The 129,437-nt window shown below is 41.3% G+C and overlaps 2 protein-coding genes across 5 annotated transcripts; both read right to left on the bottom strand.

Moving 5' to 3' along the window:
- Positions 1-18,625: 18,625 nt before the first annotated feature.
- Positions 18,626-87,801, bottom strand: ppil2 (peptidylprolyl isomerase (cyclophilin)-like 2). Its single transcript, XM_034171149.1, has 20 exons — positions 87,663-87,801; positions 87,414-87,463; positions 82,356-82,401; positions 80,058-80,120; positions 75,480-75,531; positions 74,954-75,005; positions 74,514-74,605; positions 73,808-73,897; positions 73,652-73,727; positions 73,360-73,520; positions 59,365-59,440; positions 57,228-57,334; positions 41,148-41,237; positions 38,285-38,318; positions 36,590-36,707; positions 36,280-36,336; positions 23,253-23,325; positions 20,800-20,862; positions 19,883-20,025; positions 18,626-18,735 (listed from the first exon to the last, which is right to left on the bottom strand). The coding sequence occupies exons 1-20, from the start codon at positions 87,692-87,694 to the stop codon at positions 18,633-18,635; spliced, it is 1,578 nt and encodes a 525-aa protein (XP_034027040.1). The 5' UTR covers positions 87,695-87,801; the 3' UTR covers positions 18,626-18,632.
- On the bottom strand, positions 66,850-109,634 carry LOC117511169 (STAM-binding protein-like A). 4 transcript variants are annotated; one of them, XM_034171151.1, is made up of 10 exons: positions 109,506-109,634; positions 102,981-103,205; positions 100,953-101,028; positions 100,758-100,853; positions 99,054-99,441; positions 98,720-98,844; positions 98,269-98,406; positions 93,568-93,680; positions 93,218-93,334; positions 66,850-66,902 (listed from the first exon to the last, which is right to left on the bottom strand). In XM_034171151.1, exons 2-10 carry the CDS (start codon positions 103,181-103,183, stop codon positions 66,887-66,889), a joined length of 1,272 nt encoding a protein of 423 aa, XP_034027042.1. In that variant the 5' UTR covers positions 103,184-103,205; positions 109,506-109,634; the 3' UTR covers positions 66,850-66,886. The 4 variants fall into 4 exon arrangements, 3 of the variants coding, with proteins under 3 accessions (XP_034027042.1, XP_034027041.1, XP_034027044.1); XM_034171150.1 differs by lacking the exon at positions 66,850-66,902 and adding an exon at positions 90,561-91,526 and having other exon boundaries at positions 93,235-93,334; XR_004560903.1 differs by lacking the exons at positions 66,850-66,902; positions 93,568-93,680 and adding an exon at positions 90,561-91,526 and having other exon boundaries at positions 93,235-93,334.
- Positions 109,635-129,437: the final 19,803 nt, after the last annotated feature.

The following is a 129,437-nucleotide window of genomic DNA, read 5'->3' as shown; positions in this document are numbered from 1 at the left end:
AACTGTGACGTGAGACACCGAGGAGACGGGGCACCAACCATACAACATACCATGACAACTACACATGAACAAACAGTGACAGCAACAGTCTGTTGTCTAATTAGTGAGCATCCATACCCTAATCGAGAACACCAGAGTCTTAATCCCCTTGAGAACACCCAAAACTGAATTGTGACAGCCACAAACACATAACCATCCACACACAGAGACCCAGATCACAACTAAATATTCAATCACTACTGTGGCTGGTGTGTTGGTCCAAGACAAAAGTACAGAACCTTACCATATGACGTGGACCACTCTGACACGTCAGAAGCCATACGGCCAAACGCACGCAACAATGGAAATGGATCCAGGACGCAGGACCCCAGGGGGAAAGGGGCAGCGGAAGGGCATAGGAGCCAGGAAGGGCAGCCACCGGGACAGCACGACGAACCACCAGTAGAAGTGCCTGGTAGCGCCAGAACGCACCCCCCACACCGTCCCCCACACGGAGGCACAGGAAGCAACCCCACACCCAAGAGAGGCACCTAGGGCACCAGCATGGGCCCACAAAAGGGGGGGCCCCAGAACCACACCACGCAGGCTACGCTCCCCAAAGGGAGGAGCGAGTGGCGGTGGGAACGGGGGGGCCAAGGAGCCACTACAATCGAACACAAAGCGCAGGCAGGGACCACAGAGCCAAATGAGGGTGGGGTACAGCCCCCAGACAAGAGGCAGGACCCAACCCCCAGGCCAGAAAGCACATACGGCCCCCCAACACTCAAAACTTGCACAGCCAGCAGGACCCCTCCAAAGTCCCCAGTCCACCCTCCCACCCCGGAACCAACCCCAAACACCAAAGCCCAAGATCAGGAGACCGCCCAAATGATATCAGATCAAAACCTTCCCTCTTGAGTGAGCTGAGGGCATCTTCCCAAGGGATCAACAAAGTTCTTTCTAAACTCTGGCATGTTTTATGTGCAAGAGACAACTTTTAAGGGATCAAAAGTCATTGGACATTTGTCTGTTTCGCAGTAAGTGGGCGTGACTGCCTCATTAATTTATTGACGAGAAGATTAAAAAGTCAAGAGTTGATTTCTTGTTACATTTAAACTAACACTTGTGTTAATAAAGAAGTACTGAAAAGATTATTGCACTGTGCGGCGATTGTGCTTCAATCAAGGTGACTCTGTAAGAAAGAGAAATGAGGGAGGACACCAGAACACCCAGGACACCTGCAGGGATGCAGAAGAAATGATTTAAAAGAAGACTCCAGTTTGCCAGAATAAGAACTGATCTCGGGGTTTCCATGCCCTGTGTGTGTGTGTGTGTGTGTGTGTGTGTGTGTGTTTTTATCAGCCCTGGCAGGGTTCTGACTCTCTGACCCCCTTTGACTCGATGCTGGTGTGACTTCATTATCTCGGCTGTCATTTTGTTTTCCAGCCGCGTCCATCGCGCTGCAGAAAGAGGCTGCCCTGGGTGCAGCTCAGCAGGCACCCATCACTTGAACCTTTAATGCTGCTTCTATTTCAGGCCCTCTGATGTCATCCGAAGGAGGGGCTGACCCTCATCCCTGGAGCAGTGAGTCAGAGGGAGAGAGAGCTGCAAAACAACAACAAACACACTGTTTTGTTTTTCCCCTTGTGTTGTGCAAAAATGTTAATGCTGCAGATGTGACAGACTGACTTTATAGGGTCTAACAGGTATTTATTAGCTTTGTGCCAGCCACACAAGAGCTGTACTTGTGATTTTTTTTTTTTATTTGTTTTTTCCTTTTTAATCTGTCCAATCAACCACGTGCTCTTTTTCCAATCAGGAAAAACAGACACCAGATCTGAAGATGTTGTTTTGCTGCCGTCTGCTTCAGTGATGTCATGCCCATTCAGAGCCTGCCCACACAGAGCCGTGCCATCGCTCAGCATCCACTGTCGTCATGGTTACAGCTCTGCAGCCACACTCCTCACTCTGACCACAGGACAACTCGCTGTTAGCCATTGGCCGACTCGCTTCACCGACAGGCGAGTCGTCCAATCGGCACACAGGTGAGTGATGTCACTGAGAAAGCGGCTGTGAAGGCGTGAGCGATCTCCTGCTGACGCACCGCCTCAGTAACGAGGGACACACTGTCACATGAGGGGAAATAACGGCTGGGGATGCACGTCACGGACAGAGGAAGTCCTCTGGACTCCACATTTTTGATGATTATATCTAATCGTCAGTTCATTCATCGGGGTCACGGTGGCCACGTTAAAAGTATTCTGGCAGTTTCTAATAACCTGCAGAAAAAGTCACAATTTTATTCTCTGTGCCAAATGAACATCAACAAAAGAAATATCAGTGTGCCCGTGATGTGTGAAACGGATGTAGCGGGAAAATGAAGAGCTAAATTAGACTGCAATGACTCCAACTTCCTTTATCTGTCAGTTATTTTAAATCTGAGTTTAGCTGATCGATCTCAATTGTTTTATTTTTAATTTTTTCAGGCAATCTGACGTTAGAAATGTCTGTAAATTCCTCAAGGAGTTAAAATCAGTCAAGTAATAATGGTTTGATGCTTTTTGTTGTTGTTCTATTGTCCAAACACAAATAGCCGGTAACACTTTACAATAAGGGTACATTAATTAATGCCATAATAAGACTTAAGTGTTTAGTAATAATTTATGCATTTAATATTTCATAAAGCTACTGAACACCCTTAATAAATGATTAATAAAGTTAATTCACTGTTAATGCTTATTACTGCATTAACTAATATGAACACCATTTGTAAATTACTAGTAAAAACAATGATTAACTCTTAGTTAATTCAAACACACTGACGATAAACTATGGTGACTAAAGCTAAAATGAGTAAGTGATGGAGCTGTCAAGCAGCTGAAGCAGCTTCAGAGAAAGGAGAACTCATGACACCTTCCAAGGTGTTGCAGAAAGCAACACTGTTGCCTCCCACCAAGAAGGTTCTGGTTTCAAATCCCACCTTGCCCATTATTCAGTGCACATGTGGAGTTATGTCAAGAAGAACTGGTGCCAAATCAACATCCATATCCATAGTGTACACCGTGTTGATCCAGAGCAAGTGCGAGCAGCCAAAACAAATTACAGGATTTTCTGGAGTACACATCATGTCCTCCTCTTTATTTTTGTTGTTGTGTCAAAAGTCCTGTGACTTGTATACTAAAAATAAAATATAAGGCAATGCTAAAATACCCTCAGCCATATAAGCATAACAAGAAGAAACAGAATGTGACCTTTTGACCTCTTAAAATAGGTCAAGCTTACCCATCTTTGAACTTGTACAAGGTCTGTGTCCCAAGAATGCACTCTGTGAATTTGAAGAACCTGGTAGTAATAGGTCTGGACTTGTGCTGAGCACAGACAGACGGACAGACGCGGGGCCTTCACAATACCTGACGGCCATATTTTTGCCTCGGGGGGGGGAAAAAAATCAAATGTTTGAAAATAATGATATTTCCCAAGAATCAAAGCACTAAACAAAATAAATAGTAAAATAATAAATGTCAATCATAAAAGAACACCACAATAATGCACAAAAATCTCAAATGAAAAAGTTGTTTAAATAAATACAAAAAAAAAAAATATTGTAGTGTTTCCAACACTGTGGACTAGCAGTCTGTGTATCTGACCATTTATTTTACTCAAACTGCATCAAATAAACAGTATGTTTTCCGTCACATTTATTTGTACATATTGCTTATTTTTGGAATTTAACAGTTCTTATGGTACACACCACAGCTGAAGGCTCCCTGCATAAATCCACTGTTCACTTCTCCATGTTCATGTCAGCAATCTGTGTGCATCTGATGATTTCCTTTTTTAAAACTGTTTCAAATAACATGCACCATTGCATGTTTGTTCATCCATCTTGCTTATTTTTGGCATTTAAAAGTCCTTATGTTAAGTAACAGTACAAGCTATGGTGCGCACATGTACTACACTGAGTTCCTGTCTGCGTAGGAAGGGCATCCTGATGCGCACCCCCACCTCTTCTTCTGCCTATGGCAGAATAGCATCTACGTGGTTCCACACTTATTTCAAGAAAGTTACACTTAACTCTTCTTCTATACAGTTTTTCTTCACCTAACCATCATTTTGTTTGGTCTGTCTGGTCTGTGAGTGTTTGAGAATCTCTAACTACCAAATGCTTTTAGATGCCATAATTCCCTGTGATCCCTTTAAGCAAAGAAAGTCACATATTTGTGGCTTTGTTTTCATCTTGTCCTGTGAAAGACATCAGTTTTTTCTGGATTTCTGCTTTCTGCATACAATGATAGCAAATACACTGTGTACTGTTACTTTCTGTCATGCATGGATTTGCAAGTAAGCACAGAGAAAGATTTCAGGGGAGAAGCGATGAGAAGCTGCAGCTGGGATTCCTTCGGGAAAAGAGCTACCAGACTGTTTGGAATTGTTTCAGTTCTGCCCAAGACTCCTCATTAAGAATGTTCAATCTGATCATCGATAATGTCAAGTGCCGAAAACCTACACGGATCCAAAGGTTTGCTTATTGATGAAATAGAATTCATTTGGCATTTCTCTTTCTTCTGACATCAGCATTGTTTTATCTCTTGAAAATAAATCTTAGCAATGTCTTTTGCCTTCTCCCAATTGACATTTGATCCACATGTTGATTTTGTGCAGACTTTTATGTCAAGTGTCGTTCAGGACAACTCCAACTGTACAGTAAATGGAAAATGGAGCACATGTGGCTTTGATGTTCTATTTTAGAAGAAAGCACACTAGCTGCTTCTGCCACCACAAATAAATGGGTGTAAACAGGCATATTTGTTTTTTTGTTTTGTTTTGTTTTCCCCATGGTACTCCATGTAGTGGTGCAGCGTAGCTAACATTTCCATGAAAATTGTTTATTTTGTGATAAAAGCATGGAATTTGGCATACATATTCTAAATTGACTGTTTATTTTAAGATATGGAGCCACCCTGGAGCTGCCCTCTAATGAGCTACAGGGGTCAATAAAGAATTACACAGGGGTCAAAATTTAAAAATGCTCCAATCAGGTTAAACTTTACCACATTATTTGTCTGATCATAATGATTCCAAAAAAGTATAGTTTGGACTATCTATAACTGAATTCCGTGGAGTTATGGGGTAAAAACAGCAAAAATGGTGATAAAGGTCAGTTTCAGTTTGTACAAGGGTCAAAAGATCAAGTTGCTCCAATTTTGGTAAATTAGTTAATTTAGAATATGTGTGCCAAATTATGCTTTTATCACAAAATGAACAATTGTTGTGCTGTACTGCCCCACTAATGGACTTTTTGTTTTGGATGGGTTGGGTTGTTTCTATTCCCAGTCAGCCAGGAAAATCAGTAAGATCCTTTAAGGAAGGGCCTTCAACCCCCAGTTACCCCTGTTGTGCAGTTGAGCACCTTGTACAGATGAATATGATGCATCATTGTAAAGCGCTTTGAGTATCTGCATCAAATAAGAAACGCAGTCTATTTGTAAAGTACAGATCAGGGTCAGATTGTACCCCAACATACAAAAACATTTCCCTTCTGCATTCTATCATCATAGGTTGTAATATAAGTGTTAAATTGCATTTTTTACATTCTGTTACGGGGGCGTCAAAGGGTCAGATGGACAAGAAAATATATGTAGTAAGTGGTTTTGCAGTTTGTTCACATTGATCTTGCACTTACCACTGTAACTGTGCTTCACTTTTCCACATTTTATGTTGCAGCCTTATTACAAAATGCATGAAATTCATTTATTTTCTTCCTCACAATTCTGCACACAATACCCCAAAATGACACTGTGAAAACACTTTTGCAAATTTATAAAAAAAAAAAAAAAAAAGAAATCACACGTATGTAAGTGTTCACAGCCTTTGCCATGAAGCTGAGAATTGATCTCAGGTGCCTCCTGTTTCCACTGATCATCCTTGAGATGTTTCTACAGCTTAATTGGAGTCCACCTGGGATAAATTCAGATTATTGGACATGATTTGGAAAGACACACACCTGTCTACATATAAGGTCCCACAGTTGAGTCAGAGCACAAACCAAGCATGAAGTCAAAGGAACTGTCTGTAGACCTCTGAGACAGGATTGTTTCAAGGCACAAATCTGGGGAGGGGTACAGAAACATTTCTGCTGCTCTGAAGGTCCCTCATCCTTAAATGGAAGACGTTCAGATCCACCAGGACTAGAACTGGTGGCCCGTCTAAACGGAGCCATCGGGGAAGAAGGGCCTTTGTCAGGGATGTGACCAAGAACCCAATCTGTCAGAGCTTCAGCATTCCTCTGTAGGAGAAAGGAGAACCTTCCAGAAGGACAACCAACTCTGCAGCAATCCACCAATCAGGCCTGTATGGTAGAGTGGACAGACAGAAGCCACTCCTTAGTAAAAGGCACATGGTAGCCCACCTGGAGTTTGCCAAAAGGCATTTGAAGGACTCTCAGACCATGAGAAACAAATTTCTCTAGTCTGATGAGACAAAGATTGAACTCTTTGATGTGAATACCAGGAGTCATGTTTGGAGGAAACCAGGCACCATCCCTACAGTGAAGCATGGTGGTGACAGCATCATGCTGTGGGGATGTTTTTCAGTGACAGGACCTGGGAGACTAGTTAGGGCCCTGTCCCACTGGGGAGAGGATTAATCGCACATGAATTGAGTACGGGCGTTTGTTGTCATCCGCAAAAAATGGCCAAAATTGACAAATGTCCCAGTAAGGCGGATGTTATCCGCATCTAGATTTTTGAGCAGCTCAAAAATCCTGGCTGTGGACATGCGTGCCTCTGCAGATGATCACAGACGTGTTTGGATGATGGCCGACTCATACAGGCATGTTACACGGATATTGCGGATGTTTGGTGAATATGGGCCAATTTTGTGCGCAATCTATACACAAATCCTCCTAAACGCCAGTGGGACAGGATTGAGGGAAAGATGAATGCAACAATGTACAGAGACATCCTGGATGAAAACCTGCTCCAGAGCACCTTTGACCTCTGGACAGCTGTGTGAATGTCCTTGAGTGGCCCAGCCAGACCCCAGACCTAAATCTGATTGAGAGATCTGAAAATGGCTGTTCCCAACGCTCCCCGTCCAACCTGATGGAGCTTGAGAGGTGGTGCAAAGAGGAATGGGCAAAACTGCTAAAACATATGTGCACCAAGCTTGTGGCATCATATTCAAGAAGACTTGAGGCTGTACTTGCTGCCAAAGGTGCATCAACAAACTATTGAGCAAAGGATGTGAATACTTACATATGTGTAAGTTCTTAGTTTTTTATTTTTAATGAGCTTGCAAATATTTCCAAAAAACTTTTTCATGTAGTCATTATGGGGTGTTGTGAGTAGAATTTTGAGGGGAAAAAATGAGTTTATTCCACTGTGGAATAAGGCTCTAACATATCAAAATGTAGAAAAAGTGAAGCGCTGTGAATACTTTCTGGATGCACGGCATACACTCACCGGTCATTTTATTAGATACACCTGTTCAATTACTTCATGTAAATGGATAATCAACCAATCATGTGGCAGCAACTCTGTGCATTTAGGCATCTAGATGTGTTAAAGACGACTTACTGAAATTCAAACTGTGTGAATAAAAATGCCTTGATGTCAGAGGTCAGAGGAGAATGGGCAGACTGGGTGAATGGGCGACTGCATGATGCCATCATGTCAATATGGACCAACATCTCTGAGGAATGTTTCCAACACCTTGTTGAATCTATGTCACAAAGATTAAGATAGTTCTGCAGGCAAAAAGGGGTCCAACCCGGTACTAGCAAGGTGTGCCTAATAAAGTGGTCGCTGAGTGTATATGAAGAGCAAATTTAAATGGTTAGGCTGTATGGGTAAGTATGGAATTGTATCACCATTCAAACTGTAAACAGGCTAGCACAAAGGTAATTATGAAGCATAATTTATGTAGGGTTTTCAAAATAAAACTGGATCAAAGTAACGAGCTATATCAACTGTGAAAAACGTAGGTTTGGATAACAGCAAGACAACAGGTCACTGCTCATAATGTGTTTGTGCTTAAAAATAAATAATAAAAATAAGAAAATTTGTGAAATGGACAGGTTCTGTTAAAACTCTTACACAAGCTTCCAACAAAGGAATCTGCATGTATCAGTCAGTTTTACCCCAAGAGAAGATGCCAGAAATGAGCAGAAAATACTTAGTTATAATGTGTAGGATTTAGGGACAGTTATGAACAAAAACAGAATAGAAAAGTCATAGTTTTCTGTTCATTACTGTATAATTAATTACCTGCAACAACAAACTGTTTTCATGAGCTGAGAATAAGTCCTCCCCAGCTACATGGGAGCGGGCCGCATCACAGATACCGCCATGTTGATACAGTGGCTCAAAAGGGACATACTTATTCCACCTCTTAGTTCTTATTAAAAGGGAGCATGATTCCTCATCTCTGAAGAAGTGAAAACATGAAGAATCAAAATTGTGATTGGCGACATAATGCAATCTGCAACCTCACCACTAGTTGACAGTAAATCGTACACACTGCAGCTTAATGTCTCATATGCATAAAAATTATTTTTTTTTTAAAGCATTCCTGATAAATCCATTATTATGTGTGATTTAAAACTTGCTGTATTGTCTGGATTATGTCACATTTTCTGTTAACCAGTCTGGTGAGCCTTGCAACATACCCCAGTGGAATTTATTCTTTTAAAAACAAAAATCATGCATTCATTATCAGTGTTGCCAAAGTGACACTCAGTTACTTCATTAGTTACTTTATACAGTTATATTTTAGTTACTTCATTAGCAGCTGCTGAATGTAATTAATAAAGTAACTCAATCTAAATTGGTTCTTTTTAAGATTTAATACTCAGCTGATTGTTCAGTTTTAAGAGTAACCAAGTTAGATTACTAGTTACCTTATTAATTACATTACTTATTAGTTACAAGTTTGTGGCAGCTTCTAATTAAGTAACTGCATAAAGTAACTGTATAAATCAACTAAAAAAGTAACTTTTCAAAGTTACTTTGACAACACTGTTCATTATATACTATACTTACTGATGATACAGGGCTTTCACAGGAATCAAAGCACAAGACAAAATAAATTCCAATCAGCGGAAAATATCAATAATAAAACTACATTACAACAATGCACAAAAATCCAAAATTTAAATCTGACGATACATTAAAAAATTGACTTATACTCTGGAAAATATGGTAATTAGCATAACTATGTTGAACCCAAAAGCTGAAGAACATTGGGCTGTTTAGGAATATTTTAATCTTCGTGATCAACCTTTGCATTAATTTACAGTGTGAACATTTTTCCGCCAGGTTTCATTGGCCAGTTTCCAGAACAATTCCCATTTGAAGATTCACAGCGGGGTGCACGGCTGCAAGTACAGCTCTCCATCATCTGAAAACCTCCTGAACGCCTCTGCTCAGTCTGGCAGACACAACAGTGAACTGTTGATGGAATTTTAAAATCTATCCTGATGCTATTTTTGGAGCCGTACGGGATAATTACTCACATTTGTCCGACGTGGTTGTTTTGATAAAGCCAAGCTTCGACAGAGATGGCCGTTTATTACCGCGTAATAGGGTTTTATGTGCAACACTCGCTTCAGTTTGGATGCTACTCCACAGACAGGGTCATGTAGAGGTCAGTCTTCATAAAAGCATCACATCATCACTGCAGTACTGTAATAATAAAAAAAAAAACCAGACCAGGCATATGTCAGCGAGCATTAACAGAATTGTCACGACTGAGTCTGTGAACATCAGTTGTTCCCCGTCACACTTTTAGTTGCTGGTCCTTTGAAGTCAGCTGCTGAGAGAGAAGAGACATCAGCAGAGATGCTGTGTGGGAAGAGAGTGGGCGAATGTGGTTTCGACTTGCTCATCAGCCAGCCTTTTTTTTTATTATACCTGATCCACTTAAACATCTTCCTGTCCAGATTTTGTATTTATTTTATTTATTCATTTATATTTTGTATGTTCTAAATATATCAGACTGTTTTAAAAATATCAAACAGGTTGGTTAAGTCTGCTCTAGGAGCATACACGCCGGTGCCACATCTAACACACCATGGAACCACCTGGGCAGACAACTGGTTCATCACTACTCCAACATAACCACCTGTTTGCTGCAACTAGGTGAAACGTGCACGTCCCCTTGGTCTTCTACAGTTGCTGGGATCCTCAGAACTGAAGCACCTGCATGCTGAATCATGCACAAACTTACTGCACCACATGGCCAATAATGTCATAACTGACAGCCTCACAATGCAACTCCTGACAGTCTCCTGAAGTAACTGTTTGACATTCCAGCAGTACCCATGGACAGTCCAAAGAGAGCTGGTACTAAAGGCAATTATTTAGCCATGGCCTTACTTCACCTATTGGCATCCAAGTCTCACAATCATTCTATCTTTGTCCCAAAAATAGAGACAGTAAGAGGAACACAAAGGTTTCTCGTATGGTGCACCTGTTCTATGGAGCAGTATTACAGCCAATAAGAGTCCAATTATGGTGAGCTTTAAACCTAGAAATGTCTGTTCTCGCTTACTTATGAATTTTGTATAATGTCCTGTAATGGTTGCATTAAAATTATAAATGACTAAAAAAAAAAAAAACATTGAATCGTACTTTACATGCAGAAAAACAATGTAAAAGTGGGTGCATAGGGAAGAAACACACTGAAACAAAATGCAAGACACCATTTATTTACAGATTATGTGTATTTATTGGGGGGGCGGGGGTGCGTGACCAAATATTTTCAGGAAAGTGCTTCTTCATGTCAAATTCCAGGGACCAGATGACACCAGTGACCACTGATTATGACTTAGAGCTTATTTAGAGTGCAATTTTTCTGTAAAGTAGCATTTTCTAAAATGTGTTTTGAACTTTTGGATTACTGCACAGGAAGTTTCTACTTTTGATACTGTAACCAAACATGGATTATACCTTCATAATACCGTGGTTCGTTGTATTAAAGAGTAGGGTTGAATATCAAGAACCGGTTCTTTGAGTATCGTTAAGAAATGATTCGATCCATCAATATTAATAGCCTTTGTGCTTAATGATTCTCTTATCGGTCCTTCAGAGCGGCCGTTGCTTTTGAGGGTGTTTGTAGGGAAAATGATCATTCCTCTACCTTAATTGCAGATCCTCCAGCGAGTCTGTAATCAACTGTTTCTGCAGCACGACTCCACTTTGAAACGTGAACCAATGAAGCAATACTTCCATCCGCTGGCTTGTTGGTTCTTTGATTCGCTGCCCTTCAGAAATGGAAAGTCCACTTCTTAACCCCTCTCAAAGCCATTAAAATATGTCAATCATGAGTCACTTTTGTGTGGATTAAAGTCGTTAACTGGGACTCTTGTCTTGTTGCAGTCAAGAAACGAGAATCGTCCTCTGTTCTGTTAGCACAGCTCCAAACGCTGCACTGCTCTCTGCTGAGAGAGTCCAGTCAGAATTAATAACTTCAAAACGAACTGCTGCTTTAAATAAAATGACACCTCTTTCCAAACGCTGTACTACAGACAATAAACAAGAGACAAACATTTTTTTCCCTCCCAAAATGAGACGCCCTGCATTCTTTATGAATTACATCCTGACATGCAGCACAGCCAGCTGCAAGAGCTCAGATGTATGGAAAGATATTCATGCCAATAATGTCTGAAAGGAAAAGCTTTTGACATTACCTACAGATTTTATTTATATTAATGACCAGAGATCAAGGATCCACCATGTAGAGTTTATTATGTTCAGAGTTTAAGGATCCAGTGACCAATTTCACATTTATTTACTTTAAGACTCAATAAAATGTTGACATAGAAAACCTGTAAAGCCTACATTTAGTACACAGAAAATTCACAAGAAGTATTGATAACGGAATCAATAAGGATCAATAATGGTATCAATATCGCTAAAATCTTATCAATACCCATCCATATTAAAGAATGAATCAGCTGATTCTTGTGAGAGCAGAGTGATGCTTCGCTCTCATAGCTGCAGTTCCCTCAGATCCCCAAAGAAAAGCCCAACTCTCACGCTGTTAATACCAGCGTTCACACCGTTCTGCAAAACTCCAAACATCAGCTGCCCCTGCACTTTCCATTTCCACACTGAAGCTGTCCTAAAGGTAATTGGTAAGATCACTTCTTACTGTCCAGATGAGGAAATGAATCACCTGTCCTGGAAAAGGAGGCTGCGCACGACTCCCTTCCTCTCCAGCTGCTAAAGGTTAAAGGATTTATTTCAGCAACACCACAAATCTATTTTCTGTTCATCTGAAATATTTATGACATCATAGAGATGAAGTGAGCCAGACTTGGCTCTCATACAGACTCTGATGTCAGACTTCACATCAGTTTAAAGCCATTTATATCTTCATTTAAATTATACATGACTATTATTGCTCAGCAGGGGTGGTGGACAAGTGATTAGTGCACTTGGTTTTGGTGCGACAGGCTCCCGGTTTAAATCCCACCCCTCCCACATTTCTCCATGTAATGTGGAGTTGCTTCAGGAAGGGCATGCATGGTAAAACTTGTGCCACATGCAGAACACTCTTCCTCAATTACCTCTCCCAACACCCAAAGTTTACATTTGGGCCAGACCCCACACCCTGCCCCCCCAAAAAGTGAGTAAACACCCATTTTTGTCCTTTGACCCTGATTAAATGTTCAGACTCATTATATCCCAGCAGAGAGCAGGTGTTGGACTTAAAGCAATATCGTCATTTGGTTAAAAATAATTTAGCATCATCACTTGCAGAGTTTCTGAGTGCAAGAAGTGTGTAAGATGACCAATGCCACTTGTCTGCGTGCGCCCACTCGGAACTCGGCTAAATTACCTCATGTAACACAAGATGCAGTGTCACCAAAGCTCGCCCCGCCCCCAAGATCAAATCTTGATTCTCGAAACGCTACCTGTCGAGGGAGTTGTTACTGACCATTTTGACTGTGTGATTACTTTTAATGAACAAACAAAGGGGGAAACCATTAAATTTGGGAATTTAAGCTTTTTTGTTTGTTTTGCCAGATCTGGCCTGTGAACATATTTGGGAAAGCCTATCTTAACAGAATACATTTAGGACTAGATGTAGAAAAAACAGCAGAGTTGGGGTATTATAAAGAATTTTAGCAAGTAAGGACCTCTTTCTAAAGAATGGAGTTTTACAAACTATGGTGAGAATGTTTGCGATACAATGTAAAATATGTCAGTACATAAGAGGAGATGCTTCAAAAAGGAATGATGTGCCAGATTTTTTTTTTAAATATATACATACATACAGTAGTGTTCAGTGACTAAAAAGATTAATCCAGGTTTTGAGTATATTTCTTATTATTACATGGGAAACAAGGTACCAGTAGATTCTCACAAATCCAACACGACCAAGCATTCATGATATGCACACTCTCAAGGCTATGAAATTGGGCTATTAGTACAAAAAAGTAGAAAAGGGGGGGTTCACAATAATAGTAGCATCTGCTGTTGACGCTACAAACTCAAAACTATTATGTTCAAACTGCTTTTTTAACAATCCTGTGAATCACAAAACTAGTATTTAGTTGTATAACCAGTTTCTCATGATTTCTTCACATCTGCAAGGCATTAATTTTGTTGGTTTGGAACCAAGATTTTGCTCATTTACTAGTGTGCTTGGGGTCAGTGTGTTGTTGAAACACCCATTTCAAGGGCATGTCCTCTTCAGCGTAAGGCAACATGACCTCTTCAAGTATTTTGACATATCCAAACTGATCCATGATACCTGTTATGCAATATATAGACCCAGCACCATAGTAGGAGAAACATGCCCATATCATGATGCTTGCACCACCATGCTTCACTGTGAACTGTGACTTGAATTCAGAGTTTGGGGGTCATCTCACAAACTGTCTGCGGCCCTTGGACCCAAAAAGAACAATTTTACTCTCATCAGTCCACAAAATATTCCTCCATTTCTCTTTAAGCCAGTTGATGTGTTCTTTGGCAAATTGTAACCTCTTCTGCACATGTCATTTATTTAACAGAGGGACTTTGCGGGGGATTCTTGCAAATAAATTAGCTTCACACAGGCGTCTTCTAACTGTCACAGCACTTACAGGTAACTCCAGACTGTCTTTGATCATCCTGGAGCTGATCAATGGGTGAGCCTTTGCCATTCTAGTTATTCTTCTATCCATATTGATGGTTGTTTTCCGTTTTATTCCACGCATCTCTGGTTTGTTTTGTCCATTTAAAATCATTGGAGATCACTGTAGATGAACAGCCTATAATTTTTTGCACCTGCATATAAGTTTTCCCCTCTCCAATCAACTTTTTAATCAAACTACGCTGTTCTTCTGAACAGTGTCTTGAACTTCCCATTTTCCTCAGGCTTTCAAAGAGCAAAGCATGTTCAACAGGTGCTGGCTTCATCCTTAATTAGGGGACACCTGATTCACACCTGTTTGTTCCACAACACTGACGAACTCACTGACTGAATGCCACACTACTATTATTGTAAACACCCCGTTTTCTACTTTTTTTTTTTTTTAGTAACAGCCCAATTTCATAGCCTTAAGAGTGTGCATATCATGAATGCTTGGTCTTGTTGGATTTGTGAGAATCTACTGAATCTACTGGTACCTTGTTTCCCATGTAACAATAAGAAATATACTCAAAACCTGGATTAATCTTTTTAGTCACACAGCACTACTATTATTCTGAACACTACTGTACTATGAGGGTCTAAAAAAATGTAACAGCAGGTGGGCGTCAGGGGCGGTGAAGAAGCGGTTAGTGTGCTTGGTTTCAGTGTGGAAGGTTCCCGGTTCAAACCCCACCCCTGCCACATTTCTCCATGTGATGTGGAGCTGTGTCAGGACGGGGATCCGGTGTAAAAGCTGTGCCAAATCAATATGCAAATCCACTTCGGATTTGCTGTGGTGACACCGAGTGAAAAATAAGGGAACAGCCAAAGGGGCTTACTTTTGAATTAAACAGCAGGTGGAAAAAAAGACATTAAGACACTTTAAATTGAAAGCAGACACTACGAATTAATAAAATCCCAAATTAATAAAGGAATGTTGTCAGGTTTTAAATTTGGATTGGTTCTAATCAAACGTCTGCCTTGGAGGGATTGTGTCAACTGAGTGTCTAAATTTTCCATTTTCTCAAAGTGGCTCATCCTATCCGAAGTCTCACTTCGCCCATTTGATGCTTGTGAGAAACAGATCTCAATTATTCATGTACTTTGTGACTTCAGTGTCCCAGAACCTTCCTGAACTTTTCTGTTGCTGTGCTGCCGAGACAACAATCACATGTCCATCAACATGATTCAGCTTTCATGCTCCATGTGTGAAAAGGAGAACCACGTCGGAGGGCACAAACTTCATTTTGCACTTTTATAAAGCTTCATCTCAACCCAACAGGGGCAGTGCTGACGGCACTCCGAGGACTATTCAGTCAGAAAAACAAAAAACACAAGCTAAGTGGTGCCACCAGCATGACTAAACCCATGTTCATGTGCAGCAGGTTATGACCGCGCATTCAATACATCAAGCGTTATATCACACAGGGGTGCCGTCACTCATAACAGCTGTAACAACACAAACTATTAAAAGGAACCATTGTATTATGTATTCTACACAGCAAGAAAACATCGTTCTGTTATTTTAGATTTTCTGAGAAAGCTTTGTGTTTAGAAAGAGAAGCATTTTTCTTGCTGAAGGCAAAACACCTGTTATGGAGCAGGAGCTGAACACTGCTGCAGTCAAAGCCTGGCAGAGCAGCACCAGGGACAAATCCAGTGACGTTTATAGATTCCAGACATCAGCCAGTCAATAACTGCAAAGCAGTTTTCAAGCTAATATTAAAAAAAATGATAATAATGATTATGGTGGTCTGCCCAGTTACCTTTATACCTTTGACTAAAAGAGAGTATCGCATACAAAAGTGGAATTCCTAACGTGCTCCCCAACTTAAATACTCTGAAAACAAAAGGTGACAAATAACTAAACCAAGAGCAATCAGAAATATCTGACGTCTGCCAATCCGGATCAGGATCATCTCCAAAATTCAGTGGAGTCTTCCATGCACTAATATCTACAGTAGTGTTCAGAATAATAGTAGTGCTATGTGACTAAAAAGGTTAATCCAGGTTTTGAGTATACGAGGTCTGTCAGAAAAGTATCTGACGTTTTTATTTTTTGCAAAAACCATATGGATTTGAATCACGTGTGATTGCATCAGCCAAGCTTGAACCTTCGTGCGCATGCGTGAGTTTTTTCACGCCTGTCGGTTGCGTCATTCGCCTGTGAGCAGTGGTCCACCCCACTTGTCGGATTTTTATTGCAAATAAATGTCTGAACGATTTGGAGCTTTGCATCAAATTTTTCCAGAAACTGTGAGAGACCTCCAGGTGGACACCGTTGAGAAAATTCAGATGGCTTTCAGGGACCATTTTATGGGGATTACACAGATTAAGGAGTGCTCCAGCCGGTTTAAAGACCGCCCACAGCGTCTGAGAGCGCGGCGCACTCCGACAGGCTGACACCCCGCTGAAACAACCAGATCATTTCCAACGTGAAAGCTTTGTTGATCCGGGACGTCGTCTGACTTCCACAAAAAAGGCATAAGGTGTGGACAGCAGCACTTTTTCGGCACATTCCACTGTTACAGGAGTTTTTTTTCATGAAAAAAGAAGCGGACGGATGCGCCACCGTGCCGCTCATTGCGCGGGACAAAACCACCTCCGTGTTGGTGTCACAGGACGGCTTTGAGATGGATTTCAGACGGCTGTCGGTGGCTTTTTAGTCGTGTAACTATCCGAGAAATTGTGCATGAGCTGGACCTGCCCCAACAAGATACCAGTAGATTCAGTAGATTCTCACAAATCCAACAAGACCAAGCATTCATGATATGCACACTCTTAAGGCTATGAAATTGGGCTATTAGTAAAAAAAAAAAGTAGAAAAGGGGGTGTTCACAATAATAGTAGTGTGGCATTCAGTCAGTGAGTTCATCAATTTTGTGGAACAAACAGGTGTGAATCAGGTGTCCCCTATTTAAGGATGAAGCCAGCACCTGTTGAACATGCTTTTCTCTTTGAAAGCCTGAGGAAAATAAGACATTCAAGACATTGTTCAGAAGAACAGCGTAGTTTCATTAAAAAGTTGATTGGAGAGGGAAAAACTTATACACAGGTGCAAAGAATTATAGGCTGTTCATCTACAATGATCTCCAACGCAGTTTGAGAGATGACCCCCAAACTCTGAATTCAAGCCACAGTTCACAGTGAAGACAGTGAAGCATGGTAGTGCAAGCATCATGATATGGGCATGTTTCTCCTACTATGGTGTTGGGCCTATATATCGCACACCAGGTATCATGGATCAGTTTGGATATGTCAAAATACTTGAAGAGGTCATGTTGCCTTATCCTGAAGAGGACATGCCCTTGAAATGGGTGTTTCAACAAGACAATGACCCCAAGCACACTAGTAAACATGCAAAATTTTGGTTCCAAACAAACAAAATTAATGCCTCGCAGATGTGAAGAAATCATGAAAAACTGTGGTTATAGTACATCTAAATACTAGTTTAGTGATTCACAGGATTGCTAAAAAGCAGTTTGAACATAATCGTCTTGAGTTAGTAGCGTCAACAGCAGATGCTATTATTATTGTGAACACCCCCTTTTCTACTTTTTTGTACTAATAGCCCAATTTCATAGCCTTAAGAGTGTGCATATCATGAATGCTTGGTCTTGTTGGATTTGTGAGAATCTACTGGTACCTTGTTTCCCATGTAACAAAAAGAAATATACTCAAAACCTGGATTAATCTTTTTAGTCACATAGCACTACTATTATTCTGACCACTACTGTGGTGCAAATTTGGTGAGAATCCATGAAGTCATTTTGATGCAATCCTTCAAAGCCTATATAAAGTGAAATGATCCATAATCCAGATCACCTCCAAAATTTAAGGGGTTCTTTCACAGCCTAGTATGTATCTGCATTGAAAATTTCCTCAAAATAAATGCAGTAGTTTTGACATAATCCTGCTAAGAGTAATCCTTCAAAGCCTATATAAAGTGAAACTTGATCCAGAATCCGGATCACCTCCAAAATTCAGTGGAGTCTTCTATGGCCTAACATCTGTGGTGAAAATTTGCCAAAATCCATGCAGTAGTTTTGACATAATCTTGCTAACAGGCAGACAGACAAATAAATAAACAAACACTGATGATTTTATTACATCTTTGGCAGATGTAAAATTCCATCTGAACAGTAAATGTTATGGTCTTTAAAGAAACCATCAATCAGACCATCTTTGAAAAAAAATGTGGCTTTAATTTACAATTACAAAGCAACGACAGACTATGGAAATAATTAGGGTAACACAGTAGCTCAGTGGGTAGCGCTGTCCTTGTGTTTGTGTGTTTCCTCTGGGTGCTCCAGGTTGATCCTACTTTCAAATACATCCAGGTACAGTGAAATGATGTCTCCATATTTTCTGTGTTTGTGTGTGACTTGTGGCCTGTCCAGAGGACCTGCCTCACTGTGAGAGGCTCCAGCACTCTTAACTGGAACATGTGGGTTTAGAAAATGGACTGATGGAAATAAAATCAAAATGTGGTTGATATTTATTTTGCTGAACTTGGGCAACAGAATGTTCTACCATGAGCTGAAGTCTTTCAAGCAGGTCTTGCCTTTGGACTTTTTGGGTGCCACTCCACTGGTTGAAGGTCCACTTTCATCGTTAGCAGCTGAGCGTTTTCTAAATGAAAAGCAGAATATAAACACCTGTTTAATGTCTGAAGGCTCTGAGCTGGTTTTCTTTTTACTACTGCTTCTTGCTTCTGGATGATCAGTTTTTCATCATCCAGCTCAGATTCTACCAAAATTCTCCCCAAATCTTTTTTAAATAGTCTGACAACATCTCGTTTTTAACACTTAAGATAATTCTGAATGATGTAGCAAAAAAAACAGAGGTTTGCGCCAACACATTTTCCAGTCCTTACACAGAAATCAGCAGGAAATAATCAAGATTCTTAACGTAGGTACAAAAAGCTAAGACGTACAACTTCAACAAAACATACCAAAATTTAACTGTCCGCAAAATACAGTCGCACTTTACAAATACGTATACTTAATAGCCACCCTAAAATACTTATTTTTTTAAAAAGTTTGTTTCTCTAATTCTTCTTTGTTCATTTGTGTCAATAGAAAGTTATATTTGACAATTTCAAATATTTATTCCAACAAAAATCCAATGTGATATTTTCCTAAATTGATTCAAGACAACTATAAAGTTACAAACCTAATTTTCAAAGTAAAATTAAAAAACAAACATACTGAATAATACATTTCTAAAAAGGTGAATTCAATCCATTTGTCTAATAAACGACAATATTCTACATAAATGCTTTTTTAACACCTTTTTTCATATTTTAAAGTGTGATACTTGCTGAATTTTAAAATATGGTTGTATTGTATTACACACTGTGAGCACTTACAATCAATTATTGTGTTTTAGTTTAAATTTTATGTAGATAATTTTGGATTCATCACAAAGATTGAAAGGCATCACTATTTTTTTTTTTTTTTCTAGAATTAAACATAGTAGAGAAGCTTGAATCTTCGACTGGACTGGGTTGCTTGACGCGAGGACGTTTCGCTTCTAATTGCAGAAGCTTCCTCAGCTAAATTTCTTGCTCTGGTAGTTTAGCTGAGGAAGCTTCTGTGAGTGGAAGCGAAATGTCCTCGCGTCAAGCAACCCAGTCCAGTCGAAGATTCAAGCTTCTATATTACGGAAACTACCTGGACAACTGAGAGCCTTCACAGAAACATAGAATTAAACATGTTATTTTTTTCCCTTGACAGCACATATATTTTTTTTTTCTGCAGGGGTTGTACGTCTTTACATTAAGGAGGGGTTGATGTGTTTCCCGATGCCGTCTGTGTAGACTTTTGGTGCCTGCTCCTCCTGTGCTTTCTTTAGGGCCATGTTGGCCTGCTCCTTCTCCGCCTCCACCTTTTGGATCTCCTTTTCTCGCTCTGCTGCAATCTGAAACACGAGATATGTGAATGTTATCAAATAAGTGTCACGTTATACAGCAGGACGACCCAGTCACACTGCAGAACAACACTTAACGACTCCCGTGTTCATCTTTTTTCACCCTTCATATCTGCTTATATCAATCTGCTGCACGGTACATAACCGTCAGTGACACGCTTGGGGTTTTTACATAGAGGTCGTGCACAGGTAGGCAGGAGGATGTGCAGGGATGAGAAAAAGCAGCACGTCCATTAGCTGAGCCTGTGGTAGTTTGATTCCTGTCCACACTTTCAAGTGTCCCCTACCATAACACTGAACCACAAAATGTAGAGAGGGAAAGAAATTTTTATCTTCTCCCACGTACAAAATTGAGCTATTAACGCCACCAATAACAACAAAGACTGAAGGTTGAGATCACCTCAGTCATTTTTAATTTTTTATGGGCGTGTTTCAAAATGCAAGAGTGAATTGATGGAGATGGTACTTGAGTCAGTTAAGTGTTAAGACTTAATTGTGGTTATTGTCTACCTCCAGAGTTTTCCTTGTATGTCGAACATTCTTGAATAACATCTTATGACAGCAAACGATGCCTAACCTCTGACAGTTTTATTTCAAATGTGATGTGCTGAAGTACTGGACATTCTTCAAATCCTTACAGACTGCACTGAAACTTCTTTTTTCCCCCCACTGACTGCACTGAAGCTACACACTACAATTGTGACAAAGTATTTCTGTTCATTGTCTGAAAAGCTGTATCGTGCACACACGCAGACAAATACAAACCTGAGCGTCAGCCTCTTCATACGGGTCCACAAACACAGTCGTACTCAGCAACTTAATCTCCGACTGACACACAAAAGACAAATGAGAATACAAATAAAGTGGTAATCTAATGGAAACTACAACAACAATAAAAGGACTGTAGCTGCATTTAATTTTTTTATTTTACATATGCTCTTAGGAATTGACTTGCTTCCATTTCACCAAAACAGAATTAAATAACACTGAAATAAAGATTTGTTCTTATTATTTTGTACCAGTGTCACCAATGGCTGACTGTTGTATTCCTCAGTTGCTTTTGATGGTTATAAATTATTCAGGACTAGCTGGGGTACCCGGCGCTGTCCAGGTTAATCAGTCTTAGACATAAGACAAATGCCAATCATTTTAATCAAAACAATTGCCCAACATTTGTTTTTGTGATGCTGATGTCTTATAAATATAATAGTTAATGGGCTAAAGTTTGTCCAGCAGAAAAATACAAGGTGGACTCCCCAAACTAAGTGGAAATACTTGGTTAAAAGACAAACACATTTGAAGTCCTTCATGCAGACTTTGTTTTGCAATCAAATTTATAACAAAATTACACACAAACTGTAGGTAACAGTAAATGTAAATATCAATGAATCAAAATTGAGGTAGTGGTGTATTTCATTGTTTTTACATTGCAATTTTACAAACAAAATGAATGTATTCAGACAGGAAGGCAAACTGGGTTGTACAGGACAGTCAGGTGCTTAACAGTTGAGAACAAAGTAGCTGAAGAAAGGGATTAAATAAACAGAGATGGCCAACACATATACAGTGCTGGAAATTTGTATCTGCCTGGTCATACCCACAGCCTCAGCCTAAGCATGTTGTTGTTTTGCTGAGTGTGCTGTGGATGTGCTGAGTGTGCTGTAGAAAGGGATTAAATAAACAGAGATGGCCAACACATATACAGGGCTGGAAATTTGAATCTGCCTGGTCATACCCACAGCCGGCTATTTTGGGGGTAATTTTCAGTCAACTTTAAAAAAAAATGATACCAGTTTGTTCCCCATGTCATGAGGATTCAGAATATATATAGTTTTTAGGGCTACATATTATAGTTTGGGAGTTTATCGCACATAGTACAACACTGTATGGTCTTACATAAATGGCTATTTTGAGGGTAATTTTCAGTTCAACTTTAAAAAAAAAAAAAAAAAAAAAATGGTACCAGTTTGTTCCGCATGTCATGACTCAGAATATGTATAGTTTTTAGGTCTACATATTATAGTTTGGGAGTTTACCGCACATGGTACAACATTGTATGGTCTTACATAAATGGTTATTTTGGGGGTAATTTTCAGTTCAACTTTTTAAAAAATGGTACCAGTTTGTTAACCATGTCATGAGGATTCAGAATATATATAGTTTTTAGGGCTACATATTATAGTCTGGGAGTTTATCCTGGACAGACAGACGTAAACCTTTATGTATATAGATTTGTTCTGTAATTTCTTCCAGCTAAATTCTTTAAAATCAAATGTAGTTAAATACATGAAAAAGGTGAGAACGGATGTGGCTGCAGGGAATATATTAATCCAGAGAAAAGTCATGTTTGTGAGTTACTATAGCTACATTTATATGAAGGAATGTTTTTCAGTAAGAGGAAAATCATTTTGATCACCGAAGAAAAAAAGCATAGTTTAAATGAGCACAAAAACAACCTACAAATATTCAAAATAATATTACTACAACAGATATGAACATTCTGACTGTGGTGGTTAACCCTACGGTCACATTAGCTGCAAGCAATAGAGGCAAAGCGACAAGCTTCCATTCATTTTCAGTCATCGCTGGCATTCTGTAGCAGCAAGAGACAACAGTCGCTATTCCACCAGGTACGAGAGGCCAAAATATGAGACGTTTATTTCATGCAAATGCTGAGCAACACAATAAGGTGAGTGCCAATCAGAGTAAAATGGCTGCATGACATCGACTGGCTGTTTGGTCAAGCAAAATAATCCAAGATGGCGGAATAGGCTGCAAACCAGCTGTACTTTTGCATAAATCTAATATGTTTGGCATTTCTCATGCGAGAAATAAACACTTCTAAATCCAACAAGAGTCATAAGGAGATGACATATCCCCCTGGTCCCCACAAATCTGTAATCCACTGGTGTCAGGGATCACCCAAGTACACCCTTATGCTAAATATGAAAGATCAACTGGTTCTTGAGGTATCGCTACTTGTCACCTTCATTTCAGAATAAAAGTCACCTTTGTCATTGTAATTTACACTGCAACGAGATTTGTGTGCAATTCCAAAAGGTGCTTCTGTAGCTGACCATAACTGAGACATTTCAGTTTAGATTTGCAACTAGCTCAATCACTAAAGGATTATTAGAATAAAGAAAACAAAATGAGAAAGTCTTCATGGAAATTAAAGGGTTGCGTCATACAAGAGATTAAATGTCTCATATTCGTACCTTGGGTTTGTCCGTTTTGGGATCACTCTCTACATTTTCCATTGCAGTAAGTGTCTCAAACCCTCCAACAACCCTAAAAACAAAAACAAACATCGCTTGTTTATCAAGATGAGAATGCAGCGAATCACACTACGCTGCTAATATCCCTTTTTTCACCACTTGGTACCGACTCTGCTGGATGTGACTCGACTTGCTTTTGGTACCACATAGTCAGCTTTCAATTTCAAATCAATTTTTAATTTTATTAATTTATATAGCACCATCTCACAACAGAGTCACCTCAAGGCGCTTCACACAACACATAACTCACAGCAGCACAAAGTGAATTAAAATCCAAAAGGGCACAGTAAAAATTTAAAACGTAGTAGAATAAAAAGAAATTACAAAGCAAACATAAAAACATAATAAATTAATGATAAGACAGTCTAAAAAAAAAAGTGGGTCTTCAGTCTTGATTTAAAAGTCTCCACCGTGTCGGACTGCCTTATAGATGCAGGTCGATCGTTCCAGAGAGCAGGGTCATGGTAAGAGAAGGCTCCATACCCCACAGACTTTTTATTCACCCATGGAACACAGAAGTTCTGCGCCTTGCGAATGCTTTCCTCTTTATAAACAGTACTAATAGTAAATAATCAAATCAAATACAGGCCTCGCTATACAATTATCACCATGCATGTTGTGCTGTTCTACCCCTAGTAACAGCTACCAGTTACTAGGTACCCGGTTTGGTCAAATGGTAAAACCAAAAAAGGAGAACAGAGTCGAGCGGAATCGGTATCTGATGGTGGAGCACAGGCCATGATCCCTTTAATCTTGAGTAATTAGGATGAAATAAGAGTTACACATAATTATACACAGTTAATATAATCTTTAGATGGTCAAAATATTGACTCAATTGAATGCTTTCTGGAAAAACAGGCTCAATGTCATTTTTAGCATTTTTTTTATATTAATATAAAAAAATACTGGCTATTAAAATAAATAATATCTCCCCCCAAGTGGTACAGTGTGACATAGTCAAACATTGGGGGGGGGGGGGGGGGGGGGGGGGGGAAGCGAGCATTTGCGTTCACATTATATTCCTCAAACAGCTGTGAAAGTGTTACTGCTAACAAGAAACTTTTATGCTCCGTTTTCAGCAAACCAGCCTCACAGGGAGAAAAGAGGAGCTGAAGACGTAGAGTCTGTCAAACGTTTAGGGGCGAGCAGCGATGTGTTAGCGACTCCCCCGCTGCAGCGCACTAAGAAGTGCCTCTCACTTTGCTCTTTAAACTGTAAACTCTTTACCCAGCTGCTCCAGTGGGACCCCTTTATCATGTGTAGAGCAAAAATGACACAAATAGACACACGAACTGTACCCCAAACAGGAGCTGCATTTCTCATGTTCCAATAAAATTGCGTCCACCGGCAATCACTGAATCTGTGAAACTGGGCTGTTTTTTCACACGTGGGACCACCCGCAACATACTCTAAATGACACACGTGTATCATGTACACCTATCAGAAAGCCTCTTTCTTACATTCACCTACAACTTCAGGGTATTTCCATGCGGCTCTCATCGGGGGTTAAATGTAGCTGGAATTAGCTACCTCCACCGCCAGCGTGTCATCCACACTGATTTGTTTTTTTTGTTTTGTTTTTTTTGGACAATTGCTGCAAATGCTCATACCCCACATGCAGATATGTTGCAAGCTCCCTGTATGAAAGCAGGTGGTAAGAGCAATGCCTGAAGACACAATGGAACTTTTGGGAGACTGGTTGAAAACAGAAACAGCAGAAGATCAAAGGCATTAAAAATGCAGAGAAAAAGTGGCAGCAGACATTTTCCTGCAGAAGTCTGGCCCCACTGAGTGAACAAACCAATCTGAAAGTAATGTTCACCTTCCACTTCATAAAATATTTGGATGAAGTCTAAATTCTGTCCAGTTGCCTGACACTATGCAGTGAATAAAGAATAAAAAGCTGGATGATGGGTTACAGCAAAAAAAAAAAAAAAAAAAAAATCTCTGGGTCAACAACTGAGAACTGCTCATCTAAGAGCCATCTGAATATTTTTAGAGAACAGTCAAGCTCTCTCCAAAAAGAGAACTATTTAAGATGATGCTCAGCTCAGCAGAGAGAGAGAAAGCCATCAGTTTAGATTTAGGAGCTGCTAAATTTTTCACACAACTCTTGCCCAAGAGTAAGACTGGAAGTGACAATACCGTCTGCAACGTCTGGAAAGCCAAAACTGGTAATAACAAATATAAGAAAGAGAACAAGAGGCATGAAGAAAACACCCAGAAAAGCAGACAAGAACACAAAGACATTGGCCAAAATCCCATATGTAAATCAGCTTTCAATGACCGTTCAAGCCATTTCGGTGTCTGAACATATGAAAATGGCAAACAAATTAAGACAACCAATTTCACTCAGAGGGAAAGACGTTATAGAAATGCAGTCCAATAATACTGACTCTGATCTGCTTACATTTTTATTCAAAGACTCAGGCTCCCCCGGGCAAATCGGTCCATAATAACACAAATTTCTTTTGGCTTTAAATACAAGATACACATATACGTATATATGGATCCGCGGGCTCTACATTGGGTAATATTTATAAAATACGTAGCTGACATTTTTTAAGGGTGGTAATAAATTAGCAAAACCTTGTATAATGAGTTGGAATGGCATGTGAGACCACAATCTTTTTAGAACGTTAGACCTCAACAATTTTCAATTTCAATTCAATTTCAATTTATATAGCGCCAAATCACAACAGAGTTGCCTCAAAGCGCTTCACACAGGTAAGGTCTAACCTTACCAACCCCCAGAGCAACAGTGGTAAGGAAAAACTCCCTCTGAGGAAGAAACCTCAAGCAGACAAGACTCAAAGGGGTGACCCTCTGCTTGGGCCATGCTACAAACATAAATTACAGAACAATTCACAGAACAATTCACGGACGAATATACAAGAAATGCTATTGGCGCACAGGACAGGAGGATTGCCAACACAAACAACTCCCATCTCTGGATGGAGCTGCACCTTAAACAGAGAAAAAAACAGAATCAGGCATCAGAAAGACAAAAAAATACTGTATAATTTGCCAGCATTAAACAACAAGAAAACAGAGAAATACTAAGGTGCGCGGCCTGCTCCAATTACTAATAAATTAATTAAAAGAGTATAAAGCATAAAACAAAACTGTACAAGTATGCTAGCCATATGAAAGGGAACATAAGTGCGTCTTAAGTCTGGACTTGAAAGTCTCCACAGAATCTGACTATTTATTGACACCGGGAGATCATTCCACAGAACAAGGGCACGATAAGAGAAAGCTCTGTGACCCACAGACTTCTTATTCACCTTAGGGACACAAAGTAGTCCTGCACCCTGAGAACGTAAAGCCTGGGCCGGTACGTAGGGTTTAATTAGGTCAGCTAGGTAAAGAGGTGCCAGTCCATGAATAATTTTATAGGTTAGTAGCAGAACCTTAAAATCTGATCTCACTGGGACAGGAAGCCAGTGAAGGGATGCCAAAATGGGTGTAATGTGGTCAAACTTTCTGCTTCATGTCAAAAGTCTGGCTGTAGCATTTTGAACCAACTGGAGACCCCTAATGCTAGACTCCAGTAAACCAGAAAATAGAACATTGCAGCAGTCCAATCTAGAAGAGATGAATGCATGGATCAGGGTCTCGGCATCAGCCATAGACAGGATGTGACAAATCTTCGCTGTATTTCGCTGGTGGAAGAAAGCAGTCCTCATAATATCTCTAATGTGGAGGTCAAAGGACAATGTAGGATCAAAAATTACCTGATGGTTCCTTACTTTGTCAGTGTAATGTATGACACACGAGCGTAGGCTAAGCTGGTTAGCTGGTCAAATTGATGCTGATGTTTCAGTGGATCAAGAACCATCATTTCAGTCTTAACGGAGTTTAAAAGTAGGAAATTACTTGACATCCAGCTTCTCACTGATGCAAGGCAATCTTCTCATCCACATAAAACCCTTAGATTACCAGCAGCTATCAGCATGTATAACTGAGTATCATCAGCATAGCAGTGAAAGGTAACCCCAAAACGCTGCATTATGTGCCCAAGGAGTGCTATATAAAGGGAGAAAAGCAGGGGGGCCTAAGACAGACCCCTATGGAACCCCAAATTTCATGTCACTAAGGTTAGAGGTAGTGTTACTGTACAGAACACAGTGAGAACGACTGGTCAAGTCAGCCATGCAAGGGCACTCCCAGTAATCACAAAATGATTTTCCAGCCTATCAAGTAGAATATGATGATCCACTGTATCAAATGCAGCACTATCTAACAGCAACAGAACCGTAGTGGTGTCCGAATCCATTGTAAGCAGAAGATCATTCACCACTTTAGTGAGAGCCGTCTCTGTGGAATGATATTTTCTAAAAGCAGACTGCTCAAAGAGATTATTCTCAGTAAGATAGTCTAGGAGCTGCCGTGACACCATTTTTTCCAGAATTTTAGAGAAAAATGATAGATTTGATATCGGCCGATAGCTTGTCAATACACTAGGGTCAAGATTAGGTTTCTTAAGTAATGGTTTAATCACTGCAGATTTGAAACATTTAGGAACAGATCCAGAAGTTAAAGAAAGATTAATAATTTCCAGCACAGTTGGCCCAAGAGTGGGCCACAGGTCCTTAAACAGTTTTGTTGGTATAGGATCAAATAAACTGTTTGTGCTTTTTGTTGACATTATGAGTTTTGTCAGCATGCCTAGTGAGATACTGTCAAATTCTGTAAATCTAGGTAATACCTCAGTAGTGGCACCCACATCAATAGCAGGGTGGAGTGGCTGGATTAAGGCATGCCGGGATATGTTTAACCTGATGTCTTCTATTTTCTTCTCAAAGTAATCCAGGAAATCTTGTGCTGTAAAAGGAGCGCGAACTACAGGTGGTTGTCCATGCAAAAGGGTTGCCACCGTGTCGAACAAGAACTCTGAGTTATGCTTGATTTTGTTGATCAAATCAGAGTAGTAGGTCCGCTTTGTAGCCAATAATGCATGCTTATAGTCTAAGATCGCATCATACCACGCAAGGTGAAATACTTCTAATTTTGAACGGCGCCATTTCGGTTCTAGATCTCTTGCTTTATGCTTGAGGTCACGCAGATAATCACTTAACCAAGGTGACTGTGATTTGGGGGAGCGCGGTTTTAACACAGGTGGTGCAATCATGTCGAGTGTAGTTTTGAGCACTGAGTTTAAACTATCCACAAGTCTGTCCACTGACTGGGTATTTGTCAAATGTGAAGCTAAGACATCAGGCAGTCTAGCTTCGAGTTCAGTCTTAGTTGAGGAGTTGATGCATCGCTGTAATGATATATATAAGGTTGTTGTTCCACTAAACACGGCAGCGAAACTGTAAACTTAATAAGTGAGTGATCAGACACCACTGATGGAAGAGGCATGATGTCAATATTCATGACAGCAATACCACGTGCGAGAACCAGATCCAGGGTATTTCCACTAATGTGCATCGAATCCCGAATGCACTGCCGAAATCCGAATGCATCCACAATTTCCATAAATGATTTGCAGAGGGGATCAGAAGTCTTATTTATATGAATGTTAAAGTCACCAATGATCAGAATGTTATCTACACTAGTTGACAAGTTAGAGATGAACGCACCAAATTCATCTAAGAATTCAGAATATGGGCCAGGAGGCCTATATACAGTGAAAAAGTAATATGACTGATTTTTATTCTTCTGACCTTGGCAATGTGTAATATCCTGAGCAGAGCGGAGAATCAGATGCTCAAACGATTGATATTTGTAACCCCCAACAGCTAATAAGCTAAACCTAGATTTGTAAATAAGACAACACCCCCGCCTTGCTTCGCATCACGAGGGACGTGACTAAATGTATATGCTGGTGGGCAGGCCTCATTTAAGGGGAGGACAGCTGTAGGTTTAAGCCAGGTTTCACATAGCCCAATCATATCTAAGTGATCATCTATAATTAGATCATTGATCAATGGTCTCTTTCTTCTAAGTCCCTGTTGGTAAATGATATAATAATTGATCAACGTATTGATTTATTCTGCCTAACAGAAACTTGGTTACAGCAGGATGAATATGTTAGTTTAAATGAGTCAACACCCCCGAGTCACACTAACTGTCAGAATGCTCGTAGCACGGGCCGGGGCGGAGGATTAGCAGCAATCTTCCATTCCAGCTTATTAATTAATCAAAAACCTAGACAGAGCTTTAATTCATTTGAAAGCTTGTCTCTTAGTCTTGTCCATCCAAATTGGAAGTCCCAAAAACCAGTTTTATTTGTTATTATCTATCGTCCACCTGGTCGTTACTGTGAGTTTCTCTGTGAATTTTCAGACCTTTTGTCTGACTTAGTGCTTAGCTCAGATAAGATAATTATAGTGGGCAATTTTAACATCCACACAGATGCTGAGAATGACAGCCTCAACACTGCATTTAATCTATTATCAGACTCTATCGGCTTTGCTCAAAAAGTAAATGAGTCCACCCACCACTTTAATCATATTTTAGATCTTGTTCTGACTTATGGTATGGAAATAGAAGACTTAACAGTATTCCCTGAAAACTCCCTTCTGTCTGATCATTTTTTAATAACATTTACATTTACCCTGATGGACTACCCTGCAGTGGGGAATAAGTTTCATTACACTAGAAGTCTTTCAGAAAGCGCTGTAACTAGGTTTAAGGATATGATTCCTACTTTATGTTCTCTAATGTCATATACCAACACAGAGCAGAGTAGCTACCTAAACTCTGTAAGGGAGCTAGAGTATCTCGTCAATAGTTTTACATCCTCATTGAAGACAACTTTGGATGCTGTAGCTCCTCTGAAAAAGAGAGCTTTAAATCAGAAGTGTCTGACTCCGTGGTATAACTCACAAACTCGTAGCTTAAAGCAGATAACCCGTAAGTTGGAGAGGAAATGGCGTCTCACTAATTTAGAAGATCTTCACTTAGCCTGGAAAAATAGTTTGTTGCTCTATAAGAAAGCCCTCCGTGAAGCTAGGACATCTTTCTACTCATCACTAATTGAAGAAAATAAGAACAACCCCAGGTTTCTTTTCAGCACTGTAGCCAGGCTGACAAAGAGTCAGAGCTCTATTGAGCTGAGTATTCCATTAACTTTAACTAGTGATGACTTCATGACTTTCTTTGCTAACAAAATTTTGACTATTAGAGAAAAAATTACTCATAACCATCCCAAAGATGTATCGTTATCTTTGGCTGCTTTCAGTGATGCCGGTATTTGGTTAGACTCTTTCTCTCCGATTGTTCTGTCTGAGTTATTTTCATTAGTTACTTCATCCAAACCATCAACATGCTTATTAGACCCCATTCCTGCCAGGCTGCTCAAGGAAGTCCTACCATTATTTAATGCTTCAATCTTAAATATGATCAATCTATCTTTGTTAGTTGGTTATGTACCACAGGCCTTTAAGGTGGCAGTAATTAAACCATTACTTAAAAAGCCATCACTTGACCCAGCTATCTTAGCTAATTATAGGCCAATCTCCAACCTTCCTTTTCTCTCAAAGATTCTTGAGAGGGTAGTTGTAAAACAGCTAACTGATCACCTGCAGAGGAATGGTCTATTTGAAGAGTTTCAGTCAGGTTTTAGAATTCATCATAGTACAGAAACAGCATTAGTGAAGGTTACAAATGATGTTCTTATGGCTTCGGACAGTGGACTTATCTCTGTGCTTGTTCTGTTGGACCTCAGTGCTGCTTTTGATACTGTTGACCATAAAATTTTATTACAGAGATTAGAGCATGTCATAGGTATTAAAGGCACTGCGCTGCGGTGGTTTGAATCATATTTGTCTAATAGATTACAGTTTGTTCATGTAAATGGGGAATCTTCTTCACAGACTAAAGTTAATTATGGAGTTCCACAAGGTTCTGTGCTAGGACCAATTTTATTCACTTTATACATGCTTCCCTTGGGCAGTATTATTAGACGGTATTGCTTAAATTTTCATTGTTACGCAGATGATACCCAGCTTTATCTATCCATGAAGCCAGAGGATACACACCAATTAGCTAAACTGCAGGATTGTCTTACAGACATAAAGACATGGATGACCTCTAATTTCCTGCTTTTAAACTCAGATAAAACTGAAGTTATTGTACTTGGCCCCACAAATCTTAGAAGCATGGTGTCTAACCAGATCGTTACTCTGGATGGCATTTCCCTGATCTCTGGTAATACTGTGAGAAATCTTGGAGTTATTTTTGATCAGGATATGTCATTCAAAGCGCATATTAAACAAATATGTAGGACTGCCTTTTTTCATTTACGCAATATCTCTAAAATCAGAAAGGTCTTGTCTCAGAGTGATGCTGAAAAACTAATTCATGCATTTATTTCCTCTAGGCTGGACTATTGTAATTCATTATTATCAGGTTGTCCTAAAAGTTCCCTAAAAAGCCTTCAGTTGGTTCAGAATGCTGCAGCTAGAGTACTGACGGGGACTAGCAGGAGAGAGCATATCTCACCCGTGTTGGCCTCTCTTCATTGGCTTCCTGTTAATTCTAGAATAGAATTTAAAATTCTTCTTCTTACTTATAAGGTTTTGAATAATCAGGTCCCATCTTATTTTAGGGACCTCGTAGTACCATATTACCCCATTAGAGCGCTTCGCTCTCAGACTGCGGGCTTACTTGTAGTTCCTAGGGTTTGTAAGAGTAGAATGGGAGGCAGAGCCTTCAGCTTTCAGGCTCCTCTCCTGTGGAACCAGCTCCCAATTCAGATCAGGGAGACAGATACCCTCTCTACTTTTAAGATTAGGCTTAAAACTTTCCTTTTCGCTAAGGCTTATAGTTAGGGCTGGATCAGGTGACCCTGGACCATCCCTTGGTTATGTTGCTTTAGACGTAGACTGTGGGGGGGTTTCCATGATGCACTGTTTCTTTCTTTTTTTGCTCCGTATGCATCACTCTGCATTTAATCATTAGTGATCGATCTCTGCCCCCCTTCTCGGCATGTCTTTTTCCTGGTTCTTTCCCTCAGCCCCAACCAGTCTCAGCAGAAGACTGCCCCTCCCTGAGCCTGGTTCTGCTGGAGGTTTCTTCCTGTTAAAAGGGAGTTTTTCCTTCCCACTGTGGCCAAGTGCTTGCTCATAGGGGGTCGTTTTGACCGTTGGGGTTTTTCATGGTTATTGTATGGCCTTGCCTTGCAATATGGAGCGCCCTGGGGCAACTGTTTGTTGTGATTTGGCGCTATATAAGAAAAAAGTTGATTGATTGATTGATCAACAATGATTTTGAGGACAGTGATCTTATGTTAATGAGACCCAGTCTAAGGACCTCAGTGGGGTTGACAGTTGAACTGTTTGGGTTTAGGGGTGGTTCCAGAGTGGCATATATAGGATGCCTAGAAGTAGGTTTAGGTTTAAGACATTCCACACGCATTGTAGGTAGCAGACACGAAATCTTTGATATTGCTGGAACAACCACTGGGCCATCCTCAATTTCAACATCATCCAATATAGTAATGGGTATTAAGTTTGGAAAACATATCCCTCTATGATTTTTATGGACACGACTATGGATGCAGGCCACAGTCTCAACTTGTTGAAATTCCCTCCCTGGCAAATAAACTGCACTATCACCATAGTGGATTTTTTGCACTAAATTCCCCGCTAAGCTAATGGATTCCACATCCACATTTGTCATAAGCCTTGCAGGGTCTCTAATCACCTGCTCCGTGGCCTGCTGTAGATTCCTAATGTTACCCTCCCTGTAGAGCTCTATCTATGTTCGCAGACAAGATGGCAGCACCTTCCCCAGCAGGGTGGAGGCCGTCTGGCATCAGCAAGCCACGGTGGCCCCAGAACGAAGGCCAGTTATCAATAAAGCTAAAACCTTGCCGTCTACAAAACTGTGCTAGCCACCTATTTAATGATGTCAGCCTGCTAAACGCCTTATCAGTACCCCGGGAGGGGAGGGGACCAGAGACTATTAATCGATACCAACACATCTTTCTGGCAAGGTCACAAGTCCGCTCTATGTCTCTATGTTTTAGAAGAGGAAATCAAAATTTTTATTTCCTGTTAATTACCCCCTCCAGCAAAGTCAGAGGAGATTATGTTATCGCCCCTGTTTGTCTGTTTGCCTGTTTGTGAACAGCCTGTTTGTTTGTAAAAGCTCTCAAACATTCATTTTAAAATAATTTTTGAAAATATTTGTAAAGATAAACAAACCACAAATATATCTGCATTTAGTATATAAAATTCCTTTAATTCCTTTATTTTTTGTAATTAATCCATGGAACCTCAACATCAAAACTGATATGCTGACTGGCTTCTTAGCATTCACAGGTTTAAAAATAAAGAAATCTTACAAAATTAACAGGAAATTAACTACAAGGCCTTGGAAACAATTTTACTGCACTTTCAAAATGGGAAATAAGCAGCACAATTTTAATATATCTTTCTGAATTTTTTTTTTTTTCTGAATATCCTGATAGGCAAGAAGTGATGACATTTTCAAGGCCAAAGTCAGGAAAAATTTGGGAAAACTGAAAAAATCCCTATCTTTAACATTGAACAAATTTTCAAAAATTAATAACTGCCAAAAAATAAACTTTCATATTTGAGAGCATCGTGTAGGATGGTATCCATTATCGACTGACAAAGTTTGATCTGGATCTGATCCAGATTACAGATTTTGTTGTCATTTAAATTTAACATTGAAAACCCCATTTAATGTATACTTTACATTATATCTTAAGCAAACATGCCCCAATCACTCTATTTGAAAGTGAGGTGCAGACTGGCACTCACTATCACCTGGCAAAGTCTTATCTGGATCTGATCCGGATTGTGGATTTTGTGTACATTTGAATTTAATATTGAAAAGCCCATTTGGTGTACATTTTGCATTATATCTCAATCAAAAGTGCCTCAATCACTCTCATTTGTGACAATGGTCCAGGCACACTGGTACTCTCAACGAATAGACTAAGTTTGATCTGCAACTGATCAATATTGCGGATTTAGTGGCTACTTTTAACATTGAAAAGCCCTTTTGATCTATATTTTGTACAATATTTTAGCTTATGAAAAGCCACTTCTAACAGGACATTGACCCTGAAACTTTTTTCAAGGTGGAGGTTTGCGCTCTACGAGCACAGTGCTCTGTCTTACTTACTTTACTGTCTTAATGTATTTAGAAATTGCTTAGGCTCTTATCATATACACACTATTATTATTATTATTATTATTATTAACAGCATTACTATTATTTTAATTTTATTATTACTTCTATTTTGTCATTTGATTTTTAAATGGACCACAATGGAAGTAAGTGTCCCCACTTTCTAGTGTCATTCATGTGTTTTTAATGTATTTACAATTATATTATGTACTTACAGTAGTGTTCAGAATAATAGTAGTGCTATGTGACTAAAAAGATTAATCCAGGTTTTGAGTATATTTCTTATTGTACATGGGAAACAAGGTACAAGTAGATTCAGTAGATTCTCACAAATCCAACAAGACCAAGCATTCATGATATGCACACTCTTAAGGCTATGAAATTGGGCTATTAGCAAAAAAAAAAAAAAAATATAGAAAAGGGGGTGTTCACAATAATAGTAGTATCTGCTGTTGACGCTACAAACTCAAAATTATTATGTTCAAACTGCTTTTGTTAAGCAATCCTGTGACTCACTAAACTAGTATTTAGTTGTATAACCACAGTTTTTCATGATTTCTTCACATCTGAGGGGCATTAATTTTGTTGGTTTGGAACCAAGATTTTGCTCCTTTACTAGTGTGCTTGGGGTCACTGCACTTACAGGTAACTCCAGACTGTCTTTGATCATCCTGGAGCTGATCAATGGGTGAGCCTTTGCCACTCTGGTTATTCTTCTATCCATTTTGATGGTTGTTTTCCGTTTTCTTCCATGCGTCTGTTTTTTTGTCCATTTTAAAGCATTGGAGATCACTGTAGATGAACAGCCTATAATTTTTTGCACCTGCATATATGTTTCCTCTCTCCAATCAACTTTTTAATCAAACTACGCTGTTCTTCTGAACAATGTCTTGAACGTCCCATTTTCCTCAGGCTTTCAACAAGAAAAGCATGTTCAACAGGTGCTGGCTTCATCCTTACATAAGGGACACCTGATTCACACCTGTTTGTTCTACAAAATTGACAAACTCACTGACTGAATGCCACTACTATTATTGTGAACACCCCCTTTTCTACTTTTTTTTACTAATAGCCCAATTTCATAGCCTTAAGAGTGTGCATATCATGAATGCTTGGTCTTGTTGGATTTGTGAGAATCTACTGGATCTACTTGTACCTTGTTTCCCATGTAACAATAAGAAATATACTCAAAACCTGGATTAATCTTTTTAGTCATATAGCACTACTATTATTCTGAACACTACTGTATATTGAACTTACTAAATAATATCATGCGCACACAATCACGCTTTAAATGATGATTTACCACCAGCTGCTGGAATGGTGCGTGACTCCAGAATGTCATGTTGTTTTCATGAATGTTATCAATGTTATCAACGTCCATTGTTCAGTGTTGTTAGCTAATATCCATAGCTTCTCCAAAAATATTAGTCCTATCAACTTTCTGTTTTTTGATAACCAGCACATTTGTTGGTTTATTATTTTGAACAAGAGAACCACTTTGTAAACTGTGACTCCAGCAGTACATGGAAAAAAAAAAATTTGCAAAGCTAATCAGCTAGGGTGATTAAATTCCGAGGTTTACACAGAACTGCGCAGTGGCACCCCTCACATAAACTAAAATAAAATATTCATTTTTGCAGGGGGGGGGGGGGGGGGGGGGTCGTAAATACTTGCATGAAACAGCTGAATTTTCAACTGTCCAGTGACTCTTGGTACAAGAAACATGGGGAAGTACACACAAGTACTGCAATTTCTGCAGTGTTCACTCATTTTAAACGCAAATATGCGAAGATTAAAGCTCAAAGTCTTGGATTTGGACTAATGCACAGGTTTAAAAGTGATCTTTTACCTTCCAAACACTGTATGCTTCCTGTCGAGGTAGGTGCAAGATCTGAAAGTGATGAAGCTGATGGAACATAGAACAAAAACATCACTAAAATAGTTTAAAACAATAAAATAAAGCTCACAAACATTCATTTTAAAAGAATTTTTGAAAATATTTGTAAAGATAAACAAACCACAAATATATCTGCATTTAGTATGTAAAATTCCTTTAATTCCTTTATTTTTTGTAATTAATCCATGGAACCTCAACAAAAAAAAGTGATATGCTGACTGGCTTCTTAGCATTCACAGGTTTAAAAATAAAGAATTCTTACAACTGGGACTTGTTGGTGCTTGGACCAGAGTTGGCCATGCTGAGAACTCCCCGACCAGTATGGGACAAGTTTGGCCGAAACTCATCAGCAAACGGTTTCCCCCAAAATGATTCCCCTCCTGCGCAAAGAGAACATTAAGGAAGAGGGGGGGGGGGGGGGGGGGGGGGGACAAAAAAAGAAAACATTGAAGAGAAATAGAAAAGAGGAAATAAACAGCATGAAAGTGTAAAACAAAGGAACAGTGAACATCTATCAGTTCTCAACATGAATTCTTCATCAGTTCATTAAAACTATATTTTCCTTTATTACTTTTTTATTTCAGTAGCAACTGAACATGATGCCAATTACTGCAAGATTTCTGTACTTCACACCCTGAAGATGAGCTTCTGTAGTGGTAAAGTGGCTTATTTTCTTGTTAAAACAGATTCCAGAGCGTTATCTGAAAATTCTTCCAATTAGAGTTGTTAATAAAGGTATTCTTGATTTCTGGACAAAATTAACTGTCTATATATTAAAAGCTATGTGGCCTCTGTACATGCGTGCATGTGCGTACCTTTGAGCACAACCAAACTGGGGAGAGCTGACATTTGCCGTTTAGTATTCTAATGTATTTTGGATCAAGGATGAACACCAACAAAATGGAACGTTGACAGGACTGATATTTTTGGAGAAATTACGGATATTGTGTTATAACAGTGAACAATGGATTTTCTGGGCTCACATGCCATTCCAAAGCATTATAGAAACTCTACATTATTTATTATCACCCTTGAAAAATGTCATACCTATTTTATAAACACCACCCAATCTAGAACCCATGGACCCCAACGGGAAAGGTGCTAGTACTATTATAAAAATACTCATGATTAAGGATCCTTGAGTAAACAGGCAGCTGAATGAAGCTCATGTGTTTGGCCTATATTTTGCTAGGTGCCAGTGATTAAAAAAACTTGCCACCACACACACCAATTAAAAGAATGATTTCAAATGTATTAATTTTGATTGTTTGTCACTTTTTGTGAAAGGTAATTTTTTTTAATGCTTCTATGTCCATGTAATGACTTCATCACAGAATGACAACACATCCTTCAACAACAAATCAACCAGACAGTGTACAGCAGGATATCTGTGCTCCAGCTGGCAGCAGTTTCTCAGTATACTGCCAACAGTAACACGACGTTTTAAAATGACAAACATACAAAACAGCCAGTTACAGGTTCATCCGTGAATTGTGAGCACACATTGTTTAGTCCAAGCTATGAGGAGAATTTTACCGAAAGGCCAGGAATCCTGCAACTTTATAGAGCTTTCTTGGTGAACACATTTTGCAGAGTGCTCCATGACAGCCACAACCACACAGTACACATTGAGCCGCTAACTCACAGCAGCAGACAACACATAACGACAGGAAATTAACTACAAGGCCTTGGAAACTATTTTACTGCTCTTTCAAAATGGAAAATAAGCAGCACATGTTCTTTGACTGGTTAGTTACCACAAATATCCTTTGTTGACTCGCTCAGCACACCTACCTTAAGTCTCCTTTGAGTTAAAACAAAAAACAAAACAAAACTGTGCAGCCACAAACACTATTTTGTAACGGGCTTGGCATTACATGTTAAATTTCCTTTTAAATTTATGATAATTTATCAGAAATACTTATCAAATTTGGCATATGTGCAGTCCCAGTCTTACCTGTTCCTGTGCCAGTGGGATCTCCTCCTTGAATCTGGAAACATAAAATATTTCCATTAGGATTTGTCAATCAATCAATCAATTTTTTTATATAGCGCCAAATCACAACAAACAGTTGCCCCAAGGCGCTTTATATTGTAAGGCAAGGCCATACAATAATTATGTAAAACCCCAACGGTCAAAACGACCCCCTGTGAGCAAGCACTTGGCTACAGTGGGAAGGAAAAACTCCCTTTTAACAGGAAGAAACCTCCAGCAGAACCAGGCTCAGGGAGGGGCAGTCTTCTGCTGGGACTGGTTGGGGCTGAGGGAGAGAACCAGGAAAAAGACATGCTGTAGAGGGGAGCAGAGATCGATCACTAATGATTAAATGCAGAGTGGTGCATACAGAGCAAAAAGAGAAAGAAACACTCAGTGCATCATGGGAACCCCCCAGCAGTCTACGTCTATAGCAGCATAACTAAGGGATGGTTCAGGGTCACCTGATCCAGCCCTAACTATAAGCTTTAGCAAAAAGGAAAGTTTTAAGCCTAATCTTTGTCTCATGTTATCTGTCTGTGCTGGATATCAAAAGGCAACAATACAGTTTTCACTTTCAATGTTTAACCAAGTTTTCTTTTGTTTAAATGAAATTGAGCAAATTATGATCATAAAGTATTTTCTTTTGCCACAAGTCCAACATAGTGGAATGTTCCTTGTAATAGCACTGAAATCTTTCCAGCATGTTGGCATCCATCGTTTATTGTTAATACACAACTTCAAGTGCAGCTTAAAAATAGGTAACCACATTCGAACACGTCAAACAATTCCATGTGAAGATGCATAAACTGAAGCAGAAAGTCTGTACTTTGAGCACTTATGGCCTGCACTGCAAACATGCTGTAGCAGACAACTCTGTCAGTGCCCAAACATGAACAGATCCAACTAACTTCTTTCCACTCTTATTAGATACTAATAAGGTCATTTGCTCTGTTCTGCAACAGGGATTAAAATGCTACAATACTGCACATTTGCTTTGGTTTTGTTTGCTTTCACATGAGAATGGTAGCATCAGAGCTACCGCTAGCCTCCACTAGTAGTTTGCGGGTGTGAGGGGGGAGTTCATGCCCCACTCTACTGTGGGTAAGTAAAAGCCGTTCTCTGTAGGTAGTTGATTAAAAACTACATATCTGTGCTTTTGTGAGCTGTGAAAACGTGGCTGTGTCCAACCAGTTTTCAATGAGGCACAAGTCTTCAATTTCAACAAACAACTCATTCTGCACACACACACACACAAAAAAAAAAAAAAAAACTAAACTGTCCATTAATCCCCAGGACCCTGTGATTAGCAAAACAGCTTCACAAGCACCTTGACAGGCCTGTGTCTTCACTTGATGTTATGATCACTGTTCATGCTAAACTATGCTAATATGCCTTAAAATGGGAGGATCACTGGGCCTCACCTGTACCTGTCAGAACCCAACACTTCAGCGATGAATATGTAGTAAGTTTTTAAATGGAGCTGCTTGTGGGCGCCAACTCTTAATCTTATGCTTGTCCTGCTAACTGCAGGGGATATGAGCTCAGCATAAACTTTTTTGAAAAATTCAGTTGTGACCTTGTGCACAATTTGACAAGCAAGGCCAAGTGTAGGAAAAAGCAAGAAGACCTTAAGGTGCGTTTACACATAACCAAGACGCGTTACGAATGTTATTTTTCTGTCATTCGTGACACATTCCTGACATTCTTAATGTGACTTAACGCATCTGAATTGGTTTCTTAATAGCGAGTGTTGGTGTGTGATATTCTTGATATTTGTGGAGCATGTTTTTTGCCTGTCAAAAAATCTTCCACAAATGTCACACACCACCCTCATTTCGTCTCACATCGTGGAGGTCGCAACTGAGCGTGTTGATCCATCTTGATGAGTAATGATCCTTAATAGAACGTGACAATGTTCGTAGAGGTTCCTGTGATGGTTCTTGGAGCCCAAACTGTCACGCGTTATTACGAAGTGACATGGAAACTGTCAAGTTTTGACACGACTTGTAATGCAGCATCACATTTCACTGCACGCCACGATGAATCAGTTTTCTGTCACGTGTGCACAATTAAACTCGGCTCCAAATGTCGGTCCACAGTTCCTGCTGAAGCTCCTCAGGACGCTCCTGCAGGTGTTCCACCTGCTGTTGTAACTGATGAGTGGGAGAATGAGTCTGAGCCAGAGGAGCGAGAGGAGACTCACGTGCAGCCAGACATCTCTGCACCTCCTCCAGTCCGGCGGAGGAAGAAGCGCACGCACAATTAAACCCTGCTGCACCGCATTCAATTTGATTGCTGACACCAAGTCGGCTAAATGTCTCATTTCAGTGCTCTTCAGCGCGCTCCTGCAGGTGTTCTACCTGCTGCATGCGCCTGATGTTTGGGAAAATGCGCAAGACGACAGCCGCATGAAGCCACACATCTGGCTCTGTCCTCCTCCTCCTCTCTGCGCCACTCCATGGCACAGAGCCCAACTACGCATGCAGTCACAAAGTTCTTCTGAAAAACTGCAGCGATCTGAATTCGGTTGGATGAATATGGGTGTGTGTGTGGAGACAATTCACCTCGTTCACAACGTGACAGAACTTAACGATGCGCTGTTACGCGCAATAACACGGAACACTATTCTTGACCGTGCGTAATGGTTTCTGATAATTCTCCAGCAACACGTGCCATTAGTCATAACGTGTGGTAACAGGTTACATCAGTTCCCGAGGACACCTGACGCCTCTGCCCAAAATCATCACATTCGTGATCAGCGGCCGAGAATGTGTACTTCATGGCATTCGTGACTTGTCATCGTTATGTGTAAACGCAGCATTACCCAAACCAAACTGCTTACCATAAAATTCCGAATGGACCGGTGGAAGATTGTCCCGTCATAGTATCCTTTTTTACACAGACGGATAAAGTTCTCTCCAGCTTTGGGAACCTGGAGAGCAGAGTGAAGGGTCAGTGTGTAGAAATAATAAAATAAATAAAAACTAACAATAACAGTAAGGATGAAAAGCATCCATTTTAAGCACCTGGTGTTCCTGGTGTAATTACTTGCCAACAGTCACATTTAAGACATAATTCACTTTGGAAAACATCTGCTAAGAGCACGCATTTCTGTACAGCCAGTAATGAAACAGCACATTGAGGCTCTGATTTCATGCTAATTTTATTTATGAAGAAAAAAAAGATGAATGTTGACTTTTCCTCTTGATTGTGGTGCATCCAGCATACTAATAATTTTCAAATCTTGCTAATCTGTATGAAACACTTAGAAAGGAATAGAACAATAGAAAGGAAAACAACAACAACAACTATACTGAATACAGGAACAGATAACATTAAGTTCCTTCAGCTTGTTTTCACTGGGGGTCACCACAGCAGATCAGAGGTGGATCTGCATGTTGATATTAAGTTTTATGCCAGATGCCTTTCCTGACGCAACTCCATAATGGGGAATGGGCAGGAGTTGCACCAGGAACCTTCCGCACTGGAAATAAGTGCTTGGCCACTCCCCCCTCAAATACTGGAATATGTGATCTGTCCCAAGTCAGGAGGCGTGTCCTTGTGATACTGTCCTTGTCCATACTTATTTGCATCAACAGCCTTGTGGCTTAACTCTGTGTGTCAGTGCACATTAATGTGAGACAGAGTTTCCTTTCCTTAGCAACAAGAGCTGTTGGTCTCATATCAACACCTGCTTTTACTGTATAACCTTAAGCTTCAATGACTGGTTTTATTTAATGTCTCAGATTTGCTGTTGGGACTCCACGTTCTGCATCTTTTTCCAGAGTCATAAATACCACTCTGGCATTTGAAAGCATTTTGCACACACAAAAAGGAGGCTTCCTTTATTGTCGCCAGATATTTTAAAAATGGGCTTTTTGGATGGAGATGAACCACTGAACAGTTTTTTTTTAAGCTATCAGCAAACTGTATATTACCAAAACACAGAAGAACAGACATGGAAAGTAAACAACATGCCAGATACTGTGTGTGTGTGTGTGTGTGTGTGTGTGTGTGTGTGTGTGTGTGTGTGTGTGTGTGTGTACACAAGGTCTGTCAGAAAACTATCCGACCTTTATATGTTTTGCAAAATCTATATGGATTTGAATCATGTGCGCTTGCATCAGCCAAGCTTGAACCTTCGTGCACATGCGTGAGTTTTTTCACGCCTGTCGGTTGCGTCATTCGCCTGTGAGCATGCTTTGAGTGAGCAGTGGTCCACCCCCCCTCGTCGGATTTTCATTGCGAGGAAAATGTCTGATTTGGAGCTTTGCTGCATCAAATTTTTCCAGAAACTGTGAGAGACAGCCAGGTGGAAACCATTCGGAAGATTCAGACGGCTTTCAGGGACGATTCTATGGGGATCACACAGATTAAGGAGTGTTACAACCGGTTTAAAGACGGCGCACAATGGCAGAGGGCGCGCCGCGCTCCGAGCGGTAAGGCTGTCACAATTATTACAATATGCGTCAATCGCGATTATTTTTCATATTCGCGATTACCGTGAATTATTTATTTTATCCACAAAGCATAAAACGACTCAGAATCTGACACTCCTCATCATGGAAAGAGGAGCGGAGGAATTCGCCACGGAGCCGCTAATGGCGCGGGACAAAAGCACCTCCGTGTTAGTCTCACAGGACAAGCCCTGACATGTCCAGCTCTTGCACCATTCGGAAGATTCAGACGGCTTTCGGTGGCTTTTCAGTCGTGTGACTATCCAAGAAACTGTGGACGAGCTAGACATGCCACAACATGTCCTGTGAGGCTTCATCACGGCGTTGCTTTTTGTCCCGCGCCATTAGCGGCTCCGTCCCGATGCGCGAATTCCTCCACACGTCTTTTCATGACAAAAACTCCTGTAACAGTGGAATGTGCCGAGAAAATGGTACGTCCACCTCTTCTGCCATTTCTGTAGTAGTCAGACGACGTCCCGGATCAACACTGCATTCAGTTTGGAAATGATCTGGTCATTTCAGCCTGTCACGATTAGGAATTTCTGGAGACGATTAATTGTCAGACAAATAATTGCGATTGACGAATATATTGTCTATTTTTTTTTCTTTTTTTCCCTTCTTTATATTCTACTACTGTAGTATAATTACACAACTCTGGAAGAACATTTGGCTTCTGTGAGTGGAGAAACTGGGAATAGTGCAACATTTTTATTTTTATCTTCATTTTACATACAGTCCCAACTTTTTCTGAATTGTGGTTGTTTCTGTTGCATTTCTGAAATTGTTTCTCCTCAGTCACGTTTTGTGCTTAAACACTGCATTAAGCCCATATTGAACAAATAAATACCTTTGGAAAGTAACAGCTGTTAAAGTTCAGAGTTCTCACCTGCTTTTTGTGATCTGTGCATCTGAACATCACCACAGCTTCTCCATGTCAGGTTTTTTTTTTTTTTTTTTTTGTGGCTCAGTTCATTCATATATTCTCATTTTTTAAATATGTTTTTAAAGATATTTGACCATTTATTTCATCTGATGATCTCATAAATTCAGCATACGACGCGCACATGGTGTGAACAGGACGGTAACGGCAGAATCACACCTTTAGAGAAAGTTCAGAGAGAAGTAAAGGCAGCTCCACGTTTTCGTTTTGTTAACATGTTCACTCGGGTTAAAATCCTCTCTCTGCTCCGCGCTCACTGCGCACTGAACGTGTCACGCCTGCATTCAGGAATCTCCCTCACCCACTCCCTCCCTTGCAGTCTGCAGCCTGTTAACTCCGCGCGCGCGCACACACAGGCACAGACACACACACCGACAGCTCCGCATTTTAGACGGCACTGTTTTAATCGGCCGTCAGCCTCCTTGTTATTGTCCCGCCTTAAGACGAGAGCGAGGCTACAGCACAATGACGTCAGATTCTGAGTCCTTTTATGTTTTGTGGATAAAATAAATAATTCACGGTAACAGCGAATATGAAAAATAATCGCGAATATGAAAAACAATTGCGATTGACGAATACTGTAATAATTGTGACAGCCTTACCACTCGGAGCGCCCTCTGCCATTGTGCGCAGTCTTTAAACCGGCTGTAACACTCCTTAATCTGTGTGATCCCCATAGAATCGTCCCTGAAAGCCATCTGAATCTTCCGAATGGTTTCCACCTGGCTGTCTCTCACAGTTTCTGGAAAAATTTGATGCAGCAAAGCTCCAAATCGTTCAGACATTTCCCTGACAATGAAAATCCGACGAGGGGGATGGACCACTGCTCACTCAAAGCGTGCTCACAGGCGAATGACGCAACTGACAGGCGTGAAAAAACTCACGCATGCGCACGAAGGTTCAAGCTTGGCTGATGCAAGCGCACGATTCAAATCCATATAGTTTTTGCAAAAAATAAAAAGGACGGATAGTTTTCTAACAGACCTCGTATATATGTGTGTGTGTTTGCTGCCATTCTCACATGGGAGCTACGCATAAGTGCAGCTTCTGATTGATTTATACCAGCACACGTAGTCAAATAGGCATATCAAAAGGTGTTTTTTCTTTTTCAAATGTTTTATGATTCTGCATCAAATAGTACCTGTATGAGTCATTGTGCCATTTTTGTGTAGCTGGCATGTTAATATGCCAAAATGGTATCAGGACACTTCCCCCCGGGTCATTCCCACTCCCCCCCCCCCCCCCCCCCATCATTGGCACACAGGGCTAAGCAGCATACCAATGATCCCCGCCCAGCAGTGGTGGGCACTGTTCAGCTAATCCGATAATTATCGAACCTAATGTTTTTGGTCGCGGATTAGCTTTTCAGGTAAACCATCAGCGGACCTATTATCTTTCGCTAAATTTAGTTCCGATAACTTTCAGTCCGTTAACATTTTTTTTTGGTGGTAAAGTGAGCAAAGTTTAACGGTCAAAAACTATTGTCAACCCTAAAATCAAACATGTTAATGCCTGTCGTGTGCAGATCAGTGGTTTGTGGCAGACTGGCTGTCGCTTGCTGATGACGTCATCATTAAACGCAAGATGTGATTGGCCGGTCGATGCAGGGAGCATTGTGGGTAGTGTAGTTCAGGTTCATTTTGGATGTTACACTGTTACCGTCTGCTCGACACAAACAAAACAGACTAATTTTAACATTTTTATTTTATTTCTTTCTGGCTGACTGGATAATTCAATCACCAAGACTCAATGGTTGAGAGGAGCTCTCATGGCGCAGCTGTGTTACAGAGGAACTTTTCTCCACCGTTGTGGATCTAATCAGGATGCTTTATGTGGATTATTTTCTTCATGAATCCCACTGAAACTATTAGGTACGAATTTATATCTACCACATATCTTTTATTCTGCCAATCAATGCATTATTGGACGTATTTCGGTTGTTTAAGCCGCAGGGTTCAAAGCGTGTGAAAAAAGCAGCAGCTTTTAGTTCATAAATGATGGTGAAATCTAATACCGAGATAAACTGTTATTTCTAATACTGTGTTTTACTGCTTTTGAAAGATGATGACAGTGTTTGGGGTTTTATTTTTTATTCATTAATTTTTCATTCGTTCTTTTTGTTTGTGATCCTTGAATTTACCCAGCAGCCCCTGCGGTGCTTAAAGTGAACCTGGTTTATCAGTAGCCGACAGTGTAATCTGATGTGGCCGCGTCTGAATCAATACTAAAAGTTATCGGTTATCTGTAATAAAGCTAATTTTTTTTTTAGCAGTTTATCGATTTAGCATCATAAAAGATAACTTTTCAGTTATCAGATTAATGATTATCAAAGGCAACTTTTGGGTTAGCTGTGCCACCCAGTACCCCAGCACGTTGGAGACCTTTAGTTGCCTCCGCCTTACAGGCCGACCACCACCGGCTGGCCTTTTCTTCTTCACAACAGCAGTACAGATGGACCACGACTTCTGGTATTCTCTGCCAAAACAGATTTACATCTCCTTGCACAGTCTAATCACTGGTCCGTGGATGAATTTTTCAAAATTGTGCTGGAATTATTTTTCAAACTCTACCCAATCCACGCTTTGCTTAATGACCAGGTTATCCTTTGCGTCTCTGCTCTGCTTCCGAACAAACGAGAAGAAACTTATTATTCCCTTTTCACAGCACTGAAGCAGGCAGAGGGCAACTTCAATCCAGTCACCATCTTGATGGATTTTGAGCAGGCAGCCATCAATACAGTCCATGCCACCTTCCCAGAAACAGAGCCGCAAGGGTGCATTTACCACTTGGCCCAGTGTGTGTACCATCAGGTACAGGTGGAAGGGCTCCAGGAGAGATGTGCTGCTGACACCAAGCTCTCGCCTTGCTCTGGCCTTTGTGCCGCCAGAAGATGTGGTCGCTTCGTTTGAGCAGGTTCAGGAGGGACTACCTGAGGAGCTCCAGCCTGTGATAGACCACTCTGAAGACACCATCGGTCACACAAGTAGGAGAAACTGCAGGGGTTCAGTTTTTGACCTCACTATCTGGAACATATCAGCCAGAATCCAGTAAGGACTGCCACGCACAAACAGCAGCACAGAAGGCAGGCACCACCGCATGGCTGCTAATGTCGGCTGTCGCCACCCAAACATCTGGGTGTTCATGGATATACTAAAGAAGGAACAAAGAATGAACATAGTGGTTATTCAGCAGTTGGGAGCCGGCAAGACTGCCCCACCACAACCAGGACACCACCCGCAGAGTTCAAACCATTGTGGCTGACTACCAAGAGAGCAATCGATTGGACTTCCTCTGCGGTATTGCCCACAAACTGCAGCTATAAACAACATCCTAAAAAATGTATATTTTGCATATTTGAAAAAACAAACTCATTGATACAACATTTTATGTGCCAAATGATCAAACAGTAATAGTAGAGAAGCTTGAATCTTCGACTGGACTGGGTTGCTTGACACGAGGACGTATCGCTTCAAATCGCAGAAGCTTCCTCAGCTAAAATTCTTGCTCTGGTAGTCTGACGTCTGTCTGACCCTTGTCGAGAAGAACGAAGCTTCTCTACTATGGAAACCACCTGGACAACTGAGAGCCTACACAGAAACATCGAACAGTAATGTCAATTTTTCATGCTTGTTTTGTAAATGTTTAGCTATTACAAATAAAGTCTCAATAAAACAGAACATGTTTTGTTTATATTTACTGTCATATGTACAGTCTTAAAGGTAAATACAATGTAGTACAAAAGAACACATGCACAGGGGTGGGGGAAAATGACCTCGAACCTGCCAAAACAACAGCGGAAAAACACTAAAAATATGCAGGAACAACCATCCATCAAGCAGCCTAATCAAAGATCGTAAAGCTTTTACTCTGCCTGAGGTGCAGATATATTTTGCTACTTCTGGGATTAAACTATGGCAAGAGATACCAAGGCACACCACTAATCAGTATTAACCCAGGATTCAAGGGGACCCACCCACAACCCAGAAGGTTTGACATTATAAAAACTGTCTGTCTCCTGGTGCTGTTGGAACATTTATTTATTTATCTAAGCTTACCTCTGTCCTCTTGTCAGTCTCTGTGAAATAGCCTGACAATTATATTTAAAGTATATTTAGGCACATGCCTCACTGTCTAAAATTGCAATCAATGATAGAAGCATGGAAAAAATGTTTGCCAATACCAATAGAAAGAAAAAGAATTTAAAAAAAAAGCAGATAATGTTCAGCTTCAGCTGTGACTACAGTCCCTTGTCCCTCGAGTATTTCCCACAGCAGATCTAAAAACAAAGTGCTGAAAGATGCAGTTGGTGAAGATTGTGCGGGTTCCTGTGAGAAAATATTTTTTGTGTGTTCTAAGTGATTACTGATAGTCTATGTGACCAGTTTATTTTTATGGTTGAGATGCAAACATTCTCAGACTTTTGAGCTTTGATTTTCTTCAACATATGACTTTAAAAGCATATCAGGACCATATGCCATAAAAATGAAAATTTTTAAATCTTCTAGAGTTATCGACAAGCTCAACTAAGAGGCTAACCTCGGTTCAGGTGTTTATTACATTATATACTTGGGGAGCTGAGCGGTGGTTTTCATAACGGTTTTGATTTGGTGTATGCATTAAAATTATGACCACAATATTTCCTCAGTAATCCTGGAATAACTGACTAACATCATCAAGCAACCAATAGCTGCTAAGATGCTAATATTGTTAGCATCCTTAATGACGTCACATGATAATCTCACTAGAGGCAAATACATACATACATACATACATACATACATCTTAGATGACTTGGTTGGATTATTTACCACACAAGACATATTATTACAGATATTTGTAATAAAATGCTCAAAGACAGCCAGCAGAGCCTCTGAGCGACAACACACGAGTTGTCACATGTAACTGCCACGGCCCTAAAGTGTTTTCGGACAACTAGGTTTTGCTGTATAGTGAATTTAATACTAAACATGATGATCAAGTATACTACTGGCTTGATCTTACGTGCAGTTTGATCTAAGTCCTTTTCATTTCTTCAACTTGCTTGAACAGAGAATGGAGCAAGAGTACGTTCAAAGATGATGACAATAACCATTGTTTTTACACACACACACACACACACACACACACACACACACACACACAAGTATTTATAGTCTTTTTTAACAATTCAGTGCCTAATATAATACAGTCACTGCATTTTTTTTTTTTAATCCTTTATCGTTTGCATTATATATTCCAACCAATGGGTACTTCTTAGTTGAGGCAAATCTACAGTACAACTCCTTTCCTCTAAACAATGTCACAGTGCTTTTTTTTTTTTTTTTTTTTTAGCTCCATCAAGGAGGTAATGTTTTCACCGACATTTGTCTGTTAGCAGGATGTCAAATAGTAATTAAGGAATTTCAATTAAATTTGGTGAGGAAATAGGTAATGTTCTTAGAAACAGTTGATTTAGTTTTGTTGGTGATCCAGAATATATTCTGTAAGAGAATAAGAAGAATTTTTGGAGCATGGCAACATTTACCATATTTTTTGGACTACAAGTTGCACTTTTTTACGTTTTGGACGGGGGTGCGACCTATACTCCAGAGCGACTTATAAATGAAAAATATACCAACAGATTCTCAATTAATTTACCGTAATAAAACAATTTTACATGACAGAGTCGCTCTATATTTTAAAATGGCCACCGGAAACGGAAATACAATGCATCATGGGCACTGTTATATGGCGGCCGCCCTATAGGTCATGCTGGTCACGATAACCAATCAGAGAACAGAACATTGGACGTGTATTCCTCACCTCACCCAGACAATGATTGTGAAACAGCGTGTGAAGCAGACAAACACGGTGCTTGCTGTTATTCCAGGAGGGCTAACAAAACAGCTTCAACCCTTGGATATCAGTGTGAGCAGAGTGTTTAAGTTGACGCTGAGAGCTGCGTGAGAGCACTGGGTGAGCGACGGCGGAGGATTAGCGTCTGCACTTGGAAGGAGCTGGCATCGACACCACGGGGAGGTCATGAGCTGCGCAGGTAGGTGCTGCATGAACATCGGCAGATGACACCTGGTGTGTACTATGGTCCACAGCGGGTAATACTCGTATGTTAGAAAAGAACCGTTCAGTGATGGTGCAGGTTATGGTTCGGCTCACAATGTGGTCCACAAAATACAAACATATCTGTAGGTAAAATGCAGCTCACAAGAGGGCACTCAAGGCTTGTGTGACTGTTCCTGCGACTTCTGACTACCAGAGAAAAATAAAAATTTCAACATTACTGATAACTTACCAGGGCTCGCAAAATTTCAAAATCCCTAGTAGCCCTTCGGGCAGGCACTCTTCAGGTTTTGGTAGCCCGAAATGAAATGAACTGGCCCATTTTTTGTTTTTAATGTTTTAATGCAAGTGATAACACATTTAACCTAATTAACATTTTTGGAATGTTTATTAACACAGAACAAGAACAAGAAAATGGATTATTCTGGCAAATTAGAAAATGCCAGTTGTTGAAGGAACAGTCTCATCTTCAGACATTTCCTCTTGTGCCACAGTCTCCTCTTCTCTGCTCAGTTTTTCCTGTTTTGTGTACAATATGTCTTGTGCCCTTTGTGCTCAACATCCAGAAATGCTGTCTCAGGACAAAAGGATTCCACTGATTTCCCATTTATGGAGATGTGCATAAGGTCATTCAGTGTTTCAGCCTGGAGACTTGTGCGGTATACTGTTTTCACACGGTTCATGCAAGAAAATCCTCTCTCAAAAAATGGCTGTTGATGGACTTAGTGTCAGCATTAACTTCACTAGCAACAACACATGGGACAGGTTTTCAGGATTCGCAGATAAGATATCTTTGTACAAGGTGTCTAGTTTGCTACCACGGTGTGCTGAAAGCCACATTTTTAGATCCATCCATTCTTCTGGAAGTTTGCCTTTTTCCTCCTCATTTAGCAAAGTGTCAAAATGTTTGACAAGACAGTCCACCTCTTCATCCCCAAAAGTTGACAGCTCGTCTTGAGCTGGGAAGAGTAGAAGGGTCAAAAACTTGGAAGCAAGACAAGGGTCTTTGAGAAAGATTTTTAAATCTGTTGTCCATGTACTTAACTGTGTTGTCAATAATCTTCAGGAACAGTGTACTAATGGCACTTTTTAAATCTGTTGTCCATGTACTTAACTGTGTTGTCAATAATCTTCAGGAACAGTGTACTAATGGCACTTGTGTCCTTGTCTTCACATCGCCCCCAACAGGTCGCTGGCTTTTTGTGAGTTTTGTTCCACTGTAAGAAATACTCTCATCATCATTTACTGTGAGTTTGGTGTCCAGGGATTTTTGAAATTCACCTGGCTTGGTTTTAAGGCTGATTAGGCGTGATGTTGTGCTCTCGACTAACTGATTTGTTCCCATAATGCTCAGTTTGTCATGCTGCATTTGGAAAGGATTGTGCTGTAATCTAACATAAAATGCAGAAATCTAACAAATCTCTCACTTTTCATCTCCTGCACAATCCCCTTTGCTTTTGCAGCATCTTCTTCTGGTGTAACACCACTTCCTCCTGACATGTTTTCCAAATGGGTAACTGTTTGAGTGTAGTTTTTTCCACAGCCGTTAGACATCTCAGCCTGCTTGGCAGCCACCGGGTGCTTTTTAGGCCACTAAAATGTGCCAGTTTTTCATTGAGTATTTCACTTATTTCAGTCAGTTCCCTTCTCTTTTTTGGCGAATAATAAGACATCTTAAAGATGCTTTTGAGTGTGTCTTCAAATTCTGCTAGGTACTTGCAATCTTTAATGCTGCCCAGCACTGCCAGCTCTAATTTATGTGCAACACAATGTATAGTAATGACATGAGGTGCCCTTTCTTTGAGCTGCCCAGCTACTCCAGTTTTTTCTCCAATCATTACAGCAGCACCATCAAAATTGGCACAGACCACTTTTTTTTTCCCCAAATGTCTGCACTGATGCCTACATGGTCCACAGCTTCATCAATGGCTTCTAGAACCCCTGCAGCATTTGAGCTTCTGACTGTGGCATTTCATTGTAGGTAGATATGTCACCATTTCCCTTTACATATCTAACATGAACCAGCTGCTGTTCAATAACCCCAGCATCTGTGCTCCCATCTGCGAGCACAGTCAAAAACCTGCTGTCTTTGATATCTTTTTGAATCTGGTCTCTAGAGGTTTCTGCTATAGCCCTAATACGTAAAATCTCTGCAGGCATGGTCACCGTGGTAAGTAGAACCTACATCTATGCCATTTGCTTTTTGAAGTTTGCAAAGACTGCCAAATTTTTCCATTGGCAATTCACTTTTTGCAACATAAAATGCTGTTCTAAAAAGTCTTGTCATTATATCCTGCTGTGCTTTGTTCATGTGTTGTATGGTTTTTGCAATTGGTGTCTCTTCTGGGAATAAAGCTGCAGACTGGGCACTAATGCACTTCTTATGTATGTGAGTTGTCATGGCTTCTGATGGGGTCTTTCCTTAAATTACTAGTACCAAGTACAAAATCATTGTTGGAGTCAGAAATTGTAGGGAATTGGCGACACACTTGACAGAACATTGTTTTGTTCACCTTATCATATTCCAGCCAAGGGAATTCCTTAGTCCATGAAACCACAAATGTGCTCTTTCTTTTTGCTTCATAGTCTGATTTTTCAGAACTCTTTTTTTGGGCTGGCTTGTCGCTCTGTTCCTGTGGAGGCTGGCTGCTCTGACGCTGAACTGGCCTGGTCCTGTGTGATTGCCTGCTCATCTGTGCTGGACTGTCCCTCTTTCTCTGCCCCCTCTTCATTCTGACTTGTGTTTTTTGGCTGCACAGAACTAAAATATCGACGTAAATCCATCTGTGTTCAAAAAAGAATAAATGAATTAAATAAATAAACAATTGTTTCGCACATGTGCGTTTTTTTTTTTTTTTTTTTACTTTATTAACCTACGATCAAAAGACGTCTATATTGGCGAGTGTTTGCGATGCTTCAATTCTGACTAGTAGCGTGGTGACTGCAGACTAAACCAGCAACTGTTTTGCTTCCTATTCTTCTCACTTCATCGTACTCGGTGCTTCGTGAACATGCGGCTGGCTCGTGTGTGCGGCGTGTGAGAAAGCGGGCGGGAGAGAGAGAGAGCGCGAGCGCCTGGCTGCGCACGTAACACACAGAAGGACGGCGCCGTCTCCTCTCATCCTCAGCCAGCCAAGATATCGGGTATATTTTTAGGTAGCCCATCAGGCAGGGGGTGTAAAAGTTTAGTAGCCCGAGTGAAAAAGTACATAGCCCCGGGACGTCGGGCTAGTGATTTTGCGAGCCCTGACTTACCAAGACAACAGAGAAGGCCCGAAAAAATGCCACCAAAAAGAAAATCATACTCTGCAGATTACAAGTTACGGCTAGTGAAATATGCATCCGAAAACGGTAGCAGTCACAATATTATCATCTGAACTTTTCATGTTAACATACCTGTATGTCCATGCGACTTAGAGCCAAGTGCGACTTATTTATGGTTTATTTTTCTTTATAATGGATAAAGTGGCTGGAGCGACTTACACTCCGGTGCAACTTATAGTCCAGAAAATACAGTAACTCAAAAGGTTGCTAGAGGATGTTGATGAAATTTGGTGAGCAGATGAATAGTGTCCTTGAAAATAAGGGAGTTTATTTTGACTTTGGTCCTGAACACATGTTGGATCCAAAAAACATTCTAAGCAATATGTGGCCTCAGTGGAGGTAAATGTTCTCCGAGTGCCTTCTACAGTAGTATATTATGACTTTCTCAGATATCACGACCCACTGTATCCTCCCCCCCCCCCCACACACAAGCAAGTAATGGTTATGATAAAAAAAATAAATAAATAAAAGCAGGCCATGTTGAGAGCTGTAATTTAACTGAAAGCACTGGAGAGGAAGGTTGGGAGGAGGGAGATGTGAGACACAAAGGGCACCATGCCTAATCTTTGGAAATTTCCCCTCATTATCCTGATTTGACAACTAAGAAGCCAAAGAAAATAAGGCAGACAATGTGCCAAGTTACCAGACATACACTGACAGAATTCATTCTGTCTCGCAGGAAATCCACATGTAAACTTAGATTTAATGTTAGCAACTGGCAGGGGACAGAGTTCAGTCTGAGTTCAGTGTTCTTGAAGTAAAATGTAATAGACTGCTCAGGAAAAAACCCACCATAATGTACAAGACAGCAAGCCCCCCCCCCCCCACCATCCCCCTGCCAACATGAAAAGCATCTCTTCACTTTTCAGCCACACGTGCAAATCAGTTATGTGCAGCAGGTTTGAACATGGCTGCATATTAATACAACCCCTGGCAAAAATTATGGAATCACCGGCCTCGGAGGATGTTCATTCATTCAGTTGTTTAATTTTGTAGAAAAAAAAGCAGATCACAGACATGACACAAAACTAAAGTCATTTCAAATGGCAACTTTCTGGCTTTAAGAAACACTATAAGAAATCAAGAAAAAAAGATTGTGGCAGTCAGTAACGGTTACTTTTTTAGACCAAGCAGAGGGAAAAAAATATGGAATCACTCAATTCTGAGGAAAAAATTATGGAATCACCCTGTAAATTTTCATCCCCCAAATTAACACCTGCATCAAATCAGATCTGCTCATTGACATTGACCCTATGCCATGACATTGACCCTATGTGTCTTTTTGCAAGGAATGTTTTTGCAGTTTTTGCTCTATGGCAAGATGCATTATCATCTTGAAAAATTATTTCATCATCCCCAAACATCCTTTCAATTGTCCAAAATATCAACATAAACTTGTGCATTTATTGATGATGTAATGACAGCCATCTCCCCAGTGCCTTTACCTGATATGCAGCCCCATATCATCAATGACTGTGGAAATTTACATGTTCTCTTCAGGCAGTCATCTTTACAAATCTCATTGGAAAGGCACCAAACAAAAGTTCCAGCATCATCACCTTGCCCAATGCAGATTCGAGATTCATCACTGAATATGACTTTCATCCAGTCATCCACAGTCCACAATTGCTTTTCCTTAGCCCATTGTAACCTTGTTTTTTTCTGTTTAGGTGTTAATGATGCCTTTCGTTTAGCTTTTCTGTATGTAAATCCCATTTCCTTTAGGCGGTTTCTTACAGTTCGGTCACAGACGACTCCAGTTTCCTCCCATTCGTTCCTCATTTGTTTTGTTGTACATTTTTCGATTTTTGAGACATATTGCTTTAAGTTTTCTGTCTTGACGCTTTGATGTCTTCCTTGGTCTACCAGTATGTTTGCCTTTAACAACCTTCCCATGTTGTTTGTATTTGGTCCAGAGTTTAGACACAGCTGACTGTGAACAACCAACATCTTTTGCAACATTGCGTGATGATTTACTCTAAGAGTTTGATAATCCTCTCCTTTGTTTCAATTGACATCTCTCGTGTTGGAGCCATGATTCATGTCAGTCCACTTGGTGCAACAGCTCTCCAAGGTGTGTTCACTCCTTTTTAGATGCAGACTAACGAGCAGATCTGATATGATACAGGTGTTAGTTTTGGGGATGAAAATTTACAGGGTGATTCCATAGTTTATTCCTCAGAATTGAGTGATTCCATATTTTTTTCCTCTGCTTGGTCTAAAAAAAGTAACCGTTACTGACTGCCACAATCTTTTTTTCTTGATTTCTTATAGTGTTTCTTAAAGCCAGAAAGTTGCCATTTGAAATGACTTTAGTTTTGTGTCATGTCTGTGATCTGCTTTTTTTCTACAAAATTAAACAACTGAATGAACATCCTCTGAGGCTGGTGATTCCATAATTTTTGCCAGGGGTTGTAGTCATACAACCCCAATTCCAATGAAGTTGGGACGTTGTGTGAAATGTAAATAAAAACAGAATACAATGATCTGCAAATCCTCTTCAACCTATATTTAATTGAATACACAACAAAGACAAGATATTTAATGTTCAAACTGATAGACTTTATTGTTTTTGTGCAAATATTTGCTCAGTTTGAAATGGATGCCTGCAACATGTTTCAAAAAAGCTGGGACAGTGGTATGTTTACCACTGTGTTACATCACCTTTCCTTCTAACAACACTCAATAAGCTTTTGGGAACTGAGGACACTAATTGTGAGTGTCATGATTGGGTATAAAAGGAGCATCCCCAAAAGACTCAGCCGTTAAGAAGCAAAAATAGGGTGAGGATCACCACTTTGTGAACAACTGCATGAAAAAAAGTCCCAACAGTTTAAGAACAATGTTTCTCAACTTTCAACTGCAAGGAATTTAGGGATTCTATATTATGGACTGTAGATGATAATCAGAAGATTCAGTGAATCTGGAGAACTTTCTACACATAAGCAGCAAGGCCAAAAACCAACACTGAATGCCTGTGACCTTCGATCCCTCAGGCGGCACTGCATTAAAAACTGACATCATTGTGTAAAGAATCTTACCACGTGGGTTCAGGAACACTTCAGAAAACCATTGTCAGTGAACAGTTTGTCGCTACATCTACAAGTGCAAGTTAAAACTCTACCATGCAAAGTGAAAGTCATACATCAACAACATCCAGAAACACCACCGCCTTCTCTGGGCCTGAGCTCATTTGAAATGGACAGATGCAAAGTAGAAAAGTGTGCTGTGGTCTGATGAGTCCACATTTCAAACTGTTTTTGGAAATCATGGACATCATGTCCTCCAGACAAAAGAGGAAAAAGACCATCCAGATTGTTACCAGCGCAAAGTTCAAAAGCCAGCATCTCACTAGAGTGTTGCACTAAAAACAGTGCCTGATTTTAGAGGTGTTTTTGGTTGGTCTAGGGGTCAAATGCTTTCTGGTGACAGACAATAATGCAGCAGCTCTGCACCAAACCACACCTGTTTTAGACAAAGTGGCTTTGTGATTTCAAGGATGTTCACACTGTGCATAAAATGTACATCTGCATCAGGTGGAAAATAACAGAGGCGCCTGTGCACAGTGTTGGAGACAGGGCCCCAAAAGGGAGAATCTCCACCCCAGCGTCCACCACCCCCACTTCATTTAGAGAAACTAACAGTCATCAAGTTACAAACCTCAGTAAATTTATTTGTCGGACGTCCGCTCAATATACGATAACACAGCCATTTGATTACCACTTAACAACCAAAGAGACCACCTAAAAGAAAGGATTTCTTTTTTAAGACGTGGGTTAACTCACATTTTATTTTTATTAGATATCTAGCAGCTTGTTAATTAAAATGTGCCTATAAGTGTTGCCCAATTCTATGTCTGTAAATTTCTATCTGAGAACATTACAAAAGGGAATTAACTATTATAACTAACTATTATAGAGCCTCTGTGTGAAACACATTTGATCTTAATAAGCTAATGGTTATTCAAATAATGAATTCCCAAAATTACCAGCAGATGCAAGGGTCCACAATATTCAGTCTCAAAGCTTGTTAGTTGGGTGTTAGTTTAGACTGGTTCAGGAGAGTTTCCCACCACATAAGGATTATTTAATTTGCTGACAGATTATCTTTTATTCATGTCTGTGTGAGACGATGTGACTATTACCTTATCACAGTGCAGTTCAAGATTAAGATCCCCTTTGTTTGTGTGTAAACGAATGTAGCCTTTTTTCTTCACATACTGGTAACGCACCTTGTCGTCAGCAATGGCATCTAAAACAGAAAAAAATGATAAAACATCTCTTTCATGATGGGAAAAAGCTCACTGTTTAACTCTGTATAACTGGTACTGAGAGCACAACCCCTGACCTTAAATAAATAACTATTCAATGGAATCTTTCATTTACAATGATGCTTTATTGCCCTAATGACATTGAAGGTCCCATCCTGAGGTTGTACTGAGCATGATCTGAAAAGCAGAAGGCAAATCCATTTGGCACAGAGCTGAGCGCACACGGCTACCCAGCGGGTGCATATTCTGTGTAAACTGTAGTGATGCATGGAACGTGATTGGTTCAAGACTCCACATTACTCAGTGTGTTGTGGGCATGTCATAGCATAAACCAGAGCGTTATCTCTCAGTTATTGATTGAGTAAACAGATGTGAGTGGACAAGATGACTGACCATGTGTAGGTTCACTGACCAGCATGCACATGAGGTGTGACTGTTTCAACTGGACCTCACCTCTGGAGTTGAAATCATCACCAACAGCACTTTATGTTTTGTTAAAAACAATTTGTCTTTATCGCACGGTGTGATATAGTTTGAGTTATTCTTTGTCTATTATAAAGTTGGAGTGTATGATTAGTGCTGCTAATGTGTTTTTGTATCAAAGCATAGATTGTTACACATCTTGATGATGCATTATTGGCAGATGTGTTTTCATTTCAATGTTTATCGTTGAGCCCACCTGTGAAAACAGACTCCTCCCCTCTTCAGAGTCCATGTGTGTGGTGAACTGACATAAATTGCATCTGAGTGGTGCACTCTTATCATACCCGAAAGTCACAGTGCTACATTTTGGACATGTTTTTAGGTGGCCTAAAGTGCAAATGCTTTCTCGTGACACACACCAGCAAAGCGTCAGCCTTGTGCCAGACCACTGACCAAATTGAATTTTTAGTTGAACACACCCATGGGCACCCAGATGAGTACATTTGGTATCAAAGGAAATATGGCACTGGGTGGGTAGATGGTATGTAACATATTTCCTTCACCAGGCATTTATTTTTTCAAAATATGCTCAGACACAGCACCAAAACGAGGCAGACCTTTATTCATGGTTCGCGATTATTAACAAAATGCTGCTTGCTGCCTGAACTGTAACATGGTGTTAAGTTTCACACATATTCCTGGGTGTGACAAAGCGAACCGCTTTAGATCAGCCTCATTACATTTCAATCATGTAACCAACAGAGGAATATTTGGCAGAAAAATTTGCACATATGACCAACTTTACAACACAGGCTCGAAAAACTACATAGATGTTCAAATGACCCACAATCCATGAAGGGAAATTGCACGTAAGGTTGGTTTAGAGTTTGATGATTGTGTAAAGAAGTGGAAGTCATCTAAGGGACAAATTAGTCCACAAAAAGGGAGAGGGAGCACCTAGGAACTACAGACTTTATATATAACAGTGGTGGTGCAGGTGGAAAGAAAGTCCTGCCTTATTTTCTACATCATGCCTGCTACTATTCTAGCGCTAGATTGCATTATGACAACCACCAATACGCTGAAAACTTCAAAGGGGTCACGCCCACGTCAACATCATTATATGGCCATGGAGTTGTAGAAGCATGAACCAGGTTTTAGGATTTTAAGGTACTACTCTGCAGTGGACTTAAGAAAAAAAAACAGTGACCCCACTAAATGTAAGTTTATTTAATAGTAAATAAGAAAGGAATAAGTAATTTCTAATAGAGGCACAAATACCAACTTTGGGAAATAAATGTTCTTTCTCACAATGTATAAAAAGCACATAACTTTTTTTAGAAACCTAAATCAGGTCATTACATTCAAAACAGTCATCTATGTCTTGAGTGCACTGAACCTAGTGCACAGATGCATCACAGCAAAAGCCTCCAAAGCTGCAGAAGACAGCTTCATTACCTGCAAAGTGACTAACAACTGCAAACAGGTGGGTGTGGAGAGAAAATATTATCAGTCAGTCATCCCAAAGATATAACAGTGGGCAATGTTTGCTTGGGTTTAGAGGCTTTGCTGAGAGACGTTCACTTGCCTGCTTCGTGTGTTGTTACTGGAGCCATGGCTGTGGAAGTGAAGGAGGCAGCAACTCTGCCTGTAGAATAATGAGCCTAGGGAAACGGAGACAAAAATTAAAGAAACAGGCTTCATACTGTGCTTCTCACATTATGAAGGAAAAATTATATTTGTCCCAATATGGAATATTACTGCTATTGACGATAAAGCAGGGGTGGTGGCCAAGTGGTTAATGCGCTTGGTTTCAGTTCAGAAGGTTCCGGGTTCAAATCCCACCACTGCCACATTTCTCCATGTAATGTGGAGTTGCGTCAGGAAGGGCATCCGGCGTAAAACTTGTGCCAATTCAACATGCAGATCCACCTTGGATTTGCTGTGGCGACCCCAAGTGCAAACAAGGGAGCAGCCGAAGGGACTTACTTACTGGTATTGACGATAAAATGTTACGCAGCATATTTTGTTACATGTGATGTAGTTAAGGTAAGAACACAAGTAGTGGGACAAATCACCTCAAATATGAGCTAATTTAAAATACCACTTGGCATAGAAAAAGCAGCGTACATCTATGGTAGAGATAAATTAAAGAAAAAGATGGACATGACAGAAGCTAAGTGGCACAATACCACTGCAAATAACACTGGTTTTAATTTATGAATAATGGTAGGGTTAAGTCAATCGTTTAAGCAATAAAAAGTTCCAGAGACCACAGTAATGTCTTCAAATTTCATGACGTTTGACAGCATGTGTTAGTGAATCGCAACACCATTACACTGCGGAACTGCCCTGGATGTATTTGATAGTCTAGAGTAATATTAATAAGCAAATCTTCATATTTGCAAAGCTGATGTTTTTACCAAAATGATGACTGTTCTTTTTCATCTAGTGTGTGTTCAAATGGTCACTAGGACTCCAGATTAGAACCCATAAATAATGGTAAAGCATTTCACCTGTCTAACTACTATTCTCCTTCTCAAGGGTTGTACTGACAGGAACAATACAAAAGCTACAAAAATAAGAATCTGAGATCTTGGTTTGTTAGAACTCTTTTTAGATTTCAAAAGTGGAGCATTTCCTCTTGCTCTTTTTTGTTTCCAAATAGAGGTCGGGACAAAAGTAACTCTGTAAAGACTGCATTGGATAAATGGAACAGATACTGATCAACAATCAACTTCTGCAAACATCTGTGACCAAAGCATGCTGCCACGTGGAGCATCACAATGTCAGACTGTTTACAGAGCCACACTGGGAATAATCCATTAGAGGATTACCTATAGATTGCACAAAGCTTTCAGTACATACTTGAGCGCTACAACTTTCTTTTCTGAAGTTTTTTTTTTTTTTTTTTTATTATTAATTAAAGGGACGTGAACCTCCACTCTCCCGCTGATGAGCTGTCTCTACATCTCAACCGTTCTCTTCAGCTGCATACTGCACTTACAGTATTTGGTCCCACACTTATTGGTCCACTAAGCATAAACTATCTTCAGAGTTTGAAGAGTCAGCACCTGTGTGATCAAGAGTGCAACTTCCACCTCCATTTGGACAGATTTCAACCCTCTTGTAATTAAGGTACACTGGAGAAACTTGAAAGGTCTTCAAACACCTGAATTATTATATATATAAAAAAAACACATTCAAAAATATCAGTCAATGCAGTTGGACTGTTTAAAATAAGGGAATAAAACCTCAGTGAAATGACGCAGGGAAGTGAAAATAATTTAAAAGCTCAACTCTCCTTTACAACCATCGTTTAGAATTTTTGTACTCCAGCAATTGCAAAGGCGCATGACAGAGGAGAAGTTACCTTGTGCGCTGTCTGACCTATATTTCATGTTCTCTTACAGGCTGTCACCTAGAATGAACTCAAGACAGAAAGCAAAAAAAAAAAAAATGCTCTGGTGCTGAAATGAAGGAGAATTGATTTAATATACGTTCTCTCTCTCTCTCTCTCTCTCTCTAACACACACACACACACACACACACACACACACACACACTTTCACAGCTCACCATTCACGCTGCACCTGATGTGATGACTATGGGCATGCCTGAATAAAGTTACAGCTCATGAACAAATATTTAAAGAAAATTCAGGATATAATGTCAGGCATTCTTTGTACCAACTATACTTCCTCATGTTTTAATTTGAAGACTGAATACTTCGTTATAGCAGGAACTTTTTGTTTCTTAAAAGGAAAACTTCATATTCCTTTAAGCACAAATTCTCCAAATCCCAGCATTCAGCATTATGGTTAAACATAAATACAACCCCAGTTCCAGTGAAGATGGGATGTTGCCTGAAATGTAAATAAAGACAGAATACAATGATTTGCAAATCCTCTTCAACCAATATTCAATTGAATACACCACAAAGACAAGATATTTAATGTTCAAACTGATACACTTTTTTGTTTTTGTGCAAATATTTACTCATTTTGAAATGGATGCCTGCAACATGTTTCAAAAAAGCTGGGACAGGGCCAACAAAAGACTGGGAAAGTTGATGTATGCTCAAAGAACACCTATTTGGAACATTCCACAGGTGAACAGGTTAATTGGAAACAGGTGGGTGTCATGATTGGGTATAAAACTGCAGATGTAAATTAGCTTTAAGCTAACTCTGGTACAATGCATCAAATGGAAACATTTGTTTTTATTGTACATGGTCCTTTAATTAATAAATAAATAAAACATCTCCAAAAGGCGAGGATCACACTTTGTGAACAACTGCATGAAAAAATTGCCCAACAGTTTAAGAACAATGTTTCTCAATGTTCAATTGCAAGGAATTTAGGGATTCCATCATCTACAGTCCATAATCTAATCAGAAGATTCAGAGAATCTATAGAACTTTCTACACATAAGCGGCAAGGCCAAAAACCAACACTGAATGCCCATGACCTTCGATCCCTCAGGCGGCACTGCATTAAAACTGGCATCATTGTGTCATCCTACGGCATGGGTTCAGGAACACTTCAGAAAACCATTGTCAGTTAACAGTTCATCAGTACATCTACAAGTGCAAGTTAAAACTCTACCATGCAAAGGGAAAGCCATACATCAACAACATCCAGAAACGCTGCCGCCTTCTCTGGGCCCGAGCTTATTTGAAATGGACAGATGCAAAGTGGAAAAGTGTGCTGTGATCTGATGAGTCCACATTTCAAACTGATTTTGGAAGTCATGGACGTTGTGTCCTCCGGACAAAAGAGGAAAAAGACCATCCAGATCAAGGGTGGGCAATCATGTGCCATGAAGGGCGGAAGCACTGCAGATTTTCCTTGCTACCAATCACCTCAGCAGGTGATTTCATTAATGTTCAGGTGTTTCAGCAGGTGATTTCAATGACAACCAGGTGGTTATGTTCAAGGGAGAAGCTCATCAGCAACCCACCTGCTGAGGTGATTGGTTGCAAGGAAAACCTGCAGCGTCTCGGCCCTCGTTACCCACCCCTGATCCAGACTTACCAGCGCAACGTTCAAAAGCCAGCACCTGTGATGTACGGGGGTGTGTTAGTGCCCATGGCATGAGTAATTTACACATCTGTAATGGCACCATCAATGCTGAAAGGTACATCCAGGTTTTGCAGCAACACATGCTGCCATCAAAGCAACGTCTTTTTCAGGGACGTCCCTGCTTATTTCAGCAAGACAATGTCAAGCCACAATCTGCACGTGTTACATGTGCACGTGCACAGTGACATGTTTAGCCGCATGTTCTCCCTGAATTGCTGGCTGTCTGAGTGGTGTCCAAAAAATGAGGTGGGCTTCATAGATAATTGGCAAAGCTTCTAAAACCTGGTCTTGTTAGGAGAGACGGCATTCATCCCAATTTGGATGGAGCAGCTCTCATTTCTAGAAATCTGGCCAATTTTATTAAATCCTCCAAACCGTGACTATCCAGGGTTGGGACCAGGAAGCAGAGTTGTAGTCTTACACACCTCTCTGCAGCTTCTCTCCCCCTGCCATCCCCTCATTACCTCACCCCCTTAGAGACGGTGCCTGCTCCCAGACCACCAATAACCAGCAAAAATCTATTTAAACATAAAAACTCAAAAAGAAAAAATATAGCACCTTCAACTGCACCACAGACTAAAACAGTTAAATGTGTCTATTAAACATTAGATCTCTCTCTTCTAAGTCCCTGTTAGTAAATGATATAATAATTGATCAACATATTTATTTATTCTGCCTTGAAGAAACCTGGTTACAGCAGGATGAATATGTTAGTTTAAATGAGTCAACACCCCCGAGTCACACTAACTGCCAGAATGCTCGTAGCACGGGCCGAGGGGGAGGATTAGCAGCAATCTTCCACTCCAGCTTATTAATTAATCAAAAACCCAGACAGAGCTTTAATTCATTTGAAAGCTTGACTCTTAGTCTTGTCCATCCAAATTGGAAGTCCCAAAAACCAGATTTATTTGTTGTTATCTATCGTCCTCCTGGTCGTTACTGTGAGTTTCTCTGAATTTTCGGACCTTTTGTCTGACTTAGTGCTTAGCTCAGATAAGATAATTATAGTGGGCGATTTTAACGTCCAGACAGATGCTGAGAATGACAGCCTCAACACTGCATTTAATCTATTGTTAGACTTGATTGGCTTTGCTCAAAATGTAAATGAGTCCACCCACCACTTTAATCATACCTTAGATCTTGTTCTGACTTATGGTATGGAAATTGAAGACTTAACAGTATTCCCTGAAAACCCCCTTCTGTCTGATCATTTCTTAATAACATTTACATTTACTCTGATGGACTACCCAGCAGTGGGGAATAAGTTTCATTACAGTAGAAGTCTTTCAGAAAGCACTGTAACTAGGTTTAAGGATATGATTCCTTCTTTATGTTCTCCAATGCCATATACCAACACAGGGCAGAGTAGCTACTTAAACTCTGTGAGTGAGATAGATTATCTCGTCAATAGTTTTACATCCTCATTGAGGACAACTTTGGATGCTGTAGCTCCTCTGAAAAAGAGAGCGTTAAATCAGAAGTGCCTGACTCCGTGGTATAACTCACAAACTCGCAGCTTAAAGCAGATAACCCGTATGTTGGAGAGTAAATGGCATCTCACTAATTTAGAAGATCTTCACTTAGCCTGGAAAAAGAGTCTGTTGCTCTATAAAAAAGCCCCCGTAAAGCTAAGACACAGACTTCTTCTTCTTCACAGACTAAGGTTAATTATGGTGTTCCACAAGGTTCTGTGCTAGGACCAATTTTATTCACTTTATACATGCTTCCCTTAGGCAGTATTATTAGACGGCATTGCTTAAATTTTCATTGTTACGCAGATGATACCCAGCTTTATCTATCCATGAAGCCAGAGGACACACACCAATTAGCTAAACTGCAGGATTGTCTTACAGATATAAAGACATGGATGACCTCTAATTTCCTGCTTTTAAACTCAGATAAAACTGAAGTTATTGTACTTGGCCCCACAAATCTTAGAAACATGGTCTCTAACCAGATCCTTACTCTGGATGGCATTAACCTGACCTCTAGTAATACTGTGAGAAATCTTGGAGTCATTTTTGATCAGGTCATTCAATGCGCGTATTAAACAAATATGTAGGACTGCTTTTTTGCATTTACGCAATATCTCTAAAATTAGAAAGGTCTTGTCTCAGAGTGATGCTGAAAAACTAATTCATGCATTTATTTCCTCTAGGCTGGACTATTGTAATTCATTATTATCAGGTTGTCCTAAAAGTTCCCTTAAAAGCCTTCAGTTAATTCAAAATGCTGCAGCTCGAGTACTGACAGGGACTAGAAGGAGAGAGCATCTCTCACCCATATTGGTCTCTCTTCACTGGCTTCCTGTTAATTCTAGAATAGAATTTAAAATTCTTCTTCTTACTTATAAGGTTTTGAATAATCAGGTCCCATCTTATCTTAGGGACCTCATAGTACCATATCATCCCAATAGAGCGCTTCGCTCTCAGACTGCAGGCTTACTTGTAGTTCCTAGGGTTTGTAAGAGTAGAATGGGAGGCAGAGCCTTCAGCTTTCAGGCTCCTCTCCTCTGGAACCAGCTCCCAATTCAGATCAGGGAGACAGACACCCTCTCTACTTTTAAGATTAGGCTTAAAACTTTCCTTTCTGCTAAAGCTTATAGTTAGGGCTGGATCAGGTGACCTTGAACCATCCCTTAGTTATGCTGCTATAGACTTAGACTGCTGGGGGGTTCCCATGATGCACTGAGTGTTTCTTTCTCTTTTTTCTCTGTATGCACCACTCTGCATTTAATCATTAGTGATTGATCTCTGCTCCCCTCCACAGCATGTCTTTTTCCTGGTTCTCTCCCTCAGCCCCAACCAGTCCCAGCAGAGGACTGCCCCTCCCTGGGCCTGGTTCTGCTGGAGGTTTCTTCCTGTTAAAAGGGAGTTTTTCCTTCCCACTGTCGCCAAGTGCTTGCTCACAGGGGGTCGTTTTGACAGTTGGGGTTTTTCCGTAATTATTGTATGGCTTTGCCTTGCAATATGAAGCGCCTTGGGGCAACTGTTTGTTGTGATTTGGCGCTATATAAATAAAACTGATTTGATTTACAACAGCGTGGCTTTGTAGTAAAAGAGTGTGAGTACTCAACTGGCTTGCCCGCAGTCCAGACCTATTGCCCATTGAAAATGTGTGGCACATTATGAAGCGCAAAATACGACAACGGAGACCCCAGACTGTTGAACAACTGAAGTTGTACATCAAGAAACAATGGGAAAGAATTCCACCTAAAAAGCTTCAGCAATTAGTGTCCTCAGTTCCCAAATGCTTATTGAGTGTTCTTAGAAGGAAAGGTGATGTAACACAGTGGTAATCATACCACTGTCCCAGCTTTTTTGAAACACACTGCAGGTATCCATTTCAAAATGAGCAAATATTTTCACAAAAACAATAAAGTTTATCAGTTTGAACATAAGATATCTTGTCTTTGTGGTGTATTCAATTGAATATACAGTGGGGTAAAAAAGTATTTAGTCAGTCCCTGATTGTTCAAGTTCTCCTACTTAGATTTTCATCATAGGTATACTTGAGAGAAAACGAGAAAAAAAAAAATCCAGGAAATCACATTGTAGGATTTTTAAAGAATTTATTTGTAAATTATAGTGGAAAATGAGTATATGGTCAATAACAAAAGTTCAACTCAGTACTTTGTAATATAATCTTTGTTGGTAATGACAGAGGTCAAATATTTCCTTTAAGTCTTCACTAGGTTTGCAAACACTGTAGCTGGTATTTTGGCCCATTCCTCCATGCAGATCTCCTCTAGAGCAGTAATGTTTTGGGGCTGTTGCTGCGCAACACGGACTTTCAACTCCCTCCACAGATTTTCTATGGGGTTGAGGACTGGAGACTGGCTTGGCCACTCCAGGACCTTGAAATGCTTTTCACAGAGTCACTCCATTGCCTGAGCAGTGTGTTTGAGATCATTGTCATGCTGGAAGACCCAGCCATGTTGCATCTTCAATGCTCTCACTGAAGGAAGGAGGTTTTGTCTTAAAATCTCATGATACGTGGCCAAGTTCATTCTTCCCTTAACACGGATCAGTCATCCTGTCCCCTTTACAGAAAAGCAGCCCCAAAACATGAGGTTTCCACCCCCATGCTTCACAGCAGGTATGGTGTTCTTGGAATGCAACTCAGCATTCGTCTTCCTCCAAACATGTCTAGTTGAGTTTTTACTAAAAAGTTCTCTTTTGGTTTTATGTGACATGATATTCTCCCAATCCTCTTCTGGATCATCCATATGCTCTCTGGCAAACTTCAGATGGGCCTGGACATGTACTGGCTTAAGCAGGGGGACACGTCTGGCACTGCAGGATTTGAGTCCCTCTCTGCATAGTGTGTAGCCTTTGTTACTTTGGTCCCAGCTCTCTGCAGGTCATTCATCAGGTCCCTCCATGTAGTTCTGGGATTTTTGTTCACTGTTCTCATGGTCATTTTGACCCCACGGGATGAGATCTTGCGTGGAACCCCAGATCAAGGGAGATTACCAATGGTCTTGTATGTTTTCCATTTTCTTACAATTGCTCCCACAGTTGATTTATTCACACCAACCTGCTTGACTATTGCAGATTCACTCTTCCTCGCCTGGTGGACAGCTACAATTTTTTTCCTGGTGTCCTTCGACAGCTCTTTGGTCTTGGCCATGGTTGAGTTTGGAGTCTGACTGTTTGAGGCTGTGGATAGGTGTCTTTTATACAGATAACATGTTCCAACAGGTGCCATTAATACAGGTAACAGGTGGAGGACAGAAGAGCTTCTCAAAGAAGTTACAGGTCTGTGAGAACCAGAAATCTTGCTTGTTTGTGGATGACCAAATACTTTTTTTCACCATAATATACAATTCTTTAAAAATCCTACAATGTGATTTTCTGGATTTTTTTTCTCATTTTGTCTCTCATAGTTGAAGTGTACAGTAGTGTTCAGAATAATAGTAGTGCTATGTGAATAAAAGATTAATCCAGGTTTTGAGTATATTTCTTATTGTTACATGGGAAACAAGGTACCAGTAGATTCAGTAGATTCTCACAAATCCAACAACACCAAGCATTCATGATATGCACACTCTTAAGGCTATGAAATTGGGCTATTAGTAAAAAAAAAAAGTAGAAAAGGGGGTGTTCACAATAATAGTAGTGTGGCATTCAGTCAGTGAGTTCGTCAATTTTGTGGAACAAACAGGTGTGAATCAGGTGTACCCTATTTAAGGATGAAGCCAGCGCCTGTTGAACATGATTTTCTCTTTGAAAGCCTGAGGAAAATGTGACGTTCAAGACATTGTTCAGAAGAACAGTGTAGTTTGATTAAAAAGTTGATTGGAGAGGGGAAAACTTATACGCAGGTGCAAAAAAATATATAAGCTGTTCATCTACAATGATCTCCAATGCTTTAAAATAGACAAAAAAAAAAAAAAAAAACAGACATGTGGAAGAAAACGGAAAACCATCAAAATGGCTAGAGGAATAACCAGAATGGCAAAGGCTCACCCATTGATCAGCTCCAGGATGATCAAAGACAGTCTGGAGTTACTTGTAAGTGCTGTGACAGTTAGAAGACGCCTGTGTAAAGCTAATTTAGTTGCAAGAATCCCCCACAAAGTCCCTCTGTTAAATAAAAGATATGTGCAGAAGAGGTTACAATTTGCCAAAGAACACATCAACTGGCCTAAAGAGAAACGGAGGAATATTTTGTGGACTGATGAGTAAAATTGTTCTTTTTGGGTCGCAGACAGTTTGTGAGATGACCCCCAAACTCTGAATTCAAGCCACAGTTCACAGTGAAGCATGGTGGTGCAAGCATCATGATATGGGCATGTTTCTCCTACTACGGTGTTGGGCCTATATATTGCATACCAGGTATCATGGATCAGTTTGGATATGTCAAAATACTTGAAGAGGTCATGTTGCCTTATGCTGAAGAGGACATGCCCTTGAAATGGGTGTTTCAACAAGACAATGACCCCAAGCACACTAGTAACCGAGCAAAATCTTGGTTCCAATCCAACAAAATTAATGCCTCGCAGATGTGGAGAAATCATGAAAAACTGTGGTTATACAAACAAATAAATAGTTTAGTGATTCACAGAATTGCTAAAAAAAAAAAGCAGTATGAACATGACAGTTTTGAGTTTGTAGCATCAACAGCAGATGCTACTATTATTGTGAACACCCTCTTTTCTACTTTTTTTTTTTTTTTTTACTAATAGCCCAATTTCATAGCCTTAAGAGTGTGCATATCATGAATGTTTGGTCTTGTTGGATTTGTGAGAATCTACTAAATCTACTGGTACCTTGTTTCGCATGTAACAATAAGAAATATACTCAAAACCTGGATTAATCTTTTTAGTCACATAACACTACTATTATTCTGAACACTACTGTACCTATGATGAAAATTACAGATGTCTCATCTTTCTAAGTAGGAGAACTTGCATAATCAGGGATTGACTAAATACTTTTTTACCCCACTGTAGGTTGAAGATGATTTGCAAATCATTGTATTCTGGTTTTATTTACATTTTACACAACATCCCAACGTTATTGAAATTGGGGTTGTAATTAATATTCAAAACATGGCTATACATATATCCCCTCATTCTCCTTTCTTGGATGCAGAAATTTGTTAGGACATGTCCAGAAAAAAATGTTTCACCTCCTAATGTATGTGTAATACAGTGCATCTGACTCCCTCCTGTGTCCACAAAAGGAAATTACACTTTTTAATAAATAAATGAGATGTAACAGAAACAACAAAGCTGTTTTTTTTTTTGTTGTTTATATAGAATTTTACAGCAGAATTTGTGCTGATTAATAAGAGCAAGAGATTCTGTTTACATCATTATTCATTAAAAAATAACATGAAAAAGCTGTGAGGGGAGGAGTTTGGTGCAGTAATTCTAATTCGGATGTTTTCCTCAGTGGTGCTTTTTTGAGATAACATTTCCAGCCTAAATGAACAAGAAGCTGATCACATGTGACTTTACAAAAGATTAAAAACTATCAACCCCTCTCTTCCTTCGACTGTCCCATGCCTCACCTGGCCATCAGTACCACACAGTTTCATACCAATATCACTGAAAGAGATGATCAGTCTGGTTGAGAGAATGAAACCTTTCTCCCGCCCACTTGATATTGTCCCCACCTCATTATTCTGAAAGGTTACCCTCACCACTGGCCCGTGTGTTTTATCAATAATCAACAGATCACCTGGCCCATGTGTTTTATCAATCAACAGATCACTGATTTCTGGCTGTGTCCTTCAGTATTTTAAAAGTAAGTCTCTTCGGCTGCTCCCTTGTTTTCAATCGGGGTCTCCACAACAGATCCAAGGTGGATCTGCATGTTTATTTGGCATACGTTTAACACCGGATGATCTTCCTGACGCAACTCCACATTACATGGTGGAGTGGGGTTTGAGTTGGGAACCTACTGCACTGAAACCAAGCGCACTAACAACTTGGCCACTGCCCCTTTCATTTCCACAGAATTTTAGACCAATTTCAAAATGGGCATTTATCTCCAAAATGTTTGAAAAAGTGGGCGCAAACCAGCTTAACGAGATTTTAGCTGAGCACAATATTCTCAACAAATTCCAATCTGGGTTCCGTCAGTTGCACTCTACAGAAACAGCTCTCGAGTTTCAAATGATATTTTGCTGCAGAGATGCAGGTGAATATTTAATAATTAATTGTACTTAATAATTGTAATAATTCTAACTGTATTTTTCGATCCATCTGTGGCTTTTTTTGACACAGCTGATGATGGCGTTTTAACTGAGAGACTAAGTTTATGGGTGAGCATCTCTGGGTCAGCCCTAGATTGGTTTTCATCCTCTCTAACAGGAGTTACTCAGCTGCTGCAGCTAAATATACATCCTCTGCTGCCATTCTGTCCTGTGGTGTACCCCAAGGTTCCATTCTGAGACCCATTTTATCTGTACTGTATCCGCTCCCACATGAACAAATCTTGAATTCTTTTGATGTCTCATATCATTGTTAGACCGATGATATCCAGCTGTACATCTGGTTTATGCCTCACAATGTTAATAAGGTATCTGTCCTTCAAAACTGTGTTAATGTCATAAAAAACTGGATCACTGCTTACTATCTGTCAATTAATACAGCAAAAACTGAAGTTCTTGTTTGGGCCCCTGACAGGTTTGTTCCCTCACTGATTAAGAAACTTGGCCCTCTGTCCTCTTCTGTTCACTCAACAGTCAGAAATCGGTGTGACATTTGACCAGGCTCTCAATTTTTTAACACATTACCCATCTTGTGCAATCTTTTTTCCATTTACAGAAGATGAGACAAGCCTTTACTGTCATTGTACATATATATACACACACAACAAAATTTGTCCTCTGCATTTAACCCATCCTAATTAGTTAGACACAATCCAACAACTATGGGCAGTGGGCTGCAACAGTCCGGCGCCTGGGGGCCAACTCCAGATGTAGAAACACTGCCTTGGTCAGAGGCAGAGAAAGGAGCAGACCCTGAATACGCATATTTTAGATTGTGGGAGGAAACTGGAGTGCCCAGAGGGAATCCATGCAGACAGGGGAAGAACATACAAACTCCACACAGAAAGGGCGGGAAGCGATCCCACAACCTTCTTGCTCTGAGGCACCAGTGCTGACTGCTAAGCCACCGTGCCGAACATTGCCCATCATTGTGTCTTAATCTGATCTGGAAATTATCATCCATGCTTTCATTCTGTCTCATCTCAACTATTGTAATTCGCTGTTCCTTAGCCTCAGGAAGTCTTCTCTGGATTGCTTATAAACAGTCCAGAATGCTGCTGTAAGGCTTCTTACAAGGTCATCTAAGAAGTCCCATGTAACACCCATTCTGTCCTCTTTGCACTGGCTCCCATTCAGTTCCAACTGCAAATTAAAATACTGGTGATGACTTTTAGAGCTCTGCGTGGGCAAATGCCTGTCAAAATCAGTAAACTCTTGCACCCTTGTGTAACAAGCAGGTCTCTGAGGCCCTCGAACCAGAACGTGTTTGTTGTCCATAGTTTCAAGGCTCAAGACCAAAGGAGACTGTGCATTTGAGGTTGTGACTCCCAAACTGTGGCATGCACTGCCACTGCATCTACGTTCTGTGGACTCTGTTGGAACCTTTAAAGAGAAGCTCAAGATCCCCTTGTACAGGCTTGCTTTTAACTACGAGTAGTTTTATGTTACTGCTATTTTAATTTCTGTGTTTCTAGTTTATTTTTTCGCTGTTATGCACTTTGTGATTTTATCTTGAAAGGTGATATACAGATAAACACTTACTATTAAACAGCCAAGAGCCATGACGGAGATAAACAATGACTGTGTCGTAAAACCTTTGCACATATTAAATCATCTACAAAATGCTCCACATACTGAATAAATCTTACTTCCGGACCCAGAGCTCTAAACCAGGCCAGCTGACAGGTTTACATGCATTTTTGAAATATGAAGCTCCACCTATCTATTTATACCTACTTACTCCAATTAAGGGTCACAGAGGCTGGAGCCTATCCCAGCAGTCAATTCCTGAATTAAACTGCGCATTTAACCGATAACTCGAAGAAGCTTTTGGCTTCTACATTCAGTTCAATTCAGTTCACTTTTTTTGGGGGGGGCGCAAGTCACAACACAAGTCCCCAAAGGAGTTTCACAACGGTAATGTCAATCCTTATTCACGCCGAGCAAGCACATTGGCAATAGTGAGGAAGGAAAAACTCCCTCAGCCATTTGTTGATTATAGGAAGAACAATTAAGCAGACCGGACTCAGAGAGGTGACCAGCTGCATTGGCCCCATGTTATGATGGGGTCAAGATGATGAAACTAAGCATCCGAGTACCTTTTTGCGTGGGGTTGCTCCAGCAGATTGGAAGTCAATCTGCATATTGAAATGGCACAAGTTTTACACCAGATGCCCTTCCGAATTCAACTCCACATTACTTGCGGAATGAGAAACATATCTATCGATCAGCTAGATAAAAATAAGAACAAAAGTCCAATTATCTCTACTTGAATACAAAATATAATTATTTGCCTTCAAGCACATCTTCATATGGTGTGCTACCAGAGTAAAAGTTTACTGAATCTACAAAGCTGTTTAAGAGGAGCTGCACTCACAAGACTCACTTTCAGACTCACTGAAAGACAGAAGGACTGACAGAATGATTGTTATACAACTACCCAAATTTTTGTTTATGGGGTGTATAACCCGCAGACATTGGGAGGCAAGCTCCAATTAACGAATTTTTCCGACAAGCTGCCATGTGTTCCGACACATCTCATGTTTTAATAGTTTAAACAGCAATTCAGTGTTTTGATCAAATGTTCACTTTCTTAAACAACTTCGTTTGTCAGAAGCAACAGGTTTGACGATAACATTCCCATCGCTGCCCCCAAACTCATGTGGACTTCATTTTGTCACTTACACTGAATTTATACCGTGACCCGATCCCTGATAAGCGGTTGAAAGTGAGTGAGTGAGTCAGTCAGTCTTTTTATAATTCAGTTTTCTTACAGCATTGATTTTGTCCGTCTTCTTGGCCTCTGGCTCTTTCATGGTCGAAGCCAAGAGCTGATCCCCCTTGTAGTCTTTGTACAATTCAGCTAAAGTTTCCCTCGTCTCAAGGTTGGTGCTCTTCAGGTGGTACGCTGGGTCCTGCATGGCCTTTTCCTCATCTAATAAACGTGCAGAGTTAAAGGGAAGTTACAGTAAAGTAGCTTAAACAAGCAAATGTTGAAAGAACAGCTCGTGTTGATACGAGATCCAAAATGAAAAGTGACACTTTGTTGCTGCCAGTAAAACTCACCGGGGTCCAACACTTTCAAGTTGTTTTTAACATGAAAGAAGTTGGAAATGTTGAATTTGTCCAGGTTTGTGGGATCCTATCATACCAATAATAAACAGTTACCTTAAAATGTATTTTTTTTGCCACATGCATTTGCTTTGCCAGACAAGAACCCACCTGTAATGTTATGATGTCCTTTCTGGTAAATGGTTCATCTGTCAGCAGATCTTTAAAACATTTCGTCTTTATGTTGAGTTGCTCAACAGCCTGAGTGAGAGAACAAGTATTCAGAAAATCCACACATTTTAAATATATTTTTCACCAACTTGGTTGAAAAAGGTATTAAATAAAGCCATTTTTGTAGGCACTTAACAGCAGCAATGACAGGCATAGGCACAAAGTCCTTCTGCCCACTTTAAAATCCTTGATTTGTTCAGAAGCATGTTTCTTATGCAAAAATAATTCAGTATGATGTAAGGAAGTCATGTGAGCAGAGCATCAACACAACTTCTTGTTTTCTTGTCATTTCTACAGTATGTTGTGTCAATTCAGGTTATGGTTTTGGATAAGATGATGCTGATGCCAACGCTTCCTGGATTAAATGGTCTTTGGAGATCAGTGGCTTACTCAAGGACGCCTCAACAAACACAACAAGAGTAGTCAGAGATCAAACCACGGAACTCTCACTTACTCAACAACGTGATCTACATCCTAAACTATTTGTAGCCCTCAGCCTTTAGCACACCGAGAGGAAAAAAAAAAAATACTTAGTCTCAGTTAATTAGATAATTGAGAATACTATAATCACATAATTGAGATACTGATCTGTACTGAAGTGTTGGCAAAAGGCTCAAAATAGTGACAAGTGTACAATTCCACCAACCTCAAAAGAAAAGACGTTGCCAGTGACCTTGTTGGCAACAATGTGGGAATTATTTGTGAAGACCGTGTAGAGAACCGGGCAGTGATATTTTCCTGGAACACAATCAAAGAAAATCAAAGTTACTTTCAATCTGCTGCCACAGCAGAAAACTCATCTCCTCCAGAAGTCAAAGCGAGCCTTGTGTACCCTGCTCCCTGCTGAATCACATCTTCCTCCTCCACTCATTTGCTTTTACTGCCAAAAATTAATGGTCTGAGCCACACAAATTTCAAGCCAATTTGAAAGAATAATACAAAAAGAAGGGTGTGGTTTTAAATTTTACATTCTTAACTACCAATTTATTTTTCTGAGTGGTCCTTTATTCAGCTTGAACCTATACATAACATTATGGTACCACATAACACTTCGTGTTTAACTACATTCCACACATGTATAGTTACCATCATTGTTCTTGGCAAAGTTGAGCCGAACAAGGGACTTTGCTTCTAGTTTCTGTGGGAAATAAAATGAAACAATAGAGTCATTGCACAGCCATAAAAATGACACGATTCAACCATAATTTACAATAAATACAGTTTGACAGCCTTTCAGAGATCAGCCTGTTTGGCTTAACTTTCAGTGAATGATGCCGTTAGCAACACAACAGCTACAATGTCATTTTTTCAAGGTTTACATTTCATTATTAATAAATGATAATTACAATTCATTACTCAAATGCTTGACAAAGACTGACATTAAATATTGTGGGCCTTGTCAAATGTATTTTTTTGAAAGATGCCTGAAAAGTCCACTGCAGTTTCAGCGTCAGCAAATAAAATGAGATAAAAATCAAACTTTAACCACAACATGCAAATTCACATTTTAACCAATAAAAGTGTAGAAATCCTCCAGAGAAGGCATGGATAAAAGAAGCACAGAATGTAAAACTGTTTGGTTACAATGTGATGGATGTCAGTTGTTAGTTACCTCCCCAGAGATTGGACTAGTACCATACTTCTTGATCCATGGAACAATGCTCCTGAGAGAGAGAGAGTGAGAGAGAGTGAGAGAGAGAGAGAGAGAGAGAGAGAGTGAGAGAGAGTGAGAGAGAGTGAGAGAGAGTGAGAGAGAGAGAGAGAGAGAGAGAGAGTGAGAGAGAGTGAGAGAGAGAGAGAGAGAGAGGACAAAATATGTTTAAGTGTTATTTTATATAAACACTATTTGCCTTTTAAGCTGTTCTATTCTCTTCAGTGTGAAATCCCAGAAGTAAGGCAGGAGATGCCAGTGTACTGTCTTGCAAACTGACTCCGAAGTGTGACATTAAATGTGCTATGGCTTTTAAAAACAACTTGACATACAGAAAAAAAATTAAATGACTACATCTAATTACAGTATCATTTGCACAATGATGACTGAGTGAAACAGCAGCATATGATATCCATCCATTCTTGGAAAGATGAAAGTGACTGGCACGCAAGTTGAAAAAGTATCTGTTTATTCTTTTCCTTATTTCAATTTGTAGTTGATTTTCACAACAGCTTTGCACAGCAGTGCCACAAAAAGCTTGAGTTTTATAAAATACAAAACATGAAATTTCTGTTACTGATACCTCTGCACATGTGCAAAGCATAACATTTTAGATGGAAAGGCATAAAATATTTATTGTATAAAATAAGTACTGCTGGTGTGAGAAAGTGCACACAAAATACAGAAACTATCTGCTGAACTGTAAATAGCACAACACTGTAACGTCATAATAATACGACTATTATTGCTGTTTCTCAATATGTCAACCTAGTCAGGCTCGACACACACACACACACACACACACACACACACACACAATAAAAACGACTCATCGTGAGCAAATTTTTTTTAAGTTATAATGAAATTAATTGTAGTACATCTCTGGAATAACTGTATTCCCCAAGAAACATGTACTGGCAGCTCTGCTGAGGAAAACATTTTTCAAGCTCTTTTGTCCAGACACAGTACAGTTAGGTGCAGTCAGTCACATTGCAAAAAAATACCACAGAAATGATTATGCAGTATAAAATATTGCACTTCGTATATTAGTGCACAAGGTAAAGTGGTTATTATTATTATTTATTTTACACAATTTTAGGTTCACTTAAAAGTTCACCCAGTATTGGTGGAAGGAGGGGGAGAAAAAATAAAAATATATCTCTTGTCCCCTCAAACCCAAGAAAACGGTTCTCTCATATTCTGGAGCTACATTCTAGCAAATCAATGAAAGATAAAAGCAGACCCCTCCATGACCAGTAAAAAAAATGAAGGACCGAGACGTCGCCCAGTATGGCGGAGCCGGGGCCCCACCCTGGAGCCAGACCTGGGGTTGGGGCCTGGTGGTCGGGCCTTAGCCCATGGGGCCTGGACGGGCTCAGCCCGAAAGAGCGACGTGGGCCCGCCCTCCTGTGGGTTCTCCACCTGCAGAGGGGGCCATGGGGGTTGGGTGCAGAGAGGACTGGGTGGAGGTCGAGGGCGGGTGGCCCAGCGGCCTGGTTGATGCTCACAGCCCCTGGCTGTTGAGACGTGGAATGTCACCTCGCTGGGGGGGAAGGAGCCTGAGCTTGTGCGGGAGGTTGAGAGATACCGACTAGAGATAGTCGGGCTCACCTCCACGCACAGCATGGGCTCTGGTACCCAACTCCTGGAGAGGGGCTGGACGCTTCATTTTTCTGGCATTGCCCACGGGGAGAGGCGGAGAGCTGGGGTTGCATTGCTTATTGCTCCCCAGCTCAGTCGCCGTGTGTTGGAGTTCACTCCAGGGAACGAGAGGGTAGTGTCCCTACGCCTTTGGTCGGGGACAGGTCTCTCACTGTTGTCTCGGCCTATGGGCCGAGCGGCAGTGCAGAGTACCCAACCTTCTTGGAGTCCCTGGGAGGGGTACTAGATAGCGCTCTGACTGGGAACTCCATTGTTCTCCTGGGGGATTTCAGCGCCCACGTGGGCAGCGACAGTGAGACCTGGAGGGGGGTGATTGGGAAGCACGGCCTCCCCGATCTGAACCCGAGTGGTGTTCAGTTGTTGGACTTCTGTGCTAGTCACAGTTTATCCATCACAAACACCATGTTCGAGCACAAGGGTGTCCATAAGTGCATGTGGCATCAGGACACCCTGAGCCGGAGGTCGATGATCGACTTTGTAGTCGTATCATTTGACCTTTGGCCACGTGTCTCGGACACTCGAGTGAAGAGAGGGGCAGAGCTGTTGACCGATCACCACCTGGTGGTGAGCTGGATCCGCTGGGAGGGGAGGAAGCCGGTCAGACCTGGCAGGTCCAAACGTATCGTTAGGGTCTGCTGGGAATGACTGGCAGAACCCTCTGTCAGTGAGGTCTTCAACTCCCACCTCCGGGAGAGCTTCTCCCAGATCCCAGGGGAGGATGGAGACATGGAGTCCGAGTGGACCATGTTCTCCACCTCCATTGTCAATGCGGCCGCTCGTAGCTGTGGTCACAAGGTCTCTGGTGCCTGTCGCGGCGGCAATCCCCAAACCCGGTGGTGGATGCCAGAAGTAAGGGATGCCATCAAGCTGAAGAAGGAGTCCTACTTATCTTTGTTGGTAGGTGGGACCCCGGAGGCAGCTGACAGGTACTGGCAGGCCAAGCGTGCCGCAGCCCATGTGGTCGCAGAGGCAAAAACTCGGGTCTGGGAGGAGTTCGGGGAGGCCATGGAGGAGGACTATCAGTCGGCCTTGAAGAGATTCTGGCAAACCGTCCGACGCCTCAGGAGGCGGAAGCAGCTCTCCACCAGCACTGTTTACGGTGCGGGTGGGGAGCTGTTGACCCTGACTGGGGATGTTGTTGGGCGGTGAAGGAGTACTTCGAGGATCTCCTCAATCCCGTCGTCACGTCTTCCGAAGAGGAAGCAGAGACTGGGGACTCAGAGGCGGACTCATCCATTACCCAGGCCTAAGTCACCGAGGTGGTTAGAAAGCTCCTCGGTGGCAAGGCTCCTGGGGTGGATGAAATCCGTCCTGAGTACCTTACGTCTCTGGATGTTGTGGGACTGTCTTGGCTGACACGCCTCTGCAACATCGCGTGGTGATCGGGGACAGTGCCTCTGGATTGGCAAACCGGGGTGGTGGTCCCTCTGTTTAAGAAGGGGGACGGAGGGTGTGTTCCAACTATAGGTGGATCACACTCCTTAGCCTCCCCGGTAAGGTCTATTCCAGAGTACTGGAGAGGAGAATTCGACCGATGGTCGAACCTCGGATTCAGGAGGAGCAGTGTTGTTTTCGTCCTGGTCGCGGCACACTGGACCAGCTCTACACGCTCCATCGGGTGCTCGAGGGTTCATGGGAGTTCGCCCAACCAGTCCACATGTGATTTGTGGATCTGGAGAAGGCGTTCGACCGTGTCCCTCGGGGCACCCTGTGGGGGGTGCTCCCCGGTCCCTGTACGACCGCAGCAGGAGCTTGGTTCGCATTGCTGGTAGTAAGTCAAACCTGTTTCTAGTGCATGTTGGCCTCCACCAGGGCTGCCCTTTGTCACCGGTTCTGTTCATTATTTTTATGGACAGAATTTCTAGGCGCAGCCAGGGGGTAGAGGGGGTCTGGTTTGGGAACCACAGAATCTCGTCTCTGTTTGCGGACGATGTGGTTCTGTTGGCTTTGTCAAATCAGGACCTTCAGCGTGCACTGGGGCGGTTTGCAGCCGAGTGTGAAGCATCCGGGATGAGAATCAGCACCTCCAAATCCGAGGCCATGGTTCTCGAACGGAAAAAGGTGCTTTGCCCTCTTCAGGTCGGTGGCGTGTCCTTGCCTCAAGTGGAGGAGTTTAAGTATCTCGAGTTCTTGTTCACGAGTGAGGGACGGATGGAGCGTGAGATCGATAGACGGATCGGTGCAGCATCTGCAGTGATGCGGTCGCTGTATCAGACCGTCGCAGTGAAGAGAGCGCTGAGCAAGGGGGGACAAAGCTCTCGATTTACCGATCGATCTACGTTCCGATCCTCACCTATGGTCATGAGATTTGGCTCATGCCCGAAAGAACGAGATCGCAAGTACAAGCGGCCGAGATGAGTTTCCTCCGCAGGGTGGCTGGGCGCTCCCTTAGAAATAGGGTGAGGAGCTCGGTCACTCGGGAGGGGCTCGGAGTCGAGCCGCTGCTCCTCCACGTCGAAAGGAGTCAGTTGAGGTGGCTCGGGCATCTTTTCTGGATGCCCCCCTGGATGCCTCGCTGGAGAGGTGTTCTGGGCACGTCCCATTGGGAGGAGGCCCCGGGGAAGACCCAGGACACGCTGGAGGGACTACATCTCTCAGCTGGCTTGGGAACGCCTTGGGGTTCCCCCAGAGGAGCTGGGTGTGTGTGGATCGGGAGGTCTGGACGGCTTTGCTTGAGCTGCTGCCCCCGCGACCCGACTCCGGATAAAGCGGAAGAAAATGGATGGATGGATGGATAAAAGCAGACCCCTGACAACAAATTATGCACACACTAGAGGGTGACACAAAGCATATATATACAAAAATTTTGTTTTGGTATTGCAGCTATATTTCTTCTCAGCTCTGGAGCTTGGTTTGTATTTAGCATCTTTTACTCACAGCAGGTCAAAGACGACTCCATCCACAGTACAGACAGGATACTCAAATGGCTGAAGGGACAAGCTGAGATATTCAACAGAACAACAGAAACAAAATGGGAAGATATCACTGACAATTACTTAATACAACTACAATTTCAGAAAAAAAAAAAAAAAACTTTTTAAGCCAGTACATCTCACTCTACTTGACTTAGTATGTAAACAAATGAAAACTTATGTTCAGGACAACAAGCTTTCATGAGTTACAGTCCAGCTTTCAGCCACTGTGTTCCACAGATACCCATTGAGTTCATTTGATGGATTATATTAAACTTCAACAAGACAAAAGGCCAACACACACGTGTGATTCTTCTTGAGTTCCAAAAAGCCTTTGATACTGTCAATCACAAAATTCTACTATCAAAATTAGAGGTCTTAAGATTTCAGAAACCTATTATAGCTTGGTTTCAATTCTACCTTTATGGAAGGTTGCAGTCAGTGGAGGTTGGGGGGACCCTTTCCACTCCTGCCATTTGTTTTTTTGTGGGGTACATCAGGGCTCTATCCTGGGTCCCCTATTATTTCTTATTTATGTGAATGACATGTCCTCAGCAGTTTCTTGTAAGCTGCTGTTGTATGCTGATGATTCTGCTTTACTAGTAGCTGGCAAAGATGTCTCAGAGATTCAGCAACTCTGAAATTGAGTCCCTCAGAGAATGGCTGACCAGACTCTATCAGCAGATATAATAGCTGAGAAAATTCTCAATAAATCAAGAGCTAAATTGAAGGTTTTATATCAACAGGCCAAGCATTTCAATATGAAGACAAAGAGGTCACTTGGCCACTTTTATCCAATGTTATTTGGATACACCAGTGTGTCTTGGTTTTCTGGTCTAACCAAGACAAATAACATGAAGTTGCAGGTTATGCAGAATAGGATAATACGCTTCCCCCTTGACGCCCATCCCCAGTCACATATTGGCCTTGACAAATTCAATATGGTTCATGTGTTCTCGGCTGACTTTAGAGTGGGCCAACTTAAACTAAATCACGTTTGCTGTGGTACAGAAATCTGCCCCAGACTATCCAATTTCATATTATAAATTTAATTCAGAAACCACAGCATTAACACTAGATCCAATGCCTTGTCCTTGGTTATCCCCTCGGTTATGGCCTTTGGGACAACATATTTTTCTTATACTGGCGCTAAGATATGGAAGAGCCTTGATTTCCAATCAAAATCCTACAGAAATAAATGTTATTTTAAAAATAGGGTAAAGCATCTTTTTGTTCCTTGATGGTCAACAATTTTACTAATAACCTTGTCTATTTTTAGACTTCATTACCTGCTGTCTGTAAATATTGATTTAATGTGTAAATACCATACTTATATTCTTTTTTTATTATGTTTTGTTGTCAATATTGTTAACAGTTACCTCTAGTCATATTCTATCTGATTTATTTTGGGTCACAATGGAAACAAGTGCATCTGATCTGTTGCTTTTTGTGTTACCCTGCATTTTTAATGCATTCTTGTTTTTACATTATACAAATCAAATCAAATACTTGTGGATAGTATTGTCAACAATAATATGTCTTATTAGTGCTGATATCCACAAACAAAATTAATTTGTAGAAAACAGTCACAATGAGGTCCATAAGCATTTGGAACGTGGATAAAATTGCCTCTGTAAACCACAATGGAGTTGAAATGCAACAATCAAGATATGCTTGTGAGTGTATATTTTCAGCTTTAATTCAACAGTTAAACAAAAAGATTGCACTCACCATTTAGGAATTACAGCCATTTTATATGTAGTCTATACAGTCAGAGTCCACAAGTAAACTAACAAATATATATAAAATAATATAAAATATAATATAAAATAATAATAAAAATGACGACTTAAATACAAGGTTTACATCATCACTTTTACATCTAGTTTTCTTTCGACAAGTCAGAAGATGGATGCACGAACATTTCCAAGTCACTAAATGTGTCTTGGACTTTACGGTACATGTCTTGGTAGCTTCCTTCACTAGTCTTCTCCTTGCACAGTCACTCAGTTTATGAGAACTGCCTACTCCAGACAGATTTACCACAGAGTACCACACAGTCTGCATTTCTTTTATTCAGTAACTTGTAAATATTCATGTTGTTATCCCATGACTTGGCAAAAAAAAAAAAAAATAGAAAAACTACAAGAATGTAGTTTCATTTCATCTCCACTGTGGTGATGTGCAGATGAAAAATTACAAAACTTATGCAGCTGAATGTCTCTGAAGTTATGCTATGAAGAGAATAAGAAAACAAACCTACCTGCAGTGGTCAAATGGAAGCCGTCTGAAGTTTGCCTGTGGGATTTCTGAAATGTAAATAATATTAAGTAAAAAGTGTTAGTCTCCAACTATTTAGCTGTTTGTCTGAATGACATCTTTATCATCAAATTATTAATGGTTTTGTATCCTTTCAATATATGATGTTCTTAAGATACTATATACTGTAGATACTGGTACTTATACCTCTTGTGGTGAATCAACCAAATCAGCAACACACATGACAGTGTCAAATCTTGTGGTCAAAGTTCATGCTTACCCACTTTAGTAAATAAAACGTAGAAGCCACATTAATGGAGTGCGTGATCCATTTTATATCTTGCCCTTAAAGTTAAATTAGCAGCATGCCAGGACCATATTGTTCCGTGGTGTGATGATAGCCATGGTATGAAAAGTGGAAAAAACAAATTTGTCCAGTACACGGGTGGAAACAAGGGTTAGGGTTAGTGATTCAACATATGTCCTACATACTTTTCCAAAGGAATTGCAAGATCTCGAAGGAAGTGTTGAGTGATCTAAATATGTATAATTATTCATTTTACTTTTATCTGTTACATATCCGGGTATTTGATAATGTAATGGCTACATTACCGAACTGCGATAGACTGGCGTACTGTCCAGGGGGTACCCCGCCTCATGCCCTACGACTGCTAGGATAGGCTCCAACCTCCCGTGAACCATAACTGGAGTAAGTGGGCATAGAAAATGGATGGATGGATGTCTATATTACAGAATACTACCACATAGGCCTGATGATTAACATGTCAAAGCGTAAAGTGCAGTGCACTGGTTACCATTACACACGTTATACACACACACAAACATACAGTGGCTTGCAAAAGTATTCAGCCCCTTGGTATTTCATGCATTTTAATTTGTTTAGGGCATTTCAAATAGAAAAAGTAAATCAGGCTTCTCGATATAAAAATTTCTAAAATTATCTTCTTTAGACTCAAACTGAGATAACTAAAAATATAAAAACCAAGATGATGGTTACATAAGTAATGAGCCCCTTTGGTATAATACCTGCAAATAATCAGTTTAATTGCCTGTTTTCTTGAGTGACTGTGCAAGAAGGAGAAGAGTGAGGAAAGTCACCAAGACACCCAGACAACCCAGAAGAAGTTACAGGCTTCTGTGGCTGTGACTGGAAAAATTGTGCACAGTGCATGTTTTGCATTTTGTATCCCCAGTTATACAGCTTCATGATGAAATGGTACAGAGGAGTCTTTTATAAAAAAAAAAAAAGCCCCGAAAGTTCAGCTACAATTTGAAAAATGCAAAACATGCACAATTTCTCCAATCACAACCACAGAAGCCTGTAACTTCTTCACATGTGCGCGCGTGAACGAACGTCCATGAGTGGACTAGAGATGTCCAGACTTTTTACTGGATATTTCTGGCAATCAGTCTGTGAGCAGGACTTTTATGGATTTTATTTAAACACATTTGTGAGAGAAGAAGCTGCTGCTGCCTCACAGTGCCTCTCTTCACCAGACAGCTCCACACAGAGAAGGAGCTGAGCTGCAATCAGCATTTTTTTCCTGTGGTCTTTTTTTTCCCCCAGAGTGTAGTTTTTACTGCATTGAGTACACTGTATAAAAACAATCCTGCGTGATTTATACTGGAACACAGCAGGAATCATAAACTGGCTTCCGAGTCACACTGGGTAACGCCTCTTTGCCCCAACTTGCGCTGGAACCACTTTCTTTCTGCGTCGAGCACAGGACGCCAAAAAAATTAAACAGGTTTCATTTTTCGGCACCCGACTTGCTTCCTCCTTTACGCCCCTCGCGCTGTTGTGGCACCGAGCTGCATTGTCTCGGCACTGACTTGCTTCCACGCGGCAGCATCATAATGACGCACGGCGCAACTGGGAGCAACCGGGAGCACCCCCGTGTGAAAGAACCTTTAAACACTATAAACTATCACGTGTATATTCTATGGTAGCACACCTCACAATTTACATTGTCTTTTATATGAAATCCATCTCAACATAACAGTTGTTCAGGTCTGCTTTGCCTTGTTATCCGCTCTGTTCAAACCTTTGGACAGTTTTCTTTTACCAGTGCCAAGCTTTGGAATGGTTTACCAGGGCACATCAATTCTCAGTCTGCTAAAGCCCATTTTAAAGCTTTCTAGTCAAAACATCCACCGCCAAAAGGTCCACACCTAAAACATCCAAAGTACACACCGAAATGTCTGAATAACATGCATCTCTTAAATTTGAGATAGCTCTGTCCACCTTATTCCTGAGGGTGCAACTTCCTGTTCAGACTGGCTATATACACACAGGGTTGTGCATATTGTGAGGAACATGTGCTGTTCATGGTTGTAGTAACAACCAGACAAAGTTAAATCTGCGGCCACAACAGTGATGTTTTTAACATACAGCCAGACTGAGAGTTTCCACCACCAACTGAAGGATATGGCTAAAAAAACTAAACTTGAAAAGACCACCTAAAATGTTATACATGTGCTCTTTTCACTTTGCTGACAAGAAGCCCACAGAGGAACATCTTAATTTGTGGTTGGGATGTGACAGACCACTGGAGAAGATAAAGAGGACTGACAGCAGTGTCACCAGAATAACAGGTATGATTTCATATTTGTGGAGGACAAATTGCTGTAGGCTTAATCATTAGCAACAACATGTATGACCTTTTTCTGAACAGTTACAACGTAACATGCATTTGGACTGCTGGTCAATATGAATCTAAAAATGCCAATGATCAAGGACTTTAAGGCTTCTGCTGGCCTCTACTGGTGATGCCTGTAACAATAAAAATGATAATAATGAATAAATAAAAATGTCAATACTTGATATTATTATTATACATTAACAAAAAAACATTACTTGAATTTAATGTATTGTGATTTTAGAATCCCCAAATAAAGGATTTTGGCTGAACAGTAAGTTTATGTGTTTTATCTCTAATCCTAAAAGGTAAATATTTGAAAAATTTCCTGAGACTTTTCACCAGGTGGCACCACCAATCAGTCACACTGTATTTCTTGAAAGTTAGCCATTTTTTCAATGTGCGAGGGCAAGTACATGTAAGAGTTACAGTTGTCTATTTTTTTTTTTCTGTGGGAAAATGCTTAGAAAACATATTTAATATAATATAATTACTATAGTAGAGTGTGGACATTTTGGCAAAGTCTTGTAGATGTTTTGGGCTTGTGGATGTTTTGAGTGGTCTTTTTTTGCTTGTGGACATTCTGATCTGATAACATTTTAAATATCATGTTAAAACTTTTAAGAGTGGCACTTAATCCATTTATTACATCTTAACTTTTATTCACTGATTAGTAGTTAAATATTCATTTTTAAACAGGCTGGCATTACTTATTTTAAATATACGAGGTCTGTTAGAAAAGTATCCAACCTTTTTATTTTTTTCAAAAACCATATTGATTTGAATCACGTGTGATTGCATCAGCCAAGCTTGAACCTTCGTGCGCATGCGTGAGTTTTTTCACACCTGTCGGTTGAGCAGGCTTTGTGTGAGCAGTGGTCCACCCCCTCATCGGATTTTTATTGCGAATAAAATGTCTGAACGATTTGGAGCTTTGCTGCATCAAATTTTTCCAGAAACTGTGAGACCTCCAGGTGGACACCATTCGGAAAATTCAGATGGCTTTCAGGGATGATTTTATGGGGATTACACAGATTAACGAGTGCTCCAGCCGGTTTAAAGACCGCCCACAGCGTCTGAGAGCGCGGCGCACTCCGAGCGCCGATCGACAAGCTGAAACCCCGCTGAAACAACCAGATCATTTCCAAAGTGAAGGCTTTGTTGATCCGGGATGTCGTCTGACTTACACAACAATGGCAGAAGACGTGGACATCAGTACTTTTTTGGCAGATTCCACTGTTACAGGAGTTTTTTTTCATGGAAAGAGGAGCGGAGGGATGCGCCACCGTGCCGCTCATGGCGCGGCACAAAACCACCTCCGTGTTGGTCTCACAGGACAGCTTTCAGATGGCTTTTCAGTCGTGTGACTATCCGAGAAATTGTGCATGAGCTGGACATGCCCCAACATGTCCTGTGAGGCTTCATCACGGCGTTGCTTTGCGCCATGCAGACCAACACGGACGTGGTTTTGTGCCGCGCCATGAGCGGCACGGTGGCGCATCCCTCCGCTCCTCTTTCCATGAAAAAAAAACTCCTGTAACAGTGGAATCTGCCAAAAAAGTACTGATGTCCACGTCTTCTGCCATTGTTGTGTAAGTCAGACGACGTCCCGAATCAACAAAGCCTTTACGTTGGAAATGATCTGGTTGTTTCAGCCTGTCGATAGGCACTCAGAGTGCACCGCGCTCTCATACGCTGTGGGCGGTCTTTAAACCGGCTGGAGCACTCCTTAATCTGTGTAATCCCACATAAAATCATCCCTGAAAGCCATCTGAATTTTCCGAATGGTGTCCACCTGGAGGTCTATCACAGTTTCTGGAAAAATTTGATGCAGCAAAGCTCCAAATCGTTCAAATCATAAAAATCCGACGAGAGGGGTGGACCACTGCTCACACAAAGCCTGCTCACAGGCGAATGATACAACCGACAGGCGTGAAAAAACTCACGCATGCGCACGAAGGTTCAAGCTTGGCTGATGCAATCACACGTGATTCAAATCCATATGGTTTTTGAAAAAAATAAAAAGTTCGGATACTTTTCTAACAGACCTCGTATATATTTTGTAGTTATACACCAATTCTTGGTTTTCTACATTAGTTATGGGTTGTTGTTACTGTTAACTTATTAAATATTATGCTACATATTTATTTGGTTTTATCTTTACTTGCATAACTTTTGTTTTATTTGATAAAATGTGTATGGACCATAAACGTTTTCAGTTTCTTGTGCCATCCATATTTTTTTATGTAAATGCATTATCTCTTGCCTTATGCTACGTACATTTTCATTATTATTTTGTGTCAGTATATACTTGCTGATATCTTACTAAATGTGGCTGTTCTTTTTCTTGCATTTGCCTGATAGGTGGTGCGTGTTTCTTTTTTCTAGATTAGAATAATTACCTGCTCGTTTTCCTCCATAAAAGTTGGTGTACTCTGTACATGTGATATACCTGTTAGGACAGTGAGAGAAGTAAAATAATGAAGCAGCGCTGCACAATTTAAGCATATATTAAAAGTTAGCCTTTACTTGAAGAGACCAGCTAGCTAGGACTAACGTTAGCATTCACTATACTGTACACCATTACGCAACAAACCAAACGTTTCAAATTAGCCCTGTGACACTGACGGCAATGACAATACTTTACATACATTTTATCTTTTTGATGCTGACGCTTCCCCATTTTGAGTTTTTGAGAGGGTTTTTTGCTAACAAAATTAAGCACTTTGCTGTTCAGTTCCTCGTTTGCTATTCGCGGTCTTTATTTATGGTCGTCAACTTGTCACAAACGTCCTCTGTCGCCTCCCACAGGCAAAAAAAAAAAAAAAAAAAACAACAACTTTATTGTCGCTGGCCGCTGCATCAGAGGCCTTTACTTTTAGGAATGGCAGGGGAACAGGGAGAACGGAGTTAGAATATGGATAATTTGCAGGAGAAAGATGGGAGCAGTACTTGGGTACCAGGGTGGGTAAATAAGGAATCAAAGACGATAAGGAATGAGGGATCAGAAAGTGAGGAACAGTTTAATGTGAGATTTGAAGAGAGATTTGTCTGAGAGGACTGAAATTTCATCTGTGCTGTATGTTGAGCATGTATAGCATATTTGACAATAAAGCTGACTTTGACTTTGACTTTGAAGGGGAAGGAGGAGTTAAACACTTGGACCCATTAACACATACAAAAATAATTTGCTGTGGTTATTCTGTGACCAGAACAGGACTCACTTTGGCTATTTGTCTGGAAATTCCAGTCACGCGTTGTGATTGGTTGAATGCGAGGATGTCATTCATTGGTAGTAGACTTATTTTCATCGCTCTCGCTGTCCAGCATGTTTTGTTGTTGTTTGTTTTTTTGATTCAAGACTTAAGAGGGATCATATAATGAAAGTGGCTGACAAATGTAAAAAGACAAACATAATGAGGTGTCTTGCTGGAACAGAGTGGGGAGCAGATTTGCCATCCTTAAAGGAAATTTATGTGTATTTGATAAGTTTGGTGTAATGAGTCTGCCTCCACGTTTTGTCTTGGTTGAATCTAGTTCAAGCTAAAGCTCTCAGAACATGTACAGGAGCGGTGTGTTCATCTCCAGTGTGCGATCTGCAGGTTGAAACAGGAGAAATGACACTTGGCTTGTGTCAAAAGCAACTTCAGGCTAATTATTAGATAAACCTGATGGGTCAGAGAGACAATCACCCGGTTAAAGTAGTGATTCAGCAAAGCTGGGAGAGAGAAGTGGCAAAATTGTCAAACTTTGGATGATCAGGAGAGGTTGTAGCAAAGGAGCTATGATAACATGACAAAGTCTTCTGTCCAGGAATTTTGTGGCCTCCTGTTCCTTTGTGGCAGATACCCAAGGTTGACCTCGCACTACTTGAATCTAAGAGATTAAATAATAATGGAGTCCTGATCAATGCATTTCATAAGCATATAACAGCGAGGTACCAAGGACATGTTACTTTTTACTGATGGGTCAAAGGATCCAGAAACAGGTGCTACTGGAGCAGCTTTTGTGGTCCAAGGATGGAATATCGAGTCATGCAAGAGAACATCATATTTCCTGAATGTATTCACAGTGGAGTTAGTGGGTGTTGTAATGGCAGTCCAATGTACAGCACTGATTTATCATGGTAAAGTGTTTATGTGCAGTGACTCTGTGTCAGCTATCAATAGCATTGGGACAGGTTCATCCAGGAGTTGGCAAGACCTCATTAACAACATTCTTTTGGAAATTAGGGATGTGGCAAGGAAAGGGGTTGAGACATTATGTGGGTTCCAGTGCCTAGGTATACCAACAAATAAGGAGGTGGATAAGTTGGCCAAAAAAGCTGTGACAAATGAAAACATAGACATCAGTATCAAGCGTTCTTTTCTATAGAAAAGTTTTTGTTAATATTAATATAAAATAGAAGATGTAGGAAAATCTTTTAACTTGAGGTGTGTCTAATTGGTCAAACATCTCATAACCATCACGCATTGATTTGGGGTCTCTAAGTTATCTGGCATGCAAGCTATTGAGGAAAAAACTTTCAGACAGTAATTTATTGACAGCTCCTAGGTTGGCTGCCACCAACACCAAATGAAAGCAATGAATATCCGAATGTCCAACATCCAACTAACTTCACTGTGCCATTTTCACATGCTAGCAGATCGGAAAATATCCGCAAAAAACATAGGTCCCGAAGGCCAGTCCACACAATGTTCATCATATGCAGTTGTGCTCCAAAGTTTACATACAAAGATTTTTTTTGTTTCTTTTGGTCATTTTCATAACAAAAAAACTTTTTCCCCCCACTCATGGACAACTGTGTTTACTCTTTTTAAATCATAATGACAACAGAAACTAGTGACCCTGACCTAAAGTTTACATACTCCTGTTCTTAATACCATTAATTGCCCCCTTTAACATCAATGACAGCTTGGAGTCTTTTGTGGTAGTTGTGGATGAGGCTCTCTGATGGTAAAACTGACAGTGAATATGTTTGGACTTTATATCAGTTATCAAGAAATACAAACAGTATGGCACTCTACAGTAAATCTGCATGGAGTAGACAGTTCTCAAAAACTGAGCGACTGTACAAGCAGGAGAAGAGTGAGGAAAGTCACCAAGACATCCTGACAACCCAGAAGTTATAGGCCTATGTGGCTGTGATCAGAGAAACTGTGCACAGTGCAAGTTTTGCATTTTGTATATCCAGCTATGCAGCTTCATAATGAACTGGTATAGTGGATGATTTTCTTAAAAGAAGACTTGAAAGTTTAGTGACAAATTGTCTGGATGCAAGCCTGGACTTGATCTGTTTTAGTCTACTCCACTATGAAGCTAAGAGTGGCGATGCAATAATGACCAGAATCAACAATACTATGTTCAGTAAATCATAAGGGACCTTATAGGATCTTGATGCAACCTGATTCTGCTCAAATCTGAAATAATCTGAGATAAGAAAGTGTGACTGACATATGGACAGAGTGATGTGGAATTCTATATTCCTGTTTTGGTAAATGAGAGATTTAAACAAAGGGCAATATCATGTAGAATAAATGAATGCAGACTGAGTTTCATTTCACCTTGGCATTTGATTTATTGAAGGTACTCTTAGGGTAGTATCTAATCTTTCACTTCTCATGAGAACAGGAAACAAAAATGGTTAGGTGCTTAAACCTTAGCCAGGTAGTTTATTATTCATAGCAGAAGGTACATTCAGGTTCCCTGTTGAACACATCTTCTGAAGCACAGACCCACACCAATGTCCTCTCCCAAATCACACTGTTATTTATAATAATAATTAAAACAAAAACATGCAGAACATGGATGTGTTATAAGCAGGAATACAAACTAACCTCCTTTGACAAAACGCATACTGTTAAGTGACTTTTATACAGAGTATAAAAATACAATACAGTGCAGGAATATGGACACTACCTGCATACCTGAGTTATAATTGGCTTTTTTCTCTCATCACATGTAGCATTTCAACAGGTGATGAATGAAAAGGCCAATTCAATGGAACAGAAAGACTTTATAACAAACTTCTGGATTCACGCTGAACTTCATGTTGCATAACTGACAAAGACTAATCTTATCCTTGGCACTTATTTGTCAGTCATAACCAAAGTCTGATAAAACTGACCAAGAACCTTAGGTTGACAGCCACCTGTCCCTGACAAACATCACATTAATGACAAAAAAAAAACAAAGGCTAAACAGTTTTTTTTAATGTCCATAGTGATGACAGAGGAGGGGCTGAAGAGTCACTGATCTCCCAGTTAGCTGGATAGTAGTTTGCCTGGAAAGTGCAAATATACTCGTATGGTGGGGGGTTGCTTCACAATGTTGTTCCCTTCAACAACATTTGATGTCCATATAAATGGCAACCGGTTATTAGTTTCAACTGTTCACAACTTAAAACGTGTGTCTTCTTTACAATAAAAGAGTCAGAGTGTTCTGGTGGAAAAGCATCATCACCGCAAATCCAACATGGACACAGTGCCATCGGTGATGGTGACATGACCTGCATGCTGAAGTGGAGAAATAAATCAGAGTTAGTTTGGATTCTGCTGAGATATAAATTTGTAACCTGCTGCCCCCCCCCCCCAAAAAAAAAGACAAAAAAAAAAAGAAAGAAAAGTCACAGGAATGAAAAATGTTTTCATTAGTTCCTTCACACATCAAACCTCACCGATAATAATAATGTGGAATTCCAAAACAGCACCCACAAAATGAAAACATTCCAATCTCCTTCAGAATAAACATATAAACCCACCGAACAAAGAAAACCTCTGTTTTAGTTTAGTTTCTGTTAATTTACTTGACTGAGCTATGTGAAAGACAATAATATACACGCATGGTGAATCTGGACATGTTTCAGTGTGATGACGCTAGTTCCTGCTCGAGGTGCTAGTCAGGTCTGGGAACAAGTCCTGGTGCCACATCAACCCTTAAGCCCTGGATGGCAACCACTCAGGCAGACAAGTGGTCCATCTCCACCTCTTGAAAATATCCACATGCCACAGCCAAGTCAAACGTGTGGGTCCCCTTGGCATTCACCAGACACAGGGGTCCTCAAAACTGAGGCGCCTGTGTGCTGGATGATGTCCAGAGAAACACATTTAGGTCAGGAGAGTCACAGGGAACTCGCATGCGCACTCATCCATGACTTTAGTCTAGAAAGTACCTGCATCCAATATGACAGCAATATCTGGAATTGTTGAGTTATCACAGTGACAAGATTTTGACCATGACCTACTCTTACTTAGGTCAGAAAGATCAGAGTGCTCATGTGCAAACTGTTCCAAGATTTTGGACCACACAGCATGTGTATCTGGTATCAAAGCACGACCTGGAAATGTTGCGTTATTGCAGCAACAAAGTTTTAACTGTAACTTATTTTTAATTACATAACCAGAGTGGTTCAAGATGCCTAATCTGCATTGTCTCAGGCCACCCAGCTGTAAACGGGTACAGCTGGGTGGCCTTTGCTGGAGAAGCAACCTGCACTGCACTGGCATCCTTTCCAGGGGAAGTCATAGACTCCCATCTGCTTCATGCTACAAAATCCAGAGATAAGCACAGGTCCCAACAGGCATCACAGCCAATGTAGAACCAGAGTGACAGAGGTCACAAGGGATCCAGAGTACTTATCCAAGATTTTGATCCAGAGAGCAAGTACAGGCAATACGAAAGGGACACAAAACACTGATGAGGCCATGTGTATCCAATAAAAAATGATACCTGGATCTGGGGGTGTGATGGTGAGATCCACAGGCAGAACCCATTTTACTTTGTGGACACTAGCAAAGCAGGTGCCTTATTGATAAGGATGTCAGGGAGTGGACCAGGCTAAAGGGACATCAAGGGTATTCCCATGTAACGCATGACTAATAGATAGATGGCAGGTTTGAAGTGACAAGGATCACCCAGAGGTTTGCCTGGGTGGTCAGCTGTAAAGGCACCGAGTAGTTCTGAGGTGATGGATGCAGAAACAAACAGCAGAGGTAGATGTTCCGAAATGTGGCATAACATGACCAAGTGGAGGTTGTTCAGTCATGTCCAACTGGGAGAAAATCCTGGGGTAGACCCAGCATAGGGGAAAGGGACATCTGGTCAGGCTAACTCAACCGTGAGCCAATTTGGGTTTAGTGGTGAACATGGAAGGATGGCTAGAAAACTCAAATGTAAACCGTAATCCACAAACAGCATTTGGTTGCACAGTTTAAGTGTACTCACTGTAAAAAGAGGGGGTTCTTTGCTGTGAGGGTGAAAGCCCTTCTGTTTACACGTCGAGATCTCATGTGTTCCTCGATCCGTCAGCTTGAAGTATCCGATCCTTAAACAACACATGGATCAAACACGTACTGTCAAACATGAATGCAGAAAAAGTAACACACAAGTAAAGTTTTGAAAACAGAGCTAAAAAATTGTTTTGAACTTCTTTTATAAGTTTAATATGGGATATGATCAATATTACTGTAAATGAATAACATCTCCAATAATACTGGCAACAGAGAAATAAAGTTCCAAACCACTGAATAACTGAAACATTTATGCTTTCCAACTCACTCATTGAACTTGGGTGAGCAGACGATGGCGATGGCCTCCGGCAGCATCATCTGGTAAGAACAATGCGTGTGGAGGTCAACGCTGGACAAGAAGGCTGTTTGCGTCGGGTGAGTCTGGGAAACATGAGGTGGCCAGAATTCAGTATATTCAGCTGTTTGTGTGCATTTAACAAAATACAAACTTGGATGGTTAAGATACATCACTGTTTATTGTTATGATCCTCTGAAGGGACAAACCACATACTTCACAAGCCTGTCAGCGCAAAACATCCTAACGCGTCATACACAACTACCCTGAGTGGCGTGTGTGTGTGTATATATAGTTATTTTGGCAGAGTGCGAGAACATGAGCATCTGTGCAAATCAAGGAAGGAGTCAGAAAGCTCCTCAGTGGCAAGGTTCCTGGGGTGGATGAAATCCGTCTGTAGTACCTTGTCTCTGGATGTTGTGGGACTGTCTTGGTTGACACATCTCTGCAACATCGTGTGGCAGTCAGGGACAGTGCCTGTGGATTGGCAGACCGGAGGGTGTGTTCCAACTACAGGGGGATCACACTCCTCAGCCTCCCCCGGTAAGGTCTAATCCAGAGTACTGGAGAGGAGAATTCGACCGATAGTCGAACCTCAGATTCAGGAGGAGCAGTGTGGTTTTCATCCTGGTTGCAGCACACTGGACCAGCTCTACACCCTCCATCGGGTGCTTGAGGGTTCATGGGAGTTCGCCCAACCAGTCCACATGTGTTTTGTGGATCTGGAGAAGGCGTTCGACTGTGTCCCTCGAGGCGCCCTGTGGGGGGTGCACCGGGAGTATAAGGTCCGGGGTCCTTTGCTAAGGGCTATCCGGTCCCTGTACGACCACAGCAGGAGCTTGGTCTGCATTGCTGGTAGTAAGTCAAGCCTGTTTCCAGTGCATATTGGGTGCATGTTGGCCTCCGCCAGGGCTGCCCTTTGTCACCTGTTCTGTTCATTACCTTTATGGACGGAATTTCTAGGCGCAGTCAGGGTGTGGAAGGGGTCCGGTTTGGGAACCACAGAATCCCGTCTCTGCTGTTTGCGGATGATGTGGTTCTGTTGGCTTTGTTAAATCAGGACCTTCAGCGTGCACTGGAGCAATTTGCAGCCGAGTATGAAGCATTCAGGATGAAAATCAGCACCTCCAAATCCGAGGCCATAGTTCTTGTCCGGAAAAAGGTGCTTTGCCCTCTTCAGGTCGGTGGAGTGTCCTCGCCTCAAGTGGAGGAGTTTAAGTATCTCAGGGTCTTGTTCACGAGAGAGGGACGGATGGACTGTGAGATCAACAGACGGATCAGTGCAGCGTCTGCAGTGATGTGGTCGCTGTATCGGACCGTCGTGATGAAGAGAGTTGAGCAGGGGGGCAAAGCTCTCGATTTACCGATCGATCTACGTTCCGACCCACACCTATGGTCATGAGATTTGGCTCATGACCAAAAGAACAAGATTGCGAGTACAAGCGGCCGAGATGAGTTTCCTCTGCAGGGTGGTTGGGCGCTCCCTTAGAGATAGGGTGAGGAGCTCGGTCACTCGGAAGGAGCACGGAGTCGAGCCCCTGCTCCTCCACATCGAAAGGAGCCAGCTGAGGTGGCTCGGCCATCTTTTTCGGATGCCCCCTGGACGCCTCGCTGGAGAGGTGTTCCGGGTACATCCCATCAGGAGGAGACCCGGGGGAAGACCCAGGACACGCTGGAAGGACTACTTCTCGCAGCTGTCTTGGGAACGCCTCGGGGTTCCCCCGGAGGAGCTCGAGGAGGTGTGTGTGGATCGGGAGGTCTGGGCGGCTTTGCTTGAGCTGCTGCCCCCGCGACCCGACCTCGGATGAAGCAGAAGAAAATGGATGGATGGATAATATATTTACCTGCAGTGATTTAGGTTTTCTTGTATAAAATCCTACTGCAAATTTCCTCATTTTAATAGATTTTCGAAAAGCATATGCATGTACCCTGTAAAATCCAGTGAATCAATGAACAGATGAGTAACTCCATCCCCTTCAAGGTGTTGACACAATAACTCCCTCTCTCACACACACACACACACACACACACACACACACACACACACACACACACACACACACACACACACACACACACACACCTTCAACCGCTTACTCCAATTAAGGGTCATGGGGGGCTGGAGCCTATCCCAGCAGTCATACGGTGTGAGGCAGGGTACACCCTGGAAAGGACGCAGGGCCACATATAAACAAAAACACACTCACGCCAGCAAACCGATCAGCACAGTAGATCAGCGATGGGTCTGCATGCTGATTTGGCACAAGTTTTACATGGGATCTACTTTGTGACAGAACTCCACATTACATGAAGAATGGGCATGAGTGGACTTGAACCTGGAACCTTCTGTTTCGAGAGCAACTGCATTAAGTACTTGGCCACCACACTGCCACAATTGAGAAATCTATCACATTTAATCTAAGTCTGTATCTTGTCCTTTAGGTTCTGGACTGAGGACCAGTGTTTATGGACCCATGAGGATCAGCATTGGGAACCACTGTGAGACAAGCACAAACAAACTCAGACAGGCAAATGGACCCTAGTATAACATCAAAATTTTGCACTGCAGAAAAAGGGTTTAAAAAAGCATTTGTCTTTATATATTTTAGGGCATATGTACAGTATGACTGACTGTCCACAAACTAGAAATGTTTGCATGTCATACTTCTCCTTCAGCTGGACATCTCACACTGTGAAATCCAACTGTGTTATTAAATGCTTTGTACTTTGTGTGTTAATTATTAATAAAGCACTTCCTGAATGCCATTCATGAAAACAATTTCCATTTGGGGGTTTGTTTACATGTAACAACTACGAGAGTATCTTGACAGTTACGGGCCGCATCTGGACACTGCAGACCTGCTTTAAAATAAATCAGCACTAATTCACTCATATGGGCTCCGTTTGATGACAGATTACTGGGCCTTGATGGTAACATAGAAATGTGACAGATGTTTGAAATCACGTGGTTGCTCCAGATGGAGCTCTAACAGGTTTTCTTTTACAGGGGAGATGAAGTAGTTTTTACTCACAAGACCAACATAGTGCAGCAGATAATATAATATTTACAGAGGAATCCTTCAAATGGTGATACAAGCACCAAATCTGGCAAAGTACACCTTAGATATTATTCTTTTGAAAAACCGACGGGCCACTTGAATTTTCAATAGGCGGCCACATAGGGGTCAATTGAAGAATTACATATGGGTCAAAATATAAAAATGCTCAGTCATATTGAAAATTATACCATATTATTATCACTTTACCGAGGCGTTGCTAGGCCGGTAGCGTAGATTTACGTCGACGCTACCTGGCTATACCTGGCCGCAGTAGTGAACGAGTATCGGCATACCCACCCGCTGTGCGTAAACAAATGACGTCATAGCGCGCGTGCAGCCCAAGAACTGTCCACAGAGGAAAAGATGAAAAGGCGAGAAGTGTGTGTTGGTTCCAATATGGATATTCTGGATGATTTTATCATGGATAGTATGACAATGAACAGGAGCCAAAGCAGCCAGCTTGATAAAGGACGCACTGGCGAATTTGGAGAGCAGCGTGCACCAGCCAACACGACAAAAGTTAAAGTGAACCAACTTTTTATGTACGCATTTGCTGGGTGTCGTGCATTTTGAAATGACATTAAATATTGTTAATGTGATTCCAAGTGTTGTGTACCTCAGTAAATGATAATAATGCAAATAACATGCTGTTGTCATGCGGTATGCATTTTCAGAGTCCCTCCATCCATGCGCCGTCGCCCACAATGACAGATATTCGCCCTCGTCTAACTCAGGCGAATAGCTGTCATTTTGGGTGACTGGGCATGTACGTCGGGCCTCTGAAAATGCATACCACCCTCCAAAAGCATGTTACTGTATTATTATTTGTCTGATTGTAAAGATTCCAAAAAAGTATAGTTTGGACTATCTATGACTGAATTCTATAGAGTTATGGGTAAAAACAACAGAATGGTGACAAAGTTCGGTTTCAGTTTGTACAGGGGTCAAAAGTTAAGAGTTGCTCCAATTTTGTTCAAAGGTGATGCAAATTATTGGTTGACTTAATAGGGTTTCAAAAAGGAATAGTTTGCACCATGTATCATGCTTAGTTATCATGTTACGGGGTAACATATGTCACATGTCATAGAATTCAATGTACGTCAACATTATTTGACCTTTACTTTAGAGACCAAGCATTCAACACTGTCAAAACTATTTCATTTATTAATCCAAGTAGCTCAATCAACAATTTGCACCATTTTTTACTAAAATTGGAGCAACTTTAACTTTTGACCCCTGTACAAACTCAAATTGACCTTTGTCACCATTCTTAAGGTTTTAACCCCATAACATTCAGTCGTAGATAGTCCAAACTATACCTTTTCGGAATCTTTATGATCAGACAAATAATGTGCTATAGTTTTCAATATGATTGGAGCATTTTTATATTTTAACCCCTGTGTAATTCTTCAAGTGACCCCCATGTGGCCGCCTATTGAAAATTTAAGTGGCCCGTCGGTTTTTTTCAAAAGAGCAATGTCTAAGGAGAATTTGTGCTGGATTTGGTGCTTGTATCACCATGTGAAGTATTGTTTCAATTGTTTGCTGCACTAACAACACAGTGACAAAGTCAGAACTTGGTGGAGTTGGTTGGGAATTTCAAGTCTTTACTCACATGGATCCAACCCAGGGTTATGAGGTCATACTGGTCCTGTATGAGGAAGAGTTCCTCCTCATTTTCTGTGTCGCAGTAGTCAGGCCCCCCACACTGCTTTGGTACAATGACGTGGGTCACTGTAAATGCATTTCTGGTCTGGAGTGAACATAAAAAGCATCACAAAAATGGATTTTATCTTCCACATAAACACTTGATTTAAGATGATCTTTGCAAATCAAAGTAAAACTGTACTGATTGGTATGAGGTTGGCAAAAATGTGTGGCCATGTTGTCCAAAGATTTAAGGAGCTTTAGGAGAACCTGAGCAACAAACAAGCCACACATATCAAACAAGAGCCACAGTGGTCACAGGACAGTTGAAAAACCCATCTCTTTTTTAAAGTGTTGCCATTAGCAGTTCTACTTTAAGATGTGCTTTGTCATACCACTAATTTAAGAATGTTTCTTACCAGTTTGCCACACAGGATGCCACAAGTTTCCACAGCACGGCTTGTATTGGTTTCTGCCAGCCTCAGAAAGCTCCGGCACAGTTCTGCAGGAACAGCCAACTGCCGAAGGGCATCCACCATTGTATCTGTATACATCATGTAGTGGAAGAAACAAAAGCTGAATGGAAAACATGGACTCTTGTGATGTTCTGACTGACACAGGGCATAGTAGAAACAGGAAATCAAGTAGGTCAGAGGAAAAGAAATCAGCTCAGAGGAATAAATACTTTAAACAGAGTCTGGCAGTATTTCAATGCTCTGAACGCCAGCCACTTTGCTGAAAACATTAACTCACTGTTGTTGCCTGGGCTAACCAGAGACCCGGGCTTGAGTGACCGGTCAAAACTGGGTGGGCCAATAATCGTGCGACTGTGTTGGAAGATAGTGCTGTTGGACAGATCCCCTGTGTTCTGCGGTGCAGTTGGGGAGACTGCTTGAGACACTGGGGGGCCTTGGATGCCTGGAAGGAGGGGAGTGTCAGCGACAGGCATGACTGGTGTGGCAAACTCCAGGAGCACACGCTGACGTTCCTTCTCCAGCTCCTGTCGGCGGATCATCTCCTCAAAAGCACTGAACTGCTCCTGCTCCCGCTGCCTCCGCTGCATCTCAGCCACACGCTCCCGCTCGGCATCCAGCGCTCGTTGTCGGGACTGCTCCCGGGCCAAGACTTCCTCCTGCTCTTTCTAGATATAAAGCACACACTGTTTGAGTAGGTGGTTCTCTGTTCTTTGGCAGTTGCCATTTACCTCAAGAAAGAGAACAGAAAGCAAAATGATATAATAACATTTGCTGCCAATTATCTCTTTGATGCTCTGGTAGTTTAACACAGAATAGATACACAATAACATTTGTCAAATGTTGGTACCTGAATACAGAACTCAATTAACAATGTAAAATGTTGAAATTGAAGTCCAGCTGAAATTATTTTTCAAATGCCTTTGATGTCAAAATATATAGTCCCAGTCAGCATTATGGACACTCTTGATCTAAGAGATATTTTAAAATATGTTCACAAATGCAAATTAACCAATTTTGTATTTTAAGATGCTATAGATGAAACTTTAAATATTAATATTGCAGTCAAAAACCATCTTAACTATGCTGGGAGGAGACCTGGGGGAAGAACCAGGACTAGGTGGAGAGATTATATCTCCACACTGCCCTGGAAACGCCTCGGGATCCCCAGTCAGAGGTGGTTACTGTGGCCTGGGAAAGGGGAAGTTTGGGATTCCCTGCTGGAGCTGTTGCCCCCGTGATCCCAGATAGGCGAGTGAAGATGTATGTATTTATATACATAACTCTATGCATTCAAAGAAAACAGCAACAACTTTTCATAAATTCTCCTCCCCAAGAAACCACATTCAGAGGCTATAAGAAGTCTCTGACCAAGAATGAAGTCAGACTAGAATCCACAAAGGTCTGGGTTTTCCCGGATAATGAGCCCTTTGACCTACAAAAAGGCATTTCTTTCTGCTCTGTATAGAGGGAGAAGGAAGGGTTGGGTAGGACTGGCCAACAAAGTAAGCTGTTTTGCTCCTGAAATGTTGGTGTGACATCGACAGCACCTTGAACAAATGCCACCTTTTTATTACAACCACACAGTTACTGTTGACCGTGTCACCAGATTTAAAGTTTATATAACACATTGATGAAGAAAAAGAAGTTCATTATTTAATGTGGGTAGCCAAAAAAAGCTCTTTATCAGCAGCTTGTTTCCAGAAGGGCCCATGGCATGCATCTCACATTCCTACCCAGCACATCTGTTCAAGGTGCCAGCTGGGAGCTTGGCTGCAATCAGTGTGCTACACTTCTATGATAAATTCATATTTAAAATTTTGTGTATTAGACACACAAAAATAACCATGTCACCTACCTATTTTATAAATGCTACCCAATCTAGAGCCTGTGGATCCCCACAGACAACACACTAGTGTCTTTATGACTTTCTTAATAACGTATGAACACAAATCATGCTGATAAATAAATGATCTCTGCTTACCTTTTTGTCAGCATACCGTGCATATTCTTGTTCATATCTCTTCAAAAGAGCTTTTTTCAATATCTCTGCTTGAGGAAATGCAACATCCTTCAGTTTCTGGAGAAGAATAAGAAGCAAGCAAATTTTAAATTTAAACACTTATTTTGGAATCTTGAATTAGGTTGTCTCAGACAGAATCAAACACTATAAGAGGACCTTAAGTGTGTCCTTCTTCTCAGGAATGTTGGTGGTCTTGTAGTCACGATGTTTGGGAAGTTTCTCTATAAAAAGTCTAGGGGGGAAAAGGGGGGACAGATGGAATATTAGCAGGTGAATGATTTTAATTCAACTGTACTGCATGTTCTTGTTTGAAATAATAGCTTGAAATTTGAAATTCTGAAAAATAACTGACCAGAGGTTCTTTTGGAGCCTTTAGCTTGCTCTAGATTATCTTAAAGTGAAAATCTCCACAAATCATTCACTAAACATATCATATGTTTACATGTAGGACATCTTACAATTGAAAGTAAAGTGTGTCCAAATGTTTTTCTGGTAGTGTACACATACATACATACTAGGGTGGTCCATAAAAATGGTCAAAAAATTTGTTTTCAAAAAACTTCAAGTCTCACCCTCTAAATTTGTTGTACCTAACATAAAAACACATGTACAATTTCATAAAACTCTAATAATTTTTACTGGTAGCACACAGCCCTTAAAGATTTTGCTGGCAATAACTGTCATATAGTATGGTCATTTCCAGATATTTCCAAATTATTTCTGTCAGTTTAATATTGATATGTCAGGACAGAAATTATGGCAATACATTGGAAAATCAAATCTTTTCATATCCCATAAACTAGTTAACACTAAAACATGAATTGTGAGATGCAGTTCTTCTCGTACATGTATCATGCTCCTACAATACCTACATACTGGGGTAGCGAGGATTTTGTAACAATCAAACATTGCATTTTCATTTTATTGATGAAATACTGTTTCATTATTGATAAATTTAAATAAGTCTATGCTTTATATATTTCCACATATATTTTGATCTAGCTCCAAACAATATTATTTATGCCTTGCAGTACTTAATATTCAAAAATGTATGAATCAGCACAAGAACCAATTATACAGCTGTGTAACATAAGAGAACATCCTTTACATGATAATGATATTTAAGTTGCTTGCATCATGACCAAGACTTGCTGCCGTTTCAGTCAGAATATAGGTGGCACTTCTGTCTGTTGTTTTGGTCCTATCCAATGCTGCTGCAAGTCCTGGTGTTACAACAGCTTTAATTTTACTGGCTTTTTGTGGCACTGGCATAACAAATTCTTCATCTGGACTTTCTGTGTTCTCTTCACTCTGGCTGGAGACAGTGTCAGGTAGTGAGACATTAGATGGTCCAGGCTCCTCCAGTTTCTCTTTGTATTTTGCTTCTGCAGCTTTCCTTTTTTCTGCTCTTTGTTCTTTGGCAGTTTGTATTTTATCTATGCCTGTGTGTTTGAAGAAAAATACCTTGAGTATTTACTCATTTGAGGGCAATTTGTTTCCCTTTATTTCAGTCGGTGGAACCAATAAGGTATACAAATGTTCTACTTCTAGTAGCTGACATGTTTTACTGAAGTTTCCAGTTAATGGTTAAGCATGTTAAGTCAGCAAGTGTCTCTTTTTACATTTATCTCATGTTAGATTCACCATCACCAAAGATCTGAAAGAAAAGAAGCTGTGAATTGAAGCAAAATTTTCAGCTTGTAGCCTAAAATAACATTTTTGAAAGTATGTTGTTTGTGAGAAATATTTAAACCCAGGCATAGTTTTAGATTGAATATAAAATTATACTTTAGTTACACTCAGGTGGTTAACTTCTATCCTCTTTATAAGTGATGTGATTAGATACTGGATAATGGATAACCTATTGCACGGGCACTCGGGCAGCGATAACTGATATATTTACAACCTTCAGCTATGATGTGCTACCTCTAAATATTAATGTATGACAAAAATATTTGGCAGGCTTTCTTTTTTTTTCCCAAAGCATCATAAAATGAAGGGGTGAGTGTAATGAATTTCCAACTTTTATTTTTTTGAACCACCCTAATACATACATACATATGTATATGCATATACACACATCTATCAATCAATCAATGGGCTAAAAGCTCAATACAGACATCTTAACTGGTCAATCAGTGAAATACGTCACCATGAAAAGTTTTAGCTGTACTGCTGACTTACGTGATATACTTATTATAGAGGACAAAGGCGTGTTCGATGTTACCCTCCTCTGTATAAATATGTGCCATGCGGATCATCTCCACACCAGAGCGGAAGTAACGACGTGGGGGAACATCTTCATTAACTTCAACTGTACTTCCCTTCTTGGTGAGAGCACGAACACGCTCCTCCGGCAACAAACTCGCATCAGTATGGTCCGCCATAACGACGGCCCAAACTGGTTCACTGAAATGACAAAAGGCCCAACACTGCATTCAGTACAATCTGGAGGCCAGTAAATGCTTGTTTATATTTATATTCTGGCCTGGGACTGTCAAGAAGGATTTTGAACAAACATCTGTTGATGTGCAATGTAGGAAGAATGTTAACTTACAGAAAAAAAAAGGTCACAGTAACTCTTTCTAACACTCATACAATGTATGAGAGGTATTAAGCATTACAGACAGACAAATATCCCAAGAGTTACTGGGACAGTATTCAACAAACAGACATATTTGCTCCTTCTACATAAATCAGCCCTACTAAAAATTAGGCAAAGTGACACACTTACATGATCAAATAAGTTCAGAAGGACAGACAGTTTTCATGAAATTTAGATCACCACACCATTCAAAAATGAAACTCTTTCATACAGTAAATAAACTAATGTGGAGTCACCAAAAACAAGCGTCCCTCTGTTCACGGGGTGGGGTGAGGGGGGGCTGGACTCTCAACAAATGATGTAGTATTAAAAACAAAAATGGCTTTTTTGCCATGACTCAAGGTTTTTCTACTTTTATGTAGGATGACTAATGATCAAATGGTTTGTATCAATTTTGCTGTAACAGCTTCTCGGCAAGCTGATACTTCAGCGGCAATACAGTACGTTAGGAGAAAACCAAATGGACCATTGAAATAATTTCAAAATTTGTATGTGTGTGAACAGCTTGGAGCCCACAATTTTTTATATATCCTTATGAAATTTTTAACTGAAGATTCATATCCTGATAGACAAGAACTGATTCAGTTCTCAAGGTCATAGGTCAAAGGGTAAAGTCAGGAAAAAAAACTTTAATACTAGCTTTAATACTGAACTAATTGTCAAAAATTAATAAATATGTCAAAAAAGATCAAATTGCTTTCATATTTGACAACTTTATGTAGGATGGCATCCTTTAATGAACCGACAAAGTTTGATCCAGATCTGACCCAGATTACAGATTTTATGGCCATTTAAATTTAACAATGAAAACTACATTTAATGTGTATTTTACATTAGGCTATATCTTAATCAAACCATGCTCCAATAACTGTCATATTTGAAAGTGAGGTGCAGACTGGCACTCACTATCGTCTGACAAAGTTTGATCCGGTGTTCTGATGAGATGTCATTCTTGTCGAGAGGCCAGCCCTCTGCGCAACTGCGCATGCATGGCCATGCGCAGTTCTCTCTAACGAGACTTTCAGACCTCTCCTCGTCGGGTTGACATGTCTCTCTTTACCGCGTTGAACTCCCCGACCGAGGAACGAAAATACAACAGCAATAAGTTTCTTTTCAATTTTAAAAAGGTAAAATTTGCATGTGCATGCTGCATTTACAGCACAATATGATCGGGACACGGAACTGTCAATTTATGCGACAAGACGCACAATTCGACAAGACCGCACATCTTAACAGAACACCAGATCTGATACAGATTGTGGATTTTGTTGACATTTGAATTTAATATTGAAAAGCCCATTTGGTGTACATTTTGCATTATATCTCAATCAAAAGTGCCTCAATCACTCTCATTTGTGACAATGAGGTGCAAACTGGCACTCTCAATGAATAGACTAAGTTTGATCCGCATCTGATCCGTATTGCAGATTTAGCGGATATCTGATTTTAACATTGAAAAGCCCTTTTGATCTATATTATACAATTATAGACTTTTGATGAGGTGTACCTGTGATTATGCAGACCTGGTCAGGATGGGGTTCACCTCGGCCTCGGTGAACCCCATCCTGACCAGGTCAGCATAATCATGAGTACACCTCATCAAAAGTCTATAACTGCTTTATTATATGGTAAACAAGAAAACTGGGAGTTTGTCAAGCATACTAAAACTGAAAAATCAATCTCAAGTTTCAACTCTTTATTATTACTGTCATACTGCACCAACTGACATCCCATCGATCAACTGGAGATGCCTGTTAAGTCCGTGATGAAAAGTCATCAAGTTTGTTTTCTTATAAAGTTCACCATTCGCCTGTCTAGCTTCCGTGTAAAATCGACCGAGTACTCCGTCAAGCATCCGTCTGTCATAAGTTTCAAAATTTGGCGCATGTCCCTTTTCAGTGACGTATTTGCGAAACAGGTTGGCTGCTGACTGCGTATTCCTGTGGATGTTCTTCGCATCTTTTTCATGTAAAATTAATTTTAAGCCAGCGTCGCTAACAGACGCAAACCTGTCTTCTGCCATCTTGTCAACAAACTGACAGCCAAAGTAGGCGTTGTATCGCGTTATCTGATTGGTCGCTATCGATAGAAGGCGTCGCTCGATTAGCTAGCGCTACGCTGCACACGAGGTGTACTCGTTTCGCACGCACAGTCTACTCGGCTCCAACAGCGGTCAATTCGGGATGTGGTACAGCTCAGAAAGTGGCGAATGGGCCAATCAGAAGTTGGCAAAATACCATACCATATAATAATATGTATTATATTTTATTAGCTTATGAAAAGCCACTTCTAACAGGACTTTGACCTTAAAAATTGTATTCCAAGGTAAAAATTAGTAGAATTGGAAACTAGTGTTGATGGAGGTTTGCACTCTATGAGCACACTGCTCTAATATTAGGAAAGGAATGCCAGTAATATTTTATCTTGTTTCCTGGCTGGGGGGAGATGAAAAAATTGACTGCCTTAATTGATTACCATAAGTGACAATTACTTTGTGAGAAATATCTTGTTTCTGCTGTGTTTTCTATGTATGCACACAGTAGAAAATGACTTATGAACTTGAAATCTCTTTAAGTAACCAGTCATTTAACATGAAGTCCTTCCAGCAAGACCAGCAAGGAGCCGCTAAAGAAACCCACAACTGTTGCCATACATTTAGCCAACAAGGGTCACAACCATACAGTTGTACCTGGTGTGTGGGGCCAGGAAATACAATCATGTCACAGCATTGTTGAAAGATCTCCACTGGTTACTGGTGAAATATCGTATTTCCTTTAAGATTGCCCTTCTGACATATAAATGTCTGAACAGGCTAGCACCACCTTACTTAAGAGATCTTATTGAAGTGTACAGCCCACAGCGTACCCTACAATCCAGTAGCCAGCTCAACTTGAAGGTTCCTAGATGTCGAACTCAGGTTGGGACCCGAGCTTTCACACACGCTGTGCCACATGTGTGGAACTCTCTACCCAGTGACATTAAAACCCTAAATTTGGACAATTTTAAGAGACACTTAAAGTTATATTATTTTAAACAAGCATTTTAAGCTAATACTATATTTTATCATTTTAGTTATATATTTGTTTTAATTTTATTTATTTTATTGTAAGTGCATTGAGATGTTTATTATTATGCACATTATGCACTATTATAATGCACATTATGCATTATTATGCACAAATAAGTTTCATAACAGTAGAAGTCTTTCGGAAAGCGCTGTAACTAGGTTTAAGGATATGATTCCTTCTTTGTTATGTTCTCCAATGCCATATACCAACACAGTGCAGAGTAGCTACCTAAACTCTGTGAGTGAGATAGATTATCTCATCAATAGTTTTACATCCTCACTGAGCACAACTCTGGATGTTGTAGCTCCTCTGAAAAAGAGAGCCTTAAATCAGAAGTGCCTGACTCCGTGGTATAACTCACAAACTCGCAGCTTAAAGCAGATAACCCGTAAGTTGTAATGCTGGTATTTGGTTAGACTCTTTCTCTCCAATTGTTCTGAGTTATTTTCATTAGTTACTTCCTCCAAACCATCAACATGTCTATTAGACCCCATTCCTACCAGGCTGCTCAAGGAAGCCCTACCATTAATTAATGCTTCGATCTTAAATATGATCAATCTATCTTTATTAGTTGGCTATGTACCACAGGGCTTTAAGGTGGCAGTAATTAAACCATTACTTAAAAAGCCATCACTTGACCCAGCTATCTTAGCTAATTATAGGCCAATTTCCAACCTTCCTTTTCTCTCAAAAATTCTTGAAAGGGTAGTTGTAAAACAGCAACTGATCATCTGCAGAGGAATGGTCTATTTGAAGAGTTTCAGTCAGGTTTTAGAATTCATCATAGTACAGAAACAGCATTAGTGAAGGTTACAAATGATCTTCTTATGGCCTCAGACAGTGGACTCATTTCTGTGCTTGTCCTGTTAGACCTCAGTGCTGCTTTTGATACTGTTGACCATAAAAGTTTATTACAGAGATTAGAGAATGCCATAGGTATTAAAGGCACTGCGCTGCGGTGGTTTGAATCATATTTATCTAATAGATTACAATTTGTTCATGTAAATGGGGAGTCTTCTTCACAGACTAAGGTTAATTATGGAGTTCCACAAGGTTCTGTGCTAGGACCAATTTTATTCACTTTATACATGCTTCCTTTAGGCAGTATTATTAAAAAGCATTGCTTAAATTTTCATTGTTACGCAGATGATACCCAGCTTTATCTATCCATGAAGCCAGAGGACACACACCAATTAGTTAAACTGCAGGAATGTCTTACAGTCATAAAGACATGGATGACCTCTAATTTCCTGCTTTTAAATAGATAAAACTGAAGTTATTGTACTTGGCCCCACAAATCTTAGAAACATGGTGTCTAACCAGATCCTTACTCTGGATGGCATTACCCTGACCTCCAGTAATACTGTGAGAAATCTTGGAGTCATTTTTGATCAGGATATGTCCTTCAATGCGCATATTAAGCAAATATGTAGGACTGCTTTTTTGCATTGGCGCAATATCTCTAAAATTAGAAAGGTCTTGTCTCAGAGTGATACTGAAAAACTAATTCATGCATTTATTTCCTCTAGGCTGGACTACTGTAATTCATTATTATCAGGTTGTCCTAAAAGTTCCCTGAAAAGCCTTCAGTTAATTCAAAATGCTGCAGCTAGAGTACTGACGGGGACTAGAAGGAGAGAGCATATTTCACCCATATTGGCCTCTCTTCATTGGCTTCCTGTTAATTCTAGAATAGAATTTAAAATTCTTCTTCTTACTTATAAAGTTTTGAATAATCAGGTCCCATCTTATCTTAGGGACCTCATAGTACCATATCACCCCGATAGAGCGCTTCGCTCTCAGACTGCAGACTTACTTGTAGTTCCTAGGGTTTTTAAGAGTAGAATGGGAGGCAGAGCCTTCAGCTTTCAGGCTCCTCTCCTGTGGAACCAGCTCCCAATTCGGATCAGGGAGACAGATACCCTCTCTACTTTTAAGATTAGGCTTAAAACTATTTGCTAAAGCTTATAGTTAGGGCTGTATCAGGTGACCCTGAACCATTCCTTAGTTATGCTGCTATAGACTTAGACTGCTAGGGGTTTCCCATGATGCACTGAGTGTTTCTTTCTCTTTTTGCTCTGTATGCACCACCTTGCATTTAATCATTAGTGATTGATCTCTGCTCTCTTCCACAGAATGTCTTTTTCCTGATTCTCTCCCCTCAGCCCCAACCAGTCCCAGCAGAAGACTGCCCCTCCCCGAGCCTGGTTCTGCTGGAGGTTTCTTCCTGTTAAAAGGGAGTTTTTCCTTCCCACTGTCGCCAAGTGCTTGCTCACAGGGGGTCGTTTTGACCGTTGGGGTTTTTCTGTAATTATTGTATGGCTTTTGCCTTACAATATAAAGCGCCTTGGGGCAACTGTTTGTTGTGATTTGACGCTATGTAAATAAAATTGATTTGATCTGATGCACTAAACAAATAAACTGTTAAACTTACCTAAAGACTTGGACCTTCATTCTGCTGCACAGATACTGGCATTGTTAGGTGGATCTTTACATTTGAAAGTTTGCGCACAATTTAGCAAATATTTTTTTTTGAAAATTTAGGTGAACAGTCTGTTACTAAGGCTTTTTTCATTCTGTAAATAATAATATTTCAATTAACTGTTAGGTAGGCAACTAAATTACAAAAACTAAATAAAAATAGAAGTGCACCTGTTCATCAGATGTAAGCACTGTGCATCAGTAACTTAAAATAAAACAAAAATCAAAGTGATCTACTTATTTCACACAGCCTTATTTCACCATGTTAATAACTCGCATAAAATAAACGTCCAGGGGCGCCATCCACAAGCATCTGGCATGTTTTGAACTGAAATGATAAAACTACACTCACCTTCTCCTTTATTTGTAACCTTTAAAGTGTCAGAGATATACTGTAGGAGTTTTATACGCAGCACCTCACGGCAAAAAAAAAAAAAAACATCAATGAATTACAACGTCTTGTTAGCTTCGTTAGCTTAGCTAAAGCTAGATTACTTAAAACTAGAAAGCAAGCCAGCAGTTACTGACACGTTTTATCTATCGTCGCATTCTTACCTGATCAAACAGTCAACAAAGGCCCTGCGCGTTTTATTTATACATACAAATGGATAAAAATCCGACAAAATTTTCAAACATCTGCAAACTTCCGCATCAAAACAGCTCCTACCTAACAAATCATCGCGAGACTTGGAGGTACCTTTGTCATTTGATATAATAAATAATAGGTCTGGGCGGCTATGCTTGAGCTGCTGCCCCCGCGACCCGACTCCGGATAAAGCCGAAGAAAATGGATGGATGGATGGATGGATGGATGGATGGATAATGAAGGCAAAGCCTTTGACCGAACATCGTTTTTCTCTGTGGGAAAATATTAACTGATATACTGTAAAAATTGAAGATTCAATTGGGCAATATTATTTTAGTAATTTTCTTCAGGGGTTGATGTTTTTATTTTATTTTATGTCTTTTTCTCTTATTTTTCTATTTATTATAATTCTTTCAGTCCGTGGATATTTTTTCTATTTTTATTTCTAGTTCTATTCTTAGTGAGAGCTACTGCAATGAAACACTCATTTCTCTTTCGGATGAATAAAGTATTTCTTATTCTGATTCTATTTCTGATTCTTTTTGATTAACTGTAAAAAAAAAAAAAAAAAAAAAAAAATCCTTAAGGTGACAATTGAACGTCCTCGACTAAATGGCGCCATCGTGTGTAACTAGTTCGCAACTTCAGCTGAAGTAAATCTTTAGTTGATGTCAAACTGCACAACATGCTGACTAAAAGAAGACCATCATGTTGTTCACACGGTTTAGTGATGAGACTGAAGAGTTTCTGATCAAACTTGTTTCACCTACTTAAAAAAAAAAAAACAGAGAAGGAAAATAGGTTATGCTGATGGAGTGCTGTCTGAGGACAATGTCACACTTCATCAGTTCTTGAGTTGTGATTCTGAGGTTCTGATGGACCTTTAGAACTAGAACATGTTGATTTGGGCAGGCCTCCTTCCTCTATGATACAAAGTCTGCGCTGCCCAAAGCGTTGTGTAGTTTTGTGTAACAGTTTGCACAGTTGTTTGTGGTGCTATGAATTTCTCTGAGATGGTCCCTAAGGAGGATCCTGACTTGTGGAGATCCAGAATTGTGCTCCAGAAAACTTGGTTTCATTCTTTATCATAGTTTTTCTTCTTGAAAGCAATAAATCACTGATTCTTCAGGTAGGCACTTTAAATACTGCCAAAATTACTGTAATTAACTCCAAATTATGCCAATTAGACATTCAGGAGATTTAATGAATAATTCCATTTTCTCAAATCTACTGGAACCTTGTTTAAATTGTTTATTTGATGAGATAATGTTTTCTTCTCCAGGCCTCCCAAAATTTCCTGTATTGTCTATTGTGTCGGTAGCATGGACCAAGCAGAGGGTCACCCCTTTGAGTCTGATCTGCTTGAGGTTTCTTCCTCAAATCATCAGAGGGAGTTTTTCCCTTACCACTGTCACCTCTGTGCTTGCTCTAGGGGTTGGTAAGGTTAGACCTTACTTGTGTGAAACATGCTGAAACAACTTTGTTGTGATTTGGTGCGATATAAATGAAATAAATTGAAACTGAAATTGAAGTGATTGATTGATTTTTAACTCCAGAATCTGACCATCATTTCTGGAAGTGCATTCAGCGATTCCAGTGTTGAAACATTTGGACGCAAAACCTGATGTCGCAGTTGCCAAGCAACCGTGCAGATTATTTTACATGGATTAGGAGTGGGTTAAGGGTTAGGGCTTCATGTTTCTGAAATGCATAAAAAAGGTTGTATTTTTGAAGAATACTTCCACTTCTGGACAAATATTTGCACACTTTTAGAAGTTTTGTACAGCAGTAGAACTCTGATATGAACCAGGTCCAATTTCTGAAAATTTCAGATTCACACACTGTTCAGAACATACATCAGCTATTGACCCACAGGATGTGATACAGTGAAGAATAAACTGAAATAAATTTATCCTATAATGATCATTCTGAAATTAAGTGTCATGCAGTAAAGCTGATTCAGCACACACACTGTTAATCACATGGAATATTTACAGGAGGAAATAATGAATTTTAATGTTTTTAAGACAAGTGTTTTTATTGAACATTAACTAGGCAAGTCAACATAGCATATTAAAAAAAAAGACAACAAAACAAACTCAAAACTGAACCACCATTTATAAAAGCACAGACTTTAATATACAAATAACATCGACATGACACAAAATAAACAAACATCGACACTGAAGGATAAATAAGGTCAAATCAGTCTTCCTAATGAGTAAAGCTCAACACATTCAGAGTCCATTAATTTGAAAAATTGTGCATATATTGGCAGTTCTTTGTCCAGTATTAATTTAATATATTTCAGTGATTTGCAACACAATGGAACTCTATTACAAAAAGTGCTGATTTTGCAGTGTGGGGGGGTCATAAACATGGTTGTGTATGTAAATGTCCACAATTCTACTTCTGATCACATCTGACCAGTTAATGACTTTATAACGTTTGACAGGAAGTGCCTCTTTTTGTGACATTTATTTATGCTTTATGATTTAGTTCTTTGTGCAGTTTGACTCAGTTTGTGTGACAGCGTGTGTGTTTCAACCTGCAGCAGTGTTTTATCGCTCAATCTGCCAGTTTTATTCATATTAACTCCTAAATTACTTAACTGGTAAAGTGAGAATTTAGTCTTTAAAGTCAGACAAAGTTTTTAGTGGATTTTGAGAGTTAATCAGCCACCTCGTCGTCGCTCCTCTTCACAACACAACAGGTAAATTATTCAAACATTTAACACTCCTGTCATTTTATTCGTTTAACTGTGTAAAAGGTTTACACACCACCAAATTATGATTAAATAAATCTTACTTTTTATCAGTTTTTCAGCGTGTTAGCATGGAATGAAATATATCTTGATATATTAAATGGAAAACGGTGAAAAATCGACACAGACTTTAACCCCGGTAACCAAAGAGTCTCATCTTTTTGGCGAATATTGACAATTCGAGTGAAAGCAAAGCAACCATCCTGAGTTAATGTCAAGCCAGCTGTCACAGTCTAACTCTGACCTGGAGCATGTGCCCTCATCAGGGCGGCCAGGAACCTCTGCCCTACAGGAAGGCGTCACCCTGCTGCATCTGAACATAGAAGGGCTCACAAAGCCAAAGATCAGCGTTATGTCTGGCACCAAGGTTTGATATTAAAACTCCTTCCTACAATTCCAGACCACTATCTTGTGCGCTTTATCACTAATACATTGTTTAATTGCAGTTTTAAACTTAAGGCTAGCACAGGACAAACAAACCGCCTTCGTAAAATCAAGAACGGTTTGCCACAAGGTTCAACGCTATCACCAATGCTCTTTAACATCTACATCAGCGATCTACCAAACACTGCCTCACCTCAATATGGTTATGCGGATGACCTAGTGTTAGTACACTGAAGAAATAGTTGGGAAAGTGTGGAAAAGACATTATCCATGGACATGGAAAACCTAGCGGATTTTCTTCAAACCTGGAGACTCAAGCTGAGCACAGATGAAACAATCTCAACCCCCTTCCACTTGAACAACCGGGAAGCTCTGCAACAATTAAACATCAAATTCCATGGAAACACAGTCCCGCACAACCCACATCCTAAATATCTTGGAGTGAAGTTGGTTTAGCAATTGACTTACAAACATCATATACGTGGGACAGTTTCCCCACGATCTATGTGGGAAACTGTCCGCCTGTAATAATCTTATTCGATGCTTGGCGGGATCAACTTGGGGTGCAAATGCGGCAACTCTTCACATTGCTGCTCTTGCAACCATTTTTAGCTTTGCAGAGTATGCTGTCCCTGTTTGGAGCCGAAGTGTCCACACCACCAAGCTGGATGTGCCGCTGAATGATACACTGTGGATCATAACTGACTGCCTTAAGCCCTCCAAGACATCTCCTTCCAGTTCTTGCTCCAGCCAAACTGAGACTGGAATGTGCATCATACAAAATATCCCAGCAGGCTTGGGCAAATGAAGAGCATCCTTTACACAGCCTAGTCCCAGATCCTCAAAGCCTTGGCCCTGACGCCTGAAATCACATTGCCCTTCTACCACCAATCAGCAACTCTTCATAGCTGCAACTACAAAATAGAAGCCTGGAACGAAGAGTGGGCTCAAGACCATCACCCTGCCCAGCTAACGCTAGCCCCTATCACTATCGCACCCTCAGGTTCTGACTTTCCCTGAAGCCTGTGGGTAACCTTAAATAATCTCAGAATCAGAGTGGATCGTTTTGGTGCAGATATGCATCAATGGGGGCTGAAACTATCAGCTTTGTGTGAGTGAGAAGCGGAGACCCAAACCGCAGCTCACATACTCGGTGAATGACAGAGTCGCAGGTTCAAATCTGTTAAAAACCGCAGGGCAGGGAGCAGAGACAGAGGGGTCAAAGGTGGGTGGAGAAATGAGCTCTTGCAGAAGCAACCTTGTCAATAAAAAAAAAAAAAAAATGTAGAAAACTGTTACATAAGTCAGTGGGTGTTTCCAGACATACATGGGGGTTCTTGTAGTTTTCCATTACAATGTGACAAATACTCTCTTTTGGACTCTGACACTGCTTTGATAGTGGCCCCAACGGTTCTTTAAAATTAGAAATGAAACCTGCAGCTTGTCCTTCCACCTGCGTTCAGCTCTGCGACATTCCCTTCTGGCAGCACGGGTTCTCATTAAGCCAGGGTTCAGATCTAGACTTAGACCGCCTGGGTTTTAGAGGAGCCACAGAGTCCATTATAGAAAGACAGGGGGAGTTAAACCGACAGCACAGCTCCTCCATATCAGCCGCGGGTGAAACAGGGAGCAGAAAAACGTTCGGCAGTGAGGGGGTTAAAAGCCCAACGGAGTCTGACAGATGCGCAGCACTTCTCAGGTACACAAGAGAGTTCAACACTAAAAAGACGGGTGCATGATCAGAAAGACCAAAGTCACCGATTTCTAAGTTTGACACAAGCAGACCATAGGAAAAAAACAAGTCTAATGTATGTCCATGTTGGTGTGTGGGGCCAGACACCCACTCTGCTATTTGTCTTGATCAATTAAAAACAAACAAACATATAAAAAAGTGACTCTGGCGTCACATGAAAAGCCACCATGTAAGTTTTACTTGACTGGATTTGGAACAATTTTGAGGCAGTTTATAAATAAGTAACATTTACAAAAATCTTTCTCTGCTCCACTTCGGAAAGCTGGACAAGAGATGCAACACTAAAAAGTTGCACAATATAGCAGAGGAGGGACAAAGTCACCATCAAGTCACTTTCAAATCATGAATCAACAAGTCTCTGTTGGGGAAGTGTCGTGACACGGACCCACAACAGGGGGCGTTAATGAAGGGACAATGGAATAGCCAAAAAGTAACAATTTAATGTTGTGAAGGTGCACAACGTAATACAGACAGATACAAATGTGTTATATCAATCCAACAAAAAGGTGACGTGTGGCAGGCTCGAAGATAGGAGACGTCCGGTGAGAGAAAAGCCGGAACCCACACAAGCCTCACCACCAACGGACCTGAAGAACACCGGAGCCGCCAAGCCCTGCGCCCCAGGTGGCCACTGTCTTCAGCAGTCAGACCCGGTACTGCTGGCAGAGAACAGAAACAGTTCTGGATGAGCGTGAGTCCGCACACTCAGTAATCCCACAGTCTGTGTTCAGTAAGGAGGGAGAACCTCCACCTCCAATCACACACTCGTGCAGCTCCTGAGATAACCACTTATCTGGGTGGGGTGTGAGGCGAAGCCGTCGCAGTCCACACCAAACGCCAACTCCACAGACAGGGTATCCGTCCCAGGAAAACGGCTGCAAAAAGAGATCAGACTAATACTCGAATTTAAGTCAGCAGAGAAAATTACCTGTATGGTAGAAGATTTCTCGGCGAGGAGGTGGAGTTGCAGTCCGGTCTTTATAGTGGTGGTGATGGGTGACAGCTGGTGCTGATAGATGACAGCTGTCACCTCCAGCGGCTCCGACGCCCTCTCGTGCTTGGAGCCCGCACTCCAAGCAGGGCGCCATCTGGTGGTGGTGGGCCAGCAGTACCTCCTCTTCAGCGGCCCACACAACAGTCCCAAGTCAAGTCTAATTTTTTAATGAGCATTTTTAGTCTATATGTCGTAATATAATGAAGGCAAAGCCTTTGACCAAGCAGTTTTTCCTCTATTGAAAAATATTGACTTTGCTTGACTGAAATGATTGGGAGGTGATGGTCTGAGACCAGAGGATCCTCGGTTCAAACCCCAGCCTGACCAGAAAATCACTCAGGGTCCTTGAGCAAGGCCCTTAATCCCAAAGTTGTCCCGGTGTGAGCGCCTTGCATGGCAGCACCCTGTTATCGATCAGTGAGTGGGTGAATATGAGGCATGCATCTGATGCAAATGGAAAAGTGCTATATAAATGCAGTCCATCTGAAATACTGTTGATGTTCATTTGGCTGCTCCTGGTTTTTGCTCGGGGTCGCCACAGCGGATACAGCCAGATCCGCATTGGTAATTGGCACAGGTATTACGCTGGATGCCCTTCCTGACGCAACTCCAGTCTTACCTGGAGAAACACACACAGCCGCTGGCGTTTCAAAGAGGTCTCCCATCCAAGTACTAACCAGATCCTGCTCTGCTTAGCTGACGGGATCAGGCTTACACAGAGCAGACCAGCTGCCCATCTGAAATACTGTAAAAATTGAAAATTCAATTGGGCAGTATTATTTTAATCATTTTCTTCAGGTGTTGAGTATTTAATTTAAAAAGTGATGTTTACTCAACAAAAGATATTTATTCTCCTGCCTTATGTGGCAGTGCCACTGACAACATAAGGTAAGGGAATTGCTGAAATCGTGTAAAGATAAGCCCCTGGGTGTGGGTGGCCTTGACAGTAGGCTTCTCAAACTATCAGCTGATTGTATTGCTCCTGTTTTAGCCCATATAACTATTTTTCTTCTAATAACTTAATTACTGATTTTTAACATGTGTACAGAAAGCGTCACTCCACTGCCACGGTGTTGACTCATATGTTGGATGATTGGTTCAGAGACATTGAAAAGAAGAACATAGTTGATACTGTGTTTCTCGATCTCTCTGGTGCTTTTGATATTATTGACCATGATTTGTTACTGGAAAAACTTGCTTGTTATGGTTTTGAGCTATCAGCTCTGACTTGGTTCTATAGTTACTTATCTAACAGAACACAATGTTTTTTAATGGCAGTTTTTCTAACACCAGGAGGGTATTATGCAGAGTGCCACAAGGGAGTTGCCTTGGTCCATTATTATTTGCAGTTTTTCACGAATGATTTACCATATATTTTACATAAAGCTAGTATAGTAATTTATGCAGATGATTCAACCATTTATACATCAGCATGGCCACACAATGATCTTGAAACTGTTGGGAAAGTGTAGGGACACGGACCCACAACAGGGGGCGTAAATGAACGGACAATGGAAAGTCAAAAGTATAACAATTTAATGTTGTGGAATGTGCACAACGGAATACATACAAATGCAGATTTGGAACAAAGTCAATGATACAAAGGTGACGTGTGGGCAGGCTCGAGGATAGAAGATGCCTGTCCAGAGAAGAGCAGGGTCCCACACAATTTCCCCTGCCAATGGATCTGGAGCACACTGGAGCCGCCAAGTCCTGAGTCCCCAGGTGGCCATGGTCTCCAGCTGTCAGATCTGGTACTGCTGGCAGGAAGCAAAGACAGTTTATGGTGGGTGTGTGTACAATCAGCAAAAACAGTTCAGTTTCTTTCTGTAGGGAAATCTCCACCTCCTACACAGGAACACAGTTCGTGCAGAGCCTGAAAGTACTACTTATCTGGTTTGGAGTGAGGGGTGAAGAACGTCACTGTTATGTGTCGACGCGGGTTGAGGAGCGGACCTGCGTCTGACGGAACCCAGCGCTGAAATAACCAGAAAGCGGTTCCAATAACAAAAACAATTTATTTGTTTCACTCTCTGGTGCATAATAATGTGTAGAAACTAAAACTGCGTCATTCTGGTGGAGTGAAGGCTGGCACGCTCTCCAGCGCCCAAAAGGATCGAAGCCCGGCGCTTCTGGACTCACTGTTACAGCCAAACACCCCCCAGGTGGACACGACAAACCGACTCTCTGCGAAGGATAGAAGAGGTGAGGTAAGTCAGCAGTTACAACTAATATCCTTCAAAAGACACACACTATCAGCAACACATTCAGGTCTGTATTTTAAGCTTTATGCAAATGAGCAGCTTCTCACAACAGGTGGAGGATCACTTGTCCGCACGCCACAGCAGTGAGAAGCAAGCTGCACAATTCTCATCACAATTCAAATATACTGCGTAACAAAATACCAAGTTACTATCAACAAGTAGTCAAACAATTAATCACCTCTGATGTGTGCTGACAGCATGTGTCCCTCACCCTTCCTGCTTCACAGGCTTGATGTGTCAAACCCAGGCGCGGTCCTCAGCGTCTCACAAACGAACATCACAAGGTCGAGTTCCCGGCAATTCTGCTTGAATCACACATGACTTAAATGCAGAACGCCATCCAATTATCTGCTTCAGCTGAAAGTCTTTAAGGCTGCACGTGAGCACCATTCACAGGTGCTGCACATGATGTTGATGAGGGTGAAGGACTCTTCAGCCAGCACCTTCTCCACAGACAAATCAGTTTTCATGCCACCTGGAGAGCAAAGGAAAGAAAAGAACACCAAAATGTCCAGCCACACACCCCCAACACACAACAGTACCCCCCCCCCCCCGTTAACGGGAAGCCTCCCGGTGACCGAACAGACCAGGCCGAGAACAGCACTTCCCTCCGGGGTCCTCGTCAGGAAGCAGACAGCACAACGCTCCCAAGGTCCACCCCAGACAGCAGGACAGGGCACCGCAGCTGGAAGGCCGGCTGGCATCAACAAAACCCCAAAACAGTCCCTAGTATAACCCAACACACAAGAAAAAACATAAAACCCACCCAAAACCTCCCCAGGGGACCGTCCCATCTAACCCCGGGAAGAAAAGAAAAACTCCCAAACGCAAAAACCCAACACAAAAATCGACACAGACTTTAACCCCGGTAACCAAAGAGTCTCATCTTTTTGGCGAATATTGACAATTCGAGTGAAAGCAAAGCAACCATCCTGAGTTAATGTCAAGCCAGCTGTCACAGTCTAACTCTGACCTGGAGCATGTGCCCTCATCAGGGCGGCCAGGAACCTCTGCCCTACAGGAAGGCGTCACCCTGCTGCATCTGAACATAGAAGGGCTCACAAAGCCAAAGATCAGCGTTATGTCTGGCACCAAGGTTTGATATTAAAACTCCTTCCTACAATTCCAGACCACTATCTTGTGCGCTTTATCACTAATACATTGTTTAATTGCAGTTTTAAACTTAAGGCTAGCACAGGACAAACAAACCGCCTTCGTAAAATCAAGAACGGTTTGCCACAAGGTTCAACGCTATCACCAATGCTCTTTAACATCTACATCAGCGATCTACCAAACACTGCCTCACCTCAATATGGTTATGCGGATGACCTAGTGTTAGTACACTGAAGAAATAGTTGGGAAAGTGTGGAAAAGACATTATCCATGGACATGGAAAACCTAGCGGATTTTCTTCAAACCTGGAGACTCAAGCTGAGCACAGATGAAACAATCTCAACCCCCTTCCACTTGAACAACCGGGAAGCTCTGCAACAATTAAACATCAAATTCCATGGAAACACAGTCCCGCACAACCCACATCCTAAATATCTTGGAGTGAAGTTGGTTTAGCAATTGACTTACAAACATCATATACGTGGGACAGTTTCCCCACGATCTATGTGGGAAACTGTCCGCCTGTAATAATCTTATTCGATGCTTGGCGGGATCAACTTGGGGTGCAAATGCGGCAACTCTTCACATTGCTGCTCTTGCAACCATTTTTAGCTTTGCAGAGTATGCTGTCCCTGTTTGGAGCCGAAGTGTCCACACCACCAAGCTGGATGTGCCGCTGAATGATACACTGTGGATCATAACTGACTGCCTTAAGCCCTCCAAGACATCTCCTTCCAGTTCTTGCTCCAGCCAAACTGAGACTGGAATGTGCATCATACAAAATATCCCAGCAGGCTTGGGCAAATGAAGAGCATCCTTTACACAGCCTAGTCCCAGATCCTCAAAGCCTTGGCCCTGACGCCTGAAATCACATTGCCCTTCTACCACCAATCAGCAACTCTTCATAGCTGCAACTACAAAATAGAAGCCTGGAACGAAGAGTGGGCTCAAGACCATCACCCTGCCCAGCTAACGCTAGCCCCTATCACTATCGCACCCTCAGGTTCTGACTTTCCCTGAAGCCTGTGGGTAACCTTAAATAATCTCAGAATCAGAGTGGATCGTTTTGGTGCAGATATGCATCAATGGGGGCTGAAACTATCAGCTTTGTGTGAGTGAGAAGCGGAGACCCAAACCGCAGCTCACATACTCGGTGAATGACAGAGTCGCAGGTTCAAATCTGTTAAAACCGCAGGGCAGGGAGCAGAGACAGAGGGGTCAAAGGTGGGTGGAGAAATGAGCTCTTGCAGAAGCAACCTTGTCAATAAAAAAAAAAAAAAAATGTAGAAAACTGTTACATAAGTCAGTGGGTGTTTCCAGACATACATGGGGGTTCTTGTAGTTTTCCATTACAATGTGACAAATACTCTCTTTTGGACTCTGACACTGCTTTGATAGTGGCCCCAACGGTTCTTTAAAATTAGAAATGAAACCTGCAGCTTGTCCTTCCACCTGCGTTCAGCTCTGCGACATTCCCTTCTGGCAGCACGGGTTCTCATTAAGCCAGGGTTCAGATCTAGACTTAGACCGCCTGGGTTTTAGAGGAGCCACAGAGTCCATTATAGAAAGACAGGGGGAGTTAAACCGACAGCACAGCTCCTCCATATCAGCCGCGGGTGAAACAGGGAGCAGAAAAACGTTCGGCAGTGAGGGGGTTAAAAGCCCAACGGAGTCTGACAGATGCGCAGCACTTCTCAGGTACACAAGAGAGTTCAACACTAAAAAAGACGGGTGCATGATCAGAAAGACCAAAGTCACCGATTTCTAAGTTTGACACAAGCAGACCATAGGAAAAAACAAGTCTAATGTATGTCCATGTTGGTGTGTGGGGCCAGACACCCACTCTGCTATTTGTCTTGATCAATTAAAAACAAACAACGTATAAAAAAGTGACTCTGGCGTCACATGAAAAGCCACCATGTAAGTTTTACTTGACTGGATTTGGAACAATTTTGAGGCAGTTTATAAATAAGTAACATTTACAAAATCTTTCTCTGCTCCACTTCGGAAAGCTGGACAAGAGATGCAACACTAAAAAGTTGCACAATATAGCAGAGGAGGGACAAAGTCACCATCAAGTCACTTTCAAATCATGAATCAACAAGTCTCTGTTGGGAAGTGTCGTGACACGGACCCACAACAGGGGGCGTTAATGAAGGGACAATGGAATAGCCAAAAAGTAACAATTTAATGTTGTGAAGGTGCACAACGTAATACAGACAGATACAAATGTGTTATATCAATCCAACAAAAAGGTGACGTGTGGCAGGCTCGAAGATAGGAGACGTCCGGTGAGAGAAAAGCCGGAACCCACACAAGCCTCACCACCAACGGACCTGAAGAACACCGGAGCCGCCAAGCCCTGCGCCCCAGGTGGCCACTGTCTTCAGCAGTCAGACCCGGTACTGCTGGCAGAGAACAGAAACAGTTCTGGATGAGCGTGAGTCCGCACACTCAGTAATCCCACAGTCTGTGTTCAGTAAGGAGGGAGAACCTCCACCTCCAATCACACACTCGTGCAGCTCCTGAGATAACCACTTATCTGGGTGGGGTGTGAGGCGAAGCCGTCGCAGTCCACACCAAACGCCAACTCCACAGACAGGGTATCCGTCCCAGGAAAACGGCTGCAAAAAGAGATCAGACTAATACTCGAATTTAAGTCAGCAGAGAAAATTACCTGTATGGTAGAAGATTTCTCGGCGAGGAGGTGGAGTTGCAGTCCGGTCTTTATAGTGGTGGTGATGGGTGACAGCTGGTGCTGATAGATGACAGCTGTCACCTCCAGCGGCTCCGACGCCCTCTCGTGCTTGGAGCCCGCACTCCAAGCAGGGCGCCATCTGGTGGTGGTGGGCCAGCAGTACCTCCTCTTCAGCGGCCCACACAACAGTCCCAAGTCAAGTCTAATTTTTTAATGAGCATTTTTTAGTCTATATGTCGTAATATAATGAAGGCAAAGCCTTTGACCAAGCAGTTTTTCCTCTATTGAAAAATATTGACTTTGCTTGACTGAAATGATTGGGAGGTGATGGTCTGAGACCAGAGGATCCTCGGTTCAAACCCCAGCCTGACCAGAAAATCACTCAGGGTCCTTGAGCAAGGCCCTTAATCCCAAAGTTGTCCCGGTGTGAGCGCCTTGCATGGCAGCACCCTGTTATCGATCAGTGAGTGGGTGAATATGAGGCATGCATCTGATGCAAATGGAAAAGTGCTATATAAATGCAGTCCATCTGAAATACTGTTGATGTTCATTTGGCTGCTCCTGGTTTTTGCTCGGGGTCGCCACAGCGGATACAGCCAGATCCGCATTGGTAATTGGCACAGGTATTACGCTGGATGCCCTTCCTGACGCAACTCCAGTCTTACCTGGAGAAACACACACAGCCGCTGGCGTTCCAAAGAGGTCTCCCATCCAAGTACTAACCAGATCCTGCTCTGCTTAGCTGACGGGATCAGGCTTACACAGAGCAGACCAGCTGCCCATCTGAAATACTGTAAAAATTGAAAATTCAATTGGGCAGTATTATTTTAATCATTTCTTCAGGTGTTGAGTATTTAATTTAAAAAGTGATGTTTACTCAACAAAAGATATTTATTCTCCTGCCTTATGTGGCAGTGCCACTGACAACATAAGGTAAGGGAATTGCTGAAATCGTGTAAAGATAAGCCCCTGGGTGTGGGTGGCCTTGACAGTAGGCTTCTCAAACTATCAGCTGATTGTATTGCTCCTGTTTTAGCCCATATAACTATTTTTCTTCTAATAACTTAATTACTGATTTTTAACATGTGTACAGAAAGCGTCACTCCACTGCCACGGTGTTGACTCATATGTTGGATGATTGGTTCAGAGACATTGAAAAGAAGAACATAGTTGATACTGTGTTTCTCGATCTCTCTGGTGCTTTTGATATTATTGACCATGATTTGTTACTGGAAAAACTTGCTTGTTATGGTTTTGAGCTATCAGCTCTGACTTGGTTCTATAGTTACTTATCTAACAGAACACAATGTTTTTTAATGGCAGTTTTTCTAACACCAGGAGGGTATTATGCAGAGTGCCACAAGGGAGTTGCCTTGGTCCATTATTATTTGCAGTTTTCACGAATGATTTACCATATATTTTACATAAAGCTAGTATAGTAATTTATGCAGATGATTCAACCATTATACATCAGCATGGCCACACAATGATCTTGAAACTGTTGGGAAAGTGTAGGGACACGGACCCACAACAGGGGGCGTAAATGAACGGACAATGGAAAGTCAAAAGTATAACAATTTAATGTTGTGGAATGTGCACAACGGAATACATACAAATGCAGATTTGGAACAAAGTCAATGATACAAAGGTGACGTGTGGGCAGGCTCGAGGATAGAAGATGCCTGTCCAGAGAAGAGCAGGGTCCCACACAATTTCCCCTGCCAATGGATCTGGAGCACACTGGAGCCGCCAAGTCCTGAGTCCCCAGGTGGCCATGGTCTCCAGCTGTCAGATCTGGTACTGCTGGCAGGAAGCAAAGACAGTTTATGGTGGGTGTGTGTACAATCAGCAAAAACAGTTCAGTTTCTTTCTGTAGGGAAATCTCCACCTCCTACACAGGAACACAGTTCGTGCAGAGCCTGAAAGTACTACTTATCTGGTTTGGAGTGAGGGGTGAAGAACGTCACTGTTATGTGTCGACGCGGGTTGAGGAGCGGACCTGCGTCTGACGGAACCCAGCGCTGAAATAACCAGAAAGCGGTTCCAATAACAAAAACAATTTATTTGTTTCACTCTCTGGTGCATAATAATGTGTAGAAACTAAAACTGCGTCATTCTGGTGGAGTGAAGGCTGGCACGCTCTCCAGCGCCCAAAAGGATCGAAGCCCGGCGCTTCTGGACTCACTGTTACAGCCAAACACCCCCCAGGTGGACACGACAAACCGACTCTCTGCGAAGGATAGAAGAGGTGAGGTAAGTCAGCAGTTACAACTAATATCCTTCAAAAGACACACACTATCAGCAACACATTCAGGTCTGTATTTTAAGCTTTATGCAAATGAGCAGCTTCTCACAACAGGTGGAGGATCACTTGTCCGCACGCCACAGCAGTGAGAAGCAAGCTGCACAATTCTCATCACAATTCAAATATACTGCGTAACAAAATACCAAGTTACTATCAACAAGTAGTCAAACAATTAATCACCTCTGATGTGTGCTGACAGCATGTGTCCCTCACCCTTCCTGCTTCACAGGCTTGATGTGTCAAACCCAGGCGCGGTCCTCAGCGTCTCACAAACGAACATCACAAGGTCGAGTTCCCGGCAATTCTGCTTGAATCACACATGACTTAAATGCAGAACGCCATCCAATTATCTGCTTCAGCTGAAAGTCTTTAAGGCTGCACGTGAGCACCATTCACAGGTGCTGCACATGATGTTGATGAGGGTGAAGGACTCTTCAGCCAGCACCTTCTCCACAGACAAATCAGTTTTCATGCCACCTGGAGAGCAAAGGAAAGAAAAGAACACCAAAATGTCCAGCCACACACCCCCAACACACAACAGTACCCCCCCCCCCCCCCCCCCCCCCCCCCCCCCCCCCCCCCCGTTAACGGGAAGCCTCCCGGTGACCGAACAGACCAGGCCGAGAACAGCACTTCCCTCCGGGGTCCTCGTCAGGAAGCAGACAGCACAACGCTCCCAAGGTCCACCCCAGACAGCAGGACAGGGCACCGCAGCTGGAAGGCCGGCTGGCATCAACAAAACCCCAAAACAGTCCCTAGTATAACCCAACACACAAGAAAAAACATAAAACCCACCCAAAACCTCCCCAGGGGACCGTCCCATCTAACCCCGGGAAGAAAAGAAAAACTCCCAAACGCAAAAACCCAACACAAAAATCGACACAGACTTTAACCCCGGTAACCAAAGAGTCTCATCTTTTTGGCGAATATTGACAATTCGAGTGAAAGCAAAGCAACCATCCTGAGTTAATGTCAAGCCAGCTGTCACAGTCTAACTCTGACCTGGAGCATGTGCCCTCATCAGGGCGGCCAGGAACCTCTGCCCTACAGGAAGGCGTCACCCTGCTGCATCTGAACATAGAAGGGCTCACAAAGCCAAAGATCAGCGTTATGTCTGGCACCAAGGTTTGATATTAAAACTCCTTCCTACAATTCCAGACCACTATCTTGTGCGCTTTATCACTAATACATTGTTTAATTGCAGTTTTAAACTTAAGGCTAGCACAGGACAAACAAACCGCCTTCGTAAAATCAAGAACGGTTTGCCACAAGGTTCAACGCTATCACCAATGCTCTTTAACATCTACATCAGCGATCTACCAAACACTGCCTCACCTCAATATGGTTATGCGGATGACCTAGTGTTAGTACACTGAAGAAATAGTTGGGAAAGTGTGGAAAAGACATTATCCATGGACATGGAAAACCTAGCGGATTTTCTTCAAACCTGGAGACTCAAGCTGAGCACAGATGAAACAATCTCAACCCCCTTCCACTTGAACAACCGGGAAGCTCTGCAACAATTAAACATCAAATTCCATGGAAACACAGTCCCGCACAACCCACATCCTAAATATCTTGGAGTGAAGTTGGTTTAGCAATTGACTTACAAACATCATATACGTGGGACAGTTTCCCCACGATCTATGTGGGAAACTGTCCGCCTGTAATAATCTTATTCGATGCTTGGCGGGATCAACTTGGGGTGCAAATGCGGCAACTCTTCACATTGCTGCTCTTGCAACCATTTTTAGCTTTGCAGAGTATGCTGTCCCTGTTTGGAGCCGAAGTGTCCACACCACCAAGCTGGATGTGCCGCTGAATGATACACTGTGGATCATAACTGACTGCCTTAAGCCCTCCAAGACATCTCCTTCCAGTTCTTGCTCCAGCCAAACTGAGACTGGAATGTGCATCATACAAAATATCCCAGCAGGCTTGGGCAAATGAAGAGCATCCTTTACACAGCCTAGTCCCAGATCCTCAAAGCCTTGGCCCTGACGCCTGAAATCACATTGCCCTTCTACCACCAATCAGCAACTCTTCATAGCTGCAACTACAAAATAGAAGCCTGGAACGAAGAGTGGGCTCAAGACCATCACCCTGCCCAGCTAACGCTAGCCCCTATCACTATCGCACCCTCAGGTTCTGACTTTCCCTGAAGCCTGTGGGTAACCTTAAATAATCTCAGAATCAGAGTGGATCGTTTTGGTGCAGATATGCATCAATGGGGGCTGAAACTATCAGCTTTGTGTGAGTGAGAAGCGGAGACCCAAACCGCAGCTCACATACTCGGTGAATGACAGAGTCGCAGGTTCAAATCTGTTAAAAACCGCAGGGCAGGGAGCAGAGACAGAGGGGTCAAAGGTGGGTGGAGAAATGAGCTCTTGCAGAAGCAACCTTGTCAATAAAAAAAAAAAAAAAATGTAGAAAACTGTTACATAAGTCAGTGGGTGTTTCCAGACATACATGGGGGTTCTTGTAGTTTTCCATTACAATGTGACAAATACTCTCTTTTGGACTCTGACACTGCTTTGATAGTGGCCCCAACGGTTCTTTAAAATTAGAAATGAAACCTGCAGCTTGTCCTTCCACCTGCGTTCAGCTCTGCGACATTCCCTTCTGGCAGCACGGGTTCTCATTAAGCCAGGGTTCAGATCTAGACTTAGACCGCCTGGGTTTTAGAGGAGCCACAGAGTCCATTATAGAAAGACAGGGGGAGTTAAACCGACAGCACAGCTCCTCCATATCAGCCGCGGGTGAAACAGGGAGCAGAAAAACGTTCGGCAGTGAGGGGGTTAAAAGCCCAACGGAGTCTGACAGATGCGCAGCACTTCTCAGGTACACAAGAGAGTTCAACACTAAAAAAGACGGGTGCATGATCAGAAAGACCAAAGTCACCGATTTCTAAGTTTGACACAAGCAGACCATAGGAAAAAACAAGTCTAATGTATGTCCATGTTGGTGTGTGGGGCCAGACACCCACTCTGCTATTTGTCTTGATCAATTAAAAACAAACAAACGTATAAAAAAGTGACTCTGGCGTCACATGAAAAGCCACCATGTAAGTTTTACTTGACTGGATTTGGAACAATTTTGAGGCAGTTTATAAATAAGTAACATTTACAAAAATCTTTCTCTGCTCCACTTCGGAAAGCTGGACAAGAGATGCAACACTAAAAAGTTGCACAATATAGCAGAGGAGGGACAAAGTCACCATCAAGTCACTTTCAAATCATGAATCAACAAGTCTCTGTTGGGGAAGTGTCGTGACACGGACCCACAACAGGGGGCGTTAATGAAGGGACAATGGAATAGCCAAAAAGTAACAATTTAATGTTGTGAAGGTGCACAACGTAATACAGACAGATACAAATGTGTTATATCAATCCAACAAAAGGTGACGTGTGGCAGGCTCGAAGATAGGAGACGTCCGGTGAGAGAAAAGCCGGAACCCACACAAGCCTCACCACCAACGGACCTGAAGAACACCGGAGCCGCCAAGCCCTGCGCCCCAGGTGGCCACTGTCTTCAGCAGTCAGACCCGGTACTGCTGGCAGAGAACAGAAACAGTTCTGGATGAGCGTGAGTCCGCACACTCAGTAATCCCACAGTCTGTGTTCAGTAAGGAGGGAGAACCTCCACCTCCAATCACACACTCGTGCAGCTCCTGAGATAACCACTTATCTGGGTGGGGTGTGAGGCGAAGCCGTCGCAGTCCACACCAAACGCCAACTCCACAGACAGGGTATCCGTCCCAGGAAAACGGCTGCAAAAAGAGATCAGACTAATACTCGAATTTAAGTCAGCAGAGAAAATTACCTGTATGGTAGAAGATTTCTCGGCGAGGAGGTGGAGTTGCAGTCCGGTCTTTATAGTGGTGGTGATGGGTGACAGCTGGTGCTGATAGATGACAGCTGTCACCTCCAGCGGCTCCGACGCCCTCTCGTGCTTGGAGCCCGCACTCCAAGCAGGGCGCCATCTGGTGGTGGTGGGCCAGCAGTACCTCCTCTTCAGCGGCCCACACAACAGTCCCAAGTCAAGTCTAATTTTTTAATGAGCATTTTTTAGTCTATATGTCGTAATATAATGAAGGCAAAGCCTTTGACCAAGCAGTTTTTCCTCTATTGAAAAATATTGACTTTGCTTGACTGAAATGATTGGGAGGTGATGGTCTGAGACCAGAGGATCCTCGGTTCAAACCCCAGCCTGACCAGAAAATCACTCAGGGTCCTTGAGCAAGGCCCTTAATCCCAAAGTTGTCCCGGTGTGAGCGCCTTGCATGGCAGCACCCTGTTATCGATCAGTGAGTGGGTGAATATGAGGCATGCATCTGATGCAAATGGAAAAGTGCTATATAAATGCAGTCCATCTGAAATACTGTTGATGTTCATTTGGCTGCTCCTGGTTTTTGCTCGGGGTCGCCACAGCGGATACAGCCAGATCCGCATTGGTAATTGGCACAGGTATTACGCTGGATGCCCTTCCTGACGCAACTCCAGTCTTACCTGGAGAAACACACACAGCCGCTGGCGTTCCAAAGAGGTCTCCCATCCAAGTACTAACCAGATCCTGCTCTGCTTAGCTGACGGGATCAGGCTTACACAGAGCAGACCAGCTGCCCATCTGAAATACTGTAAAAATTGAAAATTCAATTGGGCAGTATTATTTTAATCATTTTCTTCAGGTGTTGAGTATTTAATTTAAAAAGTGATGTTTACTCAACAAAAGATATTTATTCTCCTGCCTTATGTGGCAGTGCCACTGACAACATAAGGTAAGGGAATTGCTGAAATCGTGTAAAGATAAGCCCCTGGGTGTGGGTGGCCTTGACAGTAGGCTTCTCAAACTATCAGCTGATTGTATTGCTCCTGTTTTAGCCCATATAACTATTTTTCTTCTAATAACTTAATTACTGATTTTTAACATGTGTACAGAAAGCGTCACTCCACTGCCACGGTGTTGACTCATATGTTGGATGATTGGTTCAGAGACATTGAAAAGAAGAACATAGTTGATACTGTGTTTCTCGATCTCTCTGGTGCTTTTGATATTATTGACCATGATTTGTTACTGGAAAAACTTGCTTGTTATGGTTTTGAGCTATCAGCTCTGACTTGGTTCTATAGTTACTTATCTAACAGAACACAATGTTTTTTAATGGCAGTTTTTCTAACACCAGGAGGGTATTATGCAGAGTGCCACAAGGGAGTTGCCTTGGTCCATTATTATTTGCAGTTTTCACGAATGATTTACCATATATTTTACATAAAGCTAGTATAGTAATTTATGCAGATGATTCAACCATTTATACATCAGCATGGCCACACAATGATCTTGAAACTGTTGGGAAAGTGTAGGGACACGGACCCACAACAGGGGGCGTAAATGAACGGACAATGGAAAGTCAAAAGTATAACAATTTAATGTTGTGGAATGTGCACAACGGAATACATACAAATGCAGATTTGGAACAAAGTCAATGATACAAAGGTGACGTGTGGGCAGGCTCGAGGATAGAAGATGCCTGTCCAGAGAAGAGCAGGGTCCCACACAATTTCCCCTGCCAATGGATCTGGAGCACACTGGAGCCGCCAAGTCCTGAGTCCCCAGGTGGCCATGGTCT

The sequence above is a fragment of the Thalassophryne amazonica genome, chromosome 5 (assembly GCF_902500255.1).
Source record: "Thalassophryne amazonica chromosome 5, fThaAma1.1, whole genome shotgun sequence".
NCBI lineage: Eukaryota > Metazoa > Chordata > Actinopteri > Batrachoidiformes > Batrachoididae > Thalassophryne > Thalassophryne amazonica.
This window is presented reverse-complemented; position numbering and strand designations above follow the sequence as displayed.

Coding starts and splice junctions, on each gene's coding strand:
- ppil2 (XM_034171149.1), bottom strand. CDS start 87,694: ATGGGGAAGCGTCAGCATCAAAAAGATAAAAT. Junction 36,708..38,284: donor TCCCACTGGCACAGGAACAG/GTAAGACTGGGA, acceptor CTCTTTGCGCAG/GAGGGGAATCATTTTGGGGG. Junction 20,863..23,252: donor CCAAAACGGACAAACCCAAG/GTACGAATATGA, acceptor TTTGTGTGTCAG/TCGGAGATTAAGTTGCTGAG.
- LOC117511169 (XM_034171150.1), bottom strand. CDS start 103,183: ATGGCGGACCATACTGATGCGAGTTTGTTGCCGGAGGAGCGTGTTCGT. Junction 98,845..99,053: donor GGTTAGCCCAGGCAACAACA/GTGAGTTAATGT, acceptor TGATGTATACAG/ATACAATGGTGGATGCCCTT. Junction 91,527..93,234: donor AAGAACCCCCTCTTTTTACA/GTGAGTACACTT, acceptor TCTCCACTTCAG/CATGCAGGTCATGTCACCAT.